The 142,221-nt window shown below is 36.0% G+C and overlaps 11 protein-coding genes, 2 long non-coding RNA genes and 1 pseudogene across 18 annotated transcripts; 8 read left to right on the top strand and 6 right to left on the bottom strand.

Annotated features, from left to right (window-relative positions):
* Positions 1-8,595: 8,595 nt before the first annotated feature.
* On the top strand, positions 8,596-10,869 carry LOC114157017 (uncharacterized). Its single transcript, XR_003598068.1, has 4 exons — positions 8,596-8,710; positions 8,835-8,909; positions 9,001-9,060; positions 9,466-10,869. It is a non-coding gene; the product is annotated as an uncharacterized LOC114157017 (long non-coding RNA).
* A 1,194-nt stretch (positions 10,870-12,063) lies between these two features.
* LOC114156975 (uncharacterized) lies at positions 12,064-17,095 on the bottom strand. Its single transcript, XM_028037641.1, has 10 exons — positions 17,031-17,095; positions 16,501-16,623; positions 16,197-16,262; positions 15,978-16,052; positions 14,528-15,757; positions 14,250-14,329; positions 13,993-14,150; positions 13,696-13,813; positions 13,500-13,610; positions 12,064-12,634 (listed from the first exon to the last, which is right to left on the bottom strand). The coding sequence occupies exons 6-10, from the start codon at positions 14,305-14,307 to the stop codon at positions 12,351-12,353; spliced, it is 729 nt and encodes a 242-aa protein (XP_027893442.1). The 5' UTR covers positions 14,308-14,329; positions 14,528-15,757; positions 15,978-16,052; positions 16,197-16,262; positions 16,501-16,623; positions 17,031-17,095; the 3' UTR covers positions 12,064-12,350.
* A 19,436-nt stretch (positions 17,096-36,531) lies between these two features.
* Positions 36,532-39,395, top strand: LOC114156960 (uncharacterized). The gene is made up of 6 exons (XM_028037607.1): positions 36,532-36,775; positions 36,907-37,176; positions 37,311-37,559; positions 38,564-38,674; positions 38,812-38,877; positions 39,075-39,395. The coding sequence occupies exons 1-6, from the start codon at positions 36,745-36,747 to the stop codon at positions 39,281-39,283; spliced, it is 936 nt and encodes a 311-aa protein (XP_027893408.1). The 5' UTR covers positions 36,532-36,744; the 3' UTR covers positions 39,284-39,395.
* Positions 39,396-42,163: 2,768 nt separating this feature from the next.
* Positions 42,164-42,987, bottom strand: LOC114157008 (uncharacterized). Its single transcript, XR_003598060.1, has 3 exons — positions 42,890-42,987; positions 42,715-42,810; positions 42,164-42,605 (listed from the first exon to the last, which is right to left on the bottom strand). It is a non-coding gene; the product is annotated as an uncharacterized LOC114157008 (long non-coding RNA).
* A 397-nt stretch (positions 42,988-43,384) lies between these two features.
* LOC114157897 (filament-like plant protein 1) lies at positions 43,385-47,649 on the bottom strand. The gene is made up of 10 exons (XM_028039068.1): positions 47,504-47,649; positions 46,845-46,994; positions 46,662-46,720; positions 45,800-45,877; positions 45,286-45,366; positions 45,019-45,054; positions 44,781-44,876; positions 44,570-44,677; positions 44,236-44,340; positions 43,385-43,504 (listed from the first exon to the last, which is right to left on the bottom strand). The coding sequence occupies exons 1-10, from the start codon at positions 47,601-47,603 to the stop codon at positions 43,385-43,387; spliced, it is 933 nt and encodes a 310-aa protein (XP_027894869.1). The 5' UTR covers positions 47,604-47,649.
* Positions 47,650-52,073: 4,424 nt separating this feature from the next.
* Positions 52,074-55,366, top strand: LOC114156984 (type-2 ice-structuring protein-like). Of its 4 annotated transcripts, XM_028037661.1 has the most exons (10): positions 52,074-52,240; positions 52,351-52,455; positions 53,110-53,148; positions 53,479-53,520; positions 53,669-53,710; positions 53,859-53,900; positions 54,155-54,258; positions 54,620-54,757; positions 54,839-54,944; positions 55,062-55,366. In XM_028037661.1, exons 2-10 carry the CDS (start codon positions 52,395-52,397, stop codon positions 55,136-55,138), a joined length of 651 nt encoding a protein of 216 aa, XP_027893462.1. In that variant the 5' UTR covers positions 52,074-52,240; positions 52,351-52,394; the 3' UTR covers positions 55,139-55,366. The 4 variants fall into 4 exon arrangements, with proteins under 4 accessions (XP_027893462.1, XP_027893464.1, XP_027893463.1 ...); XM_028037663.1 differs by lacking the exon at positions 53,669-53,710; XM_028037662.1 differs by lacking the exon at positions 53,859-53,900.
* Positions 55,367-60,850: 5,484 nt separating this feature from the next.
* LOC114157896 (ladderlectin-like) lies at positions 60,851-62,804 on the top strand. The gene is made up of 5 exons (XM_028039067.1): positions 60,851-60,911; positions 62,036-62,139; positions 62,248-62,382; positions 62,462-62,570; positions 62,737-62,804. Exons 1-5 carry the CDS (start codon positions 60,851-60,853, stop codon positions 62,802-62,804), a joined length of 477 nt encoding a protein of 158 aa, XP_027894868.1.
* A 3,732-nt stretch (positions 62,805-66,536) lies between these two features.
* On the top strand, positions 66,537-70,950 carry LOC114156979 (microfibril-associated glycoprotein 4-like). Of its 2 annotated transcripts, XM_028037647.1 has the most exons (8): positions 66,537-66,544; positions 66,672-66,700; positions 67,545-67,697; positions 68,140-68,178; positions 68,508-68,604; positions 68,869-69,039; positions 69,695-69,948; positions 70,739-70,950. In XM_028037647.1, the coding sequence occupies exons 2-7, from the start codon at positions 66,695-66,697 to the stop codon at positions 69,946-69,948; spliced, it is 720 nt and encodes a 239-aa protein (XP_027893448.1). In that variant the 5' UTR covers positions 66,537-66,544; positions 66,672-66,694; the 3' UTR covers positions 70,739-70,950. The 2 variants fall into 2 exon arrangements, with proteins under 2 accessions (XP_027893448.1, XP_027893447.1); XM_028037646.1 differs by lacking the exon at positions 70,739-70,950 and having other exon boundaries at positions 69,695-70,159.
* A 1,815-nt stretch (positions 70,951-72,765) lies between these two features.
* LOC114156983 (perlucin-like protein) lies at positions 72,766-75,746 on the bottom strand (annotated as a pseudogene).
* Positions 75,747-78,554: 2,808 nt separating this feature from the next.
* Positions 78,555-80,871, bottom strand: LOC114156985 (ladderlectin-like). Its single transcript, XM_028037665.1, has 9 exons — positions 80,746-80,871; positions 80,568-80,661; positions 80,403-80,444; positions 80,255-80,296; positions 80,136-80,171; positions 79,490-79,593; positions 79,262-79,396; positions 79,072-79,183; positions 78,555-78,901 (listed from the first exon to the last, which is right to left on the bottom strand). The coding sequence occupies exons 2-9, from the start codon at positions 80,626-80,628 to the stop codon at positions 78,834-78,836; spliced, it is 600 nt and encodes a 199-aa protein (XP_027893466.1). The 5' UTR covers positions 80,629-80,661; positions 80,746-80,871; the 3' UTR covers positions 78,555-78,833.
* A 4,638-nt stretch (positions 80,872-85,509) lies between these two features.
* LOC114156995 (ladderlectin-like) lies at positions 85,510-86,422 on the top strand (the record flags this gene model as incomplete). Its single annotated transcript, XM_028037681.1, has 4 exons — positions 85,510-85,623; positions 85,719-85,853; positions 85,939-86,062; positions 86,256-86,422. Coding segments are annotated over 4 exons (456 nt in total), but the record flags the coding sequence as incomplete, so codon positions are not given.
* Positions 86,423-88,604: 2,182 nt separating this feature from the next.
* Positions 88,605-90,297, bottom strand: LOC114156992 (type-2 ice-structuring protein-like). Its single transcript, XM_028037677.1, has 6 exons — positions 90,208-90,297; positions 90,026-90,119; positions 89,569-89,669; positions 89,295-89,429; positions 89,100-89,211; positions 88,605-88,891 (listed from the first exon to the last, which is right to left on the bottom strand). Exons 2-6 carry the CDS (start codon positions 90,084-90,086, stop codon positions 88,824-88,826), a joined length of 477 nt encoding a protein of 158 aa, XP_027893478.1. The 5' UTR covers positions 90,087-90,119; positions 90,208-90,297; the 3' UTR covers positions 88,605-88,823.
* An 8,195-nt stretch (positions 90,298-98,492) lies between these two features.
* LOC114156993 (ladderlectin-like) lies at positions 98,493-111,254 on the top strand. 2 transcript variants are annotated; one of them, XM_028037679.1, is made up of 6 exons: positions 98,493-98,582; positions 98,671-98,764; positions 99,121-99,221; positions 99,361-99,495; positions 110,908-111,016; positions 111,169-111,254. In XM_028037679.1, exons 2-6 carry the CDS (start codon positions 98,704-98,706, stop codon positions 111,237-111,239), a joined length of 477 nt encoding a protein of 158 aa, XP_027893480.1. In that variant the 5' UTR covers positions 98,493-98,582; positions 98,671-98,703; the 3' UTR covers positions 111,240-111,254. The 2 variants fall into 2 exon arrangements, with proteins under 2 accessions (XP_027893480.1, XP_027893479.1); XM_028037678.1 differs by lacking the exons at positions 110,908-111,016; positions 111,169-111,254 and adding exons at positions 99,579-99,690; positions 99,897-100,182.
* A 15,057-nt stretch (positions 111,255-126,311) lies between these two features.
* Positions 126,312-136,685, top strand: LOC114157895 (C-type mannose receptor 2-like). Its single transcript, XM_028039066.1, has 11 exons — positions 126,312-126,413; positions 126,488-126,599; positions 127,331-127,437; positions 127,601-127,735; positions 127,814-127,925; positions 128,119-128,192; positions 134,470-134,554; positions 135,084-135,190; positions 135,354-135,488; positions 135,567-135,678; positions 136,313-136,685. The coding sequence occupies exons 2-11, from the start codon at positions 126,524-126,526 to the stop codon at positions 136,378-136,380; spliced, it is 1,011 nt and encodes a 336-aa protein (XP_027894867.1). The 5' UTR covers positions 126,312-126,413; positions 126,488-126,523; the 3' UTR covers positions 136,381-136,685.
* The last annotated feature ends 5,536 nt before the right edge of the window (positions 136,686-142,221 follow it).

The following is a 142,221-nucleotide window of genomic DNA, read 5'->3' as shown; positions in this document are numbered from 1 at the left end:
TTTTAATTTCCCACATTCCCTAAGTTAGATGTACGCTGCAGCTCTAAAGAAGAAGAAGCAAATTAATTACACAGCTGCAGCGTGAGTCAGGGTCACATATCTTCTAATCGAGCTATACAATCTTCACTTCACATTTCTTCAGACTTGCATCTAAGGAGGAGGACAGGAGGCTCCAGCCAGAAACCTACTGCAATGAACTCATCTGGTTTCCACAGCTCAGGATCTCTTAACAAACTTAAATAGACTTGTTGACTTTTTATTATTTTTATTCAATACAGACATTTGCTGATAGAAAAGTAGACACAACTCTCCAGAGAATGGAGTTTCTTTATTTATATCTTTATAACAAAGGACATAAAAATCTCTTACAATGTTTCATTTCAAGAAATAATTATGAAACTCAAACCAAGAAAATCAACCAATATCGCCAGAACTGAATTACCATAATTAACTCCAATAGATCAAAATAAAACATTAAATAAAAAAACACAAACAAATATGAATCATAACAAATCCAAAATACTTTAGATCAAACTATGCAAATTTTAGGTCGATGGTGACTTTGAACAGGGAGGAACTCCTGTAGAGGACTGTATCACAGTGGTTCTCATAAAGCCTCTGACTGAAAACATTCCTAAGTTATTCCCTTGCAAAGAGGAAGCTCAGTGTTGTTCTATTTGTCAGTTTATGAGTCAGTCATCTTTGCCGAATCATCTTTCTGGTATTCTCACTGATTATAGAAGAAGAGACTGAATTCCTCATAACAGATGTACAAAAGATGTGGAGCATCTTCCCCCAAGCAGTGAAGGGTCTTAGCTTACTGATCTCTAAAGTCTGCCTTGACTCACACAGCTTCACTGTTACACCTTCTGTTCAGTCTGTTGTCATGTTTAGTTTCAGGAGTGACATAAAGGCTGGACAGTGTTGATGGGAAGATGGAGGGAAGTCATGAGCTGTCTGGCCCTTGAACGCCTGATCATAAGAGTTCTCCAGTGGAAAATGATGGTATGGGTTTTCTGCCTGGTTTTGCCACCCAAAATGGATGGATGTTAATAAGGAAAGAAGGATGGGTGGAAAGATGGATGAATGGATGGACGAATAGATAGATGGAAGGAAGGAAACAGGTGATTTCTATTAAAAAAAACATAAGTGGTCATTGCTGTTTATCTCCTTTTCTGAATTGGATTTATTCAGGTTCCTATAGTTTCATTACCATAAAAAAAATCTTAATTCCTTTATAATTCAGATAATAAAATAACAATTATTACACTGGGTTACAAAAAATATTTTTGGGAAGTTTTTTTTCCAACTGAATTTGTCATGATTTGGGTGGTGAGGCAGAGGCAGCAGACCCAGGGTAAGATGAATAAGATGGTTTAATAATGAAAACAGTCCAGAAATCCAAAAACATACAAAGTCCAGGCAGCACAAAGGAGCGGATGCAGACGCTCGCAGATAGTGACAACAGGTACTGGACAAACACGATGAGGACCCGACGAGGAACAAAGAACACAGGTGGGGTTAAATACACAGAGGGTAATCAAGGAGACAAGAAACACCTGGGAACAATCAAGGGGAGCCAGGACAACACGGAGACTCAGAGACACAGAAACTCAAAATAAACACAGATGAGGAGCAGATCCTGACAGAATTACGACTATTTTGCACCCCTGAATCAAAAAATGCCCCCCATCTCTCTAAATCAGGTCAGGTTTATATTCTAATTAGATTTAGAGAAAACTTCTGACTAAACTGATTACATTTTCGTGACATCATCAGTTAATTTCCATTAATATTTCTCATCCAAAAAGGTTTTAGGAGAAAAAATAAGTTTTCTAACAGAGTGTATTAATTAAATCTTACAAACTTGGATTTCTCTAAATTGAATAATAAACACTTTTACATGTAAATTGAACATTACGTCTTCATTGTGCAAAATGCTCTGTCTCTTTTCTGTCCTGATGGAGTCTCTCCTCCTGCTCATTGATCCAGATTCTCAGGAAGCCGATCCAATGTGAGAACAAGTCCTGCATTCTGATACTTATGTTGTTCCATAGTTCAGAAACCTGAACCGATTGAGCAAAACAAATGTGATTTTTGGATTCAGCAGATCAAAATGACCCTAAAGCAGTTGGAAAAACCCCAGAAAATTGTTTCGGTTGTTGACCAGTGATATTATTGATATTGTGTTTGCTCCTGTTGTTAGAAGCTGTATGATTCTTTTTATATTGTGTTTTAAACACCTTCCTAATTTGTTTGTGTTGACAGCAGCATCTCTATCGGTTCCAGCACTTTTTCTATGTTTAATATCTGCTTTTCATAATTTTTCTTACCCTCATCCAGTTTCCACTGGGACTTTAGGAGATCCTCCTTCCTTCTTAATAACGACTCTTTGTCATCAACATTTTCTCTCTTTGTCATTTCGCTCTCTACTAACTTTAACTCTTTTTTGTTTTTCTCTCTTTCAGCCTCGACTTCTTTAAGTTTTACTTCAAGTTGATCTTTTTGGTTCTCCAGTTCCCTTTGCACGCCATTCACTGCAGTTTGTAGTTGTCCTTTTCTTCTTTTTAGCTCAAGATTTTTACCTGTTGCCAAAATAAAACAAGATTTTAACGTTTGGTTCTCAGAAATAGTGTGACGCTAAACAAGCAACAATTCAGTACATAAACCTACAATTCCTCTCAGAATTTTTCTCCTCAAAAAGATAAGTTACAATTAAGTAGGAACTGACAGCTTTGAATAGAATTTGACACATGGTGAGAACCCACACTTACACTAGGAAATCACATAAGCTCCATTGAGATTTAAACCCAAAACCATCACATTGTAAGATGACAGTGTAACCCACTCAGTCACCCATACTAATCACATTTAGTGCTTATAATGCTGTAGCCAATGTATCTGATTCTCCATGCTCTTTCCCTTTAGTCAGATGCTGTTTTTCTGTAATTTTGTTTTCTGTCCCCAAATTCATCTGGAAATTTAACAGGACAGGAGTATAATCAGGCATTTTTTATGCATAAGTCTTAAATTTGATTTTCGTTTCACTTTCAATTAAGATATCCATTGACTTCACCTTTTTTGTCCTCCAGCTTCATCTTCATTTCATTCACCGTGGGATACAAATGTTTTTCTTTGGTTTGCAGTTGTACTATCTGCAGCTCAGAAATCTCACCTGTAATCAGAAATAGATCAAACTTTAGATTCTACACACAAAACAATGCATTGAGGGTTTTTGCAATAGATTATCCAGCTTGTCTTAAATTAATTTTACTGTCACCAAAATTTAGTGGGCAACTTTTCAACAGTTCAAATGGTCTGTGCAGTAGCATAACCGAAAGAAGCAGTGGAGCCTCCTGCACAGCCACCAAGAATGCAGCAATCAGTTTCTGGTAAGACATAATTAATCTGTAGCTTTGCAATGAACAGGAGAGAACCATCCTTCAGTTGAAATCTGTTGGCAAATCCTGCAGTGTACTGTTGAGTAGTTTTTAAACGAGTATTTTGTGGAGTGAGTTGCACAAACTACAATTTTCTTCATTAAAGTAGCTGGGACATTGCCCCCAGTCCCACCAGTGAGACCAGTGGGTCTACATCCCAGCCTGGACCACATCAGGCTGACAGTCCTCCCCTCCATGCTGGAGGTTTGGACCTCGAAAATGTTCTGAGTTTTGTGCCTCTAGTAAGCCACAGTCTCTGCAGAAGCGCTTGCTCTGTCAGAACTTATTTATCAAATGTGTTTTCATCTGAACTTTAGTGCATCAAAAAAGCAAAAACATGAGGAGTCCCTAAAACTGCCACAAAATGCCACGAGGAAGAGGCCCAGAGGGCAACAAGGACACCCTGGAGAGAGTCTATGTTTCTCAGCTGGCTTGGGAATGCGTTGAGATTTTCCTCAACGTATTCCCAAGCGTTTTTTACAAATTGTAAAAAACAAATTCTGAGGCTTTCTGCTTAGGATAGATTTTCTAATAGTTACTTGTATTAATACATTTCGCTACAATCAGATTTCAGGACATTAATGATCTTAGATCAACATGAAAATGAGTTTTTAACATTCCTGATTTAGACAGCAGTCGGAAACTGTAGTCAAATATATTATCTTAAATAGAAACAGTTAATTGAACTTATTCATGAAATCTTATCAATACATTAATTCCTGGTGTTTTAGTAACTAGGCTCTACTACAATTAAATAACAACTTACGTCTGTATGTCCAGAGGATAACAACAGGGATAACCAAGACACCATTTGTGCGACCATTTAGCCAATGGTAATAAGTAAACCCAGTTATGGTGCTGGAAAATGACATTAAGGTAAAGTCTGTCCAGCTCATTGTTGTTGTCATATTTCCTAAAAAAAAATTAAAGAAAATACATCAACTACTCAACCATAAATGGAATAATCAAAACTTGCTCAAACAGTCAATCATTCTCGTACTCAAGTAACAAATAGAAGCAAAGGCTGATTTTGAAGATATTAATTTGTTTCCAAGTAGTAAAAAGAAAAAATGGACAACTTACGTCTGTATGTCCAGATGTTTACAGCAGAGACACCAAAAGCACCAAGTGTAACATCATTTAGCCAGTGGTTGCCAATAAACCAGGTTGTAACCTTGGGAGGTAATGTTGAAGAAAATTCTGTCCAGCTCCTGTTGGCTGTCATATCACCTAAAAATGAAAGAAACAAAAATAAACTATACAAGCACAAACTGAATAATAAAACCTGCTCAATCAATCCCTCACTCAACTCATGCATAGAAGCAAACTCTGGTCTACACTGACATTAGCTTGACTTCTTGGAAAACCTATAATATATGTAGTTATTCTGTAAGTAGTTATTCTGTAAAATGCTTTGAAACTAATAAATTTCATCCTTACAGTAAGGAAACATTTTAGATTCATATTCTTATTTTGCACATAGGTCAAAGTATTTTGATGATTGAAAAACAAAATGTAAGTTTAGAAAAGCTTACCGGGTTGAAGTATGCTTGTTTGAGCTCACCTCCGAACGCATTCAGTGACAAGGTCCAGCTGCTTTATGCCAGGGTCTGAAAAGTGTGGCTGACACACCTTTTTGTTTTTTTGTTGTGCCGTAACTTCAGTCCAAACATAATATATTCAGTAAAGCAATTATTATCTGCATGTTTATATTGAAATTCTTTGCATGTATATCTAAACTAATTATTTAGTTTAGTTTTTTTCTGCAATGCGACAAAGAACAAAGAAATGATAAGAAAGAAATTTCTTATCCCAGTCAGATGAAGTTCATCATGACTTTATCTGACTGGGATAAACTTTATAGCAGCAATAAAACCTTAATTTGAGACGAATATAAACGAGGCTGATTTCCTACTATCCATCCGCAGTTCATCCCAACCGGCCACATTGTTTATTGTTTCTGTTAAACACCAGGTAAAGTTGTTGAAGGACTTGGTAGGAGTGAGCTGCTGTTTGCTTTTGCTCTTAGTTTTCTCTTATTATTTGACCTTATTTTTAGGGACTTAAGTTTTTTGTCATTTGGTTTATTTACTTTCTCTGGAGCCACATTATACTCTACCTGTTATAACATCTCATGCATAAAATGCATCTTTTAAATAAATAACATTATTAGATGCTCAAAACTTGGGATCTAAGGAGGATGATTCTTCATGTGATGATCTGGCTTCCCTTAAACAGGTCATAAAACTAAAAAGGGCCTGGTTAGTTATCTGATAACTGGTTAGTTATCTGGTTACTGGTTAGTTATCTGATTACCAGTTAGTTATCTGATTACAGTATTCAACTGCAAGAATGCCAATAAGGAGAAAAGAATAAGCATTTTTATTTCCTCTGTCTTTTTCCATTTGGTTACAAATCATGATCCAAAACATCCACTGGTTTTTTATGTCAGTCATTATGAACATTTATCTTCAATTATATTCAGTTCAACTCAAAAATACTTTATAAATCCCAAAGGGAAATTGAAAAGATTAAACAGGGTATGTAGGTCAGAAAATGGCTAAAATGTTGATATTCAACAAAGCTTACTCATATTTATAGTGCAAGCAATAATCCAAAGACTAAAACAACTTGATCTAACGGAGAAAGATCCAAATCTAGCCACCATGCAATGCATCCTTTTGAGACTTGCATTCTATGGAGTAAAATTCATCTAATTGAAATAACATTTAGATTTAAAGACAGTAGAGGGCAGAGTGGAGCTGTTTTCAGAGATCTGGGAAAGGAAGAGCAGATGATCAACTGTGTTCAAATCATTAATAACGCAGATCTCAGCTTTGACCTCAGATAAACCACTAAGAATCCAACTATTTGTGTCTGGATTAAAAAATATGTAAAGTGGAAGGCAAGTCACTAACACTTCTACCTGGTTCTTTGTCAGCATCAGTGATCATCCAGACAGGAAGAGGAAGTTGTGAGCTGCGTGTGACCTTGCTGTGAATGTGAGACACTTGTCAGTCAGCATCAAGCATCATGGAGGTCACAGCTCTCTGCATCCAAATATGTAAGTGTTTTTGTAACTTTTCATGCTGGTGCAGTGTAAGTTTGGATTCATCAGTTTGTTATGTCTCTGCAGGGATGAGCGTGTTTTCTCTGCTGTCCACCACGTCTGCTCAGACACCTGGTGAGCTGGAAACTATTTTAAAAACGTGCTTATTTTACAAACAGTATTAAATATGATGTTCTTCAGAAATAGCTTGACGTTTTTCACATTGCTCCAAATCAATCCAGCTTAAATCTGTTGTCATTGATACATAAACTAAGGTCATCTTAACTGTCTCTGATAAAATAGGTTTGCTTTGTTTTTTAAAGATTTGTGTTGCTATTTATGTTGTAAATTGTTTATTTACTTCTTCCTCTTCCATCACAGATTTTCCTATTATCTCTCCTGATCAACTTCAGTTCTTTGAGTACCAATCTGTCTCTGTGCACTGCCCCAGGGACAAACACATCATGAAAAATCTTCAAAATTTGAGTCCAGCAAACGAGTCGGACGTCTGCAGCCTCCCAGCTCCATCCTGCACAATCGATCCTACCTTTGAAAAACACAGTGGAGAATACTGGTGTGAAAATGATGAGGGCGAACGAAGCCGTGCTCTCGACATCTCTATTAAAGGTCTTCTTAAAATGTTTAAAATGAAATATTGTACTTTAAACATATCCTAATAAATACGTTGGAATTTCTTCAAATAGATGACAAAATATTTTACTGTCCTCATCACATTCCTCAGATGGTCCAGTGATCCTCAAATTTACAGCCCAACCTGTGAAGGAAGGATCTGATGTGATTCTTCATTGTAAAAACAAAAATGATGAGAAACCGCAAACATGTGACTTCATCAAAGATGGCCAGAGCATTAAGACCACCTATGATAAGAACAATGTCCTGACACTTCAGGATGTCTCCAAGTCTGATGAAGGATTCTACAAATGCAGCATTTCTGGAGTTGGAGCCTCTGCAGAAAGCTGGTTGTCTGTCTTCAAACCAGAAAATGGTAAATAGATCTTACTGGTTTATGACTGGATTGTTTTCGTTCTGTGCAGGTTTTTGCTTTTTGATCTATTTCAAACACACCAGATAAAACGTCTTACTGTATTACCAGAGAACATAACAAACACACAATAAAAGATGCAAACTTTTAAACAGGACAATTTGAAGATACATCTCAACTGGAATAAGGATGATTATTTTTTTATTTATATTTTTCTCTAAACGCTTGATTTACTACAAATAATTAATTTGATTACTACACTTAAATTTAAGTAAATTAAGGTGTTTGTATTTCAAATAAATCTAAATACTGAAAAACATTTCAGAACAGTTCCAGAGGTTTTTGTCTCCTTATTCATAATATAGTGAGCTAGAGTATCCATTTGTGTAAATAATTAATAAATAATTCATTAGCCACATTTTTCCAGACTTCTACTGTTTCATTAATGTAGTTTTTTCTTATATTTTATTAAGTTTATATGTGTAAACTTAAATAGTTACAACTTCAACAAGTTCTACAATTTCACAAAAATGGTAATTATTACTCATAATATTAATGTAAAATATTGTAAAAATCTGAAATGTTGTTAATTACTAATAATTATTTAATAATTAAAAGATGTTAATCTACTTTAAAGTCAAACAAATTAGTTTTCGCTGCAAAGCGACATTCTCTTCATGGAGACAAAATCTGGTCATCTTTTGTCATAAATTGTATTTGAATTATTTTTATTGGTAAAGTTCTTACAATAAAGGGTCATGTTAACTGTTATGCAAAATAGACGTTTTTTAGCATTTTATCATGTTATTCACTCATTAAAGAACATTCCTGGGGGTTGCATTGACTCATTCATGCATATTTGAAGGTTTCTTGAATCTCTGGTGCCTGGCAGCCATTTTGGGTGCCTTAAAACTTGCTTACCTATGCTCTGCCTTTTTATCCAAAGTTCCACCTTGATTCATTTACTTATGTCATCATTTGTATACTGTATAATTTGAGTTACCAAATTCTAAGAGCAAAAATATATATTTTTGACAAAACAAACAGCACATTTAGTTATGTTGCTATTGCTTAGAGTCCTAATTACAATCTTCTACTTTTCAGAATATGATGAGGAAACTCAGCCTGTGTCGTATTTGACCCCTGTCTCCATTTTGTTGTGCATCTTCGGATCCTTGCTCTTGCTTACTGGACTGATTTTCTTCAAGAAACACAAAGGTACTGCTAAATCACCTCAGTATTTATTACTGCACAAATTGGCTCAGCATGGCAAAAATGATCACTTTTGGTCAGATGAAAAAGTTGAGTTGCAGTTTTTTTTTGTTTCTATATTCCACTGCAGCCTTGAAACATGAGACCGTCACAGATCCAACCAGAGCTACTTATGCTGTTGTCAACAAACCAAGGAGGAGAAACGGTCAGTATTTTTTATTTTGTTAATTTTTTCCGTTTGCTGTTGTTCACATCTCTGTCAGACGGTTTCAGTTCCTGTGTCTTTAAATTCTCAGGTGGAGAAACCAGAACAGACGACCAAGTCACGTATGCATCCATTGATATCAGACCCACAGGTACTTTCTATTGTAACGGCTTTTTTAATCAGCTCTGTGGTGAACCACCATGACGTCAGTCTAGTACTGTGTTTGATTTAGCACAGCAGCTCATATTCATATTTTCAGATGTGTGAGCTAAGGCACAGAGGAAAGTCATTTTAACTTGTCAGTTAAAAAAGCTACAAAATAAAAGCACGGGTTGAAACAATGGGCCCCTCAGGTTCCTCATTTAGACCACAACCACTGAGAGGAAACACACTAGAAAAATAAAAATGTTTCCGTAGCTCGATGTGACAGAGCTCAATTCTCTATATTTTATGATTAAATGTACACAGTTGCACCAAGTCACACAACCACAGTCTTAAGTCACAAATATTTACAAACCAAAACTTTACTCATTAATTTACTTTTCTTTTTTTTCAGGGCGGGAAGTTTGTACAGATCCCTTCAGACAATATTCACAGGAACCAATCTATTCTCTTGTCAATAAATAATCTGCATGCCTTTTTCAAATAATACTTCAAGAAAACACCAGAAATTAGTAAATTCACTAAGTTACACTCATCTTGTCTCTTAAGCTTAGAAAATAATGAAGAACATAATGACTGACAATAATGAAGACAGACATTTATAAATGTTGATTGTTTCAAAATACAACCTCATGCAGTATTCAGTGGAACGTCCAATGTTTGTATTTGTGTAATTTGAAGTTATTTTTATGATCTGCTGAACAAATTTTTTTTTTCAATCTCATTCAAGAGCATTTCAGAAATAAAGAAAAGCAGGTTATAAAGTTTAGAGTTTTGATTTTCATATATGTCAATTCAAAGAAAAGTTTAATTACAGAAAGTATATGACTCTTAAGGTTTCAGCAGGTATTGATGTATTTTTTTCTTCTTCTATGGTGTCATTGAAAAGTGGTTCCACTAAATTGAAGGGAAACTCTTTTGTTTCCACGAATGCGAGGCAAGATTTTGGGAAGCGGGATTCTTTGCTCTTATATTGACCTGCAAAGAATCGTTCACCAGATGAAAATCTGTTTCAGTTCTTTTTTAAAAAGTTCTCCACTATTAGATTTTTGTTCCACTTCCTCTGATGATGGAGATCTTCCATTATTGTGGTTTTAAGACATGACCCCACTGTCATGAGAGCAGGCCCCCAGATATTACAACTGATTATGAAAATATTGCCAAAAGCAAAGTTTTAGCAGAATTGTTGCAGAATATATAACATTTACATATGTTATAAATACATTCAAATATAAAACAATATTTGAATTTTTAAAAAATGTCTGTTTAAAAGTGAGAAAATTAAGCGGATATAGATCTATAATAGATTTTCTTTTAGCATTATGAAAATCAATCTGTTCTCAGATCATATAAAACCAATCTGGAAAGGTGTACCTCAGGGCTCATCTTTAGCACCTCTCCTTTCTCTGTCAGAGTTTCTCATTCACTTCTCTGTCATTTCAGTCTGATACTTTATGTATATGAGAAAACATCAGTTTAAACTATTTGGATTCATTTTAAACTATTTCAAAACTTGTTATATGGTGTGAAGTAGAGACTTGATTAAGCTCACCTTTTGTTATGTTACTTTTAACTATGGAAGAGGGCTGAATATTTACAGAAAGAAAAGATTTATAGGTTTAAGGCTCAATTACTGTAAAACTATTTTTCAATGTGAACTGCTAAACAAAGTTTACTCTGAAACTGAGACTGACATTGTGGAATAATTTTATTAAGTAGCCACTTTAACTATCTGAATTAAAGGAGGGAAAGACCACACACACACACACACACACACACACCCCTCCACACATCTGCTCTCTCAGGTGAAAACCACCTGACGTTTCCTGTGACTGAAGCTTCGCTGGATTCATCACTCAAAGCTTCTCTTTAGTGACATCTGGTGGTGAAGAATGTGATTAGCAGCTTCAGTCTGTAACTTAAAACAGCTGCATGATGATTTTTTTGTAAAAGTGGGTTGAAAGCTTCAGTTTATTAATCATGTGTCAAATCTTTCTATTTGTGTTTTGAACATGATATTGTAAAAAAGTTTTTGTATTTGTTAAAATAAAATCATTTTGATGAATAAATGCTCCTTGTTTGAATCATGATGTGGTCTGTCTGCTTGTGACAATTTAAATTTCACTGGAAGTGGACCAAAATTAATCTTTTACAATATATTTTTTGCTTATACTTATGTCATTCCTTGCTTGTTGAGTTCTCAGCCTTTCTGAAAATTAGAGTTGACGTAACAGTCTTCCTTGTTACTTTTAATCCTGAGACAGTTGTTCGCATAGCACCATCTGCTGGAAATGATAAAATGTTACAAGCACAGATTTAAAATTAATTATTGAATAAACCTTGCTGTCATTTCTTGTCATTTAATTGTCCTTCACCTGAACTAGTGTGGAATAAAACAGGTGAATCATAATCACTGCAAGTCTGAGCTGCTCCACACTGCCCCCTACTGTTTAAACAACAGATTCTCACTGAAACAAAAATCTAGGATTATGTTTGTCCTTTGCAGTGAGAATGTGGAAAAAAGAATACACCCAATAAACATTTGTTTTATAAAATATTGATTTTTTAAAGGTCTGTCAGTGGAACAATGATTCAATAAATAAAAATATATATATAAATAAAATAACAAGGTGATGCCACATTTTAATGACATCCCATGTTGTAATTGGTGAGACTAAATTTGAAATAACTACAATATAAAACACTATATCTGCTAATAGAAAACAATTACTCGAATATATTGCTTGTTTAGGTTTCTTGTCGGAAACAGAAATCAAGTTTCATTGTTGTTAAACTCTTGACAAATTTATAATCGATGTAAAAATGCAGGTGAAAACAATTAAAGATCATCCAAGCACTTTATATATAGCACAATGTTGCATAAATTTGTTGCAGAAACACAAAACTTGCATTGTGTTTCTGTGTTTGTAATGATGTAAAACACTTTGAAATGCCTTGCTGCTGAAATGTGATATACAAATAAAATTTGATTGATTGATTGATTGATTGATTGATAAAACTGACAAGTATTATTGCATTAGTCCAATAATACTTGTAAAAAAAAGTTAATAAATGGGTAAAGTACATTCAGTCATCAAAAAGAAAAAAATAAATACAAAAATATAGACCATCAGAGTCAGTAGCCAGGTTAATTTTTGAACCTTTATGGCTTTTCATTCTGTAACTTTTTACAATAAAAATATGAATCTTTTCTGTGTTGATTATCTCAATCAATTATTCTCCCTCTCTATCTAGGAAACTCTTGTTTTTAATCTTTTCTTAGTCTTGTCCAGTTTCCACCTGCATTACATTTTCATTCCCTACCAGCAGATTCTCAGATTGGTCAGAAATGTTCACTTCCTTCTCTCGTGCCTGAAGCTTCTGTTTGGTTTCTTCTGTCTCAGCCTCCATGTCCTCCGCTGTGACTCTGATGTGATGCATCCATGTCTTCAGTTTGTTCTTCACTTCCTGCAGCACAGCAGCTTCATCGCTGCAGTCCTGCTCCGTCACCTGGAGCTTCCTCTGAAGCTCAGAGTTTGTCTTCAGTAGTTCTTCTCTCTCACCTGTTGTCAAAATAAAAATACAAAATTAACAAAACAGAAACCCTGCAAAGATCTGTCTGGAAAAAAAGTAATAATATTTGTTCAATTTTCTGAAGTTTGCTTGTTTAAGACAATCCAACACATTCAGAGCTTTACATGAATCTGAGCTTTTGAAAATGCATTTAGGGTAAAGTGTCAATTTCTTTTCAATAAGAGAATATAACAGAAAATATAAGAGATATGAAGCTCAATTTTTTAAAGTCAATGATTTAGTTTCAGCTTTCTGGATTAACAAACTATTTCAACTAATGTGTTAGTTGAAATGCTTGTGAGTTTATGGTGGTTCAGAATACATTAAAAGCCTGATGGTTCATTATGATATGGTTATTTTAGGATTGCGCTGCTCGTTGTATAACATGTTGGAGAAGTTCTGACATGTCGGTTCTGATTTGTTCTTTTTTTGGGTGACTTGTTGGTTGTCTTGACAACAGTTTCTCTGGTTCTGGATGTCGTGCAGCGGGAAGGATTTCTGCTCTCACTATTTTACATGTGAACTATTGTTGTGATGCTCATCCATGTCAACAAGTGAAGCAGCGTCCCCCACTCATCCAATTCAATTAGTTCTCTACAAAAAACACTTTCAAACCAATTCTCTCCAACTCTTCAGATGTATTTTTAAATTCTGTCTCTTCCAAACTCATTTCTGGACCAGCATTTATGAAATTGCTCACTTAGAAGACAAATGTTAGTACCGAGTGAAAAAACGTTTAATGAGAAACTAATAATGTTTCATTTTCATCACAGAACTTTATGTTTTGCTCTAACAACTGATGAGTTTGTAGTTACTTTGTCTATTAACAAGAAATGACAAAAACGAGAGACATACGCTTCATCTTGTTAACATAATGAAGAGTGATCATCCCAAACACCAAGTCGATGAAGACGCTGATGGAGAACAGGTGGAGAATCCCTGCAGACACAGCTGCCACCAGATCAGCTGAAAATACAACAGAACAGCATTTTATTAGTAACACTGAGGAGTTTAACAGAAACAGCTGATTTAAAACAGAGGCACAGATCACCTCCACACATGTGGATCAGAAGAATGTTGAAGACTGCGCCAAGAGGGAGCGATCCACTCACAGTGGAGACTGTAGACGTGAAGGAGAGTTTTTCTGAGCGATGTAGCGTAGTCACATCCTAAAATAATAAACTCTTTAGTTTTCAAAAGGGTTAAGTGTTTGTTACACCCAGCATTATCAGTGTCACATTCTGTGACCTGTAATAGTGCAAATGTAGTCAAAATGAAACTGAAATGTAAAGTCACAGTAAATCATACAATAAATGCATCAATAAATGGTTTGATACTGATGACTTACTATTACAGGTTCTCTTTTGAAGTCTTCTTTCTGCTTTACAACTACAATCTGCTGCTCTTTCAGTTTCCTTCCCTGTTCTTCCAGCTTTTTTATTGACTGCATTTGCACTGGAAGATTAACCATCCTTTGATCTGTTGGCTTATCAACTGGAAAATAATCTAATATCGAAAAGGACAAAAACACGACAGCATTAAAAAAAAGATACAGCAGGTAGGAACAGACACAGCTGTGTTAGATTATGTGGAAGAATCACTTACAGGTCCACGAGGAAAAAGCCAAAACAGATGCGAGAACAGATACGATTTTATAACCCATGATAATTAGTGGAGTCAAAAACCTGCAGCAAAGTTAAAGCACAAAAATCAGTCTGAGGTGATTTTTCATATCAGGAAAACAGCTAAAGTTAAAACTGCTAAAGGTTATAATCATTACAGTTATAGAATGACTGAACATTGACAACAAAAGATATCATGTTACTTGAAAATACAGAAACAAACTATAAGAAAATGTATTTATGAAAGCCTACAACACTCACCTCTCTGTTAAGACGTGTTTTGTTATTGAAGAAGCTGCTTTAAGTCGATAACCTCACCCAGCTGCTAAAGGGCTGGATCTGTACTTTACCCACATTATGTGTAATAAAATTGGGTGTATGCAATTATGCAATGAAATACATATTCTAGCTCAGACCTAGGAATGCATGGAGTGCAGATTTCTTTCTTTACAGATCTTAGAATTTGACTTGCTGTAAAATTTGTACTTTTCAAATGGATTAGATTGAAATTTTTAAAGATGTTTTTAGATGTGATTGTTTAGCTGTTTTGACGCATCAGTTACTGCTGCCACCATTTTTACTCTATTTTTGAATATTTTAAGGTCAGATGATCTGGGGATGAAGTTTCAACAATCTGAGAGTCCCAGGAAATTTACTGAAAAATTAATTTTAAAGTCATTGAATTAAAAAAGGACAAAAGACGAGAACAAAAAGACAAATACAATTGTGATCATTTTTATTATATTTTCCAGCCTGCTCACACTTACCAATGTTTCTACTAAATACTATTAATGAATTAGAGGAAAAAAAAACTTTTTAAAAATAACGGTTAAACATATCTGAACTGGCAGAGGGAATGTGGTAAGAGAAAAAGAATAATTAGAAAAACATGAAAATATTCATAAAGTGCATTTTATACCCAAATTCATGTATATAACTATTACTGACTTAAAGTTGATGAATGATTATAAAAATGTATGTACTGATTATCAAAAACAATGACTTTACTTCACATAGTAAGTTGGATTCAGATTAGAGTCACTTAAAAAAATATCAGCTCCAACTGAATATCTGACTTTTTTCAGAAAAGACAGTTTTGAAAATAAAGTCTTAACCCTCTTCTGTAAAATGCAGATTTGAAAATTGCTAAAATACTGACAAACCAAATTATTTCAAGTTTTCCTATTTCTGTTCATTTATTGTACTCATAAATCTCTATGGGTTCCAGGGCCTTTTCTATGTTCAATATCTTTTTTTCACATACTTTCTTCTGTTCATCCAGTTTCCACTGGGACTTTAAGAGATCTTGTTTGTTTATTAGTAACATCTCACCATCAGAACCTTCTCTCTGGGATATTAATTCCTCCACAGACTGAAGGTCATTTCTGTTTTTCTTCCTTTCAGTCTCAATTTGCTCTAGTTCTGCTCTGAGTTGATGTTTCTGCTTCTCCAGTTCCCATTTCACCAAATTCAGGGGGGTTTTCATCTTAACTGGAGGTGAAAAGGAAAAACAAATAATAAGACCACAAAAATTCCTAGACTAACCACAGTAAGAAAATCAAAGAACTAAAATTTAACCACAGTAAAGGTCTGAAAATGTAAAGTGCTATCAGGCAGTAACAGGAGCCTCTGACAGTCTGTTACCACACATTGTTTTCATTTCCACTCTCTGTATATACAGCATACAGTTATGGTCATCACCATAACTTACATTTGTTTTTCAGTTGATGAACGAGACGAAGTGGAGTCATCATCACGTCAAACCAGAAACTTACGACTGCTGTCGCTACAGAAGAGAAGACAAAACTGGGTTAGAAGAAACAACATGAAACAAGACATTGTTTCAATATTTAACTTATAGGTCAATAATGTTAAAGGTCAATGAAATGAATGGACAGACATGCATATTTCGTTACTTGTCATAACTCACCTTTTGTTTGACATCGATGGAAAACTCGACCAGGAGTCATTTTTATGAACAACAAGAACCGTTCAGCTGTTACAGTTGGAAAAGAGAAAACAAAGCTGAATTAACAACAATCACAGTATAAAACAAGACACTGTTTTAATACTTAGCTACTAGAACATACAGATGAAAGTCCCCAATAACAGATTCCTCATATGATCAGACTCCATAAAGTGTCTTTATTGCTGTATTAGGTTTACTCTGCAGTCATAAATAATTATGTCCATTTCCATATCAATCTTGTAATTGTTAAGTTGTGGTAACTTACCCCTGCTTTTCCATTGGAAGACAACAAGAACCAGATTATTACAAACTGCAGTAACTTTATTCCAAGGCCAGAAAAGAAAAACTAATAGGAAGCCAGTCCTCTCCCTCTCAGCGGCCATATTTCCTGGAGAGAAGTCAAATGAAGGGCAAATATGAAACTAAAATCACAGTTTTTATAAAGAACTGATAGAATAAATGCAAAATAACTGCTAAAAATCTTAATAATTACAATCTTAAACCAAAAACCAGAAGCAGAAACAGTTTTAATCCAATGTGTATTAATTTGTTGCAAAAATAACAAAAACCAGACCTCAGAAAATTTTTTATCTAAAATACTAAGACAAAAGCCCTGCTGATTAGAAACCGTTCTGTGGTAATATAAAGAGATCACATCACACTCTAAATCAAAAGGAAAGGGAAAGATTAACTAACAATAGCTACTTATTGTACCTTAGTAATGAATAATATTAAGTAACATTAATGCCTTTTGAATTAATTTAAAAAAGAAAATCGAACATTGTGAGAACGTACCAGCTGCGTTCAGGATGAAGTCAGTTTGAATTTGCTACGTAATCCAGTCAAAGTCCTGCTACAAAATAAAGATCAACCTGATAAGACAAAAATAGATAAAAAACTTTTTCTCTCTTCAGGCTTCAGTCTTTCATCCATTATGTTAATGTTCTTTGAACGTACTATTTATTAGTCCTTTTACTGCATTCCAACAGTTTCAATAATAATTTGAAGTTATTTTTTAAAATCATGGTATCTTAAACATGAAGCACAAACATTTATTATCAGCTTCAACGTTTGTCTTGACCTGAAACTGTCTGCGGTGAAACCTGGTGGCAATAAAACTTTGATAAACCAGTTTTCTAGGTTCAGGTGTTCAGACACTAGGGGGCAGCGTGGAGCTGCTAAAACCTGCAGCCATTATGATCACAACTGTAAATATGATCACAAGCAGATAAACAAGGTTCAGTTCCAGAAAAAAATAAAGAATAAACAACTCCTGTTATGTACAGTGTGTCTAAAAATAAAAACATTAAGATGGAAAAAGGACAAAGTGAACCTTGAAGAGCAGAAAATATTTTAATCTATTCACATTATTCTAACACAAATATCACTGTTGCAGAACCAAACAGAACCTGAGTATCTGTGTGTGTTTGCATTAAAATAAAGTTCATTCTACATCAGCAGACATTAATATTTCAGTATTTCTACCTGCTGCTTTGCTGCACTGAGTAACAATCAAACAGGAAGAGGAAGTTCTGCTGCATAAGATCTGGGTTTACATGAGAGACACGTTCAGTCAGCATCAAGCATCAGTCATGGAGGTCACAGCTCTCTGCATGCAGATCTGTGAGTAAAGATATATTATTATTTACTGGACATATATCTATACTTTGAGTTTTTAATCTAAAGTTTTTTCTCGTTTCTACAGTCATGAATCTGTTTGTCTTTCTGTTGATACGACCTGGTCTGAGTTACACGGATCAGAAACCCGGTGAGTTGGAAACTATTTTGTTTTATGCTTAGTGAAAAATGTTATTTATTTTTTTTAGACTTAATTCAAATTATTTTTTAAACTGAGTTCAAATAAATCCAACAGCATCTAAAATCAGGGTCAACATTATCACAAGTTAATGAAAAATAAGTTTTCATTGTTATTTTCCATGGATTTATATTAAAGTTCATCAGTTCATTTCTGTATTTTTCCAGCTTTTCCTATTGTCTCTCCAGACAGACTTCAGTTCTTTGAGTATGAGTCTGTCTTTGTAAGCTGTGAGGAAGACAAACAAGTGAAAGCTTGGAGAGTGAGGAGGAAACTTCACAAAATGAGTTCAGCAAATTATTCTGAGGCCTGCAGCGTCCCGGCTGCATCCTGCAGCATTCAGTTCGCTTTTGAGAGACACAGTGGAGAATACTGGTGTGAAAACCAAGAAGGGGAGAAGAGCCGGGCTCTCAACATCTCTGTTACAGGTCTGAACATCCAAGAGTCTTCAGAAGATTGTAAAATTTCTGAAAATCTTGTTCTGGTGATTTTTTTAGCCAGTGAGAAAAGATTTGCTAAAATGCAAAGAGTTGGTTATATTAACAAAATAAGTTTCTACCATTAATGTGACCTTTGACCTCCCCATTGCAACTCAGATCTTTTAGGGGGCAGAATAAAGAAGAGTAAAAATGTGTTTGCACAGGTTTAAACCTGTTGATTTTATTAAAATGAATGTTTTAAATAGCAAATCATGCAAACCTTTCTTTGCAAAAACTCCTTAAAGTTGTCATATTGTGATGTCATCAGCCATGGTCAGATATACTCAGATGAGATTCTTTTTTATTATTTTATTTTATTCTGGTTAAAAATATTCTTCTTTTGGAGAAAATATTCTTTATTGATTTTGATGTCCGTTTTTGATCGTTCCTGAGACTGAAGTTCTTCTTTATGTCCAGTTTTCTTCCAGATTCCTGAATATTTTGTGACATTTGCTTTTATTTGGAAATGTTCATGATTCTTTCTGCTGTAAATTAGATCCAGGTCTAAGTTTAGACTTGAAAATGTTTTTATTTTATTTTTTTATCATGGTCATGATCAATCTGTACATATTGTTCTTTTAATAATGTGAATTCCTGCTTTAGTGTCAAACTGACATTTTGTAAATCGTGGGAAACGTCTGGAAATTTATTAAGAGTTTCGTAAATGTAGCCGACCTTGTTTATCCTCAGCAATAAATCCTGCTTATGGCCCAGAATTATGAAGATTTCATATATTTTAAAGTCAGTACTTTCCTGATGTAACATTCTTGGTAATTTACGTTCAGTTACAACATGATGTCCATCTTAATGCAATAATTCTTTTTTAAATAATTGTTGCTTTTCTCTCTAAAAATTTTAATTTATTATTAAGTTTTACAGGTTGTAGGCATAGAAACCTGGCAGTTTAAAAAGGTTGTGTAAGCCTTTCATGGAATATTTTTAAACTATATAAAAAATGTATTTTGGCACAGAAACAGGAAAGCAACATGTTGAAACTTTCCTCTTCCATCAGCTGGTCCAGTGATCCTGAATATTTCTGCTCGACCAGTGAAGGAAGGATCTGACGCGACTCTTCATTGTTTTAACAAGAACACAAAGAAGACACACATTAGTGATTTTTACAAAGATGGCGTCCATCTCACCACCTACTACAGAACCGACATGACCCTCGGAAACGTCTCCAAGTCAGACGAAGGATTCTATAAATGCACCATTTCCCGAGCCGGAGAGTCGCCTGAAAGCTGGCTGGCTGTCACATCAGCAGCAGCAGCAGAAGAAGAAGAAGAAGAAGAAGAAGAAGAAGGTAAATATATGATACCTAAACCAGTAAACTGTATTTTTGTTCACTAAATGAAACAAGTTGTTTTGAAAATCCCAGGCATCCAACACATCTTCAGTATATGTGCTATAAACATCTAGTTTTAAAGCCTCAACCTTCAGCTAAATGTGTCTGAATTTATCCAGATTCTTCACTGACCTGATATGTTAAATCTTCTTTTCAGGATCTAATGAAAAGACGAACCTCATGAAAAATGTCCCTCTTATGATCATCATTTTGTTGTCCACCGTTTTCACTCTGCTGTTCTGGCTGGTTGGACTGATTCTCTACAAGAAACACAAAGGTAGCGCTAGCTCACCTCTTGAGATTCTCTGTATTTTTAGCATTTTAATTATTATTTAATTAGAGTATCACTCTCATAATTAACCTTTCTTAAAATTGACAATGCATTTTTCTAAATTATAAAGGGTTTTTTTTCTCCCCTCTTTTAATTGCAGACTTGAAAAATGAAATTGTCTCAGATCCAAAGGATACAACTTATGCCTCTGTTAAGAAACCCGGGCAGAGGAAAGGTTTGTGTTTTTCCTTTAGTTTTATAAAAGACATGATGTTCAGTTCCTGCATGTCTTTTTATTTTTTTTGAACAGGTGAAGACGCAGCAGACAAACCAGACAGTATCACGTATGCTGCCATAGAGATAAAGAAAAGAGGTATTTTTATCGCCTAAGCAGATCTGCGGTGCAGACACTGTGACGTTAGTTCAGTTCTACAGGCTAACTCTGAGAAGGATTATTTTCAGACAGATGTATCGATCGCACCGAGAGTAATTTTATCTCACCAGTTAAAAAAGCTCACCATCAAACCACAGGCTGCAACACGGGGCTCCACAGTTAGCTCCACAGTTAGCTCATACAGACAACAATAGACTCAACCTGACATTAAACAGAAAAACAAGCTGCTGTTTCTCCTGAATGAACTGTCTCTCACTGCTGCATCCATTTCTTCACAAATACTGGCAATAAAAACACAAACAGCTTCAACTGAAAAGTGTCAGAAATAATTGATGCCAAAAGCTACTAAACTTAAAAAAAGAAAAGCTTCACTAAGATCTTCAACTGATTGCTGTTTTCTAATGAATTTTCTGTTTCCTCTTCCTCAGGGTCAAAGGTTTCCTCAGCTGCCACCAACAGAAGTTCATCAGAGCAGGAGTCAGTCTACTCTTCAGTCGCCCTGAAAACCTAAACTAGTTATTTTATGGAGATAATCTCAACTCAGACGGTTTCTTTAGTTATTGATAGAAGAGTTACTGACATTTTTTTCTTAAGTGAAAATCGACAAATACAACAAAGCAATAATAAGCGTGACACATTAAAAACGTTATCTACGTTTATGTTGCTTATAGAAATTTTTAAAATGTTTTTAGGACTTATTGTCTTTCTCTTTCAGAGTTTTGCATGTAGTATTTTCTATTTTTATGATGTTCTTGCTTCTTTTGTTGTCACACGTCGTTTTCTGATTTTCATAAGAGCAAAGCAGCGACTGCTTTTTAAATAAACTCACTGTGATGGTCTTTACTTTAACACCGCACTATTATTACACTACATGTGTTTAAAATTAGATAAACTAACAATACCTGACAATATCTTCATAGATCGATCAATAGACCTCTGCACTGAGTTCCTGTCTCTCTAACACACAAGGAATCTAAACATGAATAATAACAACAATAAAGACAAACAAAACTAAAAGTTAAAACATGGTTGAAATAAAAAGCAACGAAATAAAACCCCCCATAAAAGCCTGATCTCTGCAGAAGATCCGATTCTTTACTTTTGTGTTTGGGCCACTGTGCTGCTGCATGATGACAGATCTGTTATTCAAACTGATCAGTTATCTTAGTTTCATGTTAAACTTGCATAGTTGAAGTCAAAAGCACATAACTGGACGTCCCGGTACGTTTAGAGAGCGAATATCAACATTAATATCTCCAGCGGTTCTTGTATTCACTCTGAATCAGACTAACGATGCATTCAGACCAACCCAGGATTGGATTCCTGAATCAGACTCTAATCCGTTTGTCTAGAAAGTCCGAGTTTTTGAGGAGGTCTGAATGCAAATTTGAATTCCAAAATGGACTTAAAAACCGAACTCTGATCCGCCTAAAAACCTGGGTCTCGGTCCGGTTGAAGTGGACTCTAAAACGATAGAAAACCTGTCTGAACGCAACCTGACCAGAGACCGTTTCAAAAGCAGGAAGTTAGAAACAGTGCAGGACATTCTGGTCAATAAATTACTCTCTGCTCTGCAGGTTTATGAAGATGTTGTGTCGGTTGTCATATCAAAGGTTTGATTGCCGACACTAAGCAAGGAAAAGCAGAATATAAATGGTTTGAAGTTGTTTTACAACTTTTTATCAGCTCATTGTCCCGTTGCCATGGCGCTCTGCAGCTGCTGTAATTTTTAAACCTTTAATAAATGATAAAACCTGAACTAATTGCCTCGTTTGTTTAAACCTAATCAACAAATAGGATGGAGGAATTTGTTTAGTTCTCTCTGCATCTTGATAGAAACCAAACTGTTTATAGATTTATATAAAGGGAGCAATTTTCTCAGCTTTAATTTAAGCCATGTTTATAGAAATCAAATAAGAAATAAAGGCGCTGCCATCATTTTTGTGATTCCTGCTCATCCTGCATTTGAACAGCCTGGTTTAGTGGACAGACTCGCTCAGTAGCACGTCGCTAGCGTTAGCGGCTAACAGGCCATATCCAAACCAGTAATCAATGAAGGAATTCTACAGCCGTTAAAATCTGACACGGCTCCGTTTTTATTTAAGTTTTGTGAAGAAGAAAGTTGCGCTGGCCTTCTTCAGAGATTTTGTGTCGATTCTTTCAGTAGGAAGGAACTAAGTCTAAGTCTAAGTCTAAGTTCTTGGTGCAGCGCCCCCACTGGCGATGGGGGGAACAGGTTTTTCAGTTAGTTTTAGTCGTTTGACACAGTGCAGTGTGAATGCGAACTACAGTTCTGAAAATATAACAAATGTTGCAACTTTAGTCCCCAATCGAAGTGAGTCTACCGGACTATCCAGTCTGAATGCACCCTGAGGTCAGTCTGGAGTCTGCAGTCAAAGAATGAATCACATTGTGAGCTGAGCTAATCTAATCTAATCCCTGTCAAATATAACTACGATGTTAAACTGGCGCCATCTGGTGGCCAAACACCAAAAGATGAATCTACATACTGCCATTCATATTTGCACTCCAGGAGATGTTATTCAGTTTATTGAGTTCTTACAAACTCAAACCAACATTAAGTGAAATAAATTATGTTTATCTACCAATGCTGTTGTCATGACAACAAAAAAACTTCCAGCTTTGTGCTAATGGGCAACATGACGAGGTGTTTTATCTACTTTATCAATATCCTGCAAACAAGAGTGGCAGTTTTACTGCCTTGCATATTTTTATACAGAATGAAAAATAATTAATCGCAGAAATAAATTTTGGTTAGGTTTTCAAATTTAAAGAGTTTGACCTTGGTGTTGGGTTTTTGTCATGGTTTGTTTTTGTCATGGTTTGTTTTTGTCATGCTTGTCTCAGCCCTCAGTTTGTCTTAACAAGTTGCTGCTCATACTAAACCTGGTTAACTGGGAGTTGTTCCTCTCCACTGTTGCCACATGCTTGAACAAGAGGAAATGGAACGGTTGGATGTTTTTACGTGGATAATTTTTTAAGTTATTTTCCAAAGAATAATAAATTGTGTTGTATTGTTTGACTATATACATTATATTTGAACTGGACTGATGCAAAAAATGGAAACCTAAACTGGTGCCTTGAGATTATATTTGTGAATAATGAAAAATTAGTTAAAGGATTTCTGATACACAAGTTTTAACAGATTTGTTTTGTGGTAGTACAATGTATCTAATATCTAATTTTTATTTTAATAATGAAAATTATTATCTATTTTGTCTATTCTGTCATTTCTGTTACATCAGAGTCTGTTTTCCTGTGGATGAAATTAAAATTATACAATGTGAGGCTTTAACTTCTTAACCTCTTAAAGTTTTTCATGTTCTTTTTATTTTCTGTTATTAGAATTTATGATTCACGTGATAACTGTTGGTCTATTGAGAAGAAATGAAATATAAAACCAACCCTTATAATTTTCTATTGCATAACAATAACAAGATTTGAATGAACTTAAATGACACAAACCAGTTTTCCTGCAGCATTGAATGGAAATCAGCGGTGATGCAATGTGGGCTAATGACCACTAGATGAAGCAAAAGACTGAATCATAAGAAGCCAGAGACAGTAAATATACTGCAAACATTTAATAGGATCAATACCTCATGCTCCACCAGTAGGGGGCGACAAAATACCGGTTTCCAGTTGTCAGATATTTATTAAAGGTCCAGTTAAATGTTGCTTAAGTTCTAAATAAAGAATCTTTGGGAGTCCAGTTAACAGACTTACATACATTTAGAGAACTATGTAAAAAAATAAAATAATTCAAGCTGTGACAGACAAGTCTAGATGAAGACTGAGGTTATATACTGATAGGAAGACTGTAGACTAAACAGGTTTATAGCGTATATATTTGATGACCCAGTAATGAACTGTTCTTATTTTTGTTAACACAAATATTAAGTTCTGTTGGAGAACCAAACAGAACCTGAGTATCTGTGTGTGTTTGCATTAAAATAAAGTTCATTCTACATCAGCAGACATTAATATTTCAGTATTTCTACCTGCTGCTTTGCTGCACTGAGTAACAATCAAACAGGAAGAGGAAGTTCTGCTGCATAAGATCTGGGTTTACATGAGAGACATGTTCAGTCAGCATCAAGCATCAGTCATGGAGGTCACAGCTCTCTGCATGCAGATCTGTGAGTAAAGATATATTATTATTTACTGGACATATATCTATACTTTGAGTTTTTAATCTAAAGTTTTTTCTCATTTCTACAGTCATGAATCTGTTTGTCTTTCTGTTGATACGACCTGGTCTGAGTTACACGGATCAGAAACCCGGTGAGTTGGAAACTATTTTGTTTTATGCTTAGTGAAAAATGTTATTTATTTTTTTTAGACTTAATTCAAATTATTTTTTAAACTGAGTTCAAATAAATCCAACAGCATCTAAAATCAGGGTCAACATTATCACAAGTTAATGAAAAAATAAGTTTTCATTATTATTTTCCATGGATTTATATTAAAGTTCATCAGTTCATTTCTGTATTTTAATCGTTCCAGCTTTTCCTATTGTCTCTCCAGACAGACTTCAGTTCTTTGAGTATGAGTCTGTCTTTGTAAGCTGTGAGGAAGACAAACAAGTGAAAGCTTGGAGAGTGAGGAGGAAACTTCACAAAATGAGTTCGGCAAATTATTCTGAGGCCTGCAGCGTCCCGGCTGCATCCTGCAGCATTCAGTTCGCTTTTGAGAGACACAGTGGAGAATACTGGTGTGAAAACCAAGAAGGGGAGAAGAGCCGGGCTCTCAACATCTCTGTTACAGGTCTGAACTCAGAATGACGTCTTAAAAAGTTTTTTTTTTTAATGAACTAAAATAATGTACTTCTAGATAATAAGCAAACATTGTAAAATTCTAAGGTTTATTTACAGAACAAAATTATATCAAGATAAATCCTTTCAGAATATTTTCCTCCTGTAATTTGAATCTGTACAATTTAATAATAAACTAAATAAAATCTGATAAAACTGAAAAAATCTAAAATAAATAGGGATGTACAAGAGTCATGTTTGTTTTTTACTTTATGCAAACCAGAAATTTTAAAAGATGTGTGTTCACTTTTCATATCGACTGAAAATAAACATGTAGATTTTGAATTTGTTATAAATCCAGCAGAAATCTTGGAACAACATTTGAAACTGTTCTACCTCCCATCAGGTGGATCAGTCATCCTGGATGTTTCTGCTCAACCAGTGAAGGAAGGATCTGCTGTGACTCTTCAGTGCATTCAGAAGGATACAGAGGAACCAGTCTTTAGTGATTTCTACAAAGATGGCGTCCATATTGGAACCTACTATGAAACCGATATGACCTTCACCAAGGTCACCAAGTCAGACGAAGGACTCTATAAATGCACCATTTCCAATTCAGGAGAGTCTGCTGAAAGCTGGCTGGCTGTTGTCAATCCAACAGGAGGTACGTTTGATACCACTGAATGTTATGAGGTTAAAATAATACTGGAAATATAAGAAAATATTCTATTAATCTTTGGGATAAAAATGGATGAGATTTGGTCTAAAGGAAAAAAGTTTTCAAAGTCTAAGCTTAGTTGCAGATTTATGTTCTTTGAAGAACTTACAGCAGAAAAATACGTTTCAAAGTTTAGCCTTTTGCAAACCTGCACAGCATTTAAACTGAAATTTATTCCACTTCTGGTTTAAACATTTGGTGAAGAGGTAGAGTAGGTGCTCTGTGTACGGAGGTGTTTGATCCTGGAGTCAGCCATCTTGGATTCCTGACGCTGAAACCTTTGGCTGTCTGCATGTCTCTCACTGTTCACTGACCTGATTTCTTAAATCTTATTTTCAGGATCTAATGAAGAGATGCAGCCTTTGACTAATGTGCTGATTATAATCATCATTTTGTTGTCCGTCGTTTTCACTCTGCTGTTCTGGGTGATTGGACTGATTCTCTACAAGAAACACAAAGGTAGCGCTAGCTCGCTTCAAGATTCATAATCAGTTTCAGAATTTAAATGTTTTTTAGTGGAAACCTTTAATTTTATTTAGAAAATTATATCTGAAATTATATCTACAGACTCAAATATATGCATATTTGGTCAAAAGTCTCTCTGCAAGGTCCACAAAATCCAAGCTGTTTTTGTGGACAAAGTCTTGCATAATTTTGGCAAAATATTTGTATTTTTTCCTAACAATATTGATAAAACTCTTATTGATGAAAGTCACTAGATTTGACTGAACCGAGGTTTGGGAAAGCCATTCTAGAAGTTTAAAGTTGGTTTTGTTCTTTATCATTCTGTCCTGAGAAAACAACAAGATTAAATGTTTCAAATAGAAACTGTAGACCAGGGTTCCTCATATCAAATCTGACTTTAGAAGTGTTTTTACTTCACCTAGAGCGAGGAAGAGTTAACAAAACTTTACTCAAATAAAAGTAGCAATACATAAAAAATAACCATCTAAAAAATTACCCAAGTATAAAAGTATTTAGTAAAAAGTCTACTCAAGTTTTAACTGATTAAATATCATTTAATATTTAAAAATTACATAATCATATGGAACAAAGTATAAGGTTAGGTGGAAATCTTGGTATATCAAGGACCAAAATGATAATAATTCATACAAGTAACAAACAAAATAGGCAAAATAAATATTTTCCAAATCAGTTTCTTTTAATATAAAACTTATTGAACTTTAACAAAAACTGTAGGTGTGTTTCTGTGTCTGGTGAATTTTTAATTAAAACATTTAGTGGATAGAAAATCAAGAAATTTTACTCAAGTGAGTGTAGAGATACAACTCAAGTAAAAATAGAAAGTACAGTTTTGTAAAAATACTCCTAAAAATACATTTTTTCAAAAACGTTATTCAAATAAATGTAAGTGTGTAAATACTGAACTCTGGCTTCACCTCACCTGACTCAAGTAAACATTTCATTAAGAACTAAACTGAAGTAATTTAGTAATTTAATTGATGTGAGTTGAAGCAGAAACAGACGTAAAAGTTGCTGTCGACTTTCAAATGACCAAGAACCAAACAAACAAAATATCTGCAGTGGATTAAATTTTTTTTCTTTGTTTCATATTTGCAGCCTTGAAAAATGAAATTGTCTCAGATCCAAATGATACAACGTATGCCTTGGTTAACGAACCTTGGGGGAGGAAAGGTAGGAGTTTGTTTCTTTAGCAGATTATTGTTAAAAACAGTAGAAGTCATGTTTAGTGCTTGGATATTTTCTTCACCAGGTGACTCTGCGAATAAGCCGGATGATGTCACGTACGCCGCCGTTGAGATAAAGAAGAAAGGTATTATTACCATGACGACTTATTTATCCTCTGTGGTGCAGAACCGTGACATTCGCTCAGTTTTACACACCAACTCAGAACTATTTTCAGACAGACAGACGTATCTATCGCACTGGGAGCAATTTTATCTGGTCAGTTAAGAAACACGTAGAAAAACCACCGGGTGCAGCGAGGGGCCCCTCAGTTTGCTCGTTTAGACAACAATAGAAATCACACGGAAATGAAATAGAAGCTGATTTCACTGCATCTAATTCTGCATCCACACCTTCACAAATACCTGTCATGAAAACACACTAACAGCTTTAATGGAGTCAGAAATAACTGGTGCACAAAGCTGCAAAATATTTAAACTTAAGCCAACTGTGGTTTTCAAATGAATGTTCTTCTTTTTCCGTCCATCAGGGTCAAAGGTTTCCGGAGCGACCGCTGCCCAGCAGGAGCCAGTCTATTCTTTAATCGCCCTGAAGAGAGGAGAGTTAAATTAGTCACGTTACATCAGCTCAGTCTGTTTCCGTCCCTTTAAACAATGCTAGAATGATCCAGTCACTAACATTTTTGTCTGAGGTTGAAATTGACAAAGTGATGCTAAATATGACACACTGAAAACTTTAACGGTTTGTTTATTGTTCTAGACCTTGAAAAATGAAATGTGGAGTTTGTTTCATCTGTTCATGTGTAATTATCAGGCTTGTGGTATTGTCTATTTTTGATTCTGTTGTTCTCTTTATGTCGTCACTCATCTGTTTGTTCTTTCATAAGAGCAAAGCAGTGATGGTCTGTGCATTAATACAGCTCAGCGATTCTTAGCTCACATGTCTCTAAAGTGGGATTTACTCACAGTCCTTCACCTTTAAGGATCCATCATTGAACCACTGCAGGTTCCTCTCTAGACTTACTTGTGAAGGACTTTTAGGTGAGTTTTAAAAGACCAGAATTTGACTTTGGGTTCAAGGCTGTAAATTGACAGCATGATACCAGATCCTCCGATCAATGTGTTTACATCAGAGTTTATACAATGACTTGGCAAAAAAAGACCAAAGCAACTGGTGTCTTTATGTCATGATTTGACCTGTCAGATAGATATATATTGTCAGTAAATGTGCTCTGTATGCTCTGTATTTCTCTCCTCCTTCGCCATGTGCTTGCTGGTAGGAGTGGCTGCTGTCACACAGTTTAATGCAATTTGTGGTTCATTAAAATAAATGACTTGTTCTAATTGACACAAAAATTCAATTTCATTTTGTTGGGTTGTATTATATAGAATTAATTACATTTTCTGTTTGAAATTTAAATTACTTTGAGATGATATTTGTTGTGATTTGGCAACAGTAAAATTCACTTTTAGTGAAATTATTTCTTTTTGATTAGTAAAACTTGTCACTGACATTTTTAATGTCAGAAAGTCATATGCTGCTGAAACTCGCAATATTTTATCATATATTATCCTAAATGTCCGTCTTTGTTATAACATCCAAAAACTTAATGCAACTCCATTTTTTGGGTACCTATATCTTTTTATATTAATGGCTGTGGAAACAACTGATTTTTCCTGTGAATTAAATCAAAGAGATGAATTATGAGTTTTTATTGCTTTGATTGTTTTTATTTTGCATTTAATGTTGATGCTATACTGTTATAATTTAAAGAAAAAAAATCATATTGAATATAAATCAAAGTGAAACGCTAGTGCAGACGGCTGAAAACTGGACAAAGTGACTTCACTCCCACTAACATCTCATAATGTCTTTACTGCAGTTAAACTGAGACAGATCAGTCAGTTTGTCATGAGCTCCACATTAGCGGCATGTGGCCCCAGAGCCGGCCCCAGGCATAAGCAAACTGAGCAGCCGCTTAGGGCCCCAGGGCCACTAAGGGGCCCCCTCAGAGGAGCTGTTTTATTTATTTATTTTTTGTAATAATTTCTATGTCATTATAATTTAAAAAACACACAATTTCAATATGAAGGGATTTGTTTTTACATTAACATATATTTGATAATGTATGTAGAAATCATTATATTATGGATAAAAATAAAAAAATAAATTGCTCCTAGGGCCCTCTGGTGGCCGCGGTAGGTACCGCACGCTTCGCCGGTAACGAGCTGCTGGCAGAGCATCCAACCATCCAAAACTCCGGTCAGAAGTTAAGTCAGCAAAACAATGTCTCAAAAAAAGGACTGATCCTTCAGAGAGGAAGAAAAGAAAAAAGTCAAGATAAAGATTTGTTTTAATGTGTCTTGGTAATATAATGTAAAAGATTTGTAAAGCTGCTCCTCTTGTACTACAACACACACTTTCCGCTCACTCTCACAAACATATATATATATATATATATACTGTATATATAGTACAGACCAAAAGTTTGGACACACCTTCTAATTCAATGGGTTTTCTTTATTTTCATGACTATTTATAAGGCAATAAATCCCACTTATTAACCTGACAGGGCAGGTTGACCTATGAAGTGAAAACCATTTCAGGTGACGACCTCTTGAAGCTCATCAAGAAAATGCAGAGTGTGTGCAAAGCAGTAATCACAGCAAAATGTTGCTACTTTGAAGAAACTAGAATATAAGGGCTATTTTCAGTTGTTTTACACTTTTTTGTTTAGTGCATATTTCCACATGTGTTATTCATAGTTTTGATGCCTTCAGTGTGAATCTACAATGTCAATAGTCATGAAAATAAAGGAAACTCACTGAATTAAAAGGTGTGTCCAAACTTTTGGTCTGTACTGTATATATATATCTATATATATAGTTTCATCTAAGCAGAAGACTTGCAGGTGTGAATTTCTTTCTTCAAAAGTGTGCAGTTTTAGTTAAGCCAGACATAAAACTTGGGGCCACCCAAGTTTATTATCAAGTCACCAAATGTGTGCAGTGTACAAACCAATATTTACTTTTCTTGTGGTTTATTAAAAAAGTTGTTTTTTCAACCTGTGTTTTCCCAGATCTTGACCTCAAGACTCGGCTCATCATCAGCGCAGCTTCACTGGGAGTCGCAGTTAATCCTCCTTCTCATTCGCTGTGCAGGTTTGATAGAAACACAACTTGGATAACAAGCAAATTGTTGAGTTTTAAAATGTAAAATCCTTATGTAATAAAATATGTCAGTTACTTCAAGATGCATCATATCATATGATTACCAGTAAAATTGATCTTGTTCATTCATATATTTCCAGCGTTTTAATGAACATTCTTAAAGTTAATAAGAATTAACTGAGAAGTACTTCAAAATGTTATTATCATGATTAAATCATTGCTTTGTTGTTTGTGGTTTTTTGATGCTCTTATTCTTCTCTTGCCTTTGGTCCCTGCAGCTGCAGGAAATCCTCTCCCGCCGTCCCTAAAGCCACTTCAAATTTAAACAATAAATCCTAATGTCATGTGATATGTGCTCAGGTTCTCTATTGAATTTTTACATGTAAATGTACAATAAGTTGTATTTGTTTTCCTCTGGTAAAAAGGCAAAACTGTCTGCATTTATTTTGCTCATTATTTTACAAAATATAATGTCTAAGTTTGGCTTGGCTGGAACTACTGTATGTGTGTGGCTGATTTATGAAAACATAAACAGAAAACTAAATAAACTTTTATCACTTTTTGGAGTCAAAGTTGGAAAGAATGTTCCAATTTTACAAGTAGAGCTTTGCTGTCACTGAGGTAAATATATTTTTGAATGCAATCATGTTATATTTATGTTGTACAAACAAAAATATATTGTACAAGCATGATAATTATATTGCATAACCTTTGTTAATGGCTATTTTATATTTTAATCAATGAAATTGCGCTGATTTATGATTTTAGCAGAGCAGAAAAGAGAAGAAAAACAGAGAAAAAGAAAGAATTGCAATGAGAAATTTAGCAAACTAAAAAAAAGATTGTGGGCCGGGTTGAACCTTTTCTGTCTCTCTATCTCTGAACTACCAAACCTTGATAGAAACTGAAAGGGAAAGATACGCCGGTTGGTTAAAACCTGACAAAAGAACAAAAAGAAAGCAGCCTTCAATCCTTTCACTGCATTTGATCTGACAGCAATGGAAACTTCAGTGAGAATCTATGTTGCACTTTTTGCTCTTGCAGCCTCAACAGGTAAGTCTTTCACGATTCTAAAACAGCTGAGTTTAAAGATAATAGTTTAACTTTCACTTATGCCAATATGATGAAACCTCTGACCCAGAATAGAACCCAGCTGTTAACAACCACTGACTAAAACGGCATTGTAGGATTAGTTTCCAGATAATATGGCTAGAGGACGGCACCATGATTACATTTCAGAGTAAAAAAAGTTTTAGAGACTTTTAACAACAATAATTGTAGCAAAAACAGAGCAGTCCATGACACATTTAAGGTGGCAAAACTAAAACAGAGAAAATGAGGGAAGCCACACAACGAGTTTTCTTGCGCAAGAGGCACAGTTCCTGCCGGGGCCCAGACTTTATCTTTATAGCCATCTTACTCCAGAATGTGTCTGGCCCCCAGGCACTGCAGGTCAGGACATGTCCTGTCCGGATCACTACAAGACAATTTACAAGAAACAGAAACATAAAATACAGCTGTTTTATTTCAAACCTCAGACTGAAGAACTTTTGGCCTCCAAGTCACTTAAACTAGCTCTTTTAAATACCAGATCTCTCTGTGCTAAAGCTCTATTAATTAATTATTTCATCACTGAGCGTAATATTGATGTTGTGTTTCTGACAGAAACATGGTTGAATGATAATAATGAATCGATCGTACTAATTGAATCTGCGCCTCCTAACTACAATTTCTTCAGTGAGAATAGAAAACACAAAAAAGGAGGAGGCGTGGCTTCAATATTTAAAAATACCATAAATTGTAGTAAAATCTCTTTGGGTCACTTCACCTCTTTTGAGTATCTTGGAATTGAGGTTAAAGGCCACAAACAAACTTTGACAGTAACTTTATACAAAACTCCAACTTTTGTGGAAAATTTCTTTACTGACTTGAATGAACTTCTATCTCTTATATGTATTGATTATGATTGTTTAATAATTGTCGGTGATTTCAACATTCATGTTGACGACCCCCAAGACAGAGGGGCAAAAAAGCTCGCTAATATTTTAGAGACTTTTGGTCTAACACAACATGTCAAACAAGCAACACACACTCAAGGACACACACTGGACCTGGTTATCAGTAAGGGTGTGAATATTTCCAATGTCTCTGTAACTGCGCATTCAATTCATGCGTTCATCTTCAGTCGTATTGATTATTGCAACAGCGTCTTCACAGGTCTGTCCAACAAATCAATCAAACAGCTGCAGCTGATCCAGAATGCTGCTGCTGGCGTTCTGACTAAAACCAGGAAGATAGAGCACATAACACCAGTTTTAAAGTCCCTCCACTGGCTCCCTGTAGCTCAGAGAATAGACTTTAAAATACTGTTGTTAGTTTATAAATCACTGAACGGCTTAGCACCACAATACATTAAAGATCTGCTGCTGTTATATCAACCTTCCAGAACCTCTCAGGTTCTGGTTCTGGTTCTGCTCTGCATCCCCAGAACCAGAACCAAACGAGGAGAAGCAGCTTTCAGCATCTATGCACCACAAATTTGGAACAAACTTCCAGAAAACTGTAAAACAGCTGAAACACTAACTTCTTTTAAATCTTGACTAAAAACCCACCTGTTTAGAATTGTATTTGAAATGTAATCAATTACAAATTTATTGATGGAACTTGACTTAATGCTGTGTTTTGATTGTGTTTCTGTGTTTGTAATGATGTAAAGCACTTTGAAATGCCTTGCTGCTGAAATGTGCTGTACAAATAACATTTGATCTGATTTTGATTTGTTTCCTGTCTGGATCCCAGAACCCAGAACTCTGGTTTCTGCTTCTGCACATCCTGTCTGCGTTTCCCATCAACTATCAGAGATAACATTAATTTCTGTTATTCTGAGGACAATTACCAAACTATTTTTTCAAAAGAAACGTTTCCATACTTACAGCTTCCTTTTCTTCATTGATAACACAATCTGATGCATATGCTAAGCTAAAGTCTGACTTTGTGTATAAAAATATTTTTTTTCTGCTCCAGTTCAATCTGCACCAGCTCAAGAATATTTCAGCCAACATCATAAAGATACACAAGGACAAGAAAATGAAAAGCAGACATACGCCATGTTGACGTCTCATAACACCTCAACAGGTAAAGCTCAGGTTTTGTTGTTTGTTCAAGATGACCTTATAATAATCACACCACACATCTGATAAAACGGGTTCATACAAATGTCTTCTATGGCATTTGAACCTCTCATCACAATGCAAAGCTGCTTTCGTTGTATCTGTGCTTAGAAATTTTGAAGAAACAAAAAGTGTGGCCTTGTGTTAAAAAATAATTTGACAGTCTACTGGGTTTGATTTCCTCTACAAAACAGAAGAAATGCAGTTCATTAAGAGATAAATACAGTTCATTTATGAAGACATTGAAATAAGGTTCCTACTGAATAATCAATCTGAAACATTCTCCTATAAATCTCTGAGCAGTCATTCTTCATATTAATTTGAACATTTTAATGTCTCGTGTAACAACATGTGTTCTGTGCTACTCTTCAGCTGATTGTATAACAAGTTCAGTTTTATGATTGTGCGAATTTTTCCTCTTTCTCTCAGGATTAAACATTTCGACTGGGCAACTGATCGGCATCAATGTCGGCGTCATCGTTGTTTTTCTCATATTCACCGTTCCTTGTGCTGTTATGGCAGGTATGTTTGAACAGAAAAAAAGTTTTACTGGTAAAATATTGACTAAATTCAATACAGAAAAAAGGGACAACATAGCAAGTTAATACTTCATTTATGCTAAACCTAATTTATAGATCAGAATAAATTTATACTTTCATTTGGTCCAGTCTTTTAGAAAGGAAAGTTTAGAAAAGATGGATGTTTTTGAAAGAACATTATTTTGTTGATAATGCATGTTTATTTATTTTTCAGGTCTCAGTCGTTCATTGGCAGCATTTTGTGATTGTTATTGTAACTGTTGCCAGTTATGCTTTCATATTGTCCTTGCTATAGCTGAGTGCGCTGGCGCTGCATCGTGACTCGGCGCCTTGAGTTTCTCTGGGCTTCAGCAGCTCAGCATCTCCAGGGAGAAACTCTGCTGCACTCAGCCAGACTCATTTAAAACCTGTGGAGTATTTTAATGCACATGGCTTGTGTCACAGCATTATGGGATGCCCACATTGTTTTGTTTAAAGTGTTTTCAGCTTTTACATTCATTTCATAGTTAAACAGAGACGGTACTGGATGATAAAGCTCCTGGTCTATCCTGGTCTGGTCTAATCTATTTAGTTGAAACAATTATGTTGAATATCATTTAGTGGTCAAATAAATGTATGATATAAAATATCATACTTATGAAAGAGTAGGATGCTTGCTTTGTTGTAAATATTTGTTGGTCATCTTGTAATTGTTCATAAATAAAGTGTATTTCTTCACTAATTTGGTTAATATTTTCTCAGGATTTGTTTTTTTCTGTGTTGATTTGAGTTTTCTGTGTGTTTAATTTTGGGTTTCTGTGTCTTGAGTCTCTGTGTTGTCCTGTCTCCCCCTTGATTGTTCCCAGGTGTGTCTCGTTCTGTGATTACCCTCTGTGTATTTAATGTCACCTGTGTCTCTGTGTCGGGTCCTTGTCGTACCCGTCTGTCAGTTCTGTCATGTTGCATCTGACGTCACCAGTTGCTACCAGTTTTGAGCCTTAGTTTTTGCTCATCTGTGCTGCCTGGACTTTTGGATTATTTGTGCCTTTTTCTCCATTAAATCATCTTCATTTCACCTCCACCTGGGTCCTCTGCGTTTTCCTCACCACCTCTACAACCGCACTTCATGATGTATTTATTGTCATTTATACTACCATGTATACATTCCTATTGAAAACATAATTTTAATACCAACCTATTTATCTCAATAAATTATGTGCAGTTGTAAATTGCAGCTGGAATTCATTTGAAAAAATAAAATATGGAACAAGCCTCAAAATTCATATTTAATTGCAATAAACCTTTTCTACAACATGTTTCCATATTCAGGATGGCTGTAATATATCAGCTCCTCCAGTCAAATTGACCTTATTTTCAAAATAAAGTTTGTAAAAGGTGATTGGTTGTGCTCTGTGTCACCTGACACTCGGATGCAGAAGCAAGCAGAAAATTGTGTTGATTTTTTTTATAATAAATACAACTCTAAACAAACAATTCTAATCATTTGGTTGTTTGCAGTCCATCCAGGAGATACTGTACATACAAGTCGTCCATATTTGGAAACATGAACAACAACGCAAAAAACCCAACTCAGTCAGAATTGAGCCTGCAGAGGGATGTAGCCTTGGTGAAACGCTTGACATGACAACATCTCTGTACCACATTCAATGGTCACATCATGATGTGGGAAAATTGCAATAAGGTTGTAATTTTTGTATTGCTATTTGTTTATTCTAAGTCTTGGATAAGGCTTTGGATAAGGGATCCAAAGCTTGTTTCCCATGCTTTGGATCGTTTATCCTTTTTGTATAAAACTCTGCCTGGCAGAGCTTTCCGTTCAGACTTGCTTCATTACTGATTGTCCTATGAGCTCTCTGAGTTGTGCACAATTCATGAATAAACCTGATTGAGTGATTTTACCTGAACAGTGCTTGGAAATAGTTTTTTTCCACGACACATCACATAAAACAGACTTCAGAGTTTCCACATGGTTCTGTTGAGTGGCTAAACGTCCATCAAAGCAGGTTGACTTAATTAATGTTTTACTTGTAGACTGAGTGTATTTAACAAAGTAATGTGAGATCTGGGGCTGCATTTGTACATAAACACTGAAACAGGAAGTTGTGGCTGCAGTGACAACATTGGTGCAGTCGGTACTCAGACCACCGATCAGTCACTGTGCAGTATGGAGGTCACAACACTCTGCGCTATTTTTGGTAAGTTAAACAATTTTGTGAAAATGATCTTAATTTGTGGCGTATAAAAGTAAATTCTAGTTGCATATTAGTTGGTGAAGGAATTTCTTCAGTGTTTCTCCAACACATTTACAGGCTGCTTCCTTCTGCAGTTTCTTTTCAGGTCCTTCCGAACAGATCGCAGTTCTTCCAGTATGAATCTGTCGCCTTCAGCCTGAACTGTGACCAGCAGGAAGACGCTGCTGCATGGAGAATAAAAAGGAACACATCCAAACAAATCAATTCACTTTGTCCTTCATATTCAACTGGAACGACTGGATCTTCATGCTTTCTAAGTGAGCTTTATGAAATGGACTCTGGAGTGTACTGGTGTGAATCTGAGGCTGGGAAGATCAGCAACACCATCAACATCACTGTTACTGGTAAAATATTAACTAAACACAGTTTATTCTCTTATTGTTGATAAATATTTGGATCAGTTTGGGAGAAGAAATGTTTCACCTTCTCAGATTTTTGTAGAGGAATCAGCAAATAAGAGAGATATTTTTTTATTCAGACGGTGAGTTGATCCTGGAGATCTCAGCTCTTCCAGTGATGGAAGGAGACGATGTGGTTCTGCGATGTAGAACGAGGAGAACACTATCTGGAAATATTTCATCTACGTTTTATAAAGACGATCTTTTCATTGGGAACAGTGTGAGAGGAAACATAACTCTACAGAGGGTTTCTAAATCCGACGAAGGACTCTACAAGTGCCACATATCTGGAGTTGGAGAATCACCAGACAGTTTTCTGACTGTCAGAGGTTAGTGGATTCAAAACATCATATTGAGTTGTGGAATGGAAATAATCTAGATTTAAAAAAAACATGACGGACGACATTTACTCTGCATGTCACTGAGTGAAAACAAAAATTTGAAGGTACAAGTCTGTGTTAAATTGGGCTTTTTGGAGAGGAGATATTAATTCTGCAACTAAATTCTCTGTTATTAACCAGACCAACATTTTTTCTTAAAAAGAAAATATTGAGGATAGCCCAAAGAATTTTATACCCAACCAGGAAGAAACATTGTGTGTAGCAACAAAGGGTAGATATGAGCTTTCTACCTTTAAACTGATTATAGATAATGAATGATTCTTCCATTATGACCAAAACTCAAGATGCTTCAGCAAGTCAACATAGGAGACGTTAATGTTCCTTATCCAGATCTTACCAGTGCAGGGAGTTGAAGTCTTCATCTCCTGATCAGCACCTCCAGAAATTTAAAACATTTAAGTTTCTGTATGTAAAATTGCTCCACTTTGGTCCAGATTGGTTTTGTATCATCATCTTAGGCATTTCAACAGAGGGTTGTTGTATCTCAGTTTATTGTTGCTGTATAATGAGTAACACATAATGATGGTCAATAAACAGTGGCAGGCAGCTTAAGGTAAGTTGATTGGCCATGCTTCAAATTGCCTGGTTATTGTTGTCATAAATTTCACAAGCTGTAAGTAAATTGCTCATTTAAACCACCTGGAAAGAATAATATGATTCCAGATGAGTCTAGAAACTGGTTGGCCTCAGTATGGGAGGGCATCATAAATTGGTTGGTAAATAACTTAAATGCTTCATTTTATTGTTTTATGAATGAGATTCTCTCCTAACAAGCTCATATACTTGATTTGGGATTGCATTTGAAGCTGAACTTTATAGATTTATCATGTTATTTCTGACTGAAAGTGTCGACTGTTGTCTCTGAGGAATGAAACTGCAGCCAGTCTTTGCTGTGCTGCTTCATCTCTAACTTGTGGTTTTCTGCTCTTTAGCAGGATTTCCTGAATCGCCGCCTTTACATGGAAACATTGTACTTCCTGTGATGGTTACTGGAGTTTCATTTTTTCTAGTGACGTTGTTCTGCCTGTGGAAAAACCATCCAGGTTGGACATTACTTACTTTTACTTTGTGAAACATGAATACTATCAATGTTAGGCTGGACACAACGTCATTAAATTACACATTAAATTTCAAGCTGTAACTAAATATGGTTAAAAATCAAATTTGTTCTGTTATACAGACAATTATGACTCTTCCATCGTGTTGTATACTGGAGCAATCAACAGACAAACACAAAGAGCAAAAGGTAAACCTGAACACAGAACAGTGCTTTTGTTTTTGTTCCAACTGGATGCTTTTCAGTTGAATATTTGTATTCAAAATCCAAATAGTTTTAAGAAAATAAGATGTTTTTGAGTTTTAAGTCACTTTTAAGATTGAGAGAAAAAAAAGCTAAATTTACACGAGAAAACTAAACAAAAATGTTGAAAATGAGTATTTTAGTTTCAGATGCTGTCGAGAGGGGGCGCTGCTCTGCGTTGTCCACTGTGGTGGTGTACAGGCCGGCCCTCAGACCGGCCCTCGGACCGGCCCTCGGACCGGCAAGAGTTCGGACTTATAAAGCCTACAGAGAGTACAGGAACAAACAACTAATATTTTCATTGCTACATAATAAAAGTGTAACCCACTCACCTGCCAACGACTATAATTAATACAAAAGTTTAAAGATATAAGTAGTTTGTTTCAAGTTTGAACACTTTTGATGGTATAACTACGATGTTCTTGTTCAAAGTTCTGCATGATTTACTGACTATAAGTTTATTTATATGTATTGTTTATACAAGAAACTGACAACTGAATCATTGTTCAATCAATAACATCCTTCACCTAGAGATCAATATTTTTGTTGAAAAATTGTAAATATATGTTTTTATTGTGAAATTGAGTTTTTTTTTAACTTTAGCAGAAAATGTTCTGGGTTCATGTACTAAATCACACCACTATATCAATATAAATATGAATACAACCCACTATGGTCATAATCTTTTATCTAGTCCTTTGTGCTGCTTGGCTGACCTGAAAGTTTCCTAATTATTGACATTAATTATCGTTAATGTCCGGATTCCTGCAGCAATAGTTGGGAAATATGGACGTCTATTGAAAGACCATAATTGAAAAGTCACGTTATCTTCTTTGCAGTGAGACGGAACAAAATGTGATATTTAGCTTTTTTCATGATTGTGTCAGTTTATCAGAAGCCAGTGGTCACCATGTTGTTTCTCACCTGTGGTTGTCCTGACCTGAAACAGGACGCTGAGTCAGCAGTCTGTTCCTGGAAACACTGGGCTTCCTGTAGTCATCATGAATGGTTCATTTTTCTTAGTGACGCTGTTGAGAAACCACCAAGGCCATGACATTATACTGCAAACACAGCCGTCAATTACCTATTTATTTCCCAATTAATCAATTTTAATTGTATATGTAAAGCCAACATATACTTTGTGCTGCAGATAAATGTGAATCCTCAGTTGCTTCGTACATTAAGAACAGCAACAAAAGTGAAGTGACTTTTCTTTTGTTCATCAACATCAGTGTGGAAAATACCACAAGTTGTCTGGACTTCTCCTTGTAGGCTGGTCTGGACTGTGATTGGCTGGTCTGCCTGTCAATCATGGTCGACGATGACCTATCAGAGCCTTAATGTGTTGGCAGAACAGATGTTTTTTGTAGTAGCTTGCAGTAGTTCAATAGTTTAGCAACTGTAGTTATAGGTGTGATATTTGCTGATCATTTTTGTTTCGTTGCATCAAGAATTGTAAGTTGAGCGACGATAAAAGACGCCACATCTTTGAACGGATGCCTGCAGTTGTTTCTGATGCAAATCACCACGCCCTTTAGTTCAGTCGGACTGTTTCTGTGGTTGCTCAGACCAACAGGATGTTCTGTAGAATCGTCTTTCATTTTGAGGTTGGATGAAACAAACAGTTTGATGTTCTGCACTGGTAAACAGTAAATGCAGCAAACTCACCGTGTTTGTGAAGATTTAGGAAACTTAACTGGTTTGAATAAAGAACAGGGATTTCTTTGTTTCAATTGAAAACTTTTCATCAAAGAGGTCAAAGGTCACATGTGGGGTACCCCAAGGTTCAATCCTAGGACCCCTTTTATTCAATATTTATATGCTCCCACTAGCTCAGGTTATAACAGGAAATAATATTAGCTACCATAACTATGCAGATGACACACAGCTCTACATTACGATGTCACCAGGTGACCTTTGACCCCGTCCAATCACTGAACAGATGCTTAGAGCAGATAAATGTGTGGATGTGCCAAAACTTTCTCCAGTTGAACAGAAACAAAACTGAAGTTATTATTTTTGGACCTAAAGAGGAACGATCTAGAGTTATAGATCTAGAGTTATAGATCTATAGTCATAGATCTGGAGTTATAGATCTAGAGTCAATGCACAGCTTCAGTTATTACAACTGAAAACCATCGATCAGCCCGAAACCTGGGAGTAGTGATGGACTCTGACCTGAACCTCCAGAGCCACATAAAGACAGTTACAAAGTCGGCCTTCTATCACCTGAAGAACATTTCCAGGATTAAAGGAATAATGTCTCAGCCAGATCTAGAGAAACTCATCCATGCCTTCATCTTCAGTCGTATTGATTATTGTAACAGCGTCTTCACAGGTCTGTCCAACAAATCAATCAAACAGCTGCAGCTGATCCAGAATGCTGCTGCTGGCGTTCTGACTAAAACCAGGAAGATAGAGCACATAACACCAGTTTAAAGTCCCTCCACTGGCTCCCTGTAGCTCAAAGAATAGACTTTAAAATACTGTTGTTAGTTTATAAATCACTGAACAGCTTAGCACCACAATACATTAAAGATCTGCTGTTGTTGTATCAACCTTCCAGACCTCTCAGGTTCTGGTTCTGGTTCTGCTCTGCATCCCCAGAACCAGAACCAAACGAGGAGAAGCAGCTTTCAGCATCTATGCACCACAAATTTGGAACAAACTTCCAGAAAACTGTAAAACAGCTGAAACACTGACTTCTTTTAAATCTCGACTAAAAACCCACCTGTTTAGAATTGAATTTGAAATGTAATCAATTACTAATTTATTGATGGAACTTGACTTAATGCTTTGTTTTGATTATTGATTCTATGTTGCTTTGTGTTTCTGTGTTTGTAATGATGTAAAGCTCTTTGAAATGTCTTGCTGCTGAAATGTGCTATACAAATAAAATTTGATTGATTGATTGATTGATTGATTGATTGATTGATTGATTGATTGATTGATTGATTGATTGATTGATAGGACCAGAGCCGCTCATGAATAGTAAAAATCCAAGAACATTCCAGCTCCACTCTTAAACATGAATAACTATCTATTAGTTCACACAACAAATTTACCGTAATACTTGTAAATAAGTGCAGTGGAAACCATCTTTGCACTCCTGTGGAAGGCAGGATCTTTATTTCTGCTTTTGCAGGTTCAGCCAGTCATTATCTTGGACTGGTTTCTTTACTATACTTGTTAAACTCTGCATTGCATTGATTTAAATGTTCACACTGTCAGATAAAGCTGGGATACATTTTTATTGGAAAACAAAAACATCTCGTTGTAGCATAAAACACAACTGGACACTTTAAATTAAATATAAGTAAAGTAATCCAAACCAGTTTTGTGTCTTGTAGATAACACAAGAAAATAAATATTGTGCAAAAATAATTACATTTAGACTATTTATGATAACTTTGTTTGGCTTAAATTTACACAACAATATATATATATATATATATCACACCATCACCTAATTCAATAATGTGATTAAACTGACTGTTTTCCAAGCCTTAAATTAAAAATAGCAGTTTCAGAGTTGTCATTAGCTAACTGCTGAAGTTCAGTTCATCTAAAAGACTATTAAATATATAGTTTTATGAATCTTCTTCCTCTTCTTCTGCCGGTGCTGAAACGTCTTCAGAGGTTTTAGATTCTGCTTCCTTTTGGATTTCTCTCAGCTGAAGAAGGAAAGATGATGTAGATTCACTGACTTGGTCATTTAAAACTCAATCTGGTGTTACGGTTTCAAAAAACCCCTGAGAGAATCGTTCTAAAACAAAAGCAAACCTGGTTGTTCTTATTTTCATATTCCTTCCTCAGAACCTTCAGGTCTCTGTCAAGCTCCTCCCTCCACTCTCGCTCCTCTGCGATTATTGTTTTATACTGTAATGAAGTGAGACATTTCATTTATCATCAGCTATGGAAGCATAAAGCCGAGGTATCTGCAGTATTCATGTCTCACCTCCTGGTTGTATCTCTCCTTCAGGTCAGCCAGCTGAGCCTCCAGCTGCTGGTTCTTTTCAGCCAGAGCCTCAGACTGAGCCTGGGCTTCTGTCAGCTGCCAAACAAAATGTAGAAAAGCATAAAAATACAAAACAAGAATGAGAAAATAGAAATCAAAGTCATACAGTTATCAGAATAAATCAGTTTTTTGTGTCTTTGACCTCAACTATTGTAATAAGAATAGCTCCCTCTAGTGGCTCACACAGAACATTTCATATCGAGGTCACTGTGTGAGATAAAAACTTTATGAAAAAGGAAAAGTATCATTACTTCTTTATGACAACAATTACGATTAGTTGGTGAATAAATCGTTTTTGGCTCATATTTATAAATATATATAAATGTGCTTGTGCAATAAAAACAACGTAAAAAGTTAAATGTGATGAGATGCTGAAGCTCATAATTTGTTAGGATCTTATTGAAGATTTAATCAAATATTCTGAAATATGTAGTTTCAACAGAATATAAAGACTATAACATGTTTTGCCTCTTTGCGGAGCTCCGTTATCTCTGACGTCATGTTCTCCAGTTTTAACTCAACGGCTGCAGATTGATCAGGATCCGGGTTTTTCTGCTGCCATCAGACAAAGAAATGGATGTTAAATCAGGATTTCAGCACAAAAATAACTTTTCCTAATAGACTTTCACATATTGATACCTCAAAAACAACATTTTATATAATTATTAGCCAGGAAAAGTGTTATTTTTATTTTGCTCTTCCCCCTTCCTGGCAGAAGTTCCAGCTCAGAAAGCTTGACCCTGTTTCTCATTTAGCCAAAGTTTATCTCTTTTACTCCCAGCTGTTCTGTTTAAATGTGTTTCTCTCCTAGACAGGAGAAACTACTGCCATTAACTTTTTTCTTTTCTTCTACAGAAAGTTAAATTTTCCTCTCCACTGTCGCCACACGCAGTAATTGTCTGCTGTTGCTCATCCTGGACTAAAGCAAGTCAGTGACTCCATGCATGTTGGACATCATTAATGTGTTAAACTCACGTTGTGCTGTTTGCAAACTAAAATCCGTTGCAATTGATGTAATTGACTTAAAAACTGCCTGAAACAAACTTTTTGTAAATTACTTCAGGACAAGTTTTGTTGTGAATTTATGTCGCATAAATATGCAGATTTCTTTTTTCTCTTATAACTGAGACATGATGTAGCAACAAGTTCTTTACCTGCAGGTTGGAAATAAAACAGTTTATCAGTGAGTCTGAAACTGGACTCATGCAGCTCTGATAAATAAAGATCATTTTAGGTACACAGAGATTATGAATCTTTATTCTAGAAACTATAATTAGATGTTGCACCTGGTTTTTATGGTTTTCCAGCTCCTTCATCAACACCTGCTGAGACTCCTCTGTCTTCTTCATCATCTCATGGAGAATTTCAACCTTTTTTGATAAACTCTCCAGCTAAGAGAACGAAACATGGAGGTAAGATACTTATAATACTTATAATTTAGACATTCACAAATTCCTGCCATTAACAGTTTAATCTCTTTAGATTAGAAACTTTGCTCGTCTGCAACGACTCAATGCCAGGACTCCTAACAGAGATTTTTTTTTTTTACCAATTAGAAACACAGACTGAAGTTTTAAAACATTAACAAAAAAGGCTTGAGTTTGGTAAAAACATAAAAACCTTTTGGTTTTTGGTGTCCAGCTCTGTTTTCAGCTCCTGCAGGGATTTTTCAGCCTTTTCTCTCTTTAGCTGTTCAGACTTCAACTGCTGCAGGACTTCAGCTTCAGGCTGGTGCAACAGAAACAGCAGAGTAACAGTAAAATGTTCAGTTTCTGTCAGTCTTTACGCTTCAAGGAGCAGAAACAGTGAAACAGAACAATGTGACTTTTACCTGCTTCACGTCGTCTTTCCTAACTTCAGTCAGTTTTTTCTCTAACTCCTGGTTCTCCTTGATCAGAAACTCGGCTTCACGCTTGGATTCTTGTAGCTGCACAGAAACAGGAGACATCCTTATAATTAAAGCTTCATTTTATGATCTAGGGAATTTAGGAGCCATTTAGACAAAGAACAACAGAAGGAAAGGTTAGGGGTTAGGGGTTAGAGGTTAGAGGTTAGGGTTAGGTACCAACCAAGCTCTGCTGCTTGTTGTGCTCCTCCGTCATGTTCTTCAGTTTCTCAGTGAAAGAAAGAAAAGATGTTGAGCTTTTAGGTTAAAAACGAATCTCCAAACCAAACAAAAACTCTATTGTAGTTCTGTTACTTTAAAAAGATAATTGTTCCCTTTAAGATTCATTTTGTTTTGGCTTTTTGGTTAAACCAAACAGTTTCACATCATATCATGAGATGGAGAAAACACAGAACGTTTCCGGGGTAAAGAACGAAGCTCCCTCTCTCACCTCCAGATCTCTTCTTGCAGTTTCCAGTTCGTTCTCCAGCTGTTTTTGAAGGATGTCACTTTGTTTCAAACGTTCTTCCAGCTGACAACACGAAAAGATAAAATTCATTATATTACTCATGAGAATACAAAAGATACACAAGAATACCTGTGTTTGACTTCCAACACTTATTAATCATGCTACAGTTTTACTTTGCTATTTAAAGAATCCAAAACCAATTTTCATGAAGTTATTTCAGGCTGAAGGTTTTTATGGCATTTAATGGAACAATCCTGTTTTTTTTGTTTGTTTGTTTGTTTGTTTGTTTATCCAAAATCAAACCAATTCGATATGAAACAATAAGAAACTTGCTTTTAATTGACTAAAAAGATATAAAGTTTGATTTATTACCAACTGCTATTTTACATATTTACTGTATTACAATATGTAATATTCTTGACTGTTATTTGTCGTTCAAACGTGTGAATCTCACAGAGGGAACTACAGCAGTGATGTGTTTTAGTGTGTGTGTTACTTTGTTTATCCACGTCGTCGTGACGACACTCTGCAGTTGACCGAGGGAGACCTGGCTTCTCGGACTCGTCTTCATCGCCTTCGGCAAAAATCAGAGGAGAGAAGCTTAAAGCTGACAGCTTTAAACAGTTCAGTTCATTTATCTACTGGTTAGAAAAAAGGAATCATGTAAAGAAAAGCAACAGCTTCAATTCATCTGCACTCCATTCAGCTGTAGCTTAAAAATGCAACCAGAGGCACTGATGTTTCCCCATAAATCTGCAGCTTCATGTTCAGCTTTCTTCAACTTTTCCCATAATCCCTTAAACTAATGGCCTACACATTATAACTTGTTGTTTCTCAGCATAATCCGTCCTGATTTAAACCCTAAGACACGTCTCTGTTTCATCCACATTCTGCCCTGAGGAGAAATATGGGAGGCTAAACAAGCAAAAACTAACAGCTATGTTTATTTTTCCTCTTAATATGTCAAAAACATTAATGCTTAATAAGAAGATTTTTCTCTTTACACAGAATAAATCAGTGACATATTGTAAAATGCATAGTTTGTATGCAGACTTTATCCTCATAAAATTATGACTTTCTTCTCATAATTTTATTCCTTTATTATTAATATTTTATCAGTATGGCCCTCATTCTCTGTGTTAATTTAATTGCCTTTTTTCTTCTTCCTGAGTTTATATTTAGCAATAAAAAGCAAACAGTAGAACAGTTACAGTTCCTGTAGGTGACATTGTCTTCAGATCCCATAACATCTGATCTAGACATTCATATATTTCTGCAGATCAAAGTTTCATCTATTTTTTCCAGAAGAGTTGCTTTAGGTCATTTTCTAACAGGTCATAAAATCTGTTTCCACTTACATGAGTCCTCTCTGTCTCTTTAGCTCCCACAGTGCAGGATGCATCACCTTCATCTACTTCTGTCAGAAACACATTTCATGTCAGCACATTTAGCTAGAACCACCTGGATTTGTGCATCATGTTTCATCTGTTTGGACAAAAACATCACGTTTATTATGTTTTCCTGCAGCATCTTGCAGTTACCGGAGGATCTGCACTTTGGGGTTCGGTTCCATCTATAAGCCACAAAGACGGCAGAGAGGACAGACATAAACGTAGCGGCCACTCCCACAGGAACCACGCAGGGAAACAAATCCTGGTGGAGAACGTGAAGGAATTCCTTCACAAAATGATCTAGAAATGAGAAAAACACAGAAAAAAACTAAAGTTAGCAAAACACTCTTCCTGTTTCAGGTGAGATAATGAAAGTTAACCTCTACTTGAAATCGTTATATTCTCAGATATAGTTCACGTAAAAACGAACATGAATCTTTCCAAGACATTAGCTGGTTTATCCTTGATATAATTAGCATCACTAATTAGCATCAGTGATGCTAATGATGCCAAGAAAGGAAGCTGGAGGAGAAATTGTGGACAAATACCGAGTTACACCAGTAGGTGGCACTTTTGAGTTCTGCAAAGTTGCAAAAGAGGGAGAATTTTTTTTAAAGTAAAAAAGTTCTGAGTTTGAGAAAATAAAGTTTTTTTAAGTTAAAAGAAAGGGTTAAAATGATCAGTGGAAAATGTGAAAAAGGTACAAGGTCAAAAAATTTTTAAGATGTGATCATGGATTAAACTTTAAATAAACACATAATGCCTAAAAATGAATGTTTAGCTCAAACTAAAACCGACTAGATGTTTACCTGTGGACACAGGTAGGCTTTGGAAGACAGTTACTAGTAACTCCTTTAGACTCATATCCATCTGTGAACAAAGAAAGGAGAAAATATTTATTATCTTCATAAACTCCTCAGACTTTACATGATAAAGTCATGGCTGGTGCAGAACCTGAAATATTTGACTTGGTTTATTCTTTAACTTAGTTTCAGGATATTTCAACTTGATACTTGTTACATCTCAATTTCTAATATCTATTATTTAACAACATCTCAAAAAATGTTGCTGTGATGTTTACAGATCATTAAACTATAAGGTCAGGAATGTTAACACAAATTTATGATTCTCATTTTCAAAAATGTATTTACTGGGGAAAATCAAAATGTTGTTTTTTAAAGTGAAATTCAACCTGTGACTCAAAACTTTGAGCTGTTAGAAACATTTCTTTTGTTGAAAGTAATGAAGGTGGTTTCACAGCATGAATATGGCAATAAGCTGTTATTTATACATTTTAAAAACAAATAATTTGATAAGGTGACTTTAGAAAGCAGCTTATAAAAACAACACTTTCTAATGTGCTTGTATTATTATTTTTTTGGTGCAAACAAAACCTTTAACGGATTTGTTTGTTACGAAACATTGCTGATTTAGCAATTAGCTGAAATCTGTAAATATGCTGATGGAGGCTGTAAAATCAGTAAATTAATATTCCAATATAGTGACTAAATAGTAAAACCAGTAAGTGAAATAAGTAAGATATTACATTTTACACAGATATCATGTGTTTACAAACGGGTCTGAAATCTAATTTACCAAAGTAAATTAGATTATATTAGATTCATTCCTCTTTAAAACTGACATATTTTTTCTGAAAAAGAGAATGAATATCATGAACCAAACAGTCAGTGAATCCTTCATGTAAAAATCAGAGATATTAACCCATTTATTAGTGTTAAAGAAAATAAAAATAGTTTTTCTGTTATTTCTGTTTTCTGAATGTTAAACTAATCGTTTTTTTTATCTTTATTCCTCTGTGGACGACCTGCAGGGTCGTAATGCAAACAGAAACTCAGTCACTATAAAACATCTATTAAATAATCCAACATGAGTTTCATAATCAAGATATCAGCACTGATTCGTTCACAAATGTATTTTTGTGAACATTAATTTTGATTATTTGTTTTCAGTATTATCACCATGCAGTTATTAAAAATAACACAACTTACCTCCAGCGTGTGAACGATTCATCTCCAGGTCGTGACTTTGACTCTTCAGCTTTTATACAGCAGATAAAAAGAAAGCAAAGCTCCTTCTGGCAACAGCGGCCCAGTTTCCTCAGAACTGAAACAGATTCTGCTACAGGAATCTGATGAAGTTGTTTTGGTCGGCCATCATTAGGAGGAAACTCTTTCATCAGAGAAACTGGTTTGCAGTTGTTGTTGCTACGCGGCTTTGCCATGAGGAAATGTCCTTACAAAGATGATTATATCTCATAAAACATGTTATTAAGCAAATTAATCTGATAAATGTGCTGGAACAAGCATTATAAAAGATCAATATAAGACATGATAATGCAGAGTTAAGTGTTTATCTTATTTATTTTTACAGGCAATTACATCACTTCCTGCCACTTTATGAATGTTAACTGTGCATAGAATGAAATAAAAGTCAGATATTCCTATTTCTATTTGCTCAATATTTTCTCATATAGTTTTGTAAAGTAAATTATTATTATGACTAATAATGTTGTTATTGTTAATCTTTTTTTGTATGTAGATTTTAAAACTTTAAAAGTTTTTTTGTGTGAATCTTTATACCTGATGTTGCTTTTAAACCCATTTTCAGAACAAAAAGGTTTTTTCTATATCTAAAATTAATGCTTAAGTTTGAAATAAGCAGCAATATATTGTGTTTTTTCATCGACTCTGTAGTTAAGTTCTAATTACTATTACTATCATTTTCTGTCCAGTGTCTTGACCTCAGCCTGCAGAAATGCTGTGAAACCCGATAAGCTGTTGTGTCTGTGTGGAACGGGTCCGACCACCTGGACTGATGTTCAGTTCAGAGGGAAACAGGTGAGGCATCTTTCAGCATTTCCTCTTTAAAACTGATCCCACTTCATTCCATGAGCTACAGATTAAATCAGTTTCCTGATTCAGTGGAAAAAACGGGTCATTTCATCCTTCTGTCTTTCAGTTTTACTCTTCTGCAGAATGTCAACAACGAGAAATGAAAACTTATCTTGACTCCATCAAACAAGCATGACATCATCTCTACAGCAGGAAAAACAAAGTCTGTTGTCTTAGACATGCGTGTGCCAGCGGGATCATGATGGGCCCCATCAGGCACCGACTGGCCCCGAAACCGGTCAGCTGTTACCTCTGACCTTAACTCCTTCACTGTTAAATTAGGAATTATTTCATTTTTCCCAATTTGTGAAACGTAACACCACCTGATTTTAATGTTTCTGAAATGAAGACGTTCCACGGAGGCGCTGTTAGTTTCTTGATTAAAGTCTCACAGATTCTGTGTTTTTACTCACATCAAACTTTGAGGAATATTAAAAAAAACAATTTTTTACGTTCATCTATCAGTTCCTGAAACTCATTAATGTGTCAGACACTGTATGATTGACTAGCGCCACCATGTGGAAATTGGTGAGTATTATTTTTTTTTCCTGAGGTCATAATTCTGTTGAAGTAAAAGAGGAAGCTGAATCATTTTTCTCATGTTTGCATCATTTTTTACAGTTTCCTCTTCTAACGGATGGATTGAAAACAAATGTTCACATATTTGAAACAAACATATTCAATAAAAACATATCTTCTGGTCGCTGAACTTTGACCTGACAGAACATGAATAAAAATCTTACATTTTACAATCTTACATAATACATTTACAAAATAAAAGCGTCACAAGGTAAAACATCATTGTGAAATAAAGAATCGATAAAATAAACAAATCAATACTTTTAAAATTACTGTTTTTATTTGATGGGTACATGTATTTATTTGATGTTGTTACGTCCACAAAGGGCACAACATATTTAAGGACACGAAGACGAAAATGAGGATTCAAACGTATTTTATTGCACAACTCTCTGGACCTTTTCTTTATCTTCTTTTTCCTGTGAAGGAAGAGAGAATTAATCCTCAGTGTTCCCCGTGTCCCAAAAAATAAAAGAAAACAAAAATCCCAAAGTATAAACAGAAAGTTGGACCTGATGAGCCGATCAAAAAGAACAAAACGATACAGCAGGGGGCCAACCCTATACAGGGCCGTCGAAGCCCCTGCTAGTACCGGACTTCAAAAAAAAAGAAACTACTGAAAAGGAAAAATCGAAAACAGGACAACCGGTCCCACCAGGTCAAAATCACACGAAAAAAAACTTCAACCAAACAAAGAGCTAACAAAACTACCGTGAGGCAGGCTGGGGATGTCACAACGCGTGCATCCTAGGTAGTGATTGGAAGTGGGCGTCGCCTTTTCTCTGGCGCAACCCAGCCTATTTATAGGCAGTCCAACAGCGCCACAAATTAACGGACCAATTACAAGAAAGAATTATCAAAACTCTAAAGTATATTAAACAACAACAACAACAATCATACAACTAACTTCTATACAAAATAATCCAAGTGAAAAAAAAATAGACAGAAATAAATACAATGTGCCGGAGCACATAACAGATGTATAATTTATTAATTATTAATAATAGTATTTATTTACTCAATTTTGAATGAAATAGCTCTCAATAAAACAACCGTTATGACAATTTCTGATTGAGAAAACTGGACTATTGGTCAGAGGATTTAAAAATTCCTTTATTGCCCCAAATTGAGCAGCAAAGTGACAATCAGTCAAAGTAAGTGGGTTCACACAAAAATAAGAATATAAAATATATAAAAACAGGATAAACTATATTACTATATTTTTTCTCTGATGCATATTCCTCTTATTCCTTACATTAAATGTTTAATTTAGGAACCATGACAAGAGAGTTCATCCTTAGCTTTTTTGAAGAGTAGAAATTGATGGAATGATGGTGTTTTATTTAATTAGATTGATATTTTTAACGTATATTGGCCATAATCTGAGTAAATCATTTTAGACATTAGACACATTCTAATGTATCCGAGTCCAACAGTGACACCTGGTGGTGGAAGGGTGGCAGTGCAGATCAGTAACAGACAGCAGATCATGTGATCTGCTGTCTGTTACTGATCCAACTGCTGTGATGGCACAGAGGTTGGAAGGCCTCCGTGCCATCACCCTAATCTTCATCTCCCTCCACAGATTCTCTTTCAAGTTGCCCCTCTGGCTCATTTTTAAACATATTACTTAAAATCCACAGAAACATGTTGATAAGATTAAAATATTTGCTAAGTGGGACTGAACTGGGCCCATTTATCTTTTAGTTTGACATTTTTTGAGCTCATAGTTTTTTTAGCTCACCTCTGATCTCATTTTGTTGTGTACTCAGTAAATACATGAATGCAATTAAATATTTATCAAGGGTGTTGTTTGTTTGGTGCTCAGAGTCCTGCAAACCAAGAAGCTCTTTCTAATGAAAGTACCAACGAATCGTAATGCGGACTGGTTCTGTTCACCGTTTGTTGTTACTGTGTACAGATGTCGGATCCTGTTCAGTGCCTGAGAACTCAGTAATTAGGTTGGTAAGGCGTCAGTGTGCTGTTTTCCTTCTGCCTCATTTCAAATCAAGACTGAAGCTGCAGGCTGAAACTCACCAGACTGAAGACAAGAAGGTAATTCTTTACCACAGATTTGATGATGATGATGATGATGATGGTTGTCTTGTCATTTTCACTCGATGTTTGTGCTGGAATTGATGCAAGTTATGCATTTCTGTCTGTAGAAAATCCATTTATCACCACTGGTTGCATCCCAGTCATCTCCACCATGAAGACCCTGAGTTTGTCTTGGTTTGGATTCACCATGTTGACTTTGGTCCATGCAGCCTGTGAGTATTTACTGCAGCAGGATGTATTTACATTTTTTTGATTTCTTTGAAGTATAGAGTAACTACTCTGTAGAATATAAAATCTAAAAAGATTAATAACCTTTTCTTTTGAGAATAAAACGGCTGTTTGCTGGTCTGAGGGAGAAATCCCTGTCAGCTGCAGTTCTGGAAAATCTTTATTTATCCTGCATTTGTTTTGTGTCTGCATCTCTGCATTTTATTGCCATGACCTTCACTTGACATTAGTTTTCTATCCTGGGTTAAATGTCACAGGCTCTGTCTGCTGGCAGCTTTTGTGCTTTGAGACCGTTTGTGTGCAAACCTCACTTTTATGACTCACGAAGCTGTTTTTGACTGTAAACCTCCAGTTTCCTAAACCTGAATAATAGAATTTGTTCTAAATGAGGCAAAGTGAATTAAATAGACATTTTAAAGCAGGTGCAACATAAGAAAACTCCATTAATTAGTAACAAAAAATATGTTTTGAAAAGAAATCACATGCAAAGTATCTTTGAAGGTGTCTCTGGATTCATGTAATTGTGGAAAATAAAGTTGAAAAGTCTCATAAAATCTACTGATTTAACCAATGTTTGCATTTATAGATTATTAAATTGATTATTTTCATATCTTCATATATTTTCAACCTGTCTGCAGCCATTCCAGACACAGACTATCCTTTTGGTCCAACAGGAGGTAAATGTTTTTCACTTTTTTCTTTTATCAACTATTCATTGTGTGTCCTGCCAATAAGGAAAACATGACGATGTGTCACAACAAACTCTGTTGAATCGATAAAATGTGTTTGCAAGCCTCACTTTTATGACTCATAAAGTTCTTTTGATTGCTTAAATAATCTGCAGTGAATTAAATATAACATTTCAAAGACAATGTTATATTGTCTTTCAAATATAAAATAAAAGTAAAGGTAAAGGATTACTTTCACTAATTGAAAGTAATCCTTTTACTTAGTTATTTAATTGAAGACTCTTTTTCTAAATTTTGCTTTTCAACCTCTGTGTGCAGACGCTCCGTTCGCTGACTATCCTGATCAGCCACCAACTGAGGGTAAGTCTTTTTTATTATTATTCTTATTTACACTATTCTGCAGTGTTTTAAATATAACATTTGAAAGACATGTAACATTAATCCTTTTACTTAGTTATTTAATTGAAGACTCTTCTTCTAAATTTTGCTTTTCAACCTCTGTGTGCAGACGATCTGTTCGCTATCTATGGTGATCACCCACCAACTGAGGGTAAGTCTTTTTTATTATTATTTTTATGCACACTATTCTGCAGTGAATTAAATATAACATTTGAAAGACATGTAACATTAATCCTCTTACTTAGTTATTTCATTGACGACGACTCTTCTAAATTTTGCTTTTCAACCTCTGTGTGCAGACGATCTGTTCGCTATCTATGGTGATCAGCCACCAACTGAGGGTAAGTCTTTTTTATTATTATTTTTATTTACATTATTCTATTTGTATCGTGTCAATTTGACAAAGAAAGAAGTTGTATATGATCATAAATACATTTATAAAACTTTAAATTGTAAATGTAAATATTTTATTTTGGATTACGGTGATGACTGGATGGGTGGAACTGGTCAGTTTCCCTCATTTTTAACTGATTCAGAATCATATCCTGTAACTTGTCAGAGCTAATAAATCTATTATATCTGTAACTATTCAAAAATGGAGACTATCACTTGGACTTCACTTGCCCTGATGGATGGACGATGCACAGCACTCAGTGCCTCCTCTTCGTTCCCCAGAAAATGACCTGGAAAGAGGCTAAGGTAACCCAGAAAAGACATTTCACATCAAAATGCTAAAAGATCTCATATTGTTAGGTGAATTGGTTCCAATTTACTGTTAAACTTTGTCTTTTCATGCTGCTAAAACATACTTCATGTTCATAGTTTAGCACCTTGATGTTTTTACTGAGTTCACAGTCCCAATGCAAAGCATTTGGGTCATTTGGACTTGATAAAGCTTTAAAGGAATACAGGCCATTTACCGTTTCCTCGGCTGAACATTGATGTCATGACAGTCAAATACTCACCTGCTGATTTTATAGCAGGTTTAGACACAACAGTGTTTTCAATGACATCGTTCTCTATTTGTTTTTCAACTCTGTAATTTCTGTCTTCTCTTTAGGAAAACTGTACATCCACACTTGAAGGTTCACTCGCTTCTGTGTATAATGACATACAAGCTCAAGAGATTTACAGCGAGATGGAAAGTGTTGGACATCATGGCGGACAAGTGTGGGTTGGAGGCAGCAAAACATCAGAGGTAGACAAATCATCCGGACACAGTTCAGAACCAGGTTTTATCTTTAATCTGAAGTTGAGTCGGTTTGATTTTGTCCTGTAGGATTCTTCTTGGTCCTGGGAGGATTCTGTTTTCCCTGACTTTGCTAAGTTTTGCGATGAGCAAAGTTCAAAGGATGAGAACAACTGTCTGCAGCTCTCCTTTGGTGGTAAATCAAACTTAAACCTTTCATTTCACTTTGAACTCATTCAGAAAAATGGTATGTACGGTAGATCACCCAACGGCGCCTCAGCTTGACTGGATGTTGTGTTTGTCCTGTTAACAGATGACGACTCTGGATGCCTGAGTGGCACCAAATGTGACGCTGGGCTCCCGTCTGTCTGTGCCATCCTCCTCTACTAGCTGACATGAATCCTCAGCAGATACGAGTTAACATGCCTGTTGGCCACCAGTCATTTCCTTAAATGTTTCTGCTCTGTTGCTTTAATATCACAAAAACTGACCAAAAATGTACAATATACTCATTTTAGGCCCTATAGGCACAGATGCCTTCTGATTGTAATGCAAGAGAAAGCAACACATCCTTTCTAACAACTTTCCAAATAAAATCTTTAGCATTGATAAAAAAAAGATGTGTGTGTGTGTGTGTGTGTGTGTGTGTCTGTATTAAAGCAACACATTTTTTCCCTTTCCATTTTTTTAGAGTCACTGTTTAGTTGGACACAGTTAAATAATTGTTCCTGTAATTTTTTACCTCTTAAATAGATGTTTTACAGTTCAAAAACATCTGACATGCCTTTAAAGAAGATTTTATTCTTGCACATGGTAACTTTAGTACATTATAGAGCGATGACTGTGGTCACATTTTGCCATCTTCCTAAAGTTTTGCCTTATTAAAACATTTCTCTCTCTAATTAAACACCTTGCTCCTCTCTCTCTGTGAGCAGTGTCTGTGACCTTTGCCCCGCCCCTTTCTGTTTGCAGTGTTAGTCTCTCTGATGCAGGTGTTGAATCCCTGCCTGCGATCTGAGGTCGCCACAGCTCCACGTATCTCCTGACATAGAAACCCAGTGGGGGGTCAAAGTTTGGATTTATGTGTCCTCAAATTAGTTTTATTTTTCCCACATTTCATGCTTAGCTGTGTAATCAAATTTAGAGCTTTTCACTTCAGCATTTTTATTACAGAACTTTATCAATGTACACAAGAATCCAGAAACAAAATATTCAAATTGGAAATCCTTCTGTTAAATATGAGGACAGTTCCTGCTTTACGTCTCTCAGCTGCTGTTATTTAGTCAACAATATAAACAGTTTTCCTTGGATAAGCAAAGTTGAAAATAGTTTTTTTTTACTATTGTCACATGCAACTGACAAAAATGTTATCAGTTCATAAGCTTGACAAATATTTGTATCAGGAAACTGCAGGTTGTGAAAAAGAACAAACATAACTTCACATGCTGCACCTAAAGCCAATATTTAGTTTTCCTGAAATTCAAAGGTGGAGATGTTTTCAGAGCAAACACACTGACAGCTCAGTTACACTGGAACTGGTTCTGCTCCATTTGTTTTAATGGATCCCTGCTGACACCTGACCCTACAGAGGCACAGTGCAGGAAGCCATTTATTTGATGATGACTGTAGTCAGGATGCTAATGGCTGTGTGAAGGATTTTTAAATGAAAATACTTTGAAACAATAAAGCTATTTTTTAATCTACTTATTTATGTAGTTTTACAAAAAAACAATCCTTATCCCAGAATTTGATTCTGTTTTCTTCCATTTTAATCTCTAACCCTTTCACATCTGTCTTTTCATCTCCTCTGTTTTGCAGGGTGTTTTTGTTTGTTTTGTTTTTTTATGTTGATGCAATGATTATCTGATTATCTGATTACCTGATTATCTGATTATCTTTGGTAATTGACCCTAACAACCTGATACAGATTTCTGCGCCATCTGGTGGATAAATGCAGAAATTAAAAACTGTATATCAAGCTGAGGATTGGAATAGAATAGAATAGAATAGAATAGAATAGAATAGAATGAAGCTGAAGAACTCTTTGTAGCTTTCATTTTAATTGAACTCATCTCTATTATACATCCACTATAAAGTCAGTACCAATGCTGTGCCCAAACAAAACAAATACAGGAAAAATGACCCAATTTCAACTACTTAATTTTAAAACCTTAGAGGAAATTATAAGTCAACTAAGCTCCAGTTCCTGCTGTCTGGATGTCCTAGATCTATAACTCTAGAACATTTCTTTAAGAAAGTCCTGCCTGTTATTGCTGCTGATCTGATCCAAATAGTAAACTCATCGCTCTCATCAGGCGTTTTCCCCCAGGCTCTGAAAACAACAGTAATCAAACCACTGATAAAAAAGAACAATCTGGACAAATCACTAATGCAGAATTACAGGCCGACCTTTGACCTCTGATTCATCAGCAAAGTTATTGAAAAAGCTGTTTAAACAATTAACTAGCTTCCTAACGATAACCAACCTCTTTGACTCCTTCCAGTCTGGTTTTTGTGCTCACCACAGCACAGAGACCGCCCTCGTAAAAGTGTTCAATGACATCCATATAAATACGGACTGTGGCAGAACCACAGTGCTGGTTCTGTTGGACCTCAGTGCAGCTTTTGACACTGTTGACCATGACATATTACTGAATCGACTGAAGAGTTGGGTCGGACTCTCCGGTCCAGTGCTCAACTGGTTTGAATCCTACATAAAGAACAGGGATTTCTTTGTTTCAATTGAAAACTTTTCATCAAAGAGGTCAAAGGTCACATGTGGGGTACCCCAAGGTTCAATCCTAGGACCCCTTTTATTCAATATTTATATGCTCCCACTAGCTCAGGTTATAACAGGAAATAATATTAGCTACCATAACTATGCAGATGACACACAGCTCTACATTACGATGTCACCAGGTGACCTTTGACCCCATCCAATCACTGAACAGATGCTTAGAACAGATAAATGTGTGGATGTGCCAAAACTTTCTCCAGTTGAACAGAAACAAAACTGAAGTTATTATTTTTGGACCTAAAGAGGAACGATCTAGAGTTATAGATCTAGAGTTATAGATCTAGAGTCAATGCACAGCTTCAGTTATTACAACTAAAAACCAGCGATCAGGCCGAAACCTGGGAGTAGTGATGGACTCTGACCTGAACCTCCAGAGCCACATAAAGACAGTTACAAAGTCGGCCTTCTATCACCTGAAGAACATTTCCAGGATTAAAGGACTAATGTCTCAGCCAGATCTAGAGAAACTCATCCATGCATTCATCTTCAGTCGTATTGATTATTGCAACAGCGTCTTCACAGGTCTGTCCAACAAATCAATCAAACAGCTGCAGCTGATCCAGAATGCTGCTGCTGGCGTTCTCACTAAAACCAGGAAGATAGAGCACATAACACCAGTTTTAAAGTCCCTCCACTGGCTCCCTGTAGCTCAAAGAATAGACTTTAAAATACTGTTGTTAGTTTATAAATCACTGAACGGCTTAGCACCACAATACATTAAAGATCTGCTGTTGTTGTATCAACCTTCCAGAACCTCTCAGGTTCTGGTTCTGGTTCTGCTCTGCATCCCCAGAACCAGAACCAAACGAGGAGAAGCAGCTTTCAGCATCTATGCACCACAAATTTGGAACAAACTTCCAGAAAACTGTAAAACAGCTGAAACACTGACTTCTTTTAAATCTCAACTAAAAACCCACCTGTTTAGAATTGAATTTGAAATGTAATCAATTACAAATTTATTGATGGAACTTGACTTAATGCTTTGTTTTGATTATTGATTCTATATTGCATTGTGATTCTGTGTTTGTAATGATGTAAAGCACTTTGAAATGTCTTGCTGCTGAAATGTGCTATACAAATAAAATTTGATTGATTGATTGATTGATATTAATTTTATTAAACTTTTAATAGTCAACCTTTCCTGTTAACGGCCTATAAACAGTTATAATATGTGTAACATATATTCAGGAACTTAATATTATGATGTCATGCAGTCATTGAGTTTGAAAGCTTTATTATTGAGTTTAGCATTAGCATCAACTATGTTGTTCTCATATGGTTCAGTTAATTTATTCACATTTTTTTCACATTATGAGTTTAAAATTCAATATGTGTTTTTGACATTATGTGAAACATAAATGAATGAAGTATGAATAAATTTCCAAACACTGCTTTGAATATAGACACACATGTTTGCTGACACTTTCACTCAGGTAAACCAGTCCTAAATGAACCTGGTTGAAATCACACTGCTTAACCTCCTGTGTGATTAATATTAATGTAAGCTTTAATTCTTTAAGAGAATATACAAGTTATAGTCATTAAACTTCCAAATGATATGTTGCTACAGTTATTCTGTTTTAATAAGATATTCCTCTCATTCCTTTAACGTGTTCAATTCAGAGTCTTTGTGAATTCATCTTTAACTTTTTTGAAAGAGTAGCGATTGATGAAATTATAATATTTCATTTAGTTGAACTGATATTTTTAAAACACTTTCTCCCAGATTGAAAGCATTCTTTATTAGACTTTAACCACATCCTGTCCCCACATTCAGCAGAATAGAAAAATGTTCCATGCATTTGGTAGAAAACAGTGACCCCTAGTGGTTATAACATGGAAAAACGCGACCTGTGTCTTTCTTTTTCTTTCTTAATAACAGGAATGTTAGAATCTCTCAATGTGTTTAAAACCTGCCTGTCAATAACAGACATAAAGTTTTCCTGCTGTTTAATGGGAAGCTTTATAACTTTTTACAAGTATTTCAAAGTTTTTATAAAAGAAAACAAAAAGTATAAATGTTCTACGGATTGATTTTCTGTGGAACATTTATATCTCAACATTTAAATTCAACCGTTCAGCATGACGTCCAGTGAAATATGATAAGGCTGAATGATAAAAACAAACAAACAGGTTTTGTCTCAGAGTTTCTTAGTTCATGATCTTGACCTGAAAACGTCTCTGGAGTCATAAACATTCACAGCCCACAACAAAATATTAAAGTACAACCTGCATATGCAGTTCAGGAAACTAATGAAATTATGTTCTTCATAGATGACATATTACACATTTATATTTCATACTTTTTCTTTTTACATTAATCAATCTGATATTAATTTATCTTCTGAGGAATCTTTTATTTTAACATTTCTTTATATCTAGATTTGCATGAACATTTAAACCTAATCTAAAGACCAGCTTTATACCAAACACATCCATGTCAGCTGTAGTTTATTATTTTACTCATTTCTTACCTTTTTCTCATTTTCTTTCATTGACCTAAATATAATAAGTACAAAGATTTTCCTTCCATGCGACCGTAGAATAACCCTGTTCATGATAACATTTACTGAGATTCTTTGGCAGTTCTAGCTCATCAACAGATCTCTGTAGAGCCATACTGCATGCTAGTGAGACAGTTTCTCCATTTATTTAAAGTCTTTAGGTCAAGGGACACATCTAAACCTTGCAGGACTCGGGCCCTGGAGGAATGCAGTTTGAGACCACTGCCTTAGAGGAACCAAAGTCGACCTTCTGTTTTCTCAGGGCTCACAGGAAACAGCGGACAGCTGAGAGGTGGCAGACTGGAGACAATGTGGCCAAACAACATGCCTGCTATAAGATGAGATTTTTTTTTATTCTATTCCTGGGACTTTTCACTGAAACATCTCACAAAAGATTTAAAACATCACAACTCAGGACAGAAAAACAGAGAAAGAATTAATCAGGACAGGAAGTACTTGATATATCCTTTTTCCAGATAACTTTATCAGTGAAGAGAATCACTTATGCTGAAGTCATAAAGTACAAATAACGTCTTTGCTTGGATTTCACTGGAACATTATCCTGTTACTAGTGTATTATTGACAGGTCTGTCCACATTTCCTGCTCTGTCAGTGAAAGTATATAAGAGCAGCTGATTCCAGGACCTGCAGACAGAAGAGCTGAAGCTTGTCTGACGCTGAAGTGAAGGAAAAAAGGTAATTTTGATGCTGCTTTGGTAAAAAGCTTTCATCTAACTTCAATTATTTCTTTATTGAGCTGAGACTGTTTGTGTTTTTTTAAGGTGAACTTCAATCTGCATCATGGTGACTCTGAATGTACTGATGTTTCTTTGTGCCTTGACGGCTCTGAGTCAAGCTGCTGGTGAGTTTCTCTGACTTCCTGTGATTCACATTAAGGGAAAAATATATCTAGAATCAGAAGGAGCTGATAAAACTGTTTGAATGTTTGTGTTTTATCCAGTAAGATACCTATAAAAAAAATATTGTTACTGATAACGATTATTGATCTCTACAGACTGTCTGATCTAATTTAATCACATCTCATAATAAGAAAACTTTCAAAATATTTTTTTTACAATAGATATACATTTTTGAATGTTTTATGATTGTAAAGATATTAAATAATAACAACCTGTAACTTCCGCAGGTCCCAGTGAGGAAACTGAGATTGAGGAAACTTTTTATGAAGGTAAATTCATGTATTTTTTTCATATGTATCTATTTTACCTAAAATGAGTGAAATTAACTATTTTTAGGGGATAAAGTCTAACTCTGATCTTTGCTAAAATAATCTCTTCTTCCTGAAGCCAAAACTGGAAACTGGACAGATCCAGCAGGTCAGCAACGTTTTCACCTCATTTTAGACATATTTGTTATTCTCTGTTATATGAAGTGGAAAATAATGTCAGGCTTCTTTTATGTATATATTTTAGATGTAGAAAATGAACCAGAAGAGGAGCAGGCTGCTCCACAGGGTGAGTTAAAGTTGACAAAAGAATTTGGGATCATCTCTGGTAGAAGAAGTAGAAGAAAATTATAACCTAAGAGATAACTTTCATACTTTTGGAGTAAAACATCCACACATTATCCATATGACTTTGTACCTTCCTAGTAGATTTTGGGTCTGGTGAATTATTTCTTTAATGTTGTTGCATGCTATGGAGGATAATTTTGTTAAACGATGCAATTATGAACTATTTTCAGTTTACTGAGTCCCACAGCATCATAGATCCTCCAACATGCTTACATTTTCCTTGTTTTAGGTCATATATATCATGTCTGGATGGTTGTAGGTTTGAGCCTAGTTGAGTTTAATAAACTCCATGTTGGAATGTTGTTACGCTCTCATTATGAAGTGTAATAAAATATAACTTTCACTGAAGGTTTTAAACTGGCCAACAGATGCAGCCTTCACTTTACATTATGTCTGGGAATATGATGACCTATGTGAAGAGTTGGCCTGAATCTGCATCTGTTTGTCTGCAGCAACAAATGATCTGCTGAGGAGTTCTTGTCCTGCTGGTTGGAGAAAGTTCAACAATCGCTGCTTCATCTACATCCCAAGAACCATGACTTGGGCGAGAGCCCAGGTGATCTAAGTCGATGTGTTTCCTTCAACATTTTCTTACATGGTTTTTTTATTACCCAAGTCCCTCTACTGCTTTGACCCATGAACTCTCTGTTTGTCTCGGCTGCAGAGAAACTGTGTGTCTTTGCAGGCAACCCTTGCATCCATCCACAGCTTTCAGGAGTACCATTACATTCAGAGGTTGATAACAACTGCAACTCACGGATCACCACAAACATGGATTGGAGGCTCTGATGCTCAGGAGGTAATTTCACCCAGGATAAAAGGACTGTCAGTTAATCTGGGAAATTTATATTAACGTTTATAATTTGTTTAAATTTCAGGAGGGCGTTTGGCTGTGGAGCGATGGGAGTCCCTTCCTCTACTCAAACTGGTGCCGTGGAGAGCCAAATAATTACATGAACCAGCACTGCCTTCAAATGAACTATGGAGGTGATTAAGATGAATTTCCACATGAGGTTTATAATACCAGGCATCTAGTAGATTGTAAAAATCACCCATTTATGTCTAGTTAAAACATTAGACTGGATCAGCTGTGCAGACAGCTTCACAGCTTTGCTTTGAGTGATGTTTCAGTGATTGTTGTTGTTTCTTGCAGAATCCAAGTGCTGGGATGACTTTCAGTGCGACCAACATCGTCCGTCAGTCTGTGCCAAAAACATCTGAGGTTTCACACTGACAGGAATCCAACAAACACGACTGAATGTCTTGTTATGTGTGTCTGTTTTTACATTTTAGTAATCAAACTTGATTCAAAATTTTAAACGTTTTAAAAGATTTTCTCTTTATGACAATTAAATAAACAAGATATAAGTAATTTTGCATCTGAAACAGGCTTGGTGTATATTTGTATTTGTGTCATTATAAATCGTGTTTCTGGTGTATATTTTAGAAATTAAACTTTTGAATTGATTAAACTAGTTTGTCAACCAAAGCCTGAACTTCCCTGTGTTTGTTCTTCATGTAGAGATCAACTTTCTCTCTTCTTACTTAGAATCTATAAATCTTAATCCAAAAATTATTTATACTGTGGAACTGTCATGTTCTGTGTTTTTCTGTGTGTTTATTTTGAGTTTCCTGTGTCTCTGAGTCTCTGTGTTGTCCTGTCTTCCCCTCGATTACTCCCAGGTGTTTCTCGTTCCTTGATTACCGCTGTGTATTTAACTCCACCTGTGTGTCGGGTCCTTGTCGTTACTTGCCGCCCTTGGCATTTGTCGTTCTGTTCCTGTGTGCCCTGTCTATTTTTCGTCCCTCGTTTACCGGTTGCTACCGGCGTCGAGCCCTGGCTTCAGCTCGGCCGTGCTGCCCGGCTTTGGGACTGTTTTGGACTGTGTTGTTTCTGGATTTACTTTATTAAAACACCATTCTCATCATATCCTGAGTCTGCTGCGGTTGCCTCACCACCTCACACCGCCAATTCATGACAGGAACTTGATCACCAGATGCTTCACAGGTTAACAATCGATCAGGTGAAGGTCAGTTGAAGGACATCAGAGAGCTGAGATATCAACTGAAGGAGTAAAACTAGAAAAAACCTAAAAGGCAAAGCTCAGAATAACCTAATGACCAACTAAACTTAAAATCCTAAGGATGATGGCAGAACATAATTGTTTTTAGGCCATGCAGACCCGATAAAAGCAGAATTAAGTTAGTAAGTATTTGTGGAATAATGTTTTTCATAAGTAATTCTTAAACTTAATATTGAAAATGAGGAAATAATTTTTACATGAATTTAAGTTTTTTAACCATGGACAGCTCCATCATAAAGCAGTCTGTATTTCTTATCAGAAGACTCAACAGTGACACCAAGTGGTTGTGATGGTCAAATGTTTCTGCGTCACTTTCAAAGCTGCCAGTGAAAGCTGAGTGGATCAGCCTGACCTGCTGTGATTGACTGTGTTGTGCATCATTTCATAATTAGCAGATTTATAGTATGAAATAAAAATAAAAAAGGCTTTGAAGCCTCTTTAGCATAACTCTCATAAAAAGCATTTTGTCTTTTGGCTGCTGGCCCAGTGAATCCCAGAGCAGAAAATGTGTAGAAATGTTGACATGGAGGAAAAATTAAATGTCTGAATTTAAATAATGTTGGAAATATTTAGATTCTACATTCTAGTCTGAAATACACAATGTAAAATAAAAAAACCCTATTTGGAGTCCTTGGGGTGGTACTGGAGAGAGCCCCACCCTGAGGACTCCCTGGTTCTGCTGGGGGACTTCAACACTCACATGGGCAATGACAGAGAGACCTGGTTGGAGGAGTGTCCCCCAGATTTGAACCTGAGTGATGTTGGACTTCTGTGCTCATCCTGGATTATCCATAGTGAAAACCATGTTCAGAAATAATGTGTCCATATGTTCTCTTGGCACCAGGACACCAGAGGTCATTGCTGTCATCTGATCTGTGGCCACATGTCTTGGACACTCGAGTGAAGAGAGGTGCAGAGCTGCCCACTGACCACTGACCACTATCTGGTGGTGTGCTGGCTCTGATGGTGGAGGAGGATAATTGTCAGACCTGACAGGCCCAAACATAAATGTCTGGAACATCTGGCAGAGTCTCTCAGGAGACGGGGCTTTAACTCCCACCTCCATGTTCCCCTATACAAAAAGGGGGACCACAGAATGTGCTACAATTACAGAGAGGTCACACTCTTAAGCCTCACGGGGGTCCTGGAGAGGAAGGTCCATTGGATAGTTGAACCTCGGATTCAGGAAGAGCAGTTTGCTTTTCATCCTGGTCGTGTAGCTTTGGTTCAGCTCTACACCCTCAGCAGGTTCCTGGAGTATTGGTTGGTTCGCCCAACAAATCTACATGTGATTTATGGAGTTGGACAAAGTGTTTGACTGTGTCCCTCATATATGTAGAAGTGTTAAAAGCAGATTTAAGTTTAAAGGGTTTTTTTTAACTTATAAAAGAATTAATCAATATTTAATTTTTAATCATTATTGAATATGAAGAAGTCATTTTTATATGAATTTAAGTGTTTTAAATGTGGACAAGCAGAAAATCAGTCCCAGCTCCATCATCTGTCTTTCTTTAGTATCACAAGACTCCCAACAGTGACACCAAGTGGTTGTGATGGTCAAATGTTTCTGCGTCACTTTCAAAGCGATCAGTGAAAGCTGAATGGATCAACTTGATCTCCTCAGTGATGTCACGTTTAAATATGAATAAAAAAGCAGGAATTGTTGTGATTGGCTGTGTTGTGCATTATAGAAGCCTTTTTAATCAGCATGTTTGTGTCATGTGACACCCATGGGTGTTCCAGTGTTACAGTTAAATAAATAGTGCTTGTTTAAAAATGTCAACACTTTTCTAAGAACCTGTCATGGGACTGTTTGACCAGCATTGTGGTTTTCAGTTATTACACTGCCAAGTTCCTGCATATAGAATTTGCTTTAAACAATGATGAAAAAAGTCTTGAGGGAACGAAGAAGCCAAAACATAAGCGTCATTATTTTTGTTGATATTAGAATTATGACGTCTGTGTTTGAGGCGATGTTTGTGTGTTGGATGGGAAGGCCATGTGGGGGAATTCATGCCAAGGCTTGTTACACTGCATTATGTAATAATGTAATATTTTACAATAATTGGGTCTCAAAATTTAATAAAACATCATTAAAACCACATTATGTTATAATACATTTTACATAAATATTTACAAAAATGTCAACAGTGAATTAGAATTTCACTATTGAAAGTGCAATTCTCCACTTTCAATATCTAGCAGTAATTTTCACAATTTACTGTATCTTAAATTTAAAAGAGGGTTTCATCAGAATAAACTAAAGAAAAACATACTACCTGCAACAGCTGGATAGACATTACCCTAATACCCTGATATTGGCTGGAAAGTGAAATGTCTCCCCTGTCAGAAACCTCCAACATGTTGACAACATAACTTTAAGGTTTTACAATGTTCAGCCAAATTCCTGAACTAGAAAAGACATTCTGATGATTCTCATATGCCAAATTAAAAGTTTTTAATAAATAGTTTTTAAACTACGCCAGTTTATTTACATTGCTTAAACAGTTGGATCAGACTGCTACCAGGAAACAGAACCATGACCCAGATACATTGAATTAAAGACCTGATGTCACAGCTGAATAAATTCAGTATGTCTAAGAGAAAAGAGCAAATAGTTCCTGGAAGCCTGTCATGATGATTGTTCTTATCTTCTTTGGGCAGATTGATGCTCCATTGCTATTCACACTCAGCCTAGATCCTGTATCCGGTATTTAGTTTTAAAATGATGAAGCCAAACTGGTTTTCTTCATTTGGTGATGTTTGATTTAGATTTCTGATAATCAGGGTGAGGTGACACATCAGCACATTTGGCAGATATAAATAACGGTGTCTGAACGTCGGAGATACAGAGGAGAAGCAGAAATTTTGAATCAAGTTCATTCCAGCTGCAGGTGAGAGATGAACGAATAAATTCATTTACAACTGTGTTTGGCCACTAAAGTTAATTTATTTTTATTGTATTACATTTCAACAGCGAACCACACTGACTCCAGATTTTCAGTTTTATCCAGTTCAACAGTAAGGATGAAGGTAAGTTTGTATCTTGAACTGTAAAGATTCTTAGGTAAATCGATTATCACTTTGATGATGAATATTCTAGGTACAATATCATTTTTGGAATAAGATTAGAATCATTTATTAATGTATTTATTAATACTTTATTTAACAAGGAAACATCCATTCCATTTTAAAATCTTGTTATCAATGGATGATTTAGGTCAGAGGTGGGCAATCCTGGTCCTCGAGGGTCGGTGTCCTGAAACTCTTAGTTGTATCCCTGGTCCAACATACTTCAGTCCAAGAGTCAAATTCTCTAGACTCCTTTTAGTGACCTTATTATTTGACTCATGTGTGTCAAATACACCTGAGTAGAGACACATCTCAAAGGTTGCAAGACACTGGACCTCGAGGCCTGGAGTTACCAACCACTGACCCAGATAAAAAACATCACAGAGAGGTTAAACATAAAATTTTACAAATTATGAAATGTCAGTGATCGCTAAAATATGAATGAAAAGGAAAACGCCCAACAACATATTTACCGGTTTAATCCAAAGATTTGCCAGTCTAAACATTTTCATTGAGCTCCTTCAGTATTGTAAATGTTACCCATTTGTTTAAAGACTTCCTGCATATCATTGGCTCTGGAAAAAACATTTCTTAACAGAATCAATCAGATGAGTTGAATTGGAGGATTTTGTGTATCGCATAAAACTGTTGCTAAGGTAGAATTCAGAATTATTCTGACGGTCTGAGGCTGCAAATCCGGAAGCACAACATACAAGAACAGGGATCAGGTTTAATCTGACTAGATGAATGTTAATCAGTTTCTTTGATGGGTGATGTTCAGAAGGTGCCATGTTCTGTCTTCTAGCTGTCATCACTTCTCTTCCTCTTGGCTCCACTGCTGATCAGCTGTGCAGTGATCAAACTGCCAGCTGACTGTAATGACGTCTACAATGAGGACAAGACACGACCCAGTGAAGTGTACACCATCTATCCAAGTGGAACTACATCTGCTATTCAGGTGAACTTCAAGTTTGGTTTGTTCATAAAAATGAAGATCCAGATTAGAGTTCTGTGCAGGACCAAGACTGGAGGTTTACCTGCTAACAATGGTGGGGATGTCTTTACTTAATCTTCATACACAGCACTTACACTGAGTATTTGAAACTTAACTTTCCTGAGGTTCACTATGTTGTTTCAGGTCAAGTTCAAGATAATTTCCCCTATAAATATAGCTCCCCTTTTAAAGACGGAACATTAATAAAGTATCAATTCACATATTATTGAGACAGTGATACTAGCATTTTTTTTCCACAGAAAGTTTGACATTAAATTACATATTCCTGACACTAGTCTATGTTTGATTACTCAAGTGTAGGTTTTCAGAGTGTTGAGGGGTTCTTGTGCCACTTCTTAAATGTTAAAATCTGGATCAACTCATTAATCTGTGTGTTTGTGTGAAGGCTTACTGCGACATGGTCTCAGAGGGAGGACGCTGGACGGTGAGTCCATCTCTACTCTACATAAACTTACTCTGATTACAGTACAACTTGTTTTTTCTGAGGCTTCTTGGAGGTTTTCTCAATCCAACAGCAAGTCCTGAGTTGAAAGTTGAGCCTTGATTTTCTGAGAATCATATACTGGCTGTGAGAGATGGAGAGAGTGGAAAACCTCCCTGTACTTGAATAAAAATGAAGAGATGTTCTGCCATGTTGAGTAAATATTGAGTGTATGAATCAATTCTGAGTTGGTAAAACTCACTTTCTTTGCAGAATGAATGTGTAAGTGAGAAACTTGTTCACTTCTTGAACAGATTCCTTTGTTTTTCCAGGTTTTCCAGAGGAGGATGGATGGCTCTGTAAACTTCTACAGAAACTGGGCCGAGTACAAGAGAGGCTTTGGAAACGCTGCTGGAGAGTACTGGCTGGGTGAGACATGATCCTCAACAGTTAGTCAATGTATGGTTTGCTTATATATTTAGGACAATAATAACATAGTTATAGCCACATTTTCTTCACTATTGTGTTGCAAAGTGATGGTGTATTTACACCAGGTGCAGGACAGAGAAGGTGAAATTTCCTGCCTTTAATTATCCGTTGAACTTTTTAACTCACTTCCTGCAAACCCAAATTAACCAGGTGTGTAAAAGTCTCAGTAAAACTTAAATTTTAATGGTTTTCATGTCTGTGCAGGTCTTGATAACATCCATGAATTGACACGGATTCAAAACTATGAACTGATGGTCGACATGGAGGACTTTGAAGGAAACAAAAAGTTTGCCCTTTACTCTTCATTTAAAGTCGATGCTGAGTGTGACGGTTACCTCCTGCATGTGAGTGGTTTCAACAACAAAGGGGGTGCTGGTGAGTCATGAGAAAAACTTTACCAGACAAGATGGATGGATGGATGGATGGATGGATGGATGGATGCTACTCCATCCTTTTTGTAAACTTAATAATTCGACTTGTGCTGGGTCTGAAAGTAGAGCAAGGCACTGAGCATGGATCCCTGAGGGACTCCTGTGTTAGTGCAGGTGTATAATAACAATAATAATAATAATAATAATAATAATAATAATAATAATAATAATAATAATAATAATTTATTGTATTTAGACCATTCAGGATTCATAAAAAAGACCATGATTGGATTAGATGTGTTGTGTCAGTGATATCTAAACCTAAAGTTTGTTCTTATGGTTCTGAATCAGACAGATTGATGTTGGCAGTGCATAGCAAAAACTGGATCAAAGTAAATTTAATTGATCTCACTGATAATAACCCAGTAAGAGATTAACATAACTTCTTACGATTTATTTCACTATACAACTTTAACATAAACAACTTTTTACAAAGCCAGAATTTTTTAAATATATATTTATATATATAGAAATTACAATTTTATTTTTGTCGGATCACAGGTTCTTTTTGTTTGGTTGTTTTTTTCACAATTTAAGCTTTCAACTCAATGTCTTTTTTTTATTGATATAGTTTTTCTGTCCTGTCATGATTTCTGCAGGAGACAGTCTTGCCTATCACAACGAACAGAAATTTAGCACCTTTGACAAAGACCAGGACCAGTCGAGCGACAACTGTGCCAAAAAGTTTTTGGGTGCTTTCTGGTACAATACTTGTCACTCTGCAAACCCTAACGGGGTTTATCGCCGAGGTGCTGATGGCACTCTCCATGCTATTGGAGTGGAATGGTATTACTTTAAGGGAAATAATTACTCCCTGAAGAGCTTCAGCATGAAAATTCGTCCTGCCAAGTAAATCTGCAGGTCAAACATTCAGCAAAAAATAATGAGTTGCTTTTTCTTGTAATCAACCATCAACATTTGGCTTCAAACACGAGTCAAAAGTTGACATGATTACTTCTATATATAATCCAGTTGATTGTGTTTTAAATCTTTGGTGAGGGTTTGCTACCTGTAATCGATTTCTCTCCTGCTCTCTGATAATAAATAAGAAGCAAGCAGCAAAATTTGTGTGTCTGGATTGTTTTATATATAAAAATTAAAATAAGCCAGTTTTAAAACAGAAATTGGGCCAAATGGAAATTTTGGAAAAAATAAATGACATGATATTTAGACCCCTAGAGATGTGTTGATTGATTTGATCAGGTTGTGTTTAAGCATGTGAGAAAGATCAAATTCCTGAGATTTACTACCAATAAAAACATTAAGATGAAAACTAGAAACCACACATCAGCATTTTAAAGACATACATTCAACAGAAAGTTTGTTTAGGCCTGTCACCATAACATATTTACTACCTGCACTGAGGGCAGCCAGACTAGTTTATTTTTACTAAATTATTATATTTAGCTAAATATTATTGCTGAGGGGCACAAACAGGCCGTCTGGCATACAGATAAAAAAAATAAAAATAAAAATTTTTGAAAAAAAACAAAAACTCAAAAAGGGCACTAGGGGGCATCAAGGATAGAAAGGGCAGGGGCTGAAGCCCCCTTTGCCCCCCCCCCCTCTTTGCACATGCCTGCTGGAGGGGACATAATTACTCCCTGAAGAGCATCAGCATGAAAACTCGTCCTGCCAAGTAAATCTGCAGGTCAAACATCCAGCAAAAAATAATGAGTTGCTTTTTATTGTAATCAATGTTATTCTTTGATTTAAGTCATGAATCAAAAGTTGACATGATTACTTCTAGCTTTAAAATAATCCAGTTGATTGTGCTTTAAAATCTTTGGTGAGGGTTTGTTATCTATAATCAATTTCTCTCCTGCTCTCTGATAATAAATAAGAAGCAAACGGCTGTGTGTTTGTGTCTGGGTTTTTATACTGGAAAGAAAAAACGTAAACCAGTTTTAAAAGATGTTGTCTTGAACAGAAACATTTTTAGCAACTGACTTATCAGGTTAAATGGAAATAATTTAAAACTAGACCTTCCATGGTTATCAATCATTTGTGCATTAATTATATTACCTGAAAGTTTATTTCTATCTGGTTATCTGTTTTCGTCACTCCCTGATTTTAGGTGAGACAAAGAGCCAGAAAGAAATTGATGTTTTCTTAGAAAAGTATTATGAGGCTAAAACAAAACGGTAGAAAATCATCAGTTTGTCTTTATGTGTTAATTATTCTATATCCTGTTTGCAAACTTTAAAATTGTTCAGCTGCAAGGAAAACTTAGAGACTCTTGTCATTGTTTGCACTGAAGACATTTCAATTGACATTGAAATTGTCTGGACTGTAATCAGCTGAATCAGGCATATTAAAGCAGGGAAACATCTACAGCATTCAGGGCAGTTTGCCTTGAGAACCAGGGTTAAGAAACACTGGCTTAGACGATGCAGGTTGAAGACAGTTTGATGTCTTCCACCAATCAGACCACAGAACATTCAATTTCCACATTTACAGTCTTGCAGGTTGAATATGCTGGACCAGTAAAACATCGTCTCTGTTTCTTCCAGCCTCAAAACAAGGAAGCTGGCATGTGCATTTCAGAGAAAAATATTTCCTCCTCTTAATAAGACTCTTCTTATCTTTAGAAAAAAAACAATTTAAATCTTTCTTTTACCAAAGTCCACACCTGGCTTTTATGACATATTCTGTTGAAACTTTTCATATGACAGAGGTGACCTTATCACTTATACTTAAAAAGTTAATCAATGAAAATTAAACTGTATTTGTCTCTTAGTTCCCCCATGACTGAATTCAAACCTTCACTGACTGATTTATTGATTTCCTGTCTGTCCCACATTGACACATAAACTGTTTAATACTGATAAAAAGTCATTCCATCCTATTTTCTCATCTCAGGAACGGAACATTCTATATAATATTTAAGCACCTTAAAGCAGGAACTAAAAGCCTTTTTTTATTTAGCCTTAAATATTTTTGCCACATATTTCATGCATTTACTGACAATTTATAACTTTAAATAATTGGTTAGTTATTAACAACTCATAAAACAAACAATTTAAATGAAAAAAAAGAGTTTTTGCATCTACCATTTGTCGTGATACAAACGATAAGATGGTAGATCGTATTGTAGACATGACATGAAAAATGTTTATTTTACTTTTTCTATTATTTGTGAAGAACATAAATATTCCAATGTTTAATATTCACTCCTAAAGGAGCATTTACATGCAATCTAAATTAAATATTTTACATCTCCTGGTACTTTTGTTTTCCACTCAATCACAATCAACAGCTTGCAACTATGAAGCATAAATCATGTGTTGATGTAGACTGAGAATATATATGATTCATCTCAAATGATCAGATCAAACTTGAGTTTTTTTTCGGATCATTTTATTTTTGTTAAGATGAAACATGAGGAGCTTCTAAAGTTGAAAGTACCATCGTCATCTAGAAGCCTTAACACCTCATATCTGATGTTGGGCGAAAGGAAAAGGTTGACTTAAGTAAATAAATTACATTTCCTTTTTTGATAATAGATTTTATGTGGAAGTTATGCAGGAATAATAAATGACACAGGTTTACACATTAAATATTTTCATTTATTGTAACGTTTGATCAAACAATCTGACAATTGGATTTAAACAAGTTTCTTCTTTGCCTCTCATATCTGTGTTTTAGAATACAGATATTCATAATTTTGTTTTAAATGCAATGCTTTTATGCTTTGTTATTATCTTGACACTTCTTAAGAAAAACACCAACACCTCTGTGTTTTTGACACACAAAATACATCATTTCTAGACAAATAGTCATCAGATGTTTTTGACACAGATAAATGGCCTTCGAAAGTTACACTGCGCATCGTCCCAGCATCTGTGCCCTGCAGGAAAACAAACAAAAACACGTTGAATTGTAGAAACATCTGAAGTCTAAAATATGGACACAACTAGTAAGTTTTCTGTAAGAGCCTGGTCATCTCTACAATTAATTATGTAACTGTTAACATTTACAATTATCATCTCCACACTTAGATGAGATCATTTCACTTACGACTGTAGTTTATCTGCAAACAGTCCTGATCAAAGAAGTTGTTGGGTTCGTATCGACACCAATTACTGTAGTTAAAAGGGCTTCCGTCCACCCAGCGCCAGTGGCGCTCCTGCAAGGTAAAGTCGTCTGAGTAAAACATTTAAATGTATTTTATGAAGCGCTGACACACAAGGTGCACATGTGAGTTTACCCATATTATGTCATTGCCTCCAATCCAGACTGCAGTATGCCCCCGGCCTGCAGACATTATCATCCTCACAAGCTGATTATTCACCTCGTAGTCATGGATTGATGCAAGGTGTGCTTGTATGGACCTGCAGTTCTCCTGCAGCGGAGACAAGGAAAACTGTTACACCTATACAGGAAGGAGATGGTGAGAAAATAAAAGTAAAGTTAATCAAAGGTCACCTGAGCTCTATGCCAAGTAGCACCAAAAGGAAAGACGTGGTAGCAGCGACCTTTGACCCGGGTCCAGCCAGGAGAACAGGATCCTGAACGTCGGACTGTTCCATTCAGAGCTGAACACAAACACAGACAAAGTCTCAGATACATTATTTATAAAATTCAACTGGTAGTTTTAATTATGTGCTGCTGGGACAAAAATGTTGAGGAAAAAAAGCAACTCAGCAGTCTCTGAAAAAAAGAGGGAACTGAACCTTAACTGTGTTAAAAAAAAGTTTTCATATATTCTCATAATCTGTGTTTTTCTGTGTATTTATTTAGAGTTTTCTGTGTCTCTGAGTCTCCGTGTTGTCCTGTCTCACCTTGATTATTCCCAGGTGTGTCTCGTTCCCTGATTACCTCCTGTGTATTTAATGTCACCTGTGTCTCAGCGTCTTTGTCGGGTCCTTGTCGTTAGTCATCTCACTTGGCGTCCTTTTCCCTGTCGTCTGTGTGCCCAGTCTCTCGTCTTATCCTTTGTGTAACTGGTTGCTACCGGCGTCAAGCCCAGGCTTCTGCTCGGCCGTGTCGCCCGGTGTTTTGGCTTTGCTGACTGTGTTATTTTGGACATTCTTCATTAAATACATTTATTCTTCACATCCTGGGTCTCCCACCTGCTGCCTCACCACCTCTTACCACGACAAATCATGACATGCATAAGTTTGCTCCCCAGTGTGGCTGAGTAAACGTCTCAGTCTGTTTCAGGTTTGAAGGACAGAGTCGCCACTCTGCAATTTTCAGACGTTTACAACTCCAACAACATTACGATTAGGGCTAATGAAGCTTAAGAATAGACTAGTGATTGTTTTATCATCATTTATTTTTGATGGTTTTAGTTATATGCTTTAAGTTATTCACTTGTTAAAGAGCCTGTCTTCAGAAAGGAAGCTGAACTTTCTGAGTATATTTACTGCTGGGTGTCTCGGTTGAAACTAAAACAAAACCTAGCCCACATTATCAGGAAAGGCAAACTCACCCTTCAGGTAAGCTTCTTCATCCACAGGTTCAAAGGTTGGTTCTGCGAAAAACACGAGGATAGAGGAGGATGAAAATCCCTATATTTTTTTGAATGAAACAGAAGAAAAAAGCACCAACCTTCTGCACCTGTCCAGTTTCCAGGTTCCTCTTCATGAAGAGCCAAATGGTCTGGCAAAGTTTAAATGTTAAATTCATTTTGTTGTGTATATACAGAATTTAACGCTTATAATTGGCAAACATAAACTTACCTTCTGGAAAAAAAATCCTCAGTGTCAGGATCTTCTCTAGTTTCTGGATATAATTAAAATTTTTAACATTAGAAAAAATATGAAAAAACTAAAAATCAAGGTATTTTATATTATTTTTTTATGTACTTTACAAAACGTGTCTGATTTGCTATTCTGTCTTCTAAAACTTTCAGTTTTTCCATGTGTGTAAAATTGTATTTGTTTTGTTGGCATTATGTTCACAATAACAACTCTTGGTGTAGGAGAGCAAACAGCACCCATCAGAGCCAAAACAATATTCATAAATGTTGTACAACATAAAGCATAAAGCACTAAGTTCAAAACGCAGGAAAAGTTGAATTTGCAGAAGACCTAAGCAACTGGAATTGAACTGAAATATGTTTAAACAGAGAAAACTCGCTAATTAAAGCACTTCATCAAACTACTCTGGATGAAAACATCAGCAGCAAGAGCAGGCCGGTTTCTAAGACTGGACTTATTCAGAACAACAGATGTTTAGAAAAACATCTGGAAGCTGTTTCAGAAAACATTAAAAATGACAAATCTGATGAAATACATCAGATTTACAGCCTCACCTTCTGGAAGAGCTTCATCGCTCTCAGCCCCATCCATGGCATCTGGAAGCACTGCATCAAACATAGCAATGAATGATAGTTTGAAATATATAGAAGCATACCAGATGTAAAAATCTCATACTTTAACATTAGATTAAAGGTGGGAGTAGTATTTGCATTAATAAAGCAGAAGCAATAATATGCACACAAACACAAACTCACCAGCAGGTTGACTCAAAGCCAACAAGGCACAAAGAAACAGCAGCAGACTCAGAGCCTTCATGGCTTTGATGATGCAGGTTGAAGACAGTAAAGAGATAATAAGGAGATAATAGAAGCTAATTTCGACCAATCACACCACAGGATATCCTCAAGGTTACAGTCAGCCTGCAGGTTGAATGTGCTGCACCAGTAACACATCGGCTCTTATATGCTGTTTCTTCAGCCTCAACACAAGGAAGCTGGCACATTTCTGAAAAAATATTTTTCCCTCTTCATTTCTTATCTTTTGAACAAACATTGATTACATCTATCAAAGTCCAAATGTGGTTTTTATAACTTTTACAACACTTTATTTTTTAGAGGTGATCTTATAATTTTTACTTAGTCAATGAAAATTTACATGGAATCAAAATGTAATAATGTTAAATAATACATGTACACTGTTTAGATCTCCATTAACTGGACCCATGCCTTCACTGACTGATAAAATTAATGTCATACCCAGTTTGACACAAAGGGACTGAACATATTTAATCCTGATAAAAAGGGTCATCATCAAACTTCCTCATCACATGAACTGAACGTTACTATAATATGTAACTTAATTCTTTAAACTTGCAACATTTTTTCTCTTTCTAAATTGGTACCAAATGTTTGTTGTCACACATTTCATACATGTACAAATGATTCCTATCTTCAAATAACTGTTGATTCCCTGATAACTCATAAGCTGGACAGTTTAAGTGAAAAACAGTTATTGCATCTATTAGATGTCTCTTGCATCTACTAGTCATGTTTAGCACATTTTTCAAGTCAATAAAGTTCTTATTATTTTTAAAGAACATAAATATTCCAATGTTTAATATTAAATCCTAAAGTAGCATTTACATGCAACCTTAATGAAATATTTTCCATCTTCTGATTCTTTTGTTTTCAGCTTCGTCACACAAGACAACAGCGTGCAACTATGTTGATGGATATAATCATACAGTCATTATAAAAGGCCAAAATAACAGAATATTGAACAAAAACAGAACATAATTTTTTTTCATATTTTAAACAGGTGTGAGAATCTCTGATTCATCTGAAATGATAATCAGTGCATCAAATACAAACTTTAGATCAAACTTTAGTTTTCATTGTATCCGGAAAGTTTACAACTTAAGTGCTGTATGTCTGAATATTTAAGATAAAACATGAGGAAGAGTTTATAGATTGAAAGTACAGCCATTATCCAAAACCTCATGTCTGACCTTGGGGAAAAGAAAAAGCAGTGCATAGGGAAATAAATTACATTTCCTTGATTGATAACAGACTTTATCTGGAAGTTATGGCAAAACAAGAACACTGGTTTACACATTAAACATTTATGTTTATTGAAACTTTTGATCAAACAAACTGACAAATGAGTTTTTTTTTTTTTTTTTCTTTTTGCCTTGACTATCTGTATTTTAGAATATTTTTCTTTTATGAAATGGATTCTTGCTTTGCTTTGTTTTTCCTTTCATGGAAAATAAATCGCTGTAATTACCTTGTGAATAAACGGGGAAGTATAAACCATCCTGCCTTGCCTCAACAAATCATCAACCTGTCGTCATCTCGTTTATTTAAGTGTCTGTAACACATTAAACTCAATAAAGCTACAGCAGGAAACTTTAAAACAATATTTATTATGTTTTTCACAGATGATGTCTCATATTTTACCACCAGGACAGTTTACCAAAAATATAAAAAACATATTTTTACTAAAGCTGCCTACTGCAGCTTTAAGAGTGTATTGAGAGTAATAACTCTGTTGCTATGAGATAACTCTCATTTAATAATTAGGACAGAATTTTATATATAATTCTAATAATTTAGAATAAGCACTCAAGTTTGATAAACACCTGTTTAGGCTTTAGAAACAGTTTGTATACCTATGATCTTTTAAAATCACATCTTCAAAGCTACAGCAGAATGTATAATATAAATAGTATAACATTTTTGCTGAACCACTAGAGGGCGCAGTTCAAAGCATCAAGTTATTGTTGCCCTTGTTTCTAAAGAATAAAATTAGTTTAAAACAGCAAAACCTGCTTAAGCTAAAACTCATAATGTCAAAACCTGTCTGTTTTATTTTGCTGTTCAAGAAAAATGAAAGCATATAATACATATCCATTAAAAACATCATAAACAGATGTCCCAGTGTGTATTTGACCTAATGACCCCACAACAGAAAATAAAGTGGATATTGTAGAAGTCTTCAATCAGATTTTTTTAAAATATTGGTCCTTCTTTAAGTTTCTTTGAGTTAAAATTTGCTTATCACCACTTTTCTAGTATTGAAATCTCTTAGCAATCTTCATTTTGTCAGGAAACGCTCCAGCTAAAAATAATCTGCTATGAATACAGGTGAGATTTAAATGTTTGTTCCACAATAACCGTATCAATATCATTACAGGCTGTGAATTTATTTATTTTGTTTAGCTTTTTGCACTTCTTCTATTACCTCACTTTCATTCATTCTTCTAGGAAACAATGTATTAATATTATTAAATTATATAACTGTTTTTTTTTACTTTGACCATTTACTAAGTTAGCATGGCCATCAATGATGGTAGATAAATGGTTTTCCTCTGTAGGAAGTTGTTTTTCCACCATTTTCACATTGCTCAGTGTAAAGGAGGTTGATTGACAGCGCTAAGACCCGCCTTCTGGCTCTCATTGGTTGTTTTTGGTGCATTTTTGCAGATGGCAATAGTAACACTGGGAGGATGTGGGGGAGTTCAATGTCTTTACAGATTATCTGTCTCATACAAAACTGTCACAATATGCGATAGTTTTAAAAAATATGGAAAAAGTAAAAACTTGCAAACTGCAGGTTTAATAATCAGGAGAGAAACTGGATTTTTAGTTTCAGCTACCAGAGTCTCTAAGCAGCAGCTTAGTTAACTTGCATCTAGATTATTCATTCATTTTTGTTCATGAACAGTGACATACAGTGAGAGTAATACTGTAAAACTGTTTATTAGACACAGTTACATTACAAAACAAAATATTAACATTACATGTACATAACATTACATTCAGTGCTTTATAAAGAAGAACAATGAAAAAGGATTCCACCTAAATGACTCAAAAATAATCTACTGTTTTTGCACATGCCTACTAACTACTCAAGTTGTGTTATTAAAATAACTAAGATTTTTATATACATGATGCTTGACAGGGTCAAACTATCCAACATATTTCCTCTGTTGCTTGTTTTTTGGACTTCTTTGGGAGCTGTGGAGCCATCAGAGTTTTTTGACACACACATACGGTCGGCTAGCGGTACACTGCTCATCATTCCAGCACGTGTTCACTGTTAAATGACAAAAAGTGAAATCAGTGACTCAACACAAGCAAAACCCTAAAACGTAACTTGAACTAATGCAATTTATTCTGTTCTACAGAAAATAAAAAACTAAAGATTATTTCACGTCATTCAAACTTATCAAAAGTTTGAAATTGATTTGCATTGTTTTCATGTACCTGAATAATTCATAACCACACAACTCTGTTTCCCCCCGGCGTTATTAGGCTGTCCACCACACCAGTTGGTAAATTGAAAAATCCTTCCATCACTCCAGAACCAAATGGAATTCTGTAAACAACAGTTTTATCAATCACTCATTTCTTTGAAAGATCTTTGACAAGCTACAAAAACAGTTTGTAAAAATACCTCTTCTGCGTCAGATGCTCCAATCCACGTTTCTTGATTGCCGCCACCTGATTCTGATATCAGGTTCTGAATCTGATGGTGTTCTAAAAAACTGTGGACTGATGCCAGCTGTGCTCCCAAGGACAAGCAGTCTCTCTGCAGGAGAGGCAAATAAGATATTTATTAGTAAAAGAAAATGAGATTAGGCTGTTTGCAAAGAGTTGGTAAAATAAAAATTCAGAACATCACCTCAGCTCTAGCCCAAGTTCTGAATGTTCCAAAATACCGGAAGCATCGATTCCCGAGTCCAGACCAACCAGCAGGACAAGATATTCCATTCATCATCAGGTCAGCTGGCAAAGAAAACCGTATCAAGGTTTAATTTGCTGGTAAATGTAACTTTATCCTTAAACATTGTTTGAGAGATTTGCTACAATGGCATCGTTTTTATCAGTGCTATGCAAGGCAATATAAAAACCACAATGCAGCTAAAAACAAAATATTGTTTTTATATATTTTAAGAAATTTTCTAAATGAATAAATGTTGAAATCAGACTGTGAAAAATTCTCAACTGAATTCTTAAATTATGTTTTATGTAAATATAAAACATATTTATATGTTTTTCTTTTGAAAATCATATAAATAATCCAAACAGCACAATATAAACCTTTCACATATGTAATGATGCCTATTTATATATGAGGAAACCAAGTTTTTGACCATTTGAAAATTCATACTTTTAATACATAATTTTATCCATAGAGCATCTGTTTAAAATGATCAAAGTTGTTAATAATTCCACTGAGGCTTCTGACTCTTTCATGTTACGTACTCTGTTTCTCATATTTATGAGCATTTTTTTTATTAATTAGACATAACAGGAATCAGACTCACCATCTGGAGCAGTTTCCTCCTCCTCAGGTTCAGGGACTGTATTGGGAGAATTTCTGTTTGTTAAAATATTACCTTGAATTGTTTTGGTTTATTTAGAGCAGATTGTCAGATTGACTGACCTTCTGCTTCTGCCCAGTTTCCACCTTCTGCTTCTGGAACAACTGTGTCATTTGACAAAACTTTTATTATTACATTTACATGGTAATGATTAAATTATCTGATTTGTAGATGACACAATAGATGATAACTATGGTGACTAAAACTCACCGTCTGGAACGGGATCAGGTTGCTCTACAGTATCTGGAAAAGCTGCGTGTTTTTAAGATTGGTTACATTTTTATATGTTGCAACACAATGAGTGAACAATAATCACTGTGGTTAAGTATTACAGTTCCAAACTTCCTAATATTGCTCATGTACAGACACACTTACCAGCAGCTTCATTCAGAGCCAAGAAGGCACCAAAGAATAACAGCACAGTCACAGTCTTCATTTTGGAAAAGATGGAGATTAATAACAAAATCACCTGTAAACATAAAGAAATGTTGCCTTCAGAAAGCCTTTGAGAACAATGATAAATGAATATATTATTAATTCGATTTCCACCAACCTCTCAGCAGAAATGTTTTCTTTTCTTCGTTTAGCTCCTGATGCCTCGGCTGTACAGAGAATCTGGAAACCTTCTCTCTTATACTGTTGTCTCTACAACCTGAACCAGGAATTTGACACGTGCATTTTAGACGCATGTGTTTGGCATCTTCTTATCTTTTGAGCAATCAGTGATAAAACTAAATTATCAGTGATAAAAGCTACATTTTTACGACATAATATCCAAGACCTGTTAATTGAGCAATATATTCTATTATCTATATTTGTTTTTAACTATGTTTTTCCTCCTTCCTACATAAAACATAATTTAGATTGTGTGAAATAAAAATAATTTAATTGAATCCTCTTCATAAGTCTAACATGTATAAATCTGGGGACAAGGATTTTTTTGCTCTAAATCTTTATAGGTTATTTTCTTAGATTTTTCTGTAATAATTCCAAAATGTGTCTTACATGGGTCGTCTCTACAACCTGAACCAGGAATTTGACACGTGCATTTTAGACGCATGTGTTTGGCATCTTCTTATCTTTTGAGCAATCAGTGATAAAACTAAATTACCAGTGACCTACCCTACCCTAACCCTCTATGTGAGCAGATTTCCTTTATTATTTCCAATAATATTCTGTTATTTTCTTTGTACGGCTGTTTTTTCATCTGCTTTGATGAAAAAACTACTTGATCTAAAAATGTGATCAAGCATTTTGAGGAACTGGATAAAAATACTCCAACATTTGACAAAATGTGTTCTATTCACTGTAGCTTTAAGCTGACTGGATTAGACTGTAATCTTTGTAATTAATAGGTAGATATTTCAAAACTATTTCTTACTTTTGGTATTCTGTGACACTCCTTTTTAATGTAAGCATACTAATATCCATTAAAGACTTTTTATGGAATTAAATTGCCTCTTTTATCTGTGCTGTCAAACAAAAAACAACTCCATATAACTGTACCATTGAAAATAGTTGTTTCAATATAATTGTGCAAACAGAAAAATTGTACAACTTGGCAGAAAACATTTAGAAAAGCAAATGAGCAAAATATGAAAGGCCGACATCCTGACCTTATACATGAACAACACAAAGTGTCTTTATGGTTTTCTGTTGTGTTTTACCTGATTTATGGTGAGTGAGAATTAAAGCACCGTTATAACAAGAAGTCAAAGGTCTTCCTCACTGGAAATCAGTAAGCTGTGGATTCCAGTAAAGATTACTGGTATCGGTTAACGAAATGTAGTTTCGAATTATCAGAAACTATCCTTATCTTATCTAAAAAATATATATACATTGTGGTTAGTAACCCTAAAGTGATCATAACTGTAACATGATAAAGATTTGCAACTAAAAGTAGGTAATTAAAGAAAAAGTGTTTCTGAATAGAACAAATTTTCTTCTTTATTATCAACTGAGCACAGATGACATTTAACTGACCGTGTTACTGCGGGTCGCTTAGAACGCAATGCAATCATCTGAATCACTTTTCTTTAGAACCAGGGCTGAAATCCTCTGGTTTCCAGGAATATTCAATTACATTTATTCTTATCTGAGTATATTTATAACTATTTACTGTCATGTATAGTGAAATTAAACTATTTTACTGAAGCTGCACTGAACAGGCGTCCAGTAGAGGCCTGCCGGTTTAAACGTTTAATGAATCAAAAATTACTCTGACCCAAGGGCGTAGGTTTGGTCTAAGTTTTGGTGGGACCTTACAACTTACTGCAACTCCCCCACCCCCCACACCCCACACCGACCATTTTTGACCAGTGGGGGGGGGCACAACATTGGCTTAATAACCCCCTCCCCCCAACCATAACCATAACTTGATCATGCATCTTGTGTATACAACCAGATACAGTCATACTCAGCAGATCAGTTCAAGAACATTTTACTTTTTCCTTTTCAAAATTCAGCAAACATTACAAGTAAGATCAAAAGAAATATCCTCTGGATCTACTGATTATACAACAAACACAATTGCAGATAAGAACAAAAAATGACTTCTTGCACTTCAGGAAAAAGATCCAATTGTTGAGATATTATTGCGTGATAGATATCTAACTTATGGGTCCACTCACTGTACTTACAGCCGAGGTAGCGAAATAACTTCTAATGTCTGTCGTCCTTTTCTTTTTTGGTGGCGTCATGGTCTCGGAGACTCATAATAAATGTCAAACTCAGAAGGAGATTTGTTCACTTTCAGCACCATGGACCAAGCTTCCGTTCCGCGTGTGGCCAGCTGGCCGCCGCCTGGTGCAGCTAATCAAAGAACGTAGATCCACGTCCTTTGAGCCAATAGCGGCATGGGTCGTCATAGTTCATAACAGCGAATTTTAAAATGAATGCTACCACTGCGTAGTATATTGAAATATTAAACTAATCAATGTAGATTTTCGTTTATTTATTTTGTTTTTGTTAAAAAATACATATGTTTTTTTTTTTTAATTAATATGGCAAAAATTGGTCGGGACTATTTTATATCCCTTGAATATTGGTCGTGACATGTCACGACCGTCCATACCCAAACCTACGCCCATGCTCTGACCGATTGTGAACAGGCAGCAGCAGCAGCACTCCTGGCCATGGGAGACTGCAGGGACCAAAGGCTGAGGGCAGCTAGAGACCAGGAAGTGGCCAAGTGAATAAAAGATGGACTCAATGAGTCCATAAAAGATTTCTGAAAGAGACAACAAAAATAAGCCTTACAGATACTGAAGCTTTTATTATGAAAGACATGAATTTCTTTTCAAAGTTGTAGTTGTCTTAAACGCAACAAAACCTAGAAAATAAGCTGTTTGCTTCTGTCATTCAGTCCAATGAATAAATGAATGTGAGCCTTTTCAATCTGATGTTTTTATTTAATCAAACGTGATTAAATAAAAACATTGTGTTTTTATGACATTTGTGACATTGTGTATTTGTTATCAATGTAACTGCAAATCAGATATTTTATAGGAACCATATATAACAAAATCAACAATATAATACAGATTATTGGATGTTTTCCAAGGTGCAGTACATTTATATTTTTACAATATGTGTGGTTCTAAGTAGGCCATCAGGTTGTAAGTAATAATGTATATTTAATTATTCTAGTTAAATAAAGGTTAAATGAATAAAGGTAAGATATTCAGTATCAGGCTCACAATGTATTATTTATCTCAGCATTTTATCAGTATGTATATTTAGGTCATGTAAGATAATCTAACATCCGTTATTTCAGGAGTTCTGGGAACTCACATCAATAGTCACGTTTGGACTTTGGCTAAATGAGAGTCGATAACCTGTTTGTAGGGGTGTGTGTGTGTGGGGTGTGTGTGTGTGTGTGTGTGTGTGTGTGTGTTTTACTTATATGCTCTCTCCTATTTTCTGTTTCATACATCCCACTAACAGTAAATGAAAGTTGGTCTCTTCCTCTGCATGCTGAGGTAAGAAAAGAAGCTTTTCCTGATGTAATTCTCCTTCATATGTTTCTTTCTTGCTCTGTAAATAACGTTTGGGTCAATAAACTTTGTCTTTATTTAAGGTGATTATTGTCTCCGTTTGCATAAACACAACAATAAAGATCCTGATTCTGTCATTCGTTCACTGTGCCTTGTTGGCTTCAGGCAAAGCTGTTGGTGAGTGTATGAATTATTATACTCATAAAAACTCAACAAATAATAGTCAGCCTACAATAAATGTTTGTTCAAACCTGGATTTTTATTTTAAATTTATGAAATGACATATTTTTTTGTAGAATATTCACTTAAGTATAATTTCTAATCATCCTTAAATAAAATCATGATGTTAATAAAAAATAATACTCATATTTTGCATTGTGGACAAAGTAAAGTCCAAACTGAATTTGTGTCAAACTGCAGTTCTGCCTAAAGCAGACGCTCTGAAGGGCTTGAAATGGACAAACGCAGCAGGTTAGAGCTTCATGTATTCTTCTGCAATAAGTTTAGTCTTTCTTCTGATCTTTTCCATTGAAATGACAAAGATTATGAGATTTAAAAACATTTTCATCCACAGAACAGAATTCAGCTCCAGGAGGTAACGTTGTGTTTCCTTGTATTGGTTTCAATGATTTATCTTAAAACAAGTAATAAATGCCAAAATTGCATAAGAAATGATGATAAATATTGTTCTTTTCAAAGTAATTTTAAAGCTTATGTGCAGTATTTTCCTTAATATAATTCACTTATTAGGTTTTCAATACTTGTTTTATTATTATAAAGGCTTTGGAAACTCTGTGTAACTTCATGTTACAAGAAACAAATATACTTTTAACAAGTGATTTACTGGAAAACACACATGTAGAGATGGATGTTATTAATTTTCTCTCCGATTCTTCTGTTTTTCTCCAGTAGAAAGAAAAGTTGGTCCCTGATTATTGAGCACTTGGTCATTATGTTAAAAAAATACACTGCATATTTATGTTTTAACAATTGTTCTCAATAGACCAAAAAATATTCTGATAAATAAATAAAACACAACTGGATGTGAAACATTTCACTTTATGAAACAAACAGCTATGAATCTAATCAATGCTTAGCAGACTGTTTATATTGTTTTCAAATTAGATTAAAAACAAATGGAAGCTCAGACATGGTAGACAGGAAGAGAATGAGGAAGACTGAACATTACGGGACAAAATTCAAGTTCTGTGTGATCATATTTATTCTTTATGTTTGCCACGTTTGTTTGAAATTCACATGATGAATGTGAATTCATCTGACTGTGTTTATGTGTGATGATGTTTGTTTTTGAACAGCAATAAACAACCAATAGTTCAAGGGTCAATAGTTCAAGTCCTTGCTCTTCCGGCTGGTCTGAGTTTAACGGACGCTGCTTCCGCTTCTTTCCTGTACCGATGAGTTGGGCTTCAGCTCAGGTATTTGTGCTTTACTTTTACATTTTCTTGCACAATTTATCGTTATTGTAATGCTCTGAAACACATTCTCTCTCTGTCTTTTCTCCACACTGTAGAGAAACTGTGTGTCCTTGCAGGCCAGCCTTGCATCCATCCATAATATTGATGAGTATCATGAGATTCAAAGGTTGATAAAAGCTTCAACTAATGAGCTTGTAAGAACCTGGATTGGAGGCTCTGATGCACAAGAGGTAACTTTAGCACTAGGAATTACTTGTTTGGTTTTTTGAGTGAATTGCTGAATTATATTAGTTTTTTATTATCTTTTCCTCCCAGGAAGGCACCTGGTTGTGGAGTGATGGAAGTCCATTTCACTACACAAACTGGTGTGCTGGAGAGCCCAATAATGGTGCTACCGATCCCAGAGGCGTTCAGCAATGTTTACAAATGAATGATAAACGTAAGAGATATTTAACACATCCTTCTCAAAAGAGAACCAAAAAGTTGTTATTGACTGAGAAAATATGCTTCACTGCGCAAATACACATTTCATTAATGCAGGACCTTTATTAGTGGCCAAATTATTAATAACACTTCGGTTTATGTGATATGTTGATTAATTTTTAATTTATTTGTTTGTTTGTTTTTTACAGCTGAAAAATGCTGGGATGACTTGTGGTGTAACTTTGCTCTACCATTTGTCTGCGCCAAGAAAATCTGCCCCTGTGCTCGCTGAAAGGCCTGATAAAAACCAAGCTGCAAAAGTAGCAGAAGTTACAAATTAGCCACAGGAAATATTCTACTGTTTTGTCTAGAAGACTCTTTACTAAATTTATGCAAACTACTAAACCCAGGGTTAGTGGAATTTTAGAAAGTAGCTTCTCTCTAACACCTGAATGTAATGCCCGTCAACTCAAACTGTGATTAGATTCCTGTGTGATCCCATTGTATTCTTCCCTACAGCTAAAGGTTTGCTGTTTGTCTATATTCTAACTGAAGAGCTGCATTGCCGCTGAATAATATAATAATTCAGGTGAGAGACTGTGATGTGAATCCTCTCAGTGGTAACCCTGGAATGAAGAATAGTAACTTTGTCTTCTAGTTAAGACGGTACAAACTGGACAAACTGAGTGGCTGTTTTTCTGTCTACTTCCTGTCCTCATTCCTGAAAGAAATAAAGTGATAAAAGTGTCCAAAATAAAATTTTTATATTGTGTTCACTAAATTCCTTGATGCTAAAAACACAAACAGTATAGGATATGTCTTTACCTTTATCTATACATTGTTTGATCAGACTGCTAGACAACCAGAAGGCTCTTTTTGATATTTTAAAGCTTAATAAAATGTACTGTATTTTTTATGTGATGAGATGTTAGTGCTGAATTCTAAGGAGAAAATTCATAACTAGGTCAAACTTAGCACTTTGTGTCAGTTTAAGTGTTTTAGTCCAACAGAAAACCTCTGAACATAAAAAGCCCCAGGAAGTGTTTGCTAAAAACACGTCTTCCTACTACATAAGACTAACTTTGATTTTTTCAAGTAAAAATACAAAGAACTTCTAAAAACATGATTTTTTAAGTGTCACTCCAATTTCTTTTCCATATACAGATATTTTTTGAGACTGTGTCCCTCAAACTAGAACTGTAAGAGTTTACGATCCTGGAAAACAGGACATGATTGCTTCAGGGCACCAGGGAACAAACTGGAGTGGCACCACACTACAAAATGTGACCAAAGCTCAACAACAACCAGATTCAAGTCATAAAACACACATAATAGCAACTCTACAACATAATCTTTGATTTTATTGGATCATTATCTAGTTTTTAAACATCCAAACTCTTCAAGGCGCTGTCGGATCTTGGGCAACAAGATGCATTTAGTTCAGTGTCTATGTTGCAGATGGTATTCAGAAGAGATGCTTTTTGTATTGATTGATTTAGTGCGTCTGCACATAGTATAGACATATATATATATATATTGAATTGTAATCTGTCAAAATGATGGATAAGCTTCAGATTTTTCTGTCAATTAAAAAAATTACCGGTTAAATGCAGAAAATGTTCCATTAATGCCACACCTGGTACATAAGTGTTTTGTAAAATATTTTAAAATAGTTTTTATACTCAGAACACACAAATACACTGTAACAAATATGTTTTATTTTTTCTACAAAAACAATGTACACACTGTACCTCCCAACCAACACAACGATGCACATACAGTGCTCTAAATACAAGCCAGAAGAATTTATTGTACAGCTAAAGCAAAAAAACTATTCTGGATCCTCTGTTTCAGACTGGCCACATCCCGAATCCCAGTTTATTGTTCCTATAACTGCTACCTTCAAAATTCTTATCCAATGCACTAAAGAACAGAATCTATCATCTGAATAGCATAAATATATTTGCTGCACCAGTAGAGGGCGCATCTGTTTGAGTAGTTCAACGGTCAGCGCTCTCTTCAAAGCAGCAAGTTATTTTTGCCCTTTTTCAAATAAAATTTGTCTATAACAGCCAAAACAATTTTACCCGTCCTTAACGTTACCTTTTTCTTTTCTTGTAAAAACTATAGGAGTAAAACTAAAGAATTCAAACAGAGTTTCTTGGTTTAGTCCACCCCAGCTACAGAACCGGTCCATGTTTTGTGTAAAGGTTTAAACTCAACTTTCAATTCGTACCAGATTGATAGTATTAGCCTCACAATGCCACTTTTCATGAGTCTTTTTTTTACAAACACACATTTAAATTCAAAACCTAAAATTTGCAAGATTTATTTGATTGAAAGTGTAGAAGTTAGTAGAAAAGACTAAATGTGCCTCAAATCTTTTACAGTGTTTGCTTATTGTGTTATGGTTCCATAATGTAAAGCACTTTGATCAGAATTGTTGCTAAAAAGTACAATACAAATAAAGTTAACTTGGCAAAGCTGCAGCTGAGAACCCAGACTGCTTAAACTAATAAAACATTTTACACACCAAACAAAAACACATCCAGACCAGGATATTTTAATGCCTGCTGTTTAATTTTGCAAAGAACAAAAATGAAAATTTAATCAAGAAAGTACATAAAGCTGTTACTTTACTATACATTTGGTGTGATCTAATGAAAAGTAAGACAGAGTTCCTCTGTCGATGTGCTGCGCCGCCACATCTTTCAAGCAGCAGAGATAGAAAATAAAAAGATGTAGAAGCTTCTTCATGTCGTCAGCTCAGCCCAGTTTCAGTTTTTAGAAACGCAGACAGACGGTTTATGGAACGTACATCCGTAATCGTCCCAGCACTTTTCTCCTGTAAATGAGAAAGACAGAAAAGCGTTTTATACCAAAAAAGCTTGAAGCTTTTCAAAGGTCACAGCAGTATTCAGATTGGAATTATTCAGGAAAACTTTGCACCAATAAAGATAAAACATATCTTTACTTATTTTATGTTTTTGCATTTTGATCTGACATCTATCAGGACTGACTTAATCATTGCTTAAAAGAAAGAACAGTTTTACCTGAGTGATTCATTTGCATGCAGTGCTGGCCCCTACCAGCATTGTTTGGTTCTCCAGGACACCAGTTTGTAAATGTCATCAGCGTCCCATCGCTCCAAGACCAATTACCTTCCTGCAAGACGCATCATGAGATAAACTCCTAGAATCTGTGTTGAGTAGGTTTTGATGAATAGAGTAATATTGGGTAATGCTAACCTCAGCTGCATCAGAGCCACCTATCCATGTTTCCTTCAACTCATGTGTGACACGCCTAATGAGTGACTGGATGTCATAGTAGTCTTCAGAACTGTGCACAGATGCAAGGTTTCCTCCCATGGAAATGCAATTTCTCTGCCAATAAATCAGAAAAAAGAAAGAAAAGTTGACTGGAAAAACAATTGCGAATGAAATAATCTACTTTTTATTTAGAAGGACGCAAAATGTGAAGGCAGTTTCATGTTCATAAATATGAATCATTGTCCAGTTATACCTCAGCTTTAGCCCAAGTCATACGGCTTGGAACATATTTGAAACAGCGTCCATTTATTAGATTCCAGCCATTACGGCATGCAGTTTTCAATCCACTGATCTCTGTGGGAAAAATATAACAAACATTATCTATTACACCATTTCACCTAACAGTGAATATAGCCCCGAAAAATATCAAACTGATATTCACTACTATAGCGTAAAAGTTGTAACTGTAGATTTTTGAGATATAAAAAGGCTTTTTTGGTCAGCTAAGGTTCGACTAGGTGTAACTAAATCATTAATGGAAAGTGCACCAACTACTTTTTATTTAGAAAAAGGAACTCTCTGAGTCTCAGGAAAAATAAATGATAGAGATTTTTAATGTTAAAAATGACATTCATTTTCTTAAGTCAAATCATTTTAATTGCACAACTCAAAGGATTCTTGCTTCTCACACTTCCTGATAAAATACTCACCGTTAATGCTGCTCAGAAGCATCAAACTGCAGAGAACCAAAGGCAGAGTCAGGATCCTCATGACTGCAGGTTTCTGATAGATAATTATCACCTTCTGTAAAAATAAACATACAAAATCAAAGTACAACCAAGAACCAGAAGGTTAAGCAAAAAGGGCTTGTAGAAAAGAATCAGCTTCTTACTTTCAGCTCTGAGTCAGGAAGTTTCAGGTCAGATACAGAAACGGTAAATCAGCTTTTATAGACTCATTTATCTTAACATCACATCTAAAAGGAGGACACCGAAACATTAAAGGGGCGGCCATATGCAGACTGTGTACTGTGAGCTAATAATGCAGCAACTCAACAATCACTATTGGAACATGAAGTGTTTTGTTTCTTCCTCAGAGAGCAAATTTAGTTCTAACTTAATGAGGAAAACATTCCTGTTTTTAAACTTGAAAAAGTCTATTATTATTCATGCACATGTACACAGTTGTTGGTAACCTCAATTTATGAAACACTGAAAGAGGAAAAATCCCACAACAGTCATGGAAATGAGCCAACTAAAGTTATGGTAGATAAAAAAAGTACTAAAAATGAACCAACGACAATCAGGCATTGCTTCTGAAATGCAGTTCAACAGAATCATCTAAAAAAATCAATGAAACAAACGATGGTAGTGTAACTTAATACAAATCAAATGATTTCTATAACAGTCCACAGGTAGTCGGGCCAAACTGCTGTCAAGTTTGAAGTTTGTTTTCTCCAGGTGACATGTTTCGGTTCGTCCACAGATGTTACAGAATAATTCAATATTTTGCTTTTAGCCAATGTTGGGTGTTTTTAGCTGCATGTTTTAGGTCGTTATCCTGTTGGAAGGCCCATGATTGCGACGGAGGACAAGCGTTCTGACACCAGGCAGAACATTTCTCTCCAAAATGCCTTTTATAGTCTTAAGATTTGATTGTGTCCAGAACAGATTAAAGATGCAGCAAAGCAGCCCAGAACATAGCCAAGACTCCTTCATGTTTCTCAATGGGAAAGAGTTTTTCTCTTGGTCTGCTTCATTTTGAAGTTGGGATCATAAAGTTTTGTTTCATCTGACCAAAGGACATTCTCCCAGACGTTTTGTGGCTTGTCAATATGCATTGTGGAAAATTCCAGTCTTGCTTCCTTTAGGTTTTGCATTCCTACTTGGTTATCTGCCATGAAGTCCACTTTGGCTCAAACAACGACAGATGGTGCGACCGGGAGCTGATGTACATTGACCTTGACGTTCAAATTAAATTTCTTTGGCATTTTTTCTGGGCTCTTTAGTTACCATTCACATAATCCCTTTGAATTTTCCATCATTGTTCCTCTTAGATACATTTTCTTATTTCCCTCTTTGCTCTCCCTCTCTCTCTCTCTCTGCTCTCTTTGGCTAATGAGTATTTGACCTGAGTGCACATCCTTAAATGGAAATGTTTTATTTGACCCAAAGGAGGAGATAATGAACAATACAGAAACGTTTCGCATGCATTGTGCAATAATGCTAAAATATTTAATAAGCAAAAAAGTTACCCAATACTCTAGCGGGTGTGAAAGGTACTTCTCTTTTGTGAGATCCTTTTTTTGTTTTGTGAAATGCTTTTTCCAGGAATGGACTTGAGCTTTGTCCAGAACACGACCACTAATCCCATGTGAACAAACGTCCACAGCACCGTTGTCCCAATGTCTACGGAGCTTACAGCAAAACACATTTTGATAGTTGTTAGGAAAAAAGCATGCTGCTAGTGCTAATCTTGAACTGAAATGCTACTCGTGTTTTGATCCTCTTACATAATTTAATGTATATGTAGTTTCATCTTAGGGGGCAAACAAAGCAGCTGAGACTTTCTTTATAACTAGAGGAACCTGCATGCCCCCTGTCATATTATCTGCTGCTGTTTTCTACAGGAACTTGTAAAAGTGTTCATGCCCCTTAAACTTATTCATATTTTTTCATGTGACAAAACAAATACTTTTTTGTTCTCCACATTTATGCACATATTTCTTAATTTACATTTTATGAAGCTGCACATTTTTTATCTGTATTGTGTTATCTGCTCTTAACAACATAAAAATTTCTGCTGCACTGTTTCTATTATTTTTATTTTTTATTTTTATGTGAATTTGTATGCTTCCACTTATCTTTCTTTTGCTCCTGTGCCACCTGAATTTCAAAGTAGTGAGAAAAATAAGATTATCTCCATTCTTTTCTTTTTTTTAAATCTTACATATATCAGCAATAATACTATCATTATATTATGGCTGCTGCTTATAAAGTTATGTTCACAACATCATCATTCTATATTTTGCATCAACATTTGTTCCAATCATAAAATGCTCGTGTTCAACAGAAGTGTCTAGCATTATTAGGTCTTTTGTAAATTTGACTAAAAGAGTTTTTTCTCATTTTATCAGTCAGTTTGCATGTAATTCCTTAAACAGAATTATTTTTACTTGACTCACAGGAGGAAGTAATGAACAAGACAGAAATGTTGCACATACATTGCACAATAGCTTTGGTACCATGCAGTAGTTAATAAACTAACACGCATGCACACGCTCCTCTTTTGTTTGGTCCTGTGTCTGTTTTGTGAAATGCTTTTACCCAGATGTGGACTTGGACACCATGGATGCCAAAGGCCACAACACTGTTGACAATGATATCTGTGTATCTTGCAAAAAAACAACATTTTAGTAGTTGTTGTTCTTGTCTTCTTTAAAGTATCAGAACTAGGGCTCACTAAGCCTCATTCATCTCAGTTTGCCTTAGTCATGTTTGGTTTCATAGCAATGAAACCACATTTACTGTCATTGTGACTCAATGTTTTACATAAAGGCCTTCTCTGCTGATCTAAACTACCAGAGCCTGTGACATATTTCTACAGTCTAAATTGGTGATTAATTAAATAACTAAATTTAATTAATGTACTTCCAATAATGCCTTTTTCTTGGCTCAGCTTCTTCCCGTACATCTGTGTGGATAATTAATGTTTCATCCCATCAGATTTCAGTCTCTGTGCTTTAGGGCCCAAATATGTGGCATTAATGTAGAGTCACATATTTTGCCACATGATGGGTTCAGGTTAGGATTAGGGGCGAAATCCATCATGTCTGCAGAGATGACAGCATTTCCCAGAAGATCCTATGATTGCAGAGGTCCTAGAAGACATTTGACCTCTGCTAAGTAAACCTCATTGACTTAGCAGAGGTCTCACCTCTGCTAAGTCAAACCTCATTGACTTAGCAGAGGTCTGACCTCTGCTAAGTCAAACCTCATTGACCTAGAAGAGGTTTGACCTCTGCTAAGTCAAACCTCATTGACCTAGCAGAGGTTTGACTTCTGCTAAGTCAAACCTCATTGATTTAGCAGAGCATGCTTTTTAATCATTTATTAATCAATAAGCAGTCTGCTGTATCTCTTATCTCCACGTCCAAGTGTCAGTAATTGTTCACTTATAGTCACCTTCATTTTGTCCGTATGTCAAAATGGCTTTGAAGATGATTAAAATCATTTTTCAGAATATCTCATTTTTGTTTGGCAATGCCAATGTGCATAATTGGATTAGATTATAATCTCACTACAGTGAGATGCATTGTAAAAATGATTTAAATTTGTAAGTACTTTCAATACCTATGTATTTTTAAAGCACATACTCCAGAATGTATGTGCATTAGGTGATCATTTTATGGAGCTATTTTAACCTTTATTTGAGTTATATTTGACCGGTAGGATCAGCACTTTGGCTCAAGTAATGAAACTGAGCACTTTGTCCACTTTTGCTCCTTCCTCCTAGAATGTTTGAAAAGTCTCTTCATGTCTAAACTTGCAAATAATTGAACCGATGAAGGTGGCACCTTCAAGCATCTGTGAATCATTTCCAAGGCTGAACCAGACTGCTGCAGCTCCATAATTCTCTTCCTGATAACTCAAAATAAAAAAATCTTGGCTGACATCTTCTAGCAGTCCCATTGTGCTGGACATCAAAACATTTATTTTCTTGATGTGACCCTAAAGTACATTTGTGGGTCAGCATACAATTACCTTAAATGTGTTGGTTACCTTATCAGATCTTCCCAAAGCCGTGACATCATCATGTGGGCTTCCCCTTTTGTTTAAAGTGATAGTAACCACAATTTATGTATGTTAATGTTTGCTTCTGAAGACATTAATAAATGAACCTGAGTCTGACAATATATTTCGTATCGACAAAAGGCCTTGTGGAGATACTTTTGTGATTCGTTTTTCTAAGTTTGGCCTGATTTAAAAGTGAGAACAAAATGTCTATATGATAAACTTTAAGATTACAAGATAAGGTCTGTTTTAAATGCAGAGTTCCTTTAGAATACCATATAGTAGTAGTTTTTATCCTTAACTAACTAATAAGTTAAATAAATTAATCAGTCAAGAACAAAAGTGATCATAGTAAGTATAAATATGACAGCACATTCCTACAAACTGAACTAACAGTGGACTAGTTTTTGGAAAAAGGTGTTTTACATGAGAAATCAGTTTCACATGTTTGTAATTTTTTCTGCAAAGCTAAACAGAAAGGTACAGCTACATCAGTAGTTGCCACGACATGGCTCATTTATTTAAAAAGAAAAAAATGTGGAAGCTGCTTACAAATCTGGCTTCACCATACATTTTTTGAATGACTCAGTTTGTTCTGCTCTTTAATAAATGAGTTGTGAGCAGATTATTTTACTGTAGTTGGTTCAATATGCTGAACAGGATTCATGTTAAAGAGCTCGACACTGACACCCATTATTCACATTGTTATTGTGCTACTGCATGAGAAGGATTCATTATAACAAAGGGCTTAATATATGTTTTAACTGTTTAATCAGAGAAGATGTCCTTTATTGATTTCTAATTCTGAAGTAATATTCAATTTGTGATTACAAAGCTAAAGTTTTATCTTGGCTTTTTAAAATTATTTTAACTATTTGTTACTGGATTCTAGTTTTACAACAGTAAATCCAAATCCACATATGGCTGATGTGTCATGTCCAAATAATATTATATTTTTAACATTAATTTTTTTCTTCTTTCCTTTGAAGTCAAGTCATTGATAATAAAATTTGAGGATAATTGTCTATTATGTTGTTGCTTCGTTTTTATGCTATTCTGGACTCTGATAAAAACTGAATTGTGTTACATTTTGAGTCTAGTTGTTCATTATACAAGATGCAAAACTGTTACTTAAAGATGTGCTTTAAAAAATACAGAGGTATTGAAAGTACTTACAAATTTAAATCATTTTTACAATGCATCTCACTGTAGTGAGATTATAATCTAATCCAATTATGCACATTGGCATTGCCAAACAAAAATGAGATATTCTGAAAAATGATTTTAATCATCTTCAAAGCCATTTTGACATACGGACAAAATGAAGGTGACTATAAGTGAACAATTACTGACACTCGGACATGGAGATAAGAGATACAGCAGACTGCTTATTGATTAATAAATGATTAAAAAGCATGCTCTGCTAAGTCAGTGAGGTTTGACTTAGCAGAGGTCAAATGTCTTCTAGGACCTCTGCAATCATAGGATCTTCTGGGAAATGCTATGATCTCTGCAGACATGATGGATTTCGCCCCTAATCCTAACCTGAACCCATCATGTGGCAAAATATTTGACTCTACATTAATGCCACATATTTGGGCCCTAAAGCACATAGAGACTGAAATCTGATGGGATGAAACATTAATTATCCACACAGATGTACGGGAAGAAGCTGAGCCAAGAAAAAGGCATTATTGGAAGTACATTAATTAAATTTAGTTATTTAATTAATCACCAATTTAGATTGTAGAAATATGTCACAGACTCTGGTAGCTTAGATCTGCAGAGAAGGCCTTTATGTGAAACATTGAGTCACAATGACAGTAAATGTGGGTTCGTTGCTATGAAACCAAACATGACTAAGGCAAACTGAGATGAATGAGGCTTAGTGAGCCCTAGTTCTGATACTTTAAAGAAGACAAGAACAACAACTACTAAAATGTTGTTTTTTTGCAAGATACACAGATATCATTGTCAACAGTGTTGTGGCCTTTGGCATCCATGGTGTCCAAGTCCACATCTGGGTAAAAGCATTTCACAAAACAGACACAGGACCAAACAAAAGAGGAGCGTGTGCATGCGTGTTAGTTTATTAACTACTGCATGGTACCAAAGCTATTGTGCAATGTATGTGCAACATTTCTGTCTTGTTCATTACTTCCTCCTGTGAGTCAAGTAAAAATAATTCTGTTTAAGGAATTACATGCAAACTGACTGATAAAATGAGAAAAAACTCTTTTAGCCAAATTTACAAAAGACCTAATAATGCTAGACACTTCTGTTGAACACGAGCATTTTATGATTGGAACAAATGTTGATGCAAAATATAGAATGATGATGTTGTGAACATAACTTTATAAGCAGCAACCATAATATAATGATAGTATTATTGCTGATAGATATAAGATTTAAAAAAAGAAAAGAATGGAGATAATCTTATTTTTCTCACTACTTTGAAATTCAGGTGGCACAGGAGCAAAAGAAAGATAAGTGGAAGCATACAAATTCACATAAAAATAAAAAATAAAAATAATAGAAACAGTGCAGCAGAAATTTTTATGTTGTTAAGAGCAGATAACACAATACAGATAAAAAATGTGCAGCTTCATAAAATGTAAATTAAGAAATATGTGCATAAATGTGGAGAACAAAAAAGTATTTGTTTTGTCACATGAAAAAATATGAATAAGTTTAAGGGGCATGAACACTTTTACAAGTTCCTGTAGAAAACAGCAGCAGATAATATGACAGGGGGCATGCAGGTTCCTCTAGTTATAAAGAAAGTCTCAGCTGCTTTGTTTGCCCCCTAAGATGAAACTACATATACATTAAATTATGTAAGAGGATCAAAACACGAGTAGCATTTCAGTTCAAGATTAGCACTAGCAGCATGCTTTTTTCCTAACAACTATCAAAATGTGTTTTGCTGTAAGCTCCGTAGACATTGGGACAACGGTGCTGTGGACGTTTGTTCACATGGGATTAGTGGTCGTGTTCTGGACAAAGCTCAAGTCCATTCCTGGAAAAAGCATTTCACAAAACAAAAAAAGGATCTCACAAAAGAGAAGTACCTTTCACACCCGCTAGAGTATTGGGTAACTTTTTTGCTTATTAAATATTTTAGCATTATTGCACAATGCATGCGAAACGTTTCTGTATTGTTCATTATCTCCTCCTTTGGGTCAAATAAAACATTTCCATTTAAGGATGTGCACTCAGGTCAAATACTCATTAGCCAAAGAGAGCAGAGAGAGAGAGAGAGGGAGAGCAAAGAGGGAAATAAGAAAATGTATCTAAGAGGAACAATGATGGAAAATTCAAAGGGATTATGTGAATGGTAACTAAAGAGCCCAGAAAAAATGCCAAAGAAATTTAATTTGAACTTCAAGGTCAATGTACATCAGCTCCCAGTCGCACCATCTGTCGTTGTTTGAGCCAAAGTGGACTTCATGGCAGATAACCAAGTAGCAATGCAAAACATAAAGGAAGCAAGACTGGAACTTTCCACAATGCATATTGACAAGCCACAAAACTTCTGGGAGAATGTCCTTTGGTCAGATGAAACAAAACTTTATGATCCCATCTTCAAAATGAAGCAGATTCAGGAAAAAACTCTTTCCCATTGAGAAACATGAAGGAGTCTTGGCTATGTTCTGGGCTGCTTTGCTGCATCTTTAATCTGTTCTGCACACAATCAAATCTTAAGACTATAAAAGGCATTTTGGAGAGAAATGTTCTGCCTGGTGTCAGAACGCTTGTCCTCCGTCGCAATCATGGGCCTTCCAACAGGATAACGACCTAAAACATGCAGCTAAAAACACCCAACATTGGCTAAAAGCAAAATATTGAATTATTCTGTAACATCTGTGGACGAACCGAAACATGTCACCTGGAGAAAACAAACTTCAAACCTGACAGCAGTTTGGCCCGACTACCTGTGGACTGTTATAGAAATCATTGGATTTGTATTAAGTTACAGTACCATCGTTTGTTTCATTGATTTTTTTAATGATTCTGTTGAACTGCATTTCAGAAGCAATGCCTGATTGTCGTTGGTTCATTTTTAGTACTTTTTTTATCTACTGTAACTTTAGTTGGCTCATTTCCATGACTGTTGTGGGATTTTTCCTCTTTCAGTGTTTTATAAATTGAGGTTACCAACAACTGTGTACATGTGCATAAATAATAATAATAACAGACTTTTTCAAGTTAAAAAACAGGAATGTTTTCCTCATTAAGTTAGAACTAATTTAAGTTATAAATTTGCTCTCTGAGGAAGAAACAAAATACTTAATGTTCCAATAGTGATTGTTGAGTTGCTGCATTATTAGCTCACAGTACACAGTCTGCATATGGCCGCCCCTTTAATGTTTCCGTTTCCTCCTTTTAGATGTGATGTTAAGATAAATGAGTCTATAAAAGCTGATTTACCGTTTCTGTATCTGACCTGAAACTTCCTGACTCAGAGCTGAAAGTAAGAAGCTGATTCTTTTCTACAAGCCCTTTTTGCTTAACCTTCTGGTTCTTGGTTGTACTTTGATTTTGTATGTTTATTTTTACAGAAGGTGATAATTATCTATCAGAAACCTGCAGTCATGAGGATCCTGACTCTGCCTTTGGTTCTCTGCGGTTTGATGCTTCTGAGCAGCATTAACGGTGAGTATTTTATCAGGAAGTGTGAGAAGCAAGAATCCTTTGAGTTGTGCAACTGAAATGATTTGACTTAAGAAAATGAATGTCATTGTTAACATAAAAAATCTCTATCATTTATTTTTCCCAAGACTCAGAGAATTCCTTTTTCTAAATAAAAAGTAGTTGGTGCACTTTCCATTAATGATTTAGTTACACCTAGTCGAACCTTAGCTGACCAAAAAAGCCTTTTTATATCTCAAAAATCTACAGTTACAACTTTTACGCTATAGTAGTGAATATCAGTTTGATATTTTTCGGGGCTATATTCACTGTTAGGTGAAATGGTGTAATAGATAATGTTTGTTATATTTTTCCCACAGAGATCAATGGATTGAAAACTGCATGCCGTAATGGCTGGAATCTAATAAATGGACGCTGTTTCAAATATGTTCCAAGCCGTATGACTTGGGCTAAAGCTGAGGTATAACTGGACAATGATTCATCTTTATGAACATGAAACTACCTTCACATTTTGCGTCCTTCTAAATAAAAAGTAGATTATTTCATTCACAATTGTTTTTTCAGTCAACTTTTCTTTCTTTTTTCTGATTGATTGGCAGAGAAATTGCATTTCCATGGGAGGAAACCTTGCATCTGTGCACAGTTCTGAAGACTACTATGACATCCAGTCGCTCATTAGGCGTGTCACACATGAGTTGAAGGAAACATGGATAGGTGGCTCTGATGCAGCTGAGGTGAGCATTACCCAATATTACTCTATTCATCAAAACCTACTCAACACAGATTCTAGGAGTTTATCTCATGATGCGTCTTGCAGGAAGGTAATTGGTCTTGGACCGATGGGACACTGATGACATTTACAAACTGGTGTCCTGGAGAACCAAACAATGGTGGTTGGCGCCAGCACTGCATGCAAATGAATTATTCAGGTAAAACTGTTCTTTCTTTTAAGCAATGATTAAGTCAGTCCTGATAGATGTCAGATCAAAATGCAAAAACATAAAATAAGTAAAGATATGTTTTATCTTTATTGGTGCAAAGTTTTCCTGAATAATTCCAATCTGAATACTGCGATGACCTTTGAAAAGCTTCAAGCTTTTTTGGTATAAAACGCTTTTCTGTCTCTCACTTCCAGGAGAAAAGTGCTGGGACGATCAAAGATGTGCGGTCAAGCAACCGTCTGTCTGCGTTTCTAAAAACTGAAACTGGGCTGAGCTGACGACATGAAGAAGCTTCTACATGTTTTTATTTTCTATCTACGCTGCTTGAAAGATGTGGCGGCGCAGCACATCGACAGAGGAACTCTGTCTTGCTTTTCATTAGATCACACCAAATGTACTGTAAAGTAACAGCTTTATGTACTTTCTTGATTAAATTTTCATTCTTGTTCTTTGCAAAATTAAACAGCAGGCATTAAAATATGCTGGTCTGGATGTGTTTTTGTTTGGTGTGTAAAATGTTTTATTAGTTTAAGCAGTCTGGGTTCTCAGCTGCAGCTTTGCCAAGTTAACTTTATTTGTATTGTACCTTGTATCAATCTGGTACAATTTGAAGGTTGAGTTTAAACCTTTACACAAAACATGGACCAGTTCTGTAGCTGGGGGTGGACTAAACCAGTAAACTCTGATTGAATTCTTTAGTTTTACTCCTATAATTTTTACAAGAAAAGAAAAAGTTAAGGACGGGTAAAATTGGTTTGGCCGTTATAGACAAATTTTATTTGAAAAAGGGCAAAAATAACTTCTTTGTTTTTTTACTTGAAGAAATCAAAGTTAATCTTATGTAGTAGGAATACGTGTTTTTAGCAAACACTTTCAGGGGCTTTTTATGTTCAGAGGTTTTCTGCTGGAGTAAAACATTTAAACTGTCATGTTTGGTTCAATTTGTTTTGCCCACATGCAGAACACTACACAGGGGAGACGAAATCAGTAAAGGCAGTAATGGATCAATCTTACTTGTGGCTCTCTGCTGAGCTTCTCTGCAGTAAAGCTCAGCAGAGAGCGCCCCATACTATAGGTGACCTACTCAGGTGAAGGGTCATCTTAGGAAATGTATAGTTCCTAAGAGCTATAAAGTTCTACTACTCCATAACACACTGCAACCGTGTTTTTTGTTTTCTTAACATGCTGCTATTTCCTTCATTGTGTTAAACATTTTGTGTTCCAAAGTCACTCACGGTACAAAAAAACACAAAATCCAATTTGTTTCAATGCTTCAGAAACTTTATTTTGCAATAAAAAAGAGAAGAAGGTTGAGCTGAGATAAAAGCATTCTTTCCACAACACATTCGGTTTCCTCTCTGGTCTATGACCAAAGAGAAAATCCACCTCCTGAATCTTGTCTCATCGCTCATTTTGTAGTGTTACAGCAGAGGAAGAGAAGTGAAGAAAAGTCAGATTGGTTAAACGTCTTTGTTGGATGTTCCTTCATTTCTGAGTTTAATTCTCAGACGAATCAGTTACGGTTGTTGCATGGGCAATAGCAATCTGCAAGCACAAAGTGGTACAATGATTTTCAAAATAAAGGCTTTCCTCTGTGTATGATTTAAGTTACTGATATTTTTTCAAAGAGATTTCAGCAATAGTTTACTAGAGTTAGGACTATTCTTGCCAGGCAGTTCTAAGTTTGAATGCTGAAAGATTTTGGGGGCCTTGTCTTGCTTTTGTTGTCCTGCTTTTGCTGAACTGGGAGCCTAGACTCCCTTTCTTTGAAGTGGACGCCATTTCCAATTCCATCTACGAGGTGAAAAAAATGCTCTCTTGACCACATGGCTTGGTTCTGGAGGAAATACAGGCAAGAATCTGTTAGTCATCTATTAAAACCTGAAACTCACTTTACAAGAAAACTTTCATGTTTGTTTCTTTTACAATAAAAAATTATTCAGGTAAATAAAGACCTACCCAATGTGTCAGCATCACTTTCAGGTTCTTCTTTTGCTTCTTCTAAAAGAATTGCAAATTTTGAGGTAGTTCATATTTTTAGCTTAATTAGTTTGAAAAGATGCTATATCAATAATCAGAGTTAATTTTATTTTTAACAAACCCTCTGGAGCTGCTTTGGCTCCCTCAGATTCTTCTTCTACAGCTAGAAAAAAACAAATATTAATTCATGATTAAATATATGTTTTAAGATAATAACGGAAAAACAAATTTCCTTGTTCTATTTGTCATGTTTCCTACTTCCTGTTCAACAATAAATCATAACTCATGATTAAATATATGATTTGGGACAAACTATCATGTTTCCTACTTTCTGTTCGGCTCTCCTTCTGGAGCAACCTGCTCAGCCTGAGGTACTAGAGAAGATTCACGTAGTTAAAAGAAAGTCAGAAGGTCTCAGTCGTAAATTAATCCTTTCTAAACAAAGTGTGTAGTGCTGTGTAAACACTTCCTGCTGGCGAGTGAAGTAGGTCAAGTAGCATTGCAGCTGGTATTTTAGCTTTCTAAGCTTAAGCGCTGAATATATTTAATTCTGCAAATTATTTGAAATCATATGCCAAAGAAAAATTTTGATTTTTCTTTATAATTTAGGATAAACCTCACCTTGGGTCGCAGTTTCCTGCTGGAAATCTGTGGAGGTTAAAAACAGTTAGTGTTTTTTACACTTCATTCACTCAGCTCTTCTATTTGATTTTTTGTTGAAGAATTTTTAAATGAGGGCTGTTTAAGTCTGATTCCCAGTATTGCATTGGGTTCATGGAGGCATGTTTAATTAATCAGACCTGACTACATAAAACATCCAAACGCTGCGGTTGCCATGCCGACAGTGGTTATAAAACCAGTGGCCAACAATAAAAATGTACCAAAGATATTCTATGTTGAGCTTTTTAGAACAGAAATGAACTCAAAAGATAAAATAAACACAACATATAAACTGATATTATTTTTGTGACATAAAGTTACTGGTATAAACATTATTAGTTCAAAAAACTTAATGTGTGGCTTAAAAACTTGCAACTATAAGACTGACTTTTATCAAGACTTCTAATGCTAATGCTAAAGCTAATAATGCTGTTTATAGGTCTAACATTTTACTTCTATATAGTTCACATCCACAGAGACTTACCAGCAGCATAGCTCAGAGCCAGCAGGGCACAGAGAAGGATTGACACAGTCAGCAGCTTCATGGTCTAGACAATCGTCACCTAGAAACAAAGAAATACAGTCAGTCAAAGACAATAACTTACAGTAAACCAACAACTCTTACTCTAATAAAAATGTAAAAGCTGTTTTTACCAACGCCCAGATGGAAATTACCTTATTTCTTTTAGTTGAGCTTCAGACTGGAGCCTGGGCTTTCCTTTCTGGAAGTGATGAACAGATCCAAGACCAAATCTTATATAGTGTTGCTGCCAGGCTCCCAAACAGGAACTAGTCCCATGCATATCATAATTAGGCATACACATGTGACAAAACAAATATATTAAATAACCAATGTTCATTCCAGATATATCATGTTTTGTTTGTCAAGGTTGTATCAACTAACTTGAGCCTGGGTGTTGTTTCAGTTCTGTGTAATTTGCTTAGAAAGGAAACTAATTGAACCTTCATCTCCTTCTTCCACATTCCAAACAGCTGCACAAATTAATGTGAGTTTATTCAGCATATCTTTTATGTTTTACTTTAATAATGTGCATCAGAATAATGAACACCAACATTTATACTTGTTATTTCCTCTTTTCTATCAAAGAATATTTAGACATTTTCACAACCATCAAACTCCAGTAAAGAGATGAAAAAATGAGAGAGATGTAATGTGTTTTGTTGTGTTAAATATCTTGTTGTGTTCCAAAGTTACTCAAGGTACAAAAAACCCCCACAAAATCCAACTTGTTTCAATGCTTCAGAAACTTTATTTTGCAATAAAGAAGAGAAGAAGCATTGCAGCTGGTATTTTAGCTTTCTAAGCTTAAGCACTGAATATATTTTATTCTACAAATTCTACGATTCACACAGACTCAAAAAACTGGACAACTAAAGATTGGAAGAACGTTGCCTGGTCTGATGAGTCTGGATTTCTGCTGCGACATTCAGATGGAAGGGCCAGAATTTGTGTCAACTAGATGAAACATGAATCCATCCTGTCTGGTATCAACAGTTCAGGCTGGTGGTTTTGACGTTATGGTGGGAGGATATTTTCCTGGCCCTTTGGACCCATTAGTACCAACGGAACATCGTGTCAAAGCCACAGCCTGCCTGAGTATTGCTGCTGAATGTCCATCTCTGTATGACCACAGTGAACCATCCGCTGATGCTCCTTCCATCAGGATAACGCTCCATGTCATAAAGCGCCAGTCATCTCAGACTGGTTTCTTGAACAATGAGTTCACTGAAATTGACTGGCCTCCACTATCACCTGATCCAACAGAAACCTTTGGGATGTGGTGGAACGGGAGATTCACATCAAGGATGTAGAGCCGACAAATCTGCAGCCGTGCTAGAGCAGAAGTCCAAACTGGTGTTTCTGGTACCACAAAAGCGCTCAATGACATCACTGGGGTCCGGATACATCATGACAATTTAACCAATTAAAAAATAATAATTTAAACCCTGTTTTCATTTGATCTTGAAATTTTGCATTACATTATTAATAATTAGCAAAATTATTACTACTTATCCATTCAATGATGGGAATAAACACTAGAAATCGCACTATAACGTTTCTTTGAGCATGATGCAATAATGAGACGGTGGCAACATTTTCAGTCAAGCATGAAACTGAATAAGGATGTTTGTTCTGAGGAGTCAACAGCCGCATGAAAACCAGTAATGTTGAACCAGTGGCTGAAGGGCAGGGATGCTTCATGCAGGTATCTGGTTACTGATGCCTCACTTTCCAGTCGTTGGATAGATATCACATTATTTACAAATGAAACTTTCACAGTAAACTGCTTGGAATACAAATAAGAATATTTTAATTAGTCCCTCAGGAGGGAAACTGACATTTTAGTAAAAATTGTCCCAAAAAAAGAACAAAAAACCAACAAACAAACAACATGAGACATTAAGACATGAGGCTGCGGTTCAAATTAAGCACATCAAATTATTAGTTCCAGAATTCAAGGCTGATATAAGTTGTATAGGATCAAACTGTGGTTACTTTAAAGACTACATGACATTTTACCTAATAGAAAAACTGTTTAGTTTAGAACTCAAAGCATCTAAAATAAAAATTGTGTTTTATCTTTACACATGGTAACATTTACTGATAATGACATAATTGTGCATGTTTGTTAATTTGACATGCCTTACTCAAAGGTTATTCAAACGGCTTATACTGTTCTGATTAATCATTTTATTAATGGAAATAAGCAGCGGTCTCGCCTGTTTTTGATACATTTTACATCTTTTATGATTATGTTCAAGAAAATAAAAAAAATAAACATCATAATATGACTTTCCGAAGAACGATCTAGTATAAATTCATCAAGTCAGAAATTGATCAATTTCAGCTGTTTTGCTGGAAAATGTCCAGTCGTTGTTAAATGATATGAGTGGCTGAATTGGATCGAAAACATTCAGATCCATGTCACTGTTACGGCCACTTTATTAGGTACACCTCACTAGAACAAAATACATTCAGGGGTTTTTGTCTTTGTCGGATGAGTGTCGGTTCAAACATGAAACTGAATCAGGGAGTTGTCACAGAGAACTTTGTTTGATCTGCAAACATCCTGTGTTATCAGTTTCACTTACAGTAAATGCATACTTCAAGTTAATTTGGATGCATTATTTATCAAACAGCTCTATGCGTATTAAAAACAGCATTTTTATATGGTCAATAACACAAACAACCCACGACTGGCTTTCAAACTTAGTCTCTGCAGACCTGCATGATGAATGCTGCTAAAGGGGATTCAGCCTTTTGATTCAGAGACACATCTTAAAGTTGGAGGATAGCAGATCAGCGGTACTGGACTTAGTCATTCCTGCTACCTGAACCAAATATGTAAAACCCCTGAATGTATTTTGTTATTTTCAGGATGACAATCAGGATGTAAAGCTGGAATATTTAGTCTAGTCTTGCTTCTTTTCTGTAAATCATTGTTTTATACATTTACAACAAAGTCCCAGTTTCTGCCAACATTGGTTAATCCATTTAAATGCAACATAGAGGGCCAACCGTGACAACAGATGCTCACAAAGAACTAAGCTGTAATAATAGTCAGCATTGATATTTTCCTCAGTATGAATTTTTAAGGATGATTGTTTAGATGACGATTAACACTCTTTTTGGTTAAAAAGTATGTTGGTCATATTCTGCTTATTCTATCTGAAATAAAGGAGAAAAGATTGATGAACTGGATGCACTGTTAAAAATACACTTGAGAAACATATTTAATCTTAAATTATAACTTCACAAACCAAATGATAATTCATATTTTAAATTAAATGGAGTAGTAACAGGGAAATATTTCTCATTATATAATTCTAAAAACCCTCAGTGGATGATTATAGGACATAAAATACAGACATTTAAGCTTACAATAAATGATGTAAAACTAATCCAAATAAAAGTGTGTCTTGTGATGCAATCGTCAGTTAAAACACATGTAACTGAATAAGGGAGTCCTCAGAGATGAGTGTTTGGACTGCAAACATTCTCACTATATCAGTTCCAGTAAAGCGAACAATAACCAAGCAGAGTTGGTCTGGCCTCTGGCACAATGAGTCAGCAGCAGCAAGGAATAATTTTAAATAAAACTTTGTACATTTTCCTCTACATGTTAGGGAGAGAGAGAAAAAAAAAAGAAAAACAACTAACTTCTACGGGCTGCACAGTGCTACCAACTGCAAGCCAGCACTCGGTAGAACTGTTGCCTTGCAGCCAGAAGGTCCTGGGTCCGATTCCCGGCCCGGGGTCTTTCTACATGGAGTTTGTATGTTCTCCCTGTACATGCTGGGTTCTCTCTGGGTACTCCAGCTTCCTCCCACAGTCCAAAAACATGACTGTTAGGTTAACTGGTCTCTCTAAATTCTCCCTAGGTGTGAGTGTGTGTGCATGGTTGTTCATCTCTGTGTTGCCCTGCGACAGTCTGGCGACCTGCCCAGGGTGACCCCGCCTCTCAATCTAAACGTCTCGCTGGAGAGAGGCACCTGCACCTGTGACTACTGACAAGCTAAAAAGACATGCAAACACTGAACAGCATCCAAATTGTCATAAATTGTTCCACGGTTCATATAGAAGAATGCCGTCAGCACCATGAAACAGTGGCGGATGTACTTCCTCACCAACCTCAACTTCTGAGATAAATCCCTCAACCCTTCCCGACTGGATGGGTTGTGAAACAATCACTGAAATTAAAGTTTTCTTCCCTTGTTTTGATTCCACAACCTTAAACTTTAGCCGAACATCTTCCTCCTTCTCTCAATTCTCACTTACTGAAAATAAAAAGCACCACTGACAGAATTTTAAACAAATGTCTGCTGAAGGTCATTTAATAAACGTCACACTAAATTTTATTGTTGTTTCATTGTAACTTTGGGTTGTCTGGTAGCTTTGGAGTCTTCAGCCCATTTGAATTGTACAGAACAGCAGAGAAGTGACTTAATCTCACACTATAAACATAAAGGTTTAGTAAAAAGCATTTTGTTAAATCCATGCACTTGATTTTATACAGCTTATTGAAAAATAGTGTTAATTACGAATGACCACAAACACACATTGATGGTTCTAGTGCAATGTTTCTGCTAGCTCACTACAGAAGGAAGCTGCGACCTGAGATAAATGAATTTGTGTTCTTGCTTGAGGCCCAAATGTTCCATTATGCTGACATGTGGCGCAGTCAGAATGAGTGGGCCGATGTTGAAACCAGAGTGTAAATGTGTGGCTCCTTAATGAAGTTTTTAGTGATCAGTCAATAATGAACTATATTCAATGACAGATGAAACAATAATAATACAATACTGATGTGTGCACTGGTTGAGTTTCGTTAAGTCAAGACTAAATCAAGACGCCTGTTCATTGTTGCCTTTGAATCGTAATAACTGGAACATTGACCAACATATTTGATGTTCATTGACGATTTTAATGATGGCACTTGACTAAATGGAATGCATGTTACTGGTTTTCACAACTGTTGATTATGCATTTGTGATGTTTTCACAATGCAAAGCACTTTGAACTGCCATGTTGCTTAAATGTGCTACACAAATAAACTTAACTGATTGATTTACTGCATGAACAAACTTCTTCACATGTGATTTTGTATACATTTGTTATTTAATGGAAACACCACAATTGTGAATTAGCAGAATGTCAACAAAGATTTGTGCACATTTATAATGGAAACGCAGCTAGTGACCAGAAACATAGAGACAGCCAATCATGCATGAATTCATACCTGATTAAATAAAAACAAAAAGATTAAGACAGTCATGTTTTTGGACTAAGGGAGGAAGTTGGATTCCTCAAAGTAAACCCACATGAGCAGAGGGACAAAATTCAAACTGCATGCTGAGAAACCAGAGGCCAGTAAATTAAATCAGTACTTTCTTGCTGTAACACAACAGTGCTACCAATGTGTACATGTAGCTCTGGTTTATTCTTTGTTATTAACTCCACAAAAGCCTGAAGCACAATGGGAGAGAAACATCACACCATTCTGACATCAGTATGTTTATTCACCAAGTGCAGCTTTAAAGTAAAATACATATATCAGTGGTTAGCTGTGATTCTGAATGATTTGACATTTAAGATTGTATTATTCAGAAAAATAAACATTATTTTGACACAGTTATGATGGATTTTTTATGTGTTAAGTAATTATTTTTTCTCCACTTTCTGACAGCTTCCATGTTCTAACTCAGAGAAAAGTCTAATCTTTTTCCATATCTCATTTTTTCCTGTCATTGTTTGGCAACACTTCTGCTGCAACTTTCACAGTCACGTCTGACACACACAGTTAGGACAATATTTTTGTTGTTGCATTATGATGCCACAAGTTTCAGTCTAGATTTAATCTATAAATGTCATTCTGTTTGTTTAGTTCCTTTTTGTTTTGTTTTTTTGGGGGGTTTTTTGCAAGAGGGCATGATTAGAGGTTTTATTTAAATATGGAGTTGTCCTGGTATGGGTTAAAGGTGAAGGTGGACAACAGGTGGAAAAAAATTAAGTTTTTATTTCCTGTCACACCACAATATATATCTGTATTATATGTACAATATGTATCTGTATTATTCTCAGATATTTGTCCTAGCACACATTTAAGCTACATAACGTAAAAACAAATCCAGTCATTTCTCCTCTGTATCATGTTAGTGGAGTCAGCAACGCAGTCAACCTGAAGCCACTGCACTAAGTCACTGAACTGCAGCAAACACTTATACACCACATTATTTTGTAATTCTTCTTAAATTACAAAATAATGTCATTTTATTACATGTAATTATAAACCAAATAAACCAAAATTTGGTTTATTTTGAACCAAAGAAAAAAAAAGCTGTTAAAAATGATACTACTGAGTTTCCTGAGGTTGTAGTGGTTACAACCGCAAACACACATTGGCTCATTTTTACAGATAGCAGCACTTATTTGCACATTGAAATCATAAAATAAAATGGTTTGCAAAGGTATAATTCTCCAGCTGTTTAATAATGCAGACATAGATAAGTTTACATTTAAAGTAAAAGATTAAGTGTAATTATGATGCTGTCAGTTTTGCTGTCACCTTTTGGTATAAATAAGTCATTACATGAGGTTGGGACGATTGCCCTCACGTTTTAACTGCTTGTTCTTTTCTGCCACCTGCTGGTCTTTACAGGTTACTGCAGGGAGTTCTGCACACTCAGTTTTATTTATTCTAGGGTTGGTCCAAAGTGCGGCCCGCGGGCCATTTGCTGCCCATAGACTGATTTTATGGGGCCCCTGAGGACAACCAAAAATTGACACATGTACAAACACATGTGGTCAATGTGTATTGACTTTATTATTTAAACTTATTACAGACAAAATAGTTGGGTACAACAAAGTATTTTAATAAGCATTATGATATTCTCATTAATTTCATAATAATTGCAGGACAAACACAAGGAAATTATGTCAACAAGATCCAAATGTTTCCCCTCAGAATGACAGGAAGAAACATATGGAAACACTGATGAATAGAAACTCATGCAGAGATTTTATGGCTCTATTACAGGCAGAAGCCACATAGTCTAGGTCAGGGGCGCCCAAACTTTTTGAGACCAAGATCTACTTTTTCTCTCACCAGCCGGCTGAGATCTTCCTCATGACATGAAGACATAAAAACTGTAAATTAAACTCTATTGACTTATTTTATATGAGAATATACATCAGTTATAGCAGAAATGATAAAGTGATAGAAAACCTAATGCAGTTTCTTCCTCAGTGAGATTCTGACACTGGGAGGAGGTTACTGGTTTCTCAGTCACAAGCTGGTTGCAAACCTGAGGCCAGCAGGTGTCAGTCAGTTATGGTAGATCTGAACTTTGACCTCAATATGAGAAGCTACAGACTGATAGGAGGAACCAAAGAGCTCTGTAAAGGTAAAGGCAAATCTTCTGAAGTTGGGATATAATTCATTTAATTTCACATAATTATCACGGTAGAAGCCATTTGTTTGTTAAAATTTTATGAAATATATTTGTTCTATTTGATGTTTGTTGTGAATGACATAAACTCACAAATGAACGAGGTAATTAGTCCAACGTTTAGAAACTACAGCGGCTGTAATGAGCCACAGCAAAGGGAAACAAAGGTAAAATAACCTGAACAGGTGATCAACTCAAAACCACTCCTACCTTTTTATTCTCCTCTCTCTTTTTGTCGTTTTAGTACGCCTGTTGCTGTGGCAACCACCTGCGCCCTGCAAGACGAGCAAAGATTACGTTAAAAACATAACATTCAGTCCGTTACGATATCAAGTTTCCAGGCTTGATATTTATTTCTCGATTATTAACAAGCCTCATGATCACAGCGGAGGTTGATCAGCTAATTTAAACTCCTGCTCTGCCAGTCAGTCGGTCTTTGAGTCGCCTTTTCTTTTGTTAACGGTGACGGCAAGTCATGAATATAAAGACACCTGGATTGGAGGCAATGATGCACAGGAGGTATTTCATTTGCCGCAACATGTTTATTTTGCTTCATATGCATAAACTCTAATTAAATTTTGCTTTGTTTTCCAGGAGAGTCAGTGGTTCTGGAGCGATGGTACTCCTTTCCACCATACAATCTGGTGTCCCGGAGAGCCTAACAACAGCAGGCAGCAGCATTGCTTGTACATGAACAGTGGAAGTAAAAATATGTTTTACTTGCCTGATTTAGAGGATAGTTCTTTACATAAATTTGGCCATGCATGGTATTATTATTAATTCATTCTCTTGTGCTACCACTCTCATCCTTTTGGACTGATTGGAAAAATACTTGTGCTTTCCTTTTTCTTGCAGGTAAGAGTTGCTGGGACGACTGCCAGTGCCACTACCATAAACCATTTGTCTGTGCCAAGAAAGCCACCTGAATCCTCGACTAAATGCTGAAACCTGGACTGAGAACTGATACCGAAAGAAAGCCATCTGTCGTTATGAAAATCTTCCTCTTTTTTTGCCCTATCGCTATTAGGCAACTTTAAAAGAAATTGCAACATTTACAGATTGATAATTGTCTCCCTGTTTTATGTCTTCAAGCCCAGGCAACTGAATTTGTAGAAGACTGCTTTTAGCACAGCTTTATTCTGTAAAAAACAAAAAGCTCATGCAAAACAAACAAATTAGTCTGTTTTGTTGTACAACCAGCTAAACTCAGACTGCTGAACTACGACGAAGATTTTTTGTGGCAACCATTTCTGTCTTGGTTTAAAGTGACAATGGGGGAAAAAAGGAAGTGCAACAAATGCTGTATCACATTCAATTTAGATGAAAGTTGGTGATTTGCCATAATTTGGTTCATCTTCAACTGCAAATAAATCACAAGTAGCTTTTAGCTTTTACTTTAAAAGAAATGAACAATGTTTCTAAACAGCATCAACTGAAAATTCCCTTGGAGCACATCATCATAGCTGAGTGTTTATTTTGGTCATATTTAGGCAGTCCAAAGACGGTGAAGATGAATGGAAGATAAAGATAGAAAAATGTATCACTGAATCTTTTACACTATTACTGCAGCATAATTATTAACATGAAGAAGAATCCCAACAGAACAAATTTAGATATTTCTACACACACTATCAGAAATAATCTTTTATTTCACTAACTGACATTACATCAGAGTAAACTGTTCCTGCATTAGATCAGTTAGGATGAAAATATTTTATATTTTAATATTTGTAAGCTTCTCAAAGATTAATTCCCAGCAGCTGGTGTGTGGCTTTATGGGAAAAAATCAAGAATTCAACAAAGATATAACAAAAAGACTTCACAAGTCTCGTTCGGGTGTGTGTGTGTGTGTGTGTGTGTGTGTGTGGGTGTGTGTGAGGGGTGGGGTGTGTGTGTGCGCGCGTGTAAAACCAAGAGAATTATTTCAAGTGCTTATTCCATTTTCTATGTGTAATTATCTAATAAAAAATTTATGTTTTAAATCGTAAATATACACTGCTCAAAAAAATAAAGGGAACACTTAAACAGGTGTTTAACACTTAAAGTGTTCCCTTTATTTTTTTGAGCAGTGTATATTTATATCTAATAAATAAGTTGATATGTCAGTACTTTAGTCAGTACATGAATAAATAAATGATTAAAAATTTTAATAAGGATTTTTCACCATGAATAATATCAACAAAATTGTTTATGATTTTAATTAACTAAAGATATTTTTAGACTACCAAATATTTTACACTGAGAAACTGTTTCAATCACTCTATTTGTACAAATTCCTAACAGTTTGTCTTCTAAATATAAAATGCATCATGATAATGTTTGTCTGTGTCGTATTAATTACCACATTGCCACAATGTACCATTTTCATTATCTTGTTAATTTGTGTAAACATGAAAATATATATATCTTCACGGTCTATGTGCCCATAAAAAGACCAGAGGACTCCTACCTGTAACATGTGTCTGTCTCTGATGTTATTGTTCTTTTTGTTTATCTCCCACACAAATATTTATGGGATCTTGTCATAAAACATGTCACCATCCTACAAAATAACAAAACCATGTGACTGGGCACTTGTCTTCAGCTCAGTATCTGACAACACCTACTCTGTCCTGCAGTTTGCCTCTTGACATGATCCAGGCACTGATGGACGCAGGGACTGAGCAGCGAATACGAAACAGGTGTTTATTGAGGGATCGGCTTCTTCACAGTCAGACAGGCCAGGGAATCCAAATCCAGGTCAGGCGGTTCCAGATCTCAGGGTCAGACAGACAGGGGATCAGAGCCAAGGGTCAACTGGGCAACTGGACAGAAGGGAAGAGACCACTGGTTAGTAACTGGGCAAATTGCTCAAGTAGCTACAGCAGGCCTGAAAGTGTTACTGCTGAGCAGGGGTGTCAAACTCCAGTCCTCAAGGGCCGCTGTCCTGCAGGTTTTAGTTTTTAAACTTGATTGAAATGGAGCCAGCAAGAGGAAAAAAAATCGGACATCTGGGAAAACTTGAGATGATCGCTCACAAGATTCTTAAATAAAAATAATTAACCTCTTCATCTCCAAAATTTTCAACCTTCTTGAAATTTCCACTATTTCTTTGTTCTGCAAAGATATATCAGTCTTGCACAGCAGAAACAGACTAAAGCTGTTGGAAGAGTAAAATTATGGCTGATGAGTAAAAATATAAGGGATCAGATCAGAGAGCCAATAGGAATCCAAGAAAAAGTGAACTTTTGAAGAATTTAAGTTTTTAGGAGGCAAATCAAAACTCAAAGAATACTGTCTGCCCCAACAAGCTGCACTCCGAATACAACAAAACATCAAATGTCTTTATTGTCATATCAGTCGATGACAAAAGAAAACAGCCACTGACAGTCAACATATACCGGGATTGGCTAAAAATAATTTTAATAACTAAAAAAGATGAGTAAAATAGGATTTAATTGTCTCCATTACTAAATATGAGTTTGACAAAAAACTTTGTGACAATATTGCATTTGCATTTAATATGGATTTACTAATTTTTTTTAAGTATTTCTATCTGAGTGAGAAGGCTGCCACAGTTTCAACAGCAGATGTCACTAGTGAGAAATGAATGACCCACCAAGTGATGAACCTTTGGGCAAAGCAATGGGCTGGGAAGCTTCACTGCTTCACGAGGCTTCATTTGGCCATCACTACTAATTATTCCATTCAGGTGTGGTGCAGCACAGGCACATCTAAAAGTTGCAGGGCAGCAGCCCTCCAGGACTGGAGTTTGACACCTGTGCTGCTGAGGGTTTCACAACAATCTGACTCTGTGAAGGAGGAAGATCCGTCTTTATATGGCAGCAGCTGGAGATCAGGATGATGATGATCAGGTGTGAGTGGTCACAGCTCAGCAGCAGCTGTGACACCTCATGCAAACTAGCTATCTTAAACAACACAGTCACAGGTCTGTAGGACACGGGAAAGAGAAACATTTCCCTGCAGCTCACTGACAAGGAAACTGTTTTTGTATACAAGCAAACTCTGAACTAAGCCTGCTACGATGACACCTACAGGTAAGATTGTAAATTTGGTTGTTCAAAGGGAAGGAAAATTTATCAGAAAAAGGTTTGCTCTGATTTGAGATATTGTGAAATAAAGGAAAGGAATTTTTACAATGCAATTTTGTTTCAAACGTGTTTCACACTTTGTGGATTCAGAATTTTTCTGGCCCTACCTTCTAATATATAGATCTCAGAATTTTTTCTTCCATGACCAATTCTAAGTTGGTGTCCTGAGGGCTTTGTATCTAAAATAATCTCCTGGTTTTGTTTCATTTTCTTTACAGCTTCTGCAATGGACAACTTCTGGATTCACTTTATTGTCCTTTTCACTCTCCTCACTCTCTCATTCTTGGGCATGTTCTTCATTTTGCGGAGAATCGTTTTTGAAACCTGGAGATTTGCGAGTCATAAAAGCAGCGCTGGTACAGTTCGATGTTCCTGTTTCAATAACACTGAAAATGATACTTCCTATTTCACTGTATCTAATAAGGTTGAATTAAAACTGAAGGAATGAAAAATAAAATTTAAGAAACTGTGCACCCTTGAGGCCTCAGGGCATTGACGCAAAAAGTGTGAGTTAGATTGAGTACTAGACCTGGATATCAATATTTTGTTGCTATTCCTGAAGTATTAGTCTTAGTCATGTTGTGTTTAGCCTTTCAGACCAATCCTGACTAAACTTCTTTGTAACATTTAAATATACATGTGAAGCAGTGTGCTTGAGAGCCACCAGACTGCGTCTATTGTAGGGATTTTTTCCTGAGCACATGAGGACACACCAGAATCAAATGTCTTAATTCCCTCATCGGCAGTCAGTCACTCAGACCTGGTAACAAGCCTTTACTGTGATCAACAGTGTTGGAGCAGAGATGCAGGATAGAAGCTGTTCAGGACTGGATGTGGGCATCGCCAATATAAAGTCAGGAGTTATTGCAGATGCACTGTAAAAACACAAAATCTAACCATTTGTTTAGTTTCTACTGCAAATATCTTATTACACTTCAAATAAGATATTTAGTTAAGTTACTTAAAAGTAATTTCAGCTTGTTTTAAGTTGATTATTCTGTAATTTTGCTAGTTGCACTGGAAGTTGTGTTTTTTTTTCACTTATAGCAACACACTTTTGCGATATGTGAAATGTATAACTTGTTCTTTCTAATTTGTTTACAGGCTTCTTTTGCTGCCACTTATTATTGTTTATCCCGCCTTTGCTTGGTTTCCTTGTATTCCTGGGCCACTCTTTCACGTACATGATTGAATCACTTAGTCGTGCATATAATCAGTAAGTCACAAAAACACCAGATCGTCTTTTGTGTTCAGTAAGATGATTTCAATCTCACAGCTTCTTTTTGTTGGCACACAGATGAACCAACATGGCGACGGAGAATCACGACTCGGCTTTCTGTAGCTGCTGCCTGCAACTTTAATTCATCTATGCATGAAAAAAGCTGTTAAGTAGGATGTGATGGACATACTTTAACTTTTAGGCTTTTCTCTGGAAATGAGAGGTTCATTTTCATTGTCTGTATACATTTATGAATTAAAAGTAAAAAAAAATAAACCTTTTCTTAAATTCATCTGTGCCAAATAAGGGAGTAAATTGTTCATTCAAAGTAATATTTTAGTTTCTTAAATCACTGAGGCAAAAGAAAAACCATTCCTGTGAATTTCTTTTATGTCACATGGTTTTGCTTAAGATAGGGGCACTTCTAGATTTAAATCATGTTATGCTTTGCCTCATGGAAAAAATGTGCCACCTTGTGGTCAAACAGAAACACTGTGCTGACACAAAAGGGTTCACCATTTTGTTATTTCACTTAAACCATCCTGTTTTCAGTTATTGAAAATTATTCACAAACATCCTGTTGCATAACGGGTAACTGGCAATAACTAGAGGGAATGTTAATGAAATGAACATGGTAACTGGAAAACAATAGACAAAAAAGCCCAAACAAAGAATGGAAAAGAAAAAGCTTAAAACTATCTCGCAAAGCCAAATTGGGGAAAAAAAAAAGAACTGATACAGTTTATGTATGAGGAGTTAATTATGCAGAGGAACTAGCATAGCTTGTATTTAGAAGACATAGATATAAATCAGGTGTTGAATTTAATTTATTTTACTACTTTATCTACTTTGTTCCATGTAGATGTTTCCACATATGAAATTATTTGGATTACTTTAGATTAAATTTGATAACTGTCAATAAATGGCAAGTTTGTTTCTTCCATTCAGCAGCAGCTTGGTGTGGGAGACGGAGTCCTCAGTCTGGACAGGGTTGTAAACAGAACAAGAGGAACAACACAGAGGAGTCGGGTCAGAATCAACAGTAGAATCCAGCAGAGAATGACGGGCATCCAGTTTAATGGTCAAGAAGCACCATTTTTGTCTCATCAGACCAAAGAATTTTCTTCCTCTTGACCACATGATATCTGGCAAACTCTAATCAAGCCTTGGTGAATGTTTTCTTCAACAGTGACTTCCTCATTGTTGCTTTACCATGACACTTTGACTGGTGAAAAACCCAGGCAACAGTTGTATGCAGAGACTCTCCAATGTCAGCTGCTCATGGTTACACGAGTCCTGGTTTCCTCTCTCACTAGTCTCGCTCTTACAGTCACGCAGTTGTGAGGACAACCTGATGAGGGATAAACGGCTGTTTGCTGTGCTTAGTCTGAGCAGTATATCAGCTTTTTGTGTTTTAAATGTAAATTGAAAGATAAAAAAAAAGAGAGAAATATAAAAAATGCAAAGAAAATAAATCACTTTTATGAATATTAGTGGAAGCAAAGTTCTGCACTGTGAAGTGCATGTAGAAAAAACATTAAATTACAAGCACTACACTGTCAGTCATTTTTCATGTAACACCAATTCCCAAACCCTTCTTGCTGCAACTGCCATGTCACTGCCATGACAAGCACAAAGACGAGATTTGATTTTGGTTGATGGTCAAGGATGAGGCGAGGTATGAACTAGACCTGTTTACAGAGTGCAATTCTGTGGAATTTCTGTAGAATTGCCCCACGTTGGGGCAAGATTAGAAGCTCTACAAATATCCAGTGATTCTGCAGTGAAGGCTGAAGGTGCTGGCTACGTAGACAGATCATTCTTCATCACGTTTGCTGATCAAATTTCTGCTCATCTTTTTTTCCAGCTCTGTTTAAATGTTCTTAACATGTATATTTTACTTTGACTCGTCTTCTGCTTGTAAATCTGCATCGTCTCCATCATGAAATTGTTGGCTGTGTTCCTCCTGGTCTTTCCCATGATGGCTCAGACCATTGCTGATGATGTGTATGCATTAAATAAAAAGCCATCATAAAGCGACTAAAACAGACAAACACATTAATTCCTGTTTTAAATATCTACAGCTGTCCCTGACGATGACTTGGTGATGGTCAGTGGGAGTTTATGTCTGTTTATTATTTCCTGAGTGCTCAGTCAGAACCCCAACCATAAAGTGACAAAAATACAAACACACTAACTCCAGTTTAAAATATCCACACCTACTCATGATGATTTCTCTTTTTGTCGTGGTTTTTTATTTCCTGAGTGTGACGCCGACTCTATAGCAAATGTGACACATGTTCTTGTAGTATAATTTATTACAATTTTTAAAAACGCAATAACCTGCAGTATTCTTACTGTATTGTTTTTACATCTAAAATAAAAAATTTACAAATAAAGTCAATTGTTACAACTAATTGTGGATCCCTTTAATACTAGCCTGCACCCTCACAAGCAGTAGAGTTCTGTATGAGCTGCATGAAACCAGTCCAGAAGTAGTTTAAATGGCAGAAAAAAACAAAACATGCATTGGAGTCTCAGTGTTGGCCAGAGAGAGGAGAAGGTGAACTCAGCCTATGTTTTTGAGTTAAAGTCTTGTATTTGGCTTGGAATAAAAGTAAAAAGATCCCCAAAGCTCCTGATTTGTTTAGAAGTACTAAAGAACAAGGTTTGTCATTTCCGAGGTGACTTTACTCTCTGAACTTCCAGTCCAGCCAGCACAAACTTTGAGTTTTGTACTGGTTGAGCTGTAGAAAATTCTCAGCCGCCCAGTTGTTCATGTCAAAGATGCAGTGTGGATAATTATCAGCTCTCCATGCTGAGTTCTTGATGCATGAGGTTGGAAAAGAGTCAGTGAGTTGAATTTATGAATTCTATTTATTAATCCCAAAATACAGCTGGTCCATTACTCATGCCATCTTTAGAAGCTAGCAAAACAAAATGGCAACCAAGACTTTGTGATCTCCTTTGTCAGCCTCGATCTAAGCTACGCCCTAAAAGAGGGCGTTCCCTATTGTGTCATCCTTTGCCCCTAGCTCTCATTTGCATTTTCTAGCATGTCCTTTCCTTTGGCTTTAGCTTAACACTAGCTAAAAGAGATAGAAGGAAAACACAGAATTATTCATTCTCAACAGCAGTTAAAAATTTAATCAACTGGCCGGGTTTGATTGGCTGTGTCCCCAAGAGCGGAGATAAGGAAGACTGAAGATGATTTCCAATGTGCATATCAATGCTTATTAGGGTGTAAGTGGTGTTTATTCTGTTAATTTATTAAAATAGTAGTTGCAAACAATTTGAGAGTATTCCCTGCAGTGCAGAAAATACTCAGATGTGAGCTAGAAGGGGTTGTATGAAAGTAAAGCCTTGATAGTTCCTCTAATCTACGTTTCAAATTGGAGAAGAGAGGACTAAGTGTTGTGCTTCTTGCAGAAGGGTGCGGTATGAGGTATGACCAGCAGATGGTGCTGGTAATTGTGGCATGCCATTTCATGTAAAAATGTGGTTCTGTTTTATGTACAGTACAGACCAAAAGTTTGGACACGACTGTGTGTCCAAACTTTTGGTCTGTATTCAGTACAGACCAAAAGTTTGGACACACCTTCTCATTGAATTCAATTAGAAAGCGTGCCCAAACTTTTGGTCTGTACTGTATGTAAACTAAATTAAAATGTTATGATCAAAGGTTTGGCTTTCCATTATACTTTTGTCTTTTAGAAGCTGAACTATCCACAAAGGACTCTGGTGTAGTTAAAAGCTCCTTTTTGTTTTTTTATTTCTGCAGCTCAGCAAAAACAGCCTTTGACATTTATGTAATCAGACATAAGAGTAGCAACTAGGACCAGCATGAGCTGTGCTTCAGATGTGGATGATGAGTTGGAGCAAACTCACATCATTTACCAGTAGAATGAGACTAACAAAGGACAATGAAGATACCGACAACATTCTGCTTTTAACCAGAATGACCAACCAACAATCCTGCAAAGTTTCTCCAAATCATTCCTTCTACCCCACCAGAAATCTTCAGACTTTACCACTGTCAGGTTCAAACAACCTAAAACATCAGTAACAACACAAAGAGGAAAGACAAGAGAGTTAGATTCTTTTTACTCGCGAGGAGAACGGACAGAGATGTGCTTCAGTTACAATCTCCTACCGCTCTGAAGTACGTCCTGCTGAGCCCTCTCTTTTTATTGAAACAGGGTATGCCCTAATCACATGAACATTGCAGCTCTAAACTTTTAAACAGCATACCCTGACCTTAATTGATTACACAGCATTTAAATACAAGCTCTTTTCTTTAAGTCTGCGCATGACTATTGATATGGCATTGTTTCCTGTGTCTCTCTGTGGATATTATCTCAGCAAGTCACAAGCCGCCACTGTCCCCATTTCCTGGAAGAGTTTAGTACAAGTACTACTTTGTTCTAAACATGCAATGAACATCATATCTTAATACATCATAGAAACATGATAAAACAAAGTAAATATGGGATAACTTGTATACAATTATTCCTACAGCCACAGACACCCCAAACTTCCTTTGTGATCAAAATCCAAAACATACTGTAGCTGCTTTAATATATTTAAAAACTGTCAGTTTTCCTTCTCAAACTTGATTAAAGATGTAAGAGTCAAAGGTCAACCAGAGTCCAAGATGCAACCTGCAAATCCCAAAGTGAACATCATAATAAAAACTGTCTAGCTCTGACGGCTTCAGTTTCTTCAACCAGCAGCAGAAAAAGGGCAGAAAAGAACAAGAGTTTGCTTAACGAGTGACTTCAATACCCAGAAGGGTGGCCTGGTGCTTCAGTCATCTTTCCACTCTACAGTCTTTGGCAGATTTCCCAAAATATATCTATCAACATTGTTCACAAAGTAGCTCAATAATATGCCACCATTTTGGTTTTTGGGAATCTGTCTGATAGATTTAGTTTGAGGTGATACACATTCATCTTTCCATTTTCAGGCAACCTAGGCTAACTTAAGATGTTATATGAATTGTTGCTGCATTTCATTCTAATGAAACAAATGAAATCCTATTCACACAGACTCCGTGCTTAGTTTACAGTCACTGGGGCATAAACTGAATCTCGACTTGAAGGAGTTGTTTAGGAGTTTGTTAGGTAGCAAGGGAAGGTGACTGAGAAGTTAATAAGTGGTTCAGTTTTTTGATCAAGAGCTGTTTTAAGGCTTAATATTGGGATATTAATCATATTAATCAAAATTAACTAGAGTGGCTGATTAATTTGTAAGTTAATATTTTCTAAACTGTGAAAGAATATATTACTGAAATGTAAAACAGTTTTTGCAGAGGATTCATGAACGATATGAATATGCATGTTTAGATATCACATAGTGTAGACCTTAGTAAGGATGACTTAGCAATTTGTAAAACCTGAGAAGGTGAAGAAACACAAAATGACAGTTCTTAATTTATATTCTGATTTTATCTCTTATGTTTTTTTCACCAAAGACTCCTTAATCTAAACTACATTTTACCAATGGAATATTTTTTTTAATTTATTTTTTAAAACTATTCCATTGTTTGTTTTTTTGGGTGTTTCTTGCCGAGTAGCACAGCGGAGTAATGTTGGGATTGTTGCCTTATGACAAGAATGCCGTTTTTTCATAGCATGTTTTCTCTCTGGGTAGCCTGGCTTCCACCAACAGTGAATGTCAGGTCAATAGGTCACTCTAAACCAGGGGTGGGCAACTCCAGGCCTCGAGGGCCGGACTCCTGCAACTTTTAGATGCATCTCCACTTCAACACACCTGAGTCAAATAATGAGGTCATTAGCAGGACTCTGGAGAACCTGACTGCACTTGGGAGGTGATTCAGCTGCTGGATTCAAGTGTGTTGGACCAGGGAGACTTGCAAGAGTTGCAGGACACCGGCCCTCGAGGACCAGGATTGCCCACCCCTGCTCTAAACGGTCCCAAGGACTGGGTATGTGCATGGATGATCTTACGTCCTGTGTGTTTGTATTATCCTGTGATGGACCGGCAACCTTTCCAGGGTTTACCTGGAATTTTGCATGCATCTCAAGCATGTCTGGTTATGTTTTCTAGTTTACCAACAGATGAAAAAAGAAGTCCTATTTAATAGGACTCTGGTTTGGGAGAAAAGCTTGTTGTCAGTGGCCTGGTGGCTAACAGTGTCAGAGAAGTGACGGGTTTCAGTTTGGGCAAAAATTATTGTTTTCAAACCATTTTCTAAAAACTGGGTCAAAACTGACCCCAACAACACAAAGGTCATCGTCTTTACCATAACCTTGTTCCTGAAACAAATGCAGCCATTTTAATGGAGGTGTAGTATGAGTCTGGTGAATACCAATGCTTATTAAATATACATCACATACTTATTAAGGTGTAAGAAATACTGAAAAATCTCAAATATTTGTGGATCTTAGCTCAAGGGTACCTCTGATGCCAAGGGATCCATTGTACTTAAGTGTTGCAGGCATTTATACAGAGTTATCTGACATCCTTAATTAAATTCAAATGCTACCAAAAGTGCTAAGTTAGCAAAAGATAGTAAACTGATCACCTGTTTGCAATTTAATCACAGTAGAAATCCAGACATTCCTTAAAAGCCTCAGAGCTTTGTTGATGAAGAAAATCCCATCTGATACATCAAGAGGTCAGGATTTGACCTGCAGTGCAGGAAATACTCAAACATGAGCTTGAAGAGATTATATGAAGGCAAAGCCTAATATTTCCTCTAATCCATGTTTCAAACTATATGCCCATTAAATTAAGATGTAATGATCCATTATATTTTTGCATAGTGGACTATGGTGGCTTGGTGGTGCTAAAAGCTCATTTTCTTTTTTATATTTGTAGCTCAATGAAGATGGCCGTTGACAAAGATGTAATCAGATATAAGTGTAGCAACTAGTACCAGCATGAGCTGTGCTTCAGATGTGAATGATGAGATGCAGATCACTTAAAGGGGGATTAACAGGCAACAAAAGACAATGAAGATCTCAACAACATTCTGCTTTTAGCCAGGAAGACAAACCAACATTCCCCCAAAGTTTCTCCAAATCATTCCCTGTACCCCACCAAACATCTTCAGACTTCAACACAGACAGCTCAATCGTCCTTAGGCTTCTTCAGTGTGCTCAACAGAATTTTGTGATCCACTGGATCAGAAGCAAAACTGAGATCTAGCAGGACAAGTAAAGACACAAGTTCATTATCTTAGGTCATCAGAGTTTCATTAATGACTTTTAAAAGTGCTGTCACTGCAGTGATGGGCTCTAAAACCAGACAGAAACTTTCCAAACAGTGCTGTTTTACTGCTAACTGTCTTATTCCAGTTTGTTAGTTAGGAAGGGAAGGCGACTCAGAAATTTATAACCGATTCGGTTTTCTTGATCAAGAGCTGATTGTTTTTAAATGGTTATAAATAGTAACACAAAGCTATTGAGATATTAATCAAATTAATCAAAGTTAGCTTTGAAGTGGCAGATTCCTTTGTAAGTTAATATTATTGAAAGCATGAAAGAATATCTTAGTGAAATTCAAAATGTAGTTTTTGCAAAGGATTCATGAAAGATATGAATATGCATGTTTAGATACCACATAGTGTAGACCAGGGGTGGGCAACTCCAGGCCTCGAGGGCCGGACTCCTGCAACTTTTAGATGCATCTCCACTTCAACACACCTGAGTCAAATAATGAGGTCATTAGCAGGACTCTGGAGAACCTGACTGCACTTGGGAGGTGATTCAGCTGCTGGATTCAAGTGTGTTGGACCAGGGAGACTTGCAAGAGTTGCAGGACACCGGCCCTCGAGGACCAGGATTGCCCACCCCTGGTGTAGACCTTAGTAAGGATGACTTAGCAATTTGTAAAACCCTGAGAAGGTGAAGAAACACAAAGTGACAGTTCTTAATTTATATTCTGATTTTATCTTAGGCATGTTTTTCTTCACCTAAGACTCCTTATTTCTTACCAGATTATTAAGCAAAATTAAACTCAATTTTATCAATTGAATATGTTTTTTTTATATTTTAATCTTTTTATGTTTCTTGCTTGGTAGCACAGTAGAGTAGTTGTCTTGTAGTAGTTGGATTGTTGTCTTGCAACAAGAGCGCAGTTTCTTCATAGCATGTGTTCTCTCTGGGTACAGTGGCTTCCTCTGACCGTTTAAATATGAATGTTGGGTCAACAGGTCACTCTAAACTGTCCCTATGTGTCTATGGGTGTGGATGATTTTATGGTCTGTGTGTTTGTGTTGTCCTGTGATGGACTGGTGACGTTTCCAGGGTCTACCTGCTTTGTCCCCAATGCCCACTGGAGAGAGACACCAGCAACACAGAGGCTGCACTGGTAAACAGGAACAGACGGTGGTGGAGTGCTGAAATATTTTGGGCCCTTCCAAATTCATGAGCCATCTATGCCTACTAACACTGAGGTAGACATTGCACACTTTACTTTTAGATTCAATTAACAAATAACGTCACGATAAGTCTAAGACTCAATAGTATTAGCAGATAAACATTAGCTGCATTAAGACGCAGCAAAGGCAAAATGTATGAAACTATTAGTTGCACAACAACGGTTTTGTGCTCATGAAGCATTTCTCCCCTCAGACAGTTTTTCAGCTTTGGCTTGTTTTTTTGGCTTTCTTCCACTTGACCATAAAGTCTTCCACATGCCATTTGGCACAAACTCTAGTGCAGGACTAATGGACGTTTTCTGTAACAGTGACTTTCTCATTTCTACTCTCCCATAAAGCTCTGACTGGTGAAGAACTAACATGTTGTCTGCAGAGTCTCTCCCATCTGAGATGCTCATCCTTGCTATAATGTTAACTTTCTGTTCCTGTCTATGGGGTTTAGGGTCAGTTTGGACCCGTCTTTAAATCACTAAAAAATTTACTCAAAATGTTATTTTTGGCATATTTGTTTTGTAACTCTTGTTAACTTTGTTAGGCTAATTTTTTCATCAAAAAATATGTTTTAATATTTTTTGTGTGGTGTCCAGTGACTTTTTTTCAGTTTTCACATCATTCAATTAGAAAAAATGTTAAATGGTCCTTAAGAGAAACATTAATATGTATTTGATATTTATAGTATCTGACTGTTACTGAGGAACATTAGAAAACATCTTTCGAATCAATATATTGTGTTCATTGATAATGAAAATAATATTATGATATTAACTAGAATACCACTTATTCTAGCATCTCATATCTCCCATATGAGATGCTTAAGCTTGTAGCTCCTTCATAGGTGTCCTCAGTTTCCCCTTATAGTCACTCAGTTTCTGTAGATGACAAATGGGCAAATTGCTTTTACTGTTCTTGGTGTAAAGGTCCACACACACTTGGGCATACTTCAGTCTGCGGAGGTCCGCATGTACTCGAGGCAGACTCAACACAGACTAGAAAGGAACATCTGCCATGCATGTCCACCCAAAGACCAATTTTTACCACCGTGTATGCGTAGTCGGTGACGCGCAGTAAACTCCCTGGTGGAAACAGTGTTCACATCGAACTGTTTTTAATGTGACACCAAGATGATAAGGTTGAGAATAGTTTTTACATCACTTCATATTGTTTTAAGTCAACATCAACATGATGAAAGTGGACATTGAGTAGTCTCTGGCACTGACCAGGTATATGCTCATTTCGGATAGCTGCACATATATAGGCCTGTCACAATAACAAATTTTGCTGAGCGATTAACTGTCTGAAAAATTATTGCGATAAACGATAATATTGTTTGGAGACGTCTTTACACTGATTTAATTGAAATTATGTAATAATGCATGCGATTTCCTACCAAAGATAGATACACGTTATTTTCAAAAGAATATATAACACGGGAACTGATAAACAAAATAAACAAAACAACCAAAAACAAAAATAAAATGGATTCTCAGTCTCCATTAATAAAACATTTACTAGAATAAAAACTAAACAACATAAAGCCAAAGTGGAAATAAATACTGCATTCAACCAAAAGACTGCAGATTATGAAGTCTGTATACTATGTAGCCCTTCAGAAATAATTAGATTTAAATAGAGAAAATAGGCACATCGACTACCTGATGCAATAGTTCACACTACATGATTTTTTGCCCAGATTTTCCCCTTACAACAATCTTAGAACGTTGGCCGTTCTAAGATTGCCGCTTGCGATTTTATAACCGATCATCCTGTAGTGTGTGGTGTGTTACGGTAGATCGTCATTGCTTCTCCGATCTAAATCAGGGGTTTTCCCCGACTGGGAGCTTAAGGCAGCTGTTGAATGTGACAGGTAGCCAATCAGAAAGCACAGATTCCCTCCCTCTTAAGGTTATCTTCCTTTTTTGGTCTAAATAGAAATTAAATGATAAACAGACACTAGAAGGAAAATAAATAGCATTTATGATTGTAGGTGGAAGCAAAGATTTGCACTGTGACCTTTGAAAAAACTGCACAAAAAAACAAAGGCTACCAACAAGCAGCCTTTGTTGCCTGGTTGTTGGAAGCCAACAACGGCCTGGTTGGCTTCAGTGGCTTTCCTTGAGACGACATTTGTTGTGACTTGGCGCTGTATAGAAGTCTTCTTGCTGCAACTGCCACATCCATGATGAGCACAAAGATGAGGTTTAGTTTTGGTCAATGGTGAATGATGAGGCAAGGTATGAACCAGATCTCGTTATGGGGTGCAATTCTGTGGAATTTTTATCAGTGTCATTTCCTCATATTGTGTCAAGATTAGAAGCTCTATAAATATCCAGTGATTCTACAGTGAAGGCAGAAGGTGCTAAGAAGACAGATCATTCTTCATCAGGTTTGCTGATCAAATTTCTGCTCATCTTTATTTCGACATGTTTGAATATTATTAACATGTATGCTTTATTTCAATTTGCCTCCAGCTTGCCTCATCACTAGATCTCCATCATGAAGTTGTCGGCTGTTTTCCTTCTTGTTTTCTCCATGATGGCTCTGACCAGTGGTCTCAGGTACTTTCATCACGGTGAGTATTTATTCATTATGAAGCCCTGGTTAAGTTACTAAAACACAGAAACACAAACTAACTAGTTTAAAGTATCTACAGCTGCTCCAGATCATGGCTTTACTGGTAAACATTATTTGGTGTTTTTTGTCATTGTTTTCTGATTTCCTAAGTGTGACTGCTGGGAACCCCAATTCTGATCCTTAGTAAATATGACATATCTTCTTGTAGTACACTTTACTTAAACACATTCTTTTTCTTCAGTATATTTTATAGATTTATTATTTTAATGTCTTTACTGTTCCTTGTACACACATCATGGTTATGGCCAGCACAAGTGTAACTGGTTTTCCTGTCATTGAGGGAGTTAGCTTTTTAAATAAATGTAATGTTGAGTCATTAAGATTAATGCCACTTACACTAGGGGTGTGCTGATAAATCAGCAGACATCTAAAGATCATCCACTGTCCTCTTCTGCTCTGCAGTGAGAGATTTGACTGAAAAACCCGTCCAGCAGGTCATGTTTGCTCATTTTCATTAAATAATGGTCACTCATCTGTTGCCAATTCAGTGACTTTCTCACTATATTTAGCAAAAAAGCATATTTTTCAGACAAAAATAGAAAAATCAGTTTCAGCTAAAATGAGACTAGACAGGTCAAGCTTTTTAAAGGTTGATCAGCCAGAAAACTGGAGTCAGTGCACCTCTGACATACACCTCTTGACTGGAAGTCTGCATTTGTTTGTCATCAGGACGATTTTACTGGCGGCATTTCAGGATCTGTCCTCATGGCTGGACTAAAATCAACAGTCGCTGCTTTCGCTATGTTGCCACACCCATGACTTGGGCGAATGCTGAGGTGATTTCCAACAAGAATGTTCTCTTAATTTCTTTTGCTATTTTTTATTTCACTTTTCTTGATCAACAAAACCCAACTAATACCTCGGAAAATTGCTAAAATAATTGTTTACTGCTCTTCACTATTCTCATTAAACACTACACCATTATTTGTTTTTCTGTAGAAAAACTGTCTGTCTATGGGAGCAAACCTTGCATCAGTTCACAACTTGTACGAGTACCGCCAGATTCAGGCTATGATACATAGAAGAAGTTGTAATTCCAGAGAAGCATGGCTTGGAGGCACTGATGCACAGCAGGTATTTTTGCCAGTTCACTTTATTGTGTATTTTGTGAAACCCTGAATGAAACGTGTCATCTGCTGAACACTATTCTAGGAGAGAACCTGGTTGTGGAGCGATGGAAGTCCTATGAGGTACACGAACTGGTGTCGAGGAGAGCCTAACAATGCTGGAGGCAGCCAGCACTGTTTGCAGATGAACTTTTCAGGTAAAGGAAAATATCACACGTCTGTGTACATCACACTGTACATTTACTGTATCAACAGCAGGAGTTTATGCTCATTTTTGGGGGCAAGAAGGTTCATTTCATCATCCTTTCCAATCATTTTCTTAATACTGGGTCGGTCACTTCAGGGTTTCAGTACGTGATGTGTGACTGATATTTGTTCTCTTGCTGTTAGGTGCAAAGTGCTGGGATGACTTGTGGTGTAATCACAATCTACCTTCTGTCTGCGTCAAGAGATTCCGAAGACGTTGAGGTTCCCAAAGAGGCCTGATGTGTAAAACAGAACCAGTGGAGGATCAGTGCTAGGTGTTTCTGTTTACCTGCCTTTCTGCAGCGTCATAGAAAACCCAAAAGATATTTCTGCTTCTTTACTTCATATAATTTCTCTCTTTACTGCAAACTAAGGAACAAAACAATAAGCAAACAGCAGCTTGATTGTCTCTCTGTAATAAGAGCAGACTGAATCAGTTATAAGAAAAAATTATCTATGCAAAACTTTCTTCTATTCTTTGGCCAAGCAAAAATAAAATTTTGAGGAATCAAAACAAGATGGTGTGTGGTTTATTCTGTCTTTGTGTTGTTCTGATTTAACATTATCATACACTAGTTATTACAATTTAAATAATACATTATATCAAATAACTTTTTACATTTTTAATACATAGTATTTCTGTACAAATATGATTATTTTATTGTTCAAGCATCAAAAAGATATGTTTTCTTGTGCAACATTTCAAGTTCACATACAAATTATGATATTCCAAAAACACAATTTTTTAGACTTATACAACTTTTAAGTTTTGTCAGCAAACATTTTCCTCTCCCGTCTCCACCATTAAATAATGTCATAGATGTGTCATTATTTCCTGAATCCCTATGCAAAGAAAAACATTTCAAAAATATATTTCATGATTAAGAATAACAATCGTTTGAAATGGGTGAAGAAAGGAATAGCTTGGGAACAGGATCAAGATGAGAGATTACTGAGGGGTTTTCACACTTCCTCTATCTGCACTAGACAGTGTCTAATACAATTTGAGGTTTTACATGCATTGCTCTAATGATAAACTTTCTGGAATATACCACAGTACTTTTCAGATGCCATGCAGACAAAGCTACTGTAGATTTTACATTTTGGTCGTGTCAACTATTAAACAGCTTTTGAGAAAACTTCTTCCTTTGTTGCCCGGAAGGTTTGCCCGGTGCAACAGCTTCTTCCTCATGTAGGACTCCTACATGAGGACCCCTATATGATCTTTGGGATCTTGTTTTGATTATTTGAAATTTGGAATAAAAGTAAGTGCAGAGTTAAAATGCATATTAAGGCATAAGTGGCGTTTGTACTGTTAAAATGGCAGCTATAAACATTTTTAGAAGAGATCTCAAATGTGTGGATCTGAACTTGTGACTGGCTCTGCTCTCTAATCCCAGTGGATACCAGGGATCCATTGTATTTATATGTAGTGTGCATTTATGTTGAGCCATCTAAAATCCCTAACTAATTCAAGTGTTACAAAAAGCTAGCAAAAACAGTAAAAAGTTCACCAGTTTGTAATTTAATCACTGTTTTAATCCAGGTATTCCTTGATTTTTTTTTTATTGTCAAGGAAAATCCCATCTGAGACATCGAGGTCAGGATTTGGCCTGCAGTGCACCTAGGCCTGTCACGATAACAAATTTTGCTGAGCGATTAATTGTCTCAAAAATTATTGCAATAAACGATAATATTGTTTGAAGACCTCTTTACACTGATTTAATGGAATTGACGTAATAACGCATGTGATTTCCTGCCAAAGATAGATGCACTTTATTTTCAAAAGAATATTTAACACTGGAACTGATAAACAAAATAAACAAAACAACCAAAAATAAGATGGATTCTCAGTCTCCATTAATAAGACTTTTACTTGAATAAAAACTAAACAACATAAAGCCAAAGTGGAAATAAATACTGCATTCAACCAAAAGAGGGCAGATTATGAAGTCTGTATACTATTTAGCCCTTCAGTAATAATTAGATTTAAATAGAGAAAATGGGCACATCGACTACCTGATGCAATAGTTCACACTACATGTTTTTGTTGCCCAGATTTTCCCCTTACAACAATCTTAGAACATCCGCCGTTCTAAGATTGTTGTTTGCAATTTCGTAACCTATCATCCTGTAGTGTGTGGTGTGTTATGGTAGATCTTCGTGGCCTCTTTGACTGGGAGCTTTAACACAGCCTGTTGACTGTGACAGGTAGCCAATCAGAAAGCACAGATTCCCTCCGTGCTTTCTGAGGGGAAATTATGGAGGGGAATCCCAAACAGCTGACACGAAGCAACCCAAAGTCCAGCCGATGATACGTTGAAACAACATTAATGTTTATTCAACATTTTGTGCAAAGAATATAGAAATGACAAGGAGAGGAGTTGGAGTGAAATTGCTACCGCAGTTGATAAACCCGGTAACTTTTCAGCTGTTCTTCATTACGTGACATAAATTGGTTATAATGATTTTCATTCAGTCAGGACTTTACGCTGACACTAGCCACATGCATTGCAGGTAGACTGTAGTAAAGCATTGATTAATGCCTGGTTTTAAAATTAGGTAACTGAACTTGTAGCCATTATTTTGTGCCCATTGTTGGACACCACACGGCAGGATCGAACCCGATCAAACCGTTATACCTAGGATTTCTGTCGGCTAGTTTGTTTTCTCTCAGGTTTTGAAAATGGGCCGACAATTGGCCGACAGCTCTAAGATTGTGCAGTGTGCGCTGGGCTTTACACTAAGGATATGAGGAAAGGAGGGTCAGTGGAGAGCACCGGAGTTGAGCCTTTTTTCGTTCAGTGTCATCAACAGAAAGAGAAAGACGCCGGAAGAGAAGATAAAGCCGAAAATTAAAATGAGGTTGATAGTTTTAATTTATTGTACGATTAATTGATTTATTGTTTATCGCGACAGGCCTAAGTGCAGGAAATATTCAGATGTGAGCCAGAAGAGGTTGTATGAAGGTAAAGCCTCAATAGTTCCTCTAGTCTATGTTTAAAACAAGAGAAATGACTTGGTGTTCTTTTTGCAGGAGGGTGCAGTACAAGGTATGAACAGCAGATGGTGCCAATAATAGTGCCATGTCATTTCATGTAAAAATGTGTTATGTGTTGACTATTCATAAAGGGCTTTAGTGTTGCTAAATACTCCATTCCTTTTTTATATTTGCAGCTCAGCAAAAACAGCCTTTGACAAAGATGCAATCAGACAAAAGACTAGTAACTAATACCAGCATAAGCTGTGCTTCAGATGTTAATGGTGAGTTGCAGATCACTGAAAGAAAGACAAACAAGAAGCTGCAAAAAGAGGCTGAATATCGCAGAGAGCTGTCAGCACAAAGGACGATTCACCAGGAGAATGAGACTATCAACAAAATACAATGAAGGACATCAGATCTCAACAACATTCTGCTTTTCCTTCCCTGTACCCCACCAAACATCTTCAGACTTCAACACAGACAGCTCAGTCGTCACTGGATCAGAAACAGAACTGAGATCTAGCAGGACAAGTAGAGACACAAGTTCATTATCTTAGGTCATCAGAGTTTCATTAATGACTTTTAAAAGTGCTGTCACTGCAGTGATGGGCTCTAAAACCAGACAGAAACTTTCCAAACAGTGCTGTTTTACTGCTAACTGTCTTATTTCAGTTTGTTAGTTAGGAAGGGAAGGGGACTCAGAAGTTTATAACCATTTCAGTTTTCTTGATCAAGAGCTGATTGTTTTTAAATGCTTATAAATAGCAACACAAAGCTATGTGGATATTAATCAAATTAATCAAAGTTAGCTTTGAAGTGGCAGATTCCTTTGTAAGTTAATATTATTGAAAGCATGAAAGAATATCTTAGTGAAATTCAAAATGTAGTTTTTGCAAAGGATTCATGAAAGATATGAATATGCATGTTTAGATACCACATAGTGTAGACCTTAGTAAGGATGACTTAGCAATTTGTAAAACCCTGAGAAGGTGAAGAAACACAAAGTGACAGTTCTTAATTTATATTCTGATTTTATCTTAGGCATGTTTTTCTTCACCTAAGACTCCTTATTTCTTACCAGATTATTAAGCAAAATTAAACTCAATTTTATCAATTGAATATGTTTTTTTTATATTTTAATCTTTTTATGTTTCTTGCTTGGTAGCACAGTAGAGTAGTTGTCTTGTAGTAGTTGGATTGTTGTCTTGCAACAAGAGCGCAGTTTCTTCATAGCATGTGTTCTCTCTGGGTACAGTGGCTTCCTCTGACCGTTTAAATATGAATGTTGGGTCAACAGGTCACTCTAAACTGTCCCTATGTGTCTATGGGTGTGGATGATTTTATGGTCTGTGTGTTTGTGTTGTCCTGTGATGGACTGGTGACGTTTCCAGGGTCTACCTGCTTTGTCCCCAATGCCCACTGGAGAGAGACACCAGCAACACAGAGGCTGCACTGGTAAACAGGAACAGACGGTGGTGGAGTGCTGAAATATTTTGGGCCCTTCCAAATTCATGAGCCATCTATGCCTACTAACACTGAGGTAGACATTGCACACTTTACTTTTAGATTCAATTAACAAATAACGTCACGATAAGTCTAAGACTCAATAGTATTAGCAGATAAACATTAGCTGCATTAAGACGCAGCAAAGGCAAAATGTATGAAACTATTAGTTGCACAACAACGGTTTTGTGCTCATGAAGCATTTCTCCCCTCAGACAGTTTTTCAGCTTTGGCTTGGTTTTTTGGCTTTCTTCCACTTGACCATAAAGTCTTCCACATGCCATTTGGCACAAACTCCAGTCCAGGACTAATGGACGTTTTCTGTAACAGTGACTTTCTCATTTCTACTCTCCCATAAAGCTCTGACTGGTGAAGAACTAACATGTTGTCTGCAGAGTCTCTCCCATCTGAGATGCTCATCCTTGCTATAATGTTAACTTTCTGTTCCTGTCTATGGGGTTAAGGGTCAGTTTGGACTGTTACTGAGGAACATTAGAAAACATCTCATGAATCAATATATTGTGTTCATTGATAATGAAAATAATATTATGATATTAACTAGAATACCACTTATTCTAGCATCTCATATCTCCCATATGAGATGCTTAAGCTTGTAGCTCCTTCATAAGTGTCCTCAGTTTCCCCTTATAGTCACTCAGTTTCTGTAGATGACAAATGGGCAAATTGCTTTTACTGTTCTTGGTGTAAAGGTCCACACACACTTGGGCATACTTCAGTCTGCGGAGGTCCGCATGTACTCGAGGCAGACTCAACACAGACTAGAAAGGAACATCTGCCATGCATGTCCACCCAAAGACCAATTTTTACCACCGTGTATGCGTAGTCGGTGTCGCGCAGTAAACTCCCTGGTGGAAACAGTGTTCACATCGAACTGTTTTTAATGTGACACCAAGATGATAAGGTTGAGAATAGTTTTTACATCACTTCATATTGTTTTAAGTCAACATCAACATGATGAAAGTGGACATTGAGTAGTCTCTGATACTGACCAGGTATATGCTCACTTAGGATATCTGCACATATAGATTTAAAATTATTACGTCAACCACAACTGTGCTATTGGAACACAATAAACTAAGATTAATATGATCGGATTCCATTTGATTAGTTAATTTCATCAAAGCTTGCTGCTGCTCCGATGCACAGCAGGATGCTGCGATGACTCAACAGCGGCTCGCTGACTTGCTCGCAGCATGATGATGTGACTGCCATTTTCTGTCCCACACTGAAGCTGAGGCTTTCCGGATGGAGAAGAAACAGAGTTTGGTGCCAACTAGCTCATCAAATTTGCTAGTTTCCATTATGATTGTGAGAAATAAAGGAATTTGTCACAAGGAAATAGGCAGTCAGAACGTTCAAATATTAAGTCTCAAATGAACGTGCTGCTCACGAACTGTCCAGTATGTTCAAGTATGTGGGGGCATTAAGGTTATCTTCCTTTCTGTTCTAAATAGAAATTAAATGATAAACAGACACTACAAGGAAAATAAATAACATTTATGATTGTAGGTGGAAGCAAAGATTTGCACTGACCTTTGAAAAAACTGCACAAAAAAACAAAGGCTACCAACAAGAAGTTAACAACAAGGCGCATTAAAGTATAGGCCTTAGTCGCTACACTTTCCGTTAATTTTCGTGGAACATTAATTCTAAGAACTCTTCTTGCCACAACTGTCAACCATGACGAGCACAAAGATGAGGTTTAGTTTTGGTCAACGGTGAATGATGAGGCAAGGTATGAACCAGATCTCGTTATGGGGTGCAATTCTGTGGAATTTTTATCAGTGTCATTTCCTCATGTTGTGTCAAGATTAGAAGCTCTATAAATATCCAGTGATTCTACAGTGAAGGCAGAAGGTGCTAAGAAGACAGATCATTCTTCATCAGGTTTGCTGATCAAATTTCTGCTCATCTTTTTTTCGACATGTTAGAATATTATTAACATGTATGCTTTATTTCAGTTTGCCTCCAGCTTGCCTCATCACTAGATCTCCATCATGAAGTTGTCGGCTGTTTTCCTTCTTGTTTTCTCCATGATGGCTCTGACCAGTGGTCTCAGGTACTTTCATCACGGTGAGTATTTATTCATTATGAAGCCCTGGTTAAGTTACTAAAACACAGAAACACAAACTAACTAGTTTAAAGTATCTACAGTATCGTCCTTGTACACACATCATGGTTATGGCCAGCACAAGTGTAACTGGTTTTCCTGTCATTGAGGGAGTTAGCTTTTTAAATAAATGTAATGTTGAGTCATTAAGATTAATGCCACTTACACTATGGGTGTGCTGATAAATCAGCAGAGATCTAAAGATCATCCACTGTCCTCTTCTGCTCTGCCATGAGAGATTTGACTGAGAAACCCATCCAGCAGGTCATGTTTGCTCATTTTCATTAAACAATGGTCACCCTTTTGATGCCAACATAGTGACTTTTTTGCTATATTTAGCAACATTTCAAACAAGAAATAATAACAATAAGAGTTTGCTAAAATTGGAATCAGCAGGTCAGACTTTTTAAATGTTGATGAGTCAGGAAACTGAAATCAGTGCAACTCTGACATACACCTCTTGACTGGAAGTCTGCATTTGTTTGTCATCAGGACGATTTTACTGGCGGCATTTCAGGATCTGTCCTCATGGCTGGACTAAAATCAACAGTCGCTGCTTTCGCTATGTTGCCACACCCATGACTTGGGCGAATGCTGAGGTGATTTCCAACAAAAATGTTTTCTTAATTTCTTTTGTTATCTTTTATTTCACTGTTCTTGATCAACAAAACCCAACTAATACCTCAGAAAATTGCTAAAATAATTGTTTACTGCTCTTCACTATTCTCATTAAATACTCCACCATCATTTGTTTTTCTGTAGAAAAACTGTCTGTCTATGGGAGCAAACCTTGCATCAGTTCACAACTTGTACGAGTACCGCCGCATTCAGGCTATGATACGTGCAGGAAGTTGTAGTTGCAGAGAAGCATGGCTTGGAGGCTCTGATGCACAGCAGGTATTTTTGCTAGTTCACTTTATTGTGTATTTTGTGAAACCCTGAATGAAACGTGTCATCTGCTGAACACTATTCTAGGAGAGAACCTGGTTGTGGAGCGATGGAAGTCCTATGAGGTACACAAACTGGTGTCGAGGAGAGCCTAACAATGCTGGAGGCAGCCAGCACTGTTTGCAGATGAACTGGTCAGGTAAAGGAAAATGTCTGTTTTTTCAGTTGATAAAAGGGCTTGTGGGTGAAAAGCTTATTTACTCTGCATGTAAACGTTTTCGCAGACACACATCTGAAGTTAAATCAGACAGAAAACAGAATTACCCAAATTATTTCCAATTGCTACATTGCAAGAAAAACTAAATATTTCTCTGAGATGTATTTGTAATTTTCTTCTCATTCAGATGTTTTCATTCATTTTGGTCAGTATCAGGGATAAATGTCTTTTAAACTGTATGAACCTTTAGGTTTTCTGAGCAAAATGTGTAAACTTCTTAATTTGAACGAAATTACAAAAATGGTCTCTCAAATGGTTTAGTTTTCTGGCATTTATTGAAAAGAAATAATTCTAGTAACTAACTGACCTAAAAAAAGATAAATTTGTATTTATTTAGCTTCAGACAAGGTAAAAATTGTGTATGTGTTTTCATTTGGTATGTATACGTCTGATTTTAACTGTACATTTACTGTATCAAGAGCAGGAGTTTATGCTCATTTTTTGTGGCAAGAAGGTTCATTTCATCATCCTTTCCAATCATTTTCTTAATACTGCGTCGGTCACTTCAGGGTTTCAGTACATGATGTTTGACTGATATTTGTTGTCTTGCTTTTAGGTGCAAAGTGCTGGGATGACTTGTGGTGTAATCACAATCTACCTTCTGTCTGCGTCAAGAGATTCTGAAGACCGTGAGGTTCCCAAAGACGCCTGATGTGTAAAACCGAACCAGTGGAGGATCAGTGCTAGGTGTTTCTGTTTACCTGCCTTTCTGCAGCTTCATAGAAAACCCAAAAGATATTTCTGCTTCTTTACTTCATATAATTTCTCTCTTTACTGCAAACTAAGGAACGAAGCGATAAGCAAACAGCAGCTGGATTGTCTCTCTTTAAAAAGAGCAGACTGAATGAGTTATAAGAAAAAATTATCTATGCAAAACTTTCTTCTATTCTTTGGCCAAGCAAAAATAAAACTTTGAGAAATCAAAACAAGATGTTGTGTGGTTTATTCTGTCTTTGTGTTGTTCTGATTGTTGTATTATTTTTAACACAATCATAAATGAGTTATTAAAATACAAACATCACATTATAACAAAGAACTTTTTACATTCTTAATATACAGTATTTCTGTGTGAATGTGATTTATTGTTCAAGCATAAAAAAATGTTTTCTTGTATAACATTTCATATTCGCATACAAATTACTTTTTTAGATTCATACAACTTTTAAGTTTTGTCAGCAAACATTTTCCTCTCCCATCTTCACCCATGTAAAATGTCATAGATGTAATATTTGCACTGAATCCCTATGCAAAGAAAAATATTCCAAAAGTATATTTTATGATTCAGAAAAGTTAGACAGTGTCTAACACAATTCAAGGTTTCACATCATCTGCATTACTCTAATGACAAACTTTCTAGAATATACTCCAGTTCGTTTGAGATGCCATGCAGACAAAGCTACTTTAGGTCATATATTTTGGTGTTGTAAACCATTAAACAGCTTTTGGGGAACTTCTTTCTTTGTTGTCCGGAAGGTTTGCCCGACGCAATAGCTTCTCCCCATGAACACAAATTTAAAGCAACAGCATTTGCCTCATTAATGGCTCACAGACTCAGTCTTCTCCAGAGGAAGTCTAACAAGCCCCCAGCTGGACTACAGAGATGCTATCCATGCTACAGTTAGAAAAAATAAGGAATACCAAAATGGGATGCTATGAAAAATTCAGAGACCTGGTCTTCATTGGCTGAATTGGTAAAAATATTTCAAAGACTATTGGTAGTCTGTGCCTTTAGTGGCTTCAATGCATATATTTGTACTATGGAGGTACCTGCCCCTTTGAGCCCTCTCTTTTATTTATTGATAAATGTATATATACACATTTATATACATTCATTTATATTAATTTTCTCTGTTTCTCGGATTTCATTCTCTCAGAAAGACTGAACACGGGGTTTCTTTGTTTATGTTTTGTTAATATCTTATCTAACTATATTTTACTCCTTAAGGTTATTTGAGAAATATACAAATAAGGTAAAAAAAATAAAATAATCTTATCTTGTCTGTCTTGTTTGAAATTTGGAATAAAAGTAAGCGCAGAGTTAAAATGCATATTAAAGCATATGTGGCATTTGAACTATTAAAATGGCAGCTAAAAACATTTTTAGAGGAGATCTCAAATGTGTGGATCTGAGCTTGTGAGCTTGTGGATCTGAGCTCTGGTCTCTAATCCCAGAGAAAAGTCTTAATATCACTGTAAGTAAATTTCTTTCCACTCTTCTTTGCAAAAATGTTTTCATGCAACTTTATTAGGTTTTCAACTATGAACGGCCTGGTTAAAGTCACACTTCATAAAATGATCCAGGCCCAGGCCAGAAATCATAGTTGGTTTGCTCTTTGACTAGGCCACTCCAGTACCTTTGCTTTGTTAGTCTTTAAATCATTTCTGCTGTGTAGTTTAGTTGGATGCTTTGGATTCTTGCTTTGCTGGAAAATAAATATTCTCTGAAGCTGTAGTTCTTTTGCAAATTAAATAAATTATCATCCAGGATTTTTTTATATTTTGATGTATTTATTTAATCTGTGCAACTATGTGGAAATACTGTGAAATTGCCCTGAGTTGTAACAAAATTAGAAGTATCCAGTGATTCCTCAGTGAAGGTAGAAGGTGCTGGCTGGCTAAGAAGACAGATCATCCTTCATCAGGTTTGATGACCAATTTTCTGCCCATCTTTTTTTCGACACATTTGAATTTTAGTGACATGTATGCTTTACTTCGATTTGCCTTCAGTGTGCAAATTTGCATCATCGCATCATCTCCATCATGAAGTTGTTGGCTGTATTCCTCCTCTTTTTCTCCATGTCGGCTAAGAGCAGTGGTGACCGTGAGTGTTTTAAGTATAATGACATTATAAAGTGACTAAAACACAGAAACACAAATTAACTCCAGTTTCAAATATCTACAGCTCTCCAGATTATGACTCTGCTGATAAACATTATTTGGTGGTTTTTTTGTTGCCTCTAGTGTCCTTTTATTTTAAAGTAGTTTGACAAGAAACAGGGTAATGAGAGAGGAGGAAGACATGCGGCAAATGTCGCCAGGCTGGGAATCGAACCTGTGACCACCGTCACGAGGACCAAGGCCTCAATACGTGGGTCGTGCTTTGCCCCCGCCTCACCACAGCACCACATATTTGGTGTTTTTTGACATTGTTTCCTAAGTGTGACTGCTTGGAACCCCAATTCTGATCCATAGTAAATACGACATACCTTATTGCAGTACACTTTACTAAAACACATACTTTTTCTTCAGTATATTTCAAAGATTTATTATTTTATTGAATTCACTGTTCCTTCATGGACCATAACACATCATGGTTATGGTCTGCACAAGTGACACTGGGTTATTTATTGTCCTCGAGGGATTTATCTTTTTTAATAAATGTAATGTTCTGTCATCAAGATACATCATCAACATACACGAGGGGTGTGCTGATAAATTAGCCAGCCGGTAAATTCACCCCGATTTTCTTAATTTTGGGAGATCTGTGATCTGTTGATACTTACAGAAGAAACCGATATTTTCCACCTCTCCTATCTAGGCCTAAAGGTCAACAACTGTCCTCTTCTGCTCCGCCAGGTCTGTCAGAGCCAGCAGGTCATGTCTGCACATTTGCATTAAACAATAGTCACCCTTCTGTTGATTTTCTTGGTATATTTAGCAACATTAAAGACAAAAGGAAAAAAATCAGAATCACGACAGGCTTCTGAAAGATGGTGATTGGCAATCGGCCGGAAAACTGTAATCGAGGCTCTGATGCACAGCAGGTATTTTTGCCACTATGCTTTATGTGTTATGTATTTTGTGAAACATTGAATGAAATGCGTCATCTACTGAACACTTTTCTAGGAGGAAAATTGGTTGTGGAGCGATGGAAGTCCCATGCTGTACAAAAACTGGTGTTGAGGAGAGCCTGATAATTTTAGAAACAGTCAGCAGATGTACTGTTTATAGATGAACTGGTCAGGTAAAGAAAATATCACGGCTGTTTTTTCAGTTGGTATCAGGACTCCTGGGTGAAAAGCTATTTACTCTACATGTAGACATTTTATTTGACCTTCACATACAGTTGACCTGCATTTGACCCAAGTCATTGAGCTTAAGACAGATATCCCTGATACTGAATAAACTTATGTACATTTCTGGATTGGATGAAAAATGTTCTGGCTAAGTTTTCTGGTATTTACCAAATAGAAATAATTTTGGTAATCCTAACAAGTTTGGTCTGATTTAACTTCAAAGAGTAAGAAAAAAAATTTTGTTTTTATTTTGCGTAAGTAAATATCTGGCTTCATCTATAAATTTACTGCATTAACAGGAGCTTATATTAATTGTTTTTGGAGAAAGATACTGCAAACAGTTAGGCCCTTCAACAGTTAATAATCAGGACAAAGTATCTGACATAGCGTAAAATGGAGGGGAGAAAAATTATATAAAATTTCTACGAGGTTTCAAAATAAAGCTTTAAAATCTTACAAATCATTCAGGAAGGAGATGGAAAGTCAGTGGAAAACATGTAAAGCAGAAATGTGAGTGTGTAAGTCTGCCCAGAGGTGGAGAATAGAAAGTGTTTGAAAGGTGAGAAGATACAGAGTTAAAATGTAAAAACTGCATAAATAAGATTTGGTTTGAAAGTGAGGTCATGCAGAGGAACAGGGGGATTCTCCACTGGCAAAGAAAGAGCTGAAATGTTCAACTTTGAGCATTAGATGGCGCAATGTGAGAATAATTTAGGCGACATATTCTGGGTCACACAGTGGATGTGTGTGTTGTTTTTATATTCATTGTGATAAATGATAATATTGTTGTTTTGAGACCATTTTCAAGTAATATTATGGTAATGACATAATAATGCAAGAACATATTCTCAAAGATCAATAAACTTGAAATTCTGATGAACATTTATCACTGGAATTGGAAGACATTTTAAATATCCAAAATAAACAAACACACCAACAGAAATGACAAATGAAATGAATTATAGATTCACTAAAGAAAATTGAAATTCATAAAAAAGGGCAAGTTGAGACCAAAGCACCAGACTAAAGACTTTTGTCATCCAGCTTTTGGTAGAAAGATAGAGAAAGAAAGAGAAAAACAATTAATCGTGCAAATGGAAAAAATCTACAAACTGAATAAAATCTAAATCTGTTCTAAATCTAATTAACCAAACTTGTTGCACACCTGGTGTGGGTCTGTTCAGGAGTGACCAATCAGCTGCCAGGCAGGCAAACGGCTGAAATGTGTGGGAGGAAAAAGGGAGGATCCAGAAACCAGGCTAAGAGGTGAGGACAGCCTGCAGCGTCAGGAGGTTCACATGGAGACAAGCTGACTAACGTAACATGGTGCCCGACCCAGCAACGGAAACAACAGGGCGGCAGGGAAAACTCTGCACGTGTCATGCAGTCCTGTGTGGGAGTGTTCTCATGGCATTTTAAAGGTTCAGTTTTTAATGCGCTTTTTATTGAGTCCATTTCCTTTTTCTTCTTGTTGTTGGGAATAAAAGCAAAAGAGGACAGTGGTTGAGTTTTAGAGCTTATTTATTCTTTAAAACAAACATATTAACATGTTTGGCACTAAATTTTTTCTTAAATGTAGTAGTAAGACAGAATGAACACAATGTACCTGAAGGTTTGAACTGCACCAACCAGCTTGTGTTTTCAAGTTCATTTTTCTTGCATGACAGTGACTGAAATGGGTCAAAGTTCAAACCAACAACTGCAGATGTTTGAAAGACAGTAAAATCTACTCCAAAAGTTTGATTCAAACTTCACAAAAATATATTTAAGTTACTCTCTTCTACCAGATCACAAACCAAACATTAGCTGTGGAATAATATTTTAGTTTAAGACAAAACTGTGGGGTCTGTCTGAGCTGATGTGACATCAGTTTCCCCAAGAAACTTTAGCGACCGAAGCAAGATTTTGTGTAGAAAAACAATATTCACCAAAACACAAACCATCCGTAAACCGAAAATATCCAAAATGTTCTGACCCGATCAGTTGGCGGATACGGGCAGTGATGCGTTAATGAGGTCCGATAAGAAGACAGGAAGAGCGTTTGGTGGCGCTGCAGGACGTCCAGCCGTGAGATTTAAATCTCTCAATAATCCATCTGAAGAGACAAAAATTAGTATGATTCCAGAAATAAAAGCAAAAACATAAGAAATGTTTTATTCATTATTCATTGTGTATTTTACCTGTTCAGTACACTTCAGCAGGACCTAGGAGCTTGTTTTAAGTAAATAATTCCTTAATATTGATGAAAAAGTACTGGGTCAATTTTCAGAGTATTTCAATTATAACAAGATATTTTCCCATGTTCTAAGACTTATTTACTTAAAAATAAAACGTTATTATGATGCTAAGTTGACAATAATTATGCTTTGACCTACTTAGAGAAACTGGGATCCTCTCAGTTTTCATCATCAGCAGAGCAGAAGACTACGATCCATTTCTTGTTTTTTCT

This window comes from Xiphophorus couchianus, chromosome 14 (assembly GCF_001444195.1).
Source record: "Xiphophorus couchianus chromosome 14, X_couchianus-1.0, whole genome shotgun sequence".
NCBI lineage: Eukaryota > Metazoa > Chordata > Actinopteri > Cyprinodontiformes > Poeciliidae > Xiphophorus > Xiphophorus couchianus.
Note: the sequence above shows the minus strand (reverse complement) of the source record. Positions and strands in the feature narration are given on the sequence as shown.

Bases quoted from the DNA above. Each gene is read 5' to 3' on its own strand.
- LOC114156960 (XM_028037607.1), top strand. From the start codon at position 36,745: ATGGAGGTCACAACACTCTGCGCTATTTTTG. The intron at 37,177-37,310 runs GTAAAATATTAA...TTTTTTATTCAG, and splicing joins CATCAACATCACTGTTACTG to ACGGTGAGTTGATCCTGGAG. The intron at 38,878-39,074 runs GTAAACCTGAAC...TGAGTATTTTAG, and splicing joins ACAAACACAAAGAGCAAAAG to TTTCAGATGCTGTCGAGAGG.
- LOC114156979 (XM_028037647.1), top strand. The intron at 67,698-68,139 runs GTGAACTTCAAG...GTTTGTGTGAAG, and splicing joins GAACTACATCTGCTATTCAG to GCTTACTGCGACATGGTCTC. The intron at 69,040-69,694 runs GTGAGTCATGAG...TGATTTCTGCAG, and splicing joins CAACAACAAAGGGGGTGCTG to GAGACAGTCTTGCCTATCAC.
- LOC114156984 (XM_028037661.1), top strand. From the start codon at position 52,395: ATGAAGACCCTGAGTTTGTCTTGGTTTGGATTCACCATGTTGACTTTG. The intron at 53,901-54,154 runs GTAAGTCTTTTT...AACTATTCAAAA, and splicing joins TGATCAGCCACCAACTGAGG to ATGGAGACTATCACTTGGAC. The intron at 54,758-54,838 runs GTAGACAAATCA...TTTGTCCTGTAG, and splicing joins GAGGCAGCAAAACATCAGAG to GATTCTTCTTGGTCCTGGGA.
- LOC114156992 (XM_028037677.1), bottom strand. From the start codon at position 90,086: ATGAGGATCCTGACTCTGCCTTTGGTTCTCTGCAGTTTGATGCTTCTG. The intron at 89,212-89,294 runs GTTAGCATTACC...TGCGTCTTGCAG, and splicing joins GTGGCTCTGATGCAGCTGAG to GAAGGTAATTGGTCTTGGAG. The intron at 88,892-89,099 runs GTAAAACTGTTC...TCTCATTTACAG, and splicing joins CATGCAAATGAATCACTCAG to GAGAAAAGTGCTGGGACGAT.
- LOC114157895 (XM_028039066.1), top strand. From the start codon at position 126,524: ATGAAGTTGTCGGCTGTTTTCCTTCTTGTTTTCTCCATGATGGCTCTG. The intron at 127,736-127,813 runs GTATTTTTGCCA...ACACTATTCTAG, and splicing joins GAGGCACTGATGCACAGCAG to GAGAGAACCTGGTTGTGGAG. The intron at 127,926-128,118 runs GTAAAGGAAAAT...TCTTGCTGTTAG, and splicing joins TTTGCAGATGAACTTTTCAG to GTGCAAAGTGCTGGGATGAC.
- LOC114156993 (XM_028037679.1), top strand. From the start codon at position 98,704: ATGAGGATCCTGACTCTGCCTTTGGTTCTCTGCGGTTTGATGCTTCTG. The intron at 99,222-99,360 runs GTATAACTGGAC...ATTGATTGGCAG, and splicing joins TGACTTGGGCTAAAGCTGAG to AGAAATTGCATTTCCATGGG. The intron at 99,496-110,907 runs GTGAGCATTACC...TTTGTTTTCCAG, and splicing joins GTGGCTCTGATGCAGCTGAG to GAGAGTCAGTGGTTCTGGAG.
- LOC114157896 (XM_028039067.1), top strand. From the start codon at position 60,851: ATGGTGACTCTGAATGTACTGATGTTTCTTTGTGCCTTGACGGCTCTG. The intron at 60,912-62,035 runs GTGAGTTTCTCT...GTTTGTCTGCAG, and splicing joins GGCTCTGAGTCAAGCTGCTG to CAACAAATGATCTGCTGAGG. The intron at 62,383-62,461 runs GTAATTTCACCC...TTTAAATTTCAG, and splicing joins GAGGCTCTGATGCTCAGGAG to GAGGGCGTTTGGCTGTGGAG.
- LOC114157897 (XM_028039068.1), bottom strand. From the start codon at position 47,603: ATGAAGATAATAAATATTTTCTCCTTTCTTTGTTCACAGATGGATATG. The intron at 44,678-44,780 runs GTAAAAGTCACA...CTGTTGCACCAG, and splicing joins GGAAAGACGACGTGAAGCAG to CCTGAAGCTGAAGTCCTGCA. The intron at 43,505-44,235 runs GTGCAACATCTA...GTCTGATGGCAG, and splicing joins TGGAAAACCATAAAAACCAG to CAGAAAAACCCGGATCCTGA.
- LOC114156975 (XM_028037641.1), bottom strand. From the start codon at position 14,307: ATGGGTTATAAAATCGTATCTGTTCTCGCATCTGTTTTGGCTTTTTCC. The intron at 14,151-14,249 runs GTAAGTGATTCT...TTTCGATATTAG, and splicing joins GGCTTTTTCCTCGTGGACCT to ATTATTTTCCAGTTGATAAG. The intron at 13,611-13,695 runs GTGATCTGTGCC...TTGTATTTTCAG, and splicing joins TCTGATCCACATGTGTGGAG to CTGATCTGGTGGCAGCTGTG.
- LOC114156985 (XM_028037665.1), bottom strand. From the start codon at position 80,628: ATGAAGACTGTGACTGTGCTGTTATTCTTTGGTGCCTTCTTGGCTCTG. The intron at 80,445-80,567 runs GTAAGTGTGTCT...AAAAACACGCAG, and splicing joins GGCTCTGAATGAAGCTGCTG to CTTTTCCAGATACTGTAGAG. The intron at 80,297-80,402 runs GTGAGTTTTAGT...CAAATGACACAG, and splicing joins ACCTGATCCCGTTCCAGACG to TTGTTCCAGAAGCAGAAGGT.